This window comes from Chroicocephalus ridibundus, chromosome 9 (assembly GCF_963924245.1).
Source record: "Chroicocephalus ridibundus chromosome 9, bChrRid1.1, whole genome shotgun sequence".
Classification (NCBI taxonomy): domain Eukaryota; kingdom Metazoa; phylum Chordata; class Aves; order Charadriiformes; family Laridae; genus Chroicocephalus; species Chroicocephalus ridibundus.
The window spans coordinates 38,359,156-38,472,062 of record NC_086292.1 but is presented as its reverse complement, the minus strand read 5'-3'; the positions used below and the strand labels follow the sequence as shown (position 1 = coordinate 38,472,062).

Below are 112,907 nucleotides of genomic sequence, written 5' to 3'. Positions count from 1 at the left end.
TGTGACTACACCTCAGACCCTTTAGTAAATAATAGTAACAAGGAAAGTTTGGAATTAATCCTCACACTAAGAATAGTTTGCTTACCTTTAGTTGTCTCTGCTTGATAATATAATGCAGTTTATCATTCCCTGCTTTTATCTGCCCCCTTCCCCTACAGAAGTAACCTGTAGAGGCAGTTAAAAATCATAGAGAGTACATATGTGCCACCTTGTGGTGAGGGGGACAGAAGTAAATTGGGGTTTTTCCACTGGAGTGATCCAAAATGAGTGTAAAGGTGTATGGCACCAGGCACTTTTGTATTACTCAGCCTTTCCTATACACAAACACAGAGAATGAGTCATTTCCTTCCTTGACATCCTCAACTTCCTTCTCAGCACCCACTTGGATTAATCCAGTTTGTTACTCACTTTACAGTGGTTTTTTAGCCACTTTCATTCTTGTCGTTATCTCCATTTCAGCATATTGGGCTGTTCCCCATATTGTGTGGCTCAGCCTAATTTTCCTAGTTCAGCGAAAGGCTCGACGCATGCACCTTTGTGATATGAAAGGTACAACGCTTAGGGCTTTCAAAGGCTGGATGCCTGCAGTAGATATGCAAAGAAGTGGCTTGTTAACCCTTGTAAACTGTGAAAACAGCTATTTCCAGTTTGACTTGTATCTTGTCAACCCATGACCACCGTTCTGACAAGAAGTGGGGACTGAAGTGATTTATCCCAGTTGCAGTTTTCCAGTACACTTGCTGGATTTATATCCGTATGTTCTCTGATCCATTCCACAGTCTGAATTCAGAATGACAGCAATGAAAAAAATTTGTGGTATTCAAAAGGCTTATCTGTTGTGTATTATAAAGAAAGCAATCAAGGATAAAAAGTAATCTGTGTTCTACTTGGGAAAGTAGGCTGCAAGTAGAAGCGTTTTTGGAAATATTCTGAGTCTTTTATGTGCAATACCAACTTTCACCTTTCGCTTTCAGATCCATACTCTTTGATTTTTCTTTTTCCTTGTTTACTTATTGTTTCTGACAGTTAGTAGCAGGAGAAAAAAATACATACCTGAGGTTTTGGTTCCAGAAAGCGGGAGCTACTGCTGCTCCAGGCATAGGCATGTATTTCTCTTGGCTTCAAAAAAATAAATCACTTGTAAGTGATTTACACTGTAAGCGTGTTTTTTTAAGTGGTGCTTCAGTTCAGATCTTTATGAAGTTTTGTATTTAGAATAAATGAAAAGCAGCTTAAATAAGGCACTAGCTGTAAATTTAGTCAGTGAACAATGCAGTTAATCTTTAATTACTGCTGATAACGTTCATGTCCTCACATTTTCTAATTATAGAGTAACTGTTTTCTAATTATAGAGTAACTGTTTTCCACAATGCTTTAACTGCAGTTTTATTTAATCACACAGTTTTATGTCTTGCTATACAACAAGTACAACTGCATCTTTTTTAATGAAAGAATGCCATCTTGGTCTGCATATGCAAGTCAGGATTCCTTGCATAAATCTCTGACCCCTTGTACAATCCAACCCACTCCTGTTTAAACCAAGCACCACTAATACCTCTCTCAAATTGAACTGGTTTAATGTTATGGAAAATTTAGCTTGACTGGCACTTCTTCCTCTACCTTCTTACAACTGTGCATGCCCAGGGCTTTGCAAATCCAACCCCGAGGGAGTTCTTACTGATATATAGAAATTGTCTACCTAAAATGCTAGTGATCTTGGGTTTCGTTTCTTTGGTGAGACTGTACTTGAAGAAATGTGTCCAAGTATCAGGACCCCATGAAAATGTGCAAAATACACATGCTGTAACCCATCCTTTCATATTTAAACCTGCCACCTTTTTGTTACCCCGTGCATTGGTTCCTGCTTCCTAGCTGATAGACGGTTGTCCGCAGCGCTGCTACAGTGCACATGCTGAAAAGAAAAAAGTGGAAATGAGTCGCAAGCACTTTGCTTCCAATTATGAAGGTTGTGCATAGGCCTCCAGTTCAAATAGAAACAGTTTAATAAAGTCTATTCGCTTTTCCCTCATATAGGAAATTACTTTTAGCCCTTTTAGATGAAAATGTGAGTGTGGGGATCCATGCTTTCCTCATCTCCAGACTGGCCTCTTGTAATGTGTACTGACCAGGTTTGGCACTGGGTCATGAATGCGACTTTTTAAAAAAAAAACTCCATTTCATCCAGTTTGCCCTCAGGGCTACACATACCTGCTAAGAAACTATCATTCTGCTGCTCCTTGTTCCCTGATCCATTTCAAATTTGCTTTAGAACATCTTCCAGAACTTTCAGGATTTAAGACAGTAGAAAGATAAAAAACTCTTTATCAGACTTAAAACCTGAGATGTTGGGTTTTAATGCCCTGCAGAAATAGCTAAAACGGGATTGGAAGGTCCTACAGAAAAAATTTGGTAGATGTGAAGGCGCTAAATGTTCTCATGGTTAAATCCTTATCCTTAGTCTCCTGATCTCAGAAATCAGGATTAGGTAAAGGTTGACTTTTGATACGTACAAAAAATACAAGAAAAGTGCTACTGTTTGTGCAAATCTTCTGTCAACATTAATATCTGAAAAACACTGCCACATGCATGCAAAATAAACTCATTTAACAAGGTGGTAAAAACTAAAGAGAGATGAGGAACATGGCACTTCAGTTTGGATTTATCTTTTCAGGTTGTAAACTTAAGCGCAAATTTAAGATTAAAAACCATAATTATGAATCCTTTGTCTGCCTGCCTATAAGAATGTCTTTTTGTTCTTGGTAACTGGTATGACTTATTAAAATCGTATTGAAAAGACAACAATAAATTTTTCCTAGCAGTTTTCAAAACAGATCCCTTAAACATCATTCATTTCTTTGTTTCCTTCTATTCATTGAGATCATATTGAGCTGATTTAAATCTACAGGAAAATTGGAATGGGATGCAGTAGATACCAAAAAAACCCAAACTATCAAATAGTTGACAACTATATAACAACTTCCTTTTTTTGCTAATTAGCTACAGCAAATGTTTTTTATATTACTTATTTTAGGGAAAACAAAGGCTGGGAATACCTTAGCTCACTCAGTAATAAACTTCAAAGGTAAAGCCATCCAGGCTTTTTTCACTAGGACAATGGAGTATCATGATACTGACTTTTAAGGGGTTAGAATAAAAAAAGAACGCAAAGGCAGTCAGATGAATCCTTCCTTTCTGAATGGAGTCTGCAGAACTTTGCTGAAGTATCTTCTTAAAAACGTGCAGAAAACTATTGTTCCTATGACTTTACATGTAATCATTAAATTTTACATTAGTAGCAATAAATATAAAATAAAGTATTCATGCTTAGCTTTTAACTCATTGTAGCTATACATAGCTATGAATATTGCATATAATTCAAGACTGGATTATGCAAATTACTTCTGTGTTTTTTCTTATTAAGTGATCAAACAAGCTAGCCATTTTTAACCCTTCACATAGGTCCATATATAGCATAACTATTATTTAATTTAGCTGGTGGTTAAATGTTTTATGGACCATATAAAAATAATTTATGAATAACATCTAAAGCAAGAATAGAGCTTTGTTACCAGGATGCCATTATTATCCTGTCTATCTGCTGTTCTTTTAATCTTAGAAAACAATTTTATTTCCTTCTAATTGGGGCCTGCCTGAAGGCAGATTTTGGAGGACAGTTTTCAGCCTTTTTGGGTTTTTTTATAGTTTTGAAACTGTGGCTTCACTGATCCGCTACTACTACCTGTATACCTCATTGAACAAAGGTTGATTGAGAATAAGAATGGAAAACTATCCTCTTATTCAAATATTTCTTTATAACTCTAATTAAAATCTAGTCATGGAAAAGAACTAGATTTTTGGTCCTCTCTTTGATTTGCACAAGTTGCACTCCTTGGTTAAACCACAATAAAGCTGAAATTATTAGTAGACTTCCAGTAACTACCTGTTGGCACCTAGTTAAATGGCAGTGCACTAAGCACTGCACTTTCTGCTGTAAAGATGCTACCAGTTAAAGTCAGAAAGAAAAGACTGTTAAAATTATTAGTAAAAATGTACGGCAAGTATAACGGCACATGACTTAAAATCTTAAATATATATATACCTATACATAATTAAAGGACTTGCAATATCACTTAGTAGTAGGTAACCTTACACGTATAACTGAAAGTGAGCTGGCTGTGTAGAAAGAAGAGATAGCAATTAGTCGGACTTTGGGGGAAAATGCTTTGGGTGTGAGAGCCCTAGGGTTTAATTAGGAGATTAGGATTGGGCACACCCAGGAAGAAAGAGGCCAGCACTGAAGAGAGAAAGTTCAGAAGAGGAACTGGGGGAATTTGAGGAAGGGACAGGGACCTAAGTATGGAGACTGTGAGTCAGTAGACAAGGAAATAAAACGGGAACATTTCCAAAATCCTGCAGTGAAATGAAGCTTTACAGAGAAGCAATTTCTTCAGCTGCCCATGGGCCTACATTGCAACTCTTTTGGCGTGGCCCAAAATATTAGGTGCCTCTGTGTGCTTACAGCCGCCTTCTACAGCAGTGAGTTCCCCCAATTAAATAGGCGTGAGGGATCCAATATATGGTGCCCCTATAGCATACTGTAGATGTGAAAATGCTCCTGTGGTGGAATTTTAAAAGCCTAGGCTCACACATATACACACTCTACATTGAAACATTATTAATGCTGTGAAGTAAAACACTCAAAAGGTATGAAGTACTAGGTATCCATCTTGTGCATTAACTCAGGGAGGGAACTTGCGAAGAAAAGAATGATGATAAAAATCGAAGTCTATATCATAGTACATACTCACAAACACAACCAAACCAATGTTGTGAAAGTAAGCTCTTGGCATCTCCCTATACTTCAGCAAGTCCAGCATTTCACCTGAGGTTTAACGTGGATTCCTTCTTCATGATTCTATGTTATTTGCAAGTGTCTTAAGTCTTGAGATTTAACAAGATGTTTTTTTCAGTGGCTTGCTCTTTTCTATACAAAGTAGGCAATAACGCAGATTGGTATAATCAGCACAAATGCGAAATAACAAAATGTGACACTGGATATGACAGAAATGCTACTGGATTATTACTGTGTATTTAATACTTGATTTTAGGAAACAGCTGGAGTAAGACCTTTCCTAACCTTCAGCTAATTATATGGCCTATTATTACATGTGTTCTAAAAGCAAAATAATGTAGGGGAAAAGTGCACCGTTCCCCTGCAAAGCTGTGCTGTTTGCAGAGGGTTAAAAACCCCGGTAGATTCGGAACAAGAGCAATTCTCTGTAATGATTGCATTTTTTATTACCCATCTGTCAGAGACAGGGACACCACTTAGTCACAAAAATGTAAGGTTTTCCAGATGTTTACCATTTGAATGGTAGATAAGCATTTGCTGAACTGAGGGAATCTAATAAAAGGGTGCCTTTACTAGAGAATCTGTTTTAGTAATTGGTGTACAGAGAGAGCTCCATCACATTTCCTCACTTTTTCCATTCCCTCACTTACTGATAATGAAGTCCATCTTATCCTACTAAATCTATGTAAATTCAGGCCAGAATGGTCATTTGATAATCTAGTAAGGGTGTGAAAGGAGGATGTGAAGTGCTAGGGATCTGAGCGCAGCTCACCATATCAAGTGCAGGGTTAGAACAAGCATGTCAGCATCATTCCTGAGGCATCTAGTGAGCCAGCTTTTCGAATTATAAAAAGAAGAAAAGAAAGTACTTTTGCATTCAAAGTAGCAGAGGAAATTGAGACTGTCTAAACTGCAGAGTTTCTTTCAGAGGTCCCGCAAGAGAGTTAGGCAAGATGAGATGCTATTGATTTCAAACTGACTATAATTTAAAGATGCCTAAACTGAGAATTATCAGATAGTTTATATTGCAAGTAAATAGCACCATCCTGTTCCTCTGTACATGTAGTTCTGTAGATTGAAGGAGTGATCCCTTCTATCTGTGAACAGCTGTACTTCCAAATGTCTCCCGCTGCAGCTGTTGCTCTGTTAGATGGTTATTTGTCTGGCTTGTGGCATCAGCAAGGATTGAATTTTGTCAGCAACTGATGAAGGTCAGGCTTTGAAAGAGATCTTAATCAGAACTGATGTTGTTCTGATCTGCCTCTACTCCTGGCTTATTTTGCTTACTGTAACTATCACATTACGAAGATAATTTCTACCCTTTTAATATTAATTCCAATTGCTAGTTTTTCACGCTTACTTTTGACAAAGACTGTCCGTAGCAACTGAAATATTCTCCACCCAAACCTAAATATTACTGTTATGTGAAGGTGGAATGCAGAACATTTGGGAGATGATAAAGGGCGGGGAAAGCTAGCACTAGGGGATCTGTGTATTCCCTTCTCCCCCATGGCAGACAACTTTTTAATCCCATAGAAGAGGAGGGAAATCTTGATTCCCTGATAGGAATTTGTCTAGCGTAGTGGCAACTTCTCCTTATCAGCTTTTTATGGTATTGGGTTGAGTGCATCTGCAGCATCTGTCTAGTTTGTATCTTTTGCATCTCTGTTGGCTCTGCCATACTTGACAGTGTGTTACTGCAGCACAGACCTTTGCTGTAGTAGAAAATTTTTTTTGACCTGACTTTGTCAGAAAACTGTATAAATACAACCCTTTTGCTTCAAGGACTTAAATGGTACAGATTGCCTTGCCCTGTACATCATGGGTGAAAAACTGTGACATATGTGTCAAAAGCAAGTTTGAGGAATAGCTGTTCCTAAGAATGGTAATTATTCATTTAGGCAGTAGAAATACTGTGGGCAATAGCCTCCAAAATCACAAATAGTAAGTCCATAAAACAGTTCATAAATAACCAATACCCTGAAAAATTGCTTTTTGTATCTGTTCAATAAATATACATACACCGGGCTGATTTTTCCAGATACTTTCTAAATGAAAAAAAAAAAAATCAACCAAACAAAAAAACCCACCGAAAATCCAACCCCCTTTTCTTCACCCAGAAATAAAAGTTTTTGTGAAAACTTTTTTCACAGTGCGTAGGTGTGTCAGCTCCAGTGCTGAGGTTGCTGTGCTGAGCTATGTCATGCTGAGGTACAGAACGTGGCAGTCCCTTGACATGGCAGTCAACTGAACAAATTTTGTTTTGTTTTGTTTTGTTTTTCAATGCAGTTGACTGAAAACCACAGAATAAGAAGATATAAATATTTAAGAAAAGTTACTGAAAGGCTTTTTTTTTTTTAAAGGATTTTGACAAGCAGTTTTTTGCTAGTTAACCACATTTCAAAAAAATTCCTCTCTGAAGATCATGCCGTTGTTTGTTTGTTTGATAGCATTGTTAGACATGAACAATACATTGGCAGTGCCTGGTATGAATTCTTGGTCTCTAAAAAGTTTCTGGTGAGTAGTTTATCAGCTTTAACATGTATTCTATAATCTTGAGTTACAGATTAGTTTTTCTGCTTGAGTAAATGGGCTGTGCCCTTCCTGGTTTGTTCCTGTTGGTGACTAAAACTTTTTACATTTCTTCTTGATTGAGAAGCCTGAAGAAGAAAAGACAGGTCTCTTAAAGTATCCTAAAATCTGGGGGCTCGTTACAATTCTTAGGCTCTTCTATGAGGATTGTGAGGTTTTATAAGTAATCCCCAATGCCAACATGCTTTTGATAGCCATGACTTCAACAGTAATGAGAAGATATCGTTTACAGGAGTCTCCAGTTGTACAACTGTGGAAAACAATATGTGATGATGCAAAGAAAGGTCACCTCTGTACACACAAAAGTTGAAGCCAGGTTACATGAACAATGTTAATTCTGGTATTTCCCAAATACTGCGTGCTTGACTTTACAACTTAATTTTCTTCTGATATTTGAGTAGTTAATAGTTATAATTGCTGATTTACATAGTTTGTAGTGTGAGAAAGAGGAAGTGTAGGATCACAAAACTTTTACAAAAACCTCAAAAACGCCCTTTATTCCATTACAAATATTTTGCTCTGTGGAAATATTGTTTCTTATGCCTCCAGAGGGGTGGTTGCGATGTCAAGTCAAGGTACTTCTACCTCTTTCTTCAATGCAAAGGGCAAAGAATTGTATTAATACTCTTCTAACCATCTCTGTAATAGTTACTGGCACCAGTATCTCAAATATAGCAGAAGATATCTCAAATAATGGAACTTTGTTCCAATACCAGTCTTTAAACATCCACAAATACTGCTTCTCTTGCAGGTTGTTGTCTGAGTATTCAAGCTCGGTAAACTTTTGCATGAGGGCAGTGATGGGTGTCCTCAAGTACCTCAAGGGGCCTGTTAATGTACAAGCAGGTGCTGGCATGTGGAAGGGAATGGAGAATCAGCTATGGGAAGAGGGAAATTGGGAGCATTAAAAACAGTGGAAGAGAAGAAATAATGGAAAAAAAATTGGGGAACTCCCAGAAAGAGGGAGAGAGATGTGAGGCCTGGGGAGGAACAGAGGAAAGTACTGAGGTCCTAATATACGCAGTATGTCAGAAGAAAAAGGAGCTAGAAATAGGGGACCTCTGGAGGTAAATTCTAGTATCCTGTGGTCATTTTAAGAAGGTGCAGGGAGGGATCAAGGAATTTCTCATAAAAATCCCCTCTTCTGTCTGATACTTTTTCAAAACATCTCTAAGAGAAATAACATCATTTGGCAAATCAAGTGAGTATTAGGCTGTACTGCGTGGAATCCTTCATTTTGAAGGTTTGTGTAAATATATTTAATATTAAATGTATTTTGGCTTTGGTAATGTGCAGTGAAGATTCTTCTAGGGATGCAGTAATTACTGTACCATACAGTGACAAAGCTTTGTTCACACAGAAAATAAGGTACTGGTAGCCAAAATTGTTCGTTCATGAAAACTAGAAGTTATCTCTTCTGCCTTTATATGGTGTGCTATTTCAAGCCAAGTTTTGCAGGCCTGATGGTGTGGCCTATGCTCTTCCTGCTGGAAGTGACTTTCAGCTGCAGCAAAATGACCTGGTACAACTGGAACGGTAGTCGTTAGAGTTGGCGCTGAGCAGGGCCAAACCGGTCTCTTTGCTAGCTCTTCTGAAATTAAGGTAGGTAAGTGAGAAAGACATCCTTTTTCCTCCCCCACTCCCTTCCTCCCTAAAATTATTATTATTTTTCCTACCTAAGTGAAAAAATCCATTGTTCTCTGTGCTTGTCAAAGGAGAGTGCCACCCTCTTCAGCGGTCTCAGGTTCCTGGCCTAGATGTAAAGGTGCAGGGGGAAAAAATATGGCTTCATCAGGGCCATACTGATATCTGCAGTAGAAGCTGCGGTGTTGAGGATTGGTCCTGTAATTTCTTTTGTGAATGGAAATGTTGCTCTTTTCTAATGCATGTGAAGAAACAGCTGGTCTACTCTGTCGAACAATACCATTAAGTCAAACTCAGTCTTCAAATTGCAGATAGTGGCCTGCGTTTAGCACAAAAAGAGCTCCCATCCGGATTGGCGTGAAGATAAGGCTTCCATTTAGTGGCTCTCTGGAGTTGAAGATAGATAATTCGTTTTGAACCTTTGTAGCATACTTATAGGCCAGTGAACCAAAGTGGTATTCCTGTAAAATGCTGAGGACTAAATGTAAATTAGTCTTTTTTTTTTTTTTTTTTTGTTTTCCCCCCATGAGCTTTATTTCTTGTGGATTTATGAGCAAAACTGAAAATACTGATTTTTTTTTTTTTCTTTGTTTTAGTGTTGGCTGGTGCACCCAATTTTAAGCTAATGGTACGTTGGAGTATAATCAAAATAGGTGTCTGAAGAACTAGATTGTTTCGTTTTTCTTAAGGACTTTTTTGTGAAAGATGAGAGTTCTGGTTTTGAGTGTTTTTCAGTTCCTGCCCCACCCTTCTAAAAGATACATATGCTCTCCCTCTTCAGCTTTGAGAAACACCCCCAGGGCATCCTTTTTATTTGAATTGATTTTCTGGTTGTTTATCTTTTTCAATCTGGTCATGAAAAGCACATCTGGTTCCTATTTTAATCAGTATTCCAGTGGGAGCACCATCATATTATAGAAGGCTAACAATGCTAAAATAATAATCCATAATGATGCAACTTCTGGTAATTTAAAACTGTTTTATCCACTGTTTGTAGAAGTGTGCTAATGATGTAGGCCAACTGATCTCTTTGTAGATTAAACTCACCCTGGGTCCTAATAACAGAGAAATATCTGACATCCACACAAGCAAACCCTTCAAACTGTCAGGAATTCCTACTTTTTTCTAAAGCGTCTGAGTATTTTAATACTTATAGAAAGTGCCAAACTGACAGTTGTGGAAACTAAAGCCATCAGTTAACAAAGAGATTGGGTAAACCAGCCCTGGTGCTAATAATTTACATGTAAACTTGTTCCGCATTTATTTGATGTGGTTCTGCATCTTAGAGGTGATAGGGTTGGAGGTCTTTGTCTTGTTTTTCTTTACTTGGTTAGTTGGTTCAGTACTTGGCCTATATGGTAAGATCGCCAGAAAGCGGCAGTGGTTATTTTAGCACAAAACTTTGTGCTAGCAACTAAACTGAGACCTGCTGTTTCAAATAGGTTGCCAAACAACCTTCAAGTTGTAGGACTCATTTTCTGTATTTCTTGCCTTGGTTTGAGCCAGCAGCAAAGAGGAGAGACTGCTATCATTTCTCTGACTAATGCATACATACGTACTTTAGCAATTATGTAAAACTGGAACATGATAGCTCTGCAAATGTCACATGAGTTTGCAATAGTCCAGCAAAGCAGCAGGCTCCAATACCTTATGTGACAAGGCAGGGCTTTGTTGAAGTGTGGACCTATCTCAGTTACACTCATGTTTGCATTGTCACTTACTTTAAAGTATATCCATTCTGATACCATCTCCAGAATAGGCTTCCACAGTATTGCAGAATAATCTGAAGAAGCTGTCTTTTAGAAATAACTTTGAGAGGTGGGGAGAACATACTCTTATATATTGAGAAGACTGATAACAAAGTACTCTATCTAAACCTCTCATTTAGCCTTCAAATTATTTCTTGGAACTGTCACTTTAATATATACCTGCTTCTCTCTTCACTCTGATTCAGCAAAGTCTCTCACTGTAGCGGGAAATAGCATATTTTAAATTGGAAGGTCAAATTTAACACCAGTATGATCAAATCAGGAGTGACGTTCTTGGCAGGATGACAGCATTATGCATTAATTATTTTAGAGACTAAACTTCCAAGTGAAAGTTGGAGTTCATGACCTCTACTTTTTTCTACTCTAACTTGGTTTTAGGAAAAGCTAAAGCCTGAAATAAATAATAATAATAAAAAAATTTTCAAATTCAGTTTTTAGACAGGATTGGTTATGTTTTAGAGCACTGTAACTGCAGTAACAGTTAGTGGAATTCTCCTAAAGGTCTGTGTTCTTGGAGAGGTACAGAAATTGAACTCAGCAGTAGGTTTCTCTAGTTCTCCAAGAAGCACTGCTCTAAACTTGTTTTTTCAGCTCACTTTCCTATCTTGAGACAGCTGATTAATGGATTAATATTTTAGCGCTTCCATGATTTCATTCTTTGGAGCAAAATAAACTATTTTTCTCATAGTTCTAAAAGAGCAAATTCTATATAACGTCACAGCAAAGTAAAGCAAATTTTAGAGGAGCTAAGCTTTTGAAATGCTGTGTCTGAACTTCTGTAAATAATCCATGCCAGAGGTCAGAATATCAGGTCAGGGATATCCAATGACTACAGATTAAAGCAGGGGAGCCACAGCATCTCTCATCACTAAAGTTTTTGGTTTGCATTTTTAAATAAACCAGGAACAAGTGCAGAGTATATATAGTATCACAGCCCTATGTTGGCACAGGAAATGTCTTAAATGGCTTTGTTCCATCCTCTTGAAACACGGAGTTAGTTAAACTGGTGAAATGTTATATTTTCAGCTACCCACTTGCAAGAGAGAATCTCCATAAGATTGTCAGGTGCTATTCATTGCTCTCATTTGAACTGATGTTACATTCCTGGTCGGCATGGATACATTTCAGTGGTAGATAAATGGAAATATTACTACCTACTATGTGCAAAAGTACTGTGGAACCCTCATATTGTGGAACTATTATATTTCTCTGACAGAGATATTGATATTTTGATATTGCAAAAAAACTTTAAGAAATACTTTTCTTAGTGGGGAATTATAGAATTGAAAAGAATGGGATGGTGGAAGATTCTCTTAAATGTTATTTTTGCGAACTGCATTTTATTATTTGTTTTATTTTTATTCCTATTTTGACACTATGTAACTTCAGAATTTCAGATGTATTTTATAAACCATTCTTATCGTTAGAATGTTCCGTTTTGAAAGGACTTTCGTGCGTCAAAGAATAATTTTTTTCTACTGAAGAAGGGGGTGAAGAATTACTCTACTAAAGTTTGGCACTTTTAGATTTCCCTAGTAGCCAATTGCAAGCTGTGGGTACTGAAATAAATTTGCAACCTGGGATGCTTTTCAAGTCACAGATGGTGTGCATTGGCTAACGTTTCTGGTGTTGAAATTATACCCTGAATACAAACCAAATTTGTCTATCCAGATCCTTGGTTTAATTTCTATGTCCATATGAGCTAACTTCAAGTGCTTTCCTCTAGTATTTTTCTCATAGGTATCACAATTTAACTTCCAGGTGAGTTTCAGGATACTCTGGCATAACGTGTAAATAATAGAAAGGAAAAAAGCTTCCCAATATGTAAACGCATGGCTTCTGAAACCTGGCAGTTTTCTTCCAAAGAAGTTTATGAACTCCATACCAAGAGGCATATGCAAGCAGCAGTCATTCTGAAGAAATAACTGAGAAAGTCCTTGTACCTTAGGATCACAGCTGGGGGAAGTGAGGTGAAAAGAAGAGATGTACGTTTTCTAAGGCTATGAAATGAGGTAGCTGTAAACCTTGGAGTTAAGTTCAGGTGGCCTCGTTGCAGGAGCTTTCAGAATGAGAGCAACCACTTAGGCTGTATCTCACACTGTGCATTTCACTTCCTAGTTTTCCACTCTTGGCATAATATTTTTCCTTTTTTTTGATACTATTTACAAAAGAACATACGTGTTCAGTTTTCTACGTACATGTATTTAGGAACAGTATATATGTTGTCAAATCAAACACACTCCCGGAATGGGATAAAGACTCAGTAAATTATGAGAAGTCATGGAACTTCTGTGACTTTTGAGAACTACTTTTCTGCCCGCCCCTTCCCTCCCAACACATTGCTCAGCGAGTTGCAGCTCAAGCATGTAGTTTTTCCACAACTCTGTCCTTGACGTTGGTACCAGAACAGATGGTCTTTTGGCCAAATTTTGTCAGAACACACCCCCTCTATCTCCCCACTAAAAAACATTAGCTCCACGTTCTATTTTGGAAGATGCTACTGTCTTGTTTACGGAAGTCAGTTCAATTTTTCCTTTGGCTCAAGAAACAGCTGGTTTGCTAAAAGTGTTCTTTCTATGTGCATAGTGCCAATTTGGTATTTTACTGAATAAATGACTAAATAAGATGCAAGGTGCGTGGGAGAAAGGCAGAAAGAAATCTTTGGTGTGAACTCGCTTTCTCCAAGTAGTTAGTCAAGCAAGTTAATAAAGTTTATTAAATCTATGTTAAAGTGAAATATAAATTTAGATATAGTTTATAAAGTAAAATTTCTCACTTTTTTCAATGGGCAAACTATTTACAAATCAGTGTCATAATACACCCCTTTCTGTTTCATTTTATACAGTTATGCATCATTAATTTTCTTTCACTTTCTCACTACGAGTAAGATGATACAGGATCATATCATTCCTCTGTTCTGGAACAGAAAACCCACCTGACTTCAATGATTTTGCTTAAAATCCGATGGCATGATAAAGTCACTCTATTTAACATCCAATATTATAAGATAAGAATATTAAGAGCAGCTTTTTTGTACAAAATGAAAGCAGATAAATTATCTCTGCTTTATCAAAGCTTTACACATTCTAGAAACAGATGCCTTTTCAAACCAATACAAAATTCCTAGATATTAAGTTTTCAAACAATAGCAGCTGTCAGAAATCAATCCCTTTTGATTAACTACTCTTGGGGTAGGCCAGATTTGTTTTAACATTAAACATTATCACAGAATGAGTTTCTAAAATCAATGTATTGTTTTCAAGCTTAGTCCAATGAAATTAAAGTTAATTCAGAATTCAGTACATATTTCATCCCATATTTCATAGTGTGGGAAGTCTTTTGTAACCTAAGCTAAAATGTTACTTTTGTCTTTGCTCACAGTTTAAAGACTATGTAATGCCGCTTTTCTATTTATTTTTTTCTGGTTGTTTTAATCTCTTCAAAAGAGTGACAAATGAATTAGGGCTGGTATGGATTTAGTCAGTTGTATTGCTTGCCAGGGTAAATTATTCTGGCACCTTCTTGAAGAGATGGGTCAGTCTGGGGGTTTGACCTAGTCTGTCTCTCTCTCTCTCTCTCTCTTTTTTTTTTTTTTAATTGTGAACAGATAAATGTGTAAATTAAATATCTGGAGATAAAGTTTCAAATTGTAGAAGAGTGCCTGCTCTCATCGAGCTGGACTCCTGCTAGATCCTCTGCCACATGCCTGCGTACGCGTGCAATTCCCCGTCCCCCTGCACCTGTTCAAGCTTTTTGCTATTCTGAGAATACATTTGTGTGTGTGGCAACTAGTCCGCTTTTTTAAATGGAGATGCATTTCTGGTAAGCAGTGTATCCAGAGACTTGGATAGCATGGTGCTAATAATTAGAACCAGTATCTTAGCTCCTTCCTCTTTCTAAGCCTTAAATAGCCTCAGAGAATGGAAAGGCCTAGGAGTGTTTCACTGTTTATTGAAAAAATGGAAGCAAGCTGAATTCCTAAAGCCGCTTGGAAGTTGCTCTTTCAATCAAAAGTATCTTGAAGTCTGAATGGCATAATGGGGAACACAATCTCTGTACCTGTTTTTGGGCTGGGTTTTTTTTGTATGCGCGCATATTTGAATGACCAAGACATCGCTAACCATTTGTCAAGACTCATATATAAAAAAATGTTTGCCACCATGTTAAAAATGCATCAGCTTTTTTTTGCCAGTACCGTTCCTGCTGTCGGTCACAGGGTTACATGCAGTATTCAGTCAGAAAGAAAGAATATACATATTTTCTACTCCTCTTATTCTTCTGTCATGCAAAAATATGCAAAACACTTTATATAGATTGTTTGGCTGCCATTAAAAACAAGAGAGCAAATTTATTTTCATTGTGGACTGAGTCCACTTCTGTGCCCTAAAATGTGCTGCTCTAGACTGTTGAAATATTTTGCTATTCTTTCCCTAGCTGAAAGTAAAGAGAGATTTTTCTCTTGCAGCATGCAAATACCGCTCAGAGAGGTTCTGGAAGCATTCATCCACCATGTAATCTCTCTGACAGCGCACACACTACTAGTGGAATTTCCTAGATATGCGTGCAACGGTCATTTGCCTCATCTCATAAAAGAGGGGGGAGGGATGGGACCCATCAAAACTGTGTCATACTTTTTGGACTAGGTAATTATAAATAAAGCCTCACTTTCAGTTGTTAATAATTCTTCATTTCTTACTTTCATTTGTGGGTATTTCATGACATGCTACAATAACTAACGACAGTCTGGATATTCTGGTTTTTAAATCAAAATAATCAAAAACATTTTTTAAGAGTTAAATGCTTTCATTTAAGCTGGATAAAACCCAGCAGAGTAAAAGCTTGTATAGTACGATTTGTGCATGATACTAGAGCAGGCTCAGAGTTCATTCGAAGTTTCTGCATGCTAAGCGTCTACCAAAATCAATGGCAGCTGCACGCGAAGAGATATTGCAGAACCCATTCACAGTTTAATGATTGCTAAATAGTAAATACAAGATAATCTGACTCCACTTAATTTTAATTGAGAAGATTTGGATTCAGAGGTTGGGATAAAACTGTACCTAGAGTTCCATATGAGTTTATAAGGTGTCGACTTATTTCTGAATATGTCCTGTATAACCTGATTAAGTACTCATCCTGAGCAGTTTGCTCATGTGGCCTTTCCTCTACACACCTTCAATTTATAAGTCTATTTTCTAAATCAACTCTTTGTAGATATGAGATATTTTCAACAAATTCCTCTGAAAATTTATTGCAGCAAACGTGATATTGTTTCCAGCTGTTTCTACCCAGAACTGATATTAAATACTGGAAGATAACGCAACCAGATCACTTTCTCTATCAGACTTTGACACCAGGTCATGGGAATTAATAATGTTCAAAATGTATCTCAGATTGAAGCTGGAAAAGCCAGAGATCTCAACCAGCAGCAGATGTTAAAGCCAAACTCTGATCCAATTATTACCTTGCACTGCAAAAGAGGAAAAATATTCTGGAGGCCAGTCATGATATTTGGTCTTTCTGGGTGGCCTGCTTGTCTTCTCTTCAACTGATCTATTCTGAATATTACTCAAGACGCTTTCAGGTCATTCAGCTAGCAACACAACATTTCATTCCTTCCCACCACACGTTAAGATATTGGTGAGATAAGATGTGGATAAGATATCGGGCAAGACAGTATCTGAGCTAATACAGTCAGATTTGTTTTAAGTTGTTACTGACGTATTTTGTTAGGGCATAATATGGCTGTTTGGCAAGTTTCCATACTATTTCCTAATTGTGTATGGGAGATAACACTAAAGGTGTTATAATATTGAAAGATGATACAATAATATTGAAAGCGCATGAACTCCCAATCGCTTGTTCACCAGAAGCAGCTGATTCAAAGTACTGGACAGTAACTACAAACTTCATATGCACTTCTAGTTATTGCTGATGTTTCTGGTGTGATGAAGGGATTGACAGCCACTAATATATGGCTACTTAGACATTCATTCATGAGGTAAGGAGTATTGCTCTTGTGATATAATTTGCTCATATGCAGCATATAATTTGCAGTGGTCTCTGAAGATTTTAGACTTACAGAACCCTCTTCCTGAAACCACTCTCCACGTGGGAGCAGTGCAGTAGCTGTGTTACTTCAGTGTGGCATATCTAAAATAACGTAGTGTGAAAGATTTCCCAAACTTGCTACGAGGCAGAATTTTTTTCAAGGATCAAGGTGATCACTTAACTCCAAATGTTTTTTTATAAATTCACTACGTCTTGTACGGTAAAATTTGTCTCCTAATAAACAAAGTAATCAAAGAAAAAAAAGGAAGAAGGGAATAAATCTTTCTACTTATAGCACCAATATAGGTTCTGTAGAAGCAGAAGTCTGGGCAGCAGTGCTAGTAGCAAGTAGATCTTGTGTTGTGGTAGTTGGCTTGCACCATAACATTCTAGTGTTATTTGATTACTAGTTGATTGATCCTACCTTCATGCCAGGTAACACATTGATCATGTCTGTACACCCTGAGCATCAGACCAGTTTGTCACTCCATTAAGTGGCCTCTGTTTTCAGGATGATGCCTTTCTGTATAATTTATTCTCTAATTTTCCTAGACAGAATAGTGAATGTCCAACGTTTTTGTTGTTTGGTTGGGTTTTTTTTTAAAGAATATCTGCATAAAGCTAACAGTCCCAATAAAGGAATAGTTCTGCTAGGAACAGGTCTAGGTGAATCCTGAAAAATGGTTGTGGATCAGAGGTTCTCTACTCTTCTGATCCAGTTTATTTGCTCTTTCTGCCTTTTTCCCCTCCCTGTAGGGCTACTGAGAAGAGTAGAATTTAAATTGCTATACACTGGCAGTGCCTCAGAGTGAATCGCTACTGAGAAAAGCTGTTTGCTTTAAACTCTAAGCTATTTGTTTTGCTTACTTTAACAACTTTGCACACTTTAACAACTGTGCATTGGTATCTTGGTCTGCAGACAAGCTCGTTTTTTACAGTGACTTATAAAAAGCTAGGGAGAACAGCTGATCTTCATCTGACTAAACACTGTTGTAGAATCATAGAATAGTTTGGGTTGGAAGGGACCTTTAAAGGTCATCTAGTCCAACGCCCCTGCAACGGGCAGGGGCATCTTCAACTAGATGAGGTTGCTCAGAGCCCCGTCCGCAGGGGCATCTTCAACTAGATGAGGTTGCTCAGAGCCCCATCCTACCTGCCGTTGAATGTTTCCAGGGATGGGGCATCTACCACCTCTTTGGGCAACCTGGGCCAGTGTTTCACACCCTCATCTAGCCTAAATCTACCCTCTTTTAGTTTAAAATCATTACCCCTTGTCCTATCACAACTCAAAAAAACATAGCCTAACATTAAAATATTTGACAAAACTGCTATTAAATGTTTTGGTTATAGTATAAGAACTTGAAAATATTGAATCCAGAAAACAGAAATTCTTATCTGGCAGTTTGGGAATATTAAATAAGAAGAATCAGGAAAAGGAACCTCAGTTCCTTCTGCCAGAGGACATTTTGGGAGAAGAGCTCTCTGTTTGCAAGATATCTTAATGCACAAAAGTCTTTAGCTGTCTGTTGTAAGATTTTATATGTTATGAGAGGTTGTCTGATTATTTCCTAACTTTAAAGCAAACAAGACTAGCAGAATATTAGATTAAAATAAAATAGAAATGGCTTTTCCTACAATATTGTTAAGCACCAAAGGACACTGTCGATACTAAATTTTAAAAAGTTTCAAAGATTACTGAACTAGTTAGAAAAAAAATTCATACAGAGCTATAAAATAGAGTGACTACCTCTGGTTCCGGAGCCACAAAATGCTTGTGGCCAAGACAGATTTCTGTGGAAATACCACTATGTGCTTGCCATGTTCTTAGTCTTCCTTAGGCATCTGATGTTGGTCAGAGCTGGAAATTGGATACTGCGCTCTACGTACCTTTGGTTTGACTGACTACAGCTATTCCTGTATTCTTCTGTTATAACAGGAAACAATCCAGATATATTTTATTTTTTTCTACTGAGAGAAGTCAGATTTTGAAGTATAGTAAAGCAGATGCTCTCTGGTGACTTCTCATTGTACAAGGTCTCGATATTTTCATTTTGATTTTTAAAGTTTTCTCATCCAGCGATGAGCAGAAAACCTGATCTACAGATTCTATATTTAAATAAGTAGGAATCGATAGCAAATCTTCTTAATTTTTGAATTACCTAATCCCACTCTTACTCAGAGCCTGTGCTCCTTAGCTCCATAGGCTTGCTTAGAAAGCCATTTTTCTCACTTTTTTTTTCCTCAAGACTTTGAGAAGATTCAGAGGAATTAAGTGGTATCTATCTAATGGTTGTCAAAGTTGTTCTTTTGCATTGGTGTTAGAATGATGTGTTGGTCACATTTTGAAATATCTTTCTATCATTGACGTCTTCTTGAATATACAATTTTAAATGTCCAGCCTCTGTCTGGCATGTTATTTTGTGGTTTACTTATCCTTCAGTACTAAATGTCTTTCCCTTTAATCTTCTTCGGGTCACCAATCCTTACTTCTTTTAACAAACCCATTTTTCTCCAAGGCTCATAGGACCAGTAATGTAGATAATTTCAAATTGGAGAAGCAGGTGAGATTGTGTTTGCAGCATGTCTAATTTTGAGTCCCTTACGCAGTAAGGAAAGAGGATAAGCTGTTCATCTCTTGTCGATGACAAAATAAAAGCTTGTGGATCTTAAGACAGTAAAACAGACTCTCCTCCATAGAAAAACTTGCATCGTGTCTCTAGAGCAGGATGGCAATGGCACCACTCCTTTAAAGATCTCCTGTTCCTTTCTTTTTAAATTGGGGTCATATTTTGAAAAGAATTTTTGTAAATCTTTTATGTTGGGAAAACTTCAAAAGTTACAGTACTTTATACAGCAATGTTGTTCCCTGTTCAGGTAATCAGAGGCAGTGGTTCTCATGTTAATGACAAACGTGGATCTAGTTTTCCCCGTGCTGCCATGGCTGTAAAGAACTCGCACAAATTTGAAACACTAAATTAGGTTTCTTGCAGTGGTTAGCAGAATAATTATTTTTAATTCTAAGTTTTTGTATTGTATTTATATAATATATTTATATAGGCCACTAATACTACTGTTTTCAGATTATTTATTCTTATATTTGGGAAGCAAGGAGTAAAAAAAGGTCCATCTCCAGTCCTAGTCCAAGAACAGACTATGGCCAGTCACGATGCAGAAAAACAGATTACAATTTAGTTTACAAGTCTGTCATGCAAAATAAGCCAGTTGCTTTTGAACACCAAAAGGATGCAAATACTTCATGTGACAAGAAGAGTTTAAAATCTCCAAAGCTACCTTTAAAGACTTTTTTAAGAAATGGTCTCATGAGAAGTAGTGGCTGGTCTCTTTGCTTATTGATGAGTCTATTAAATAACGGGTTAGGTGTGTTAGGTATGTTTGAGGCAGATTGGTGTGGCACACTTTAAAGTTGACCTGCTTGAATTTTTTTGCTGTCTTTTCAGAATGGCTTTTTTCATCCTAAAGAGAATTTAGTAACATATTTCTATAAGCAAACCAACTTTTCCTTCTCCTTTCACTCCAATTTTTGCTTGTTGGGAACTGGGTCCTGTTGAAGAGAAGGCACTAATTCCTTAGCAGTGAGGGAGAAATCAGATAAAATGAAAGCCTGTGAGGCTCTTCTCTGTAGGATGACGTGTTGTAAAAATACAACTGTATTCTGAAAAGTGACTGTGGAGATGGCATCTTGGGAGTGAGTGGGGGAAGGTTATGTTTATTATCTGTTAATGACTTCCAGATTAAGTTTGCTCAGTTTGCAAGTGAAAAAAAACAACCCTTTTTTAACTGCCTTCTCTGCAGACTCAATTTGGGATTTAAAAATCACGCTGTGCTAATTTTAATCCAAGTATTACTGTCAGCAATAAAAAGGTTCTTTGGGGTATAATGTGCCTTTAGTTAAACTGTCCATCAGTGGACTGTAAATGAATGTTAATTCTGTTGATGAGAAGCTTGTCAAAATCAGGTTTTGTCTAGTCCTGGTTATTCTTGAATAAATTTTTCTTAATTAAGTCTTATTAATTCTTTTTGAATACTTATGTCTGTTTAAATGGTTTCTGGACTTACCTACTGTGGAGGAATGTAAAAGGAAGATGAATAAACCTCAGAGCTATTATTTTTGCATTGCTCATAAGGATTGATGGGTGAGGTCATAGGAGTTATAAAAGAAGTCCTGTTGACATACTGACCATCTTATTAAGTTTAAATTTCTCGAGGATTTTGGTATTTGGTCTTCATGTGTAACACAAATGAGAAAAGTTTGTGGGAAGAAAAAATATTTTAATTAAACCCAATGATGTAATTTGGAAAACGTTGGCTTTGAGAAATGCAGGTCCTTCTTTAGATAAAATTGTAATCATAATGTTATCGGAGACAGAGCCAGGATTCAGGAAATGCTGGGATGCATTTATGTGTAGCCTCTGACAGTGCTTTCATGGCAGTGCCGCTGAGCTTGGTGATTACAGTAAAGGAAAAAGGGGTATCAGTGGTAATGTCCTTCCTCTTTCTGACATATATCCAGTGATTCACATTGTACTCGGATCTTGTCAACAAAGCCCTCATTACTGACTTGCCAGGCTGCAGGGCTCAGGTGTGTTCTGAGACATGACTTTTCGACTGCAGCTCTCGCTAGGCTGGCAAACTGGTCTGGATACTGCCTCTCCCTGTCTCTTTCAGCCCAGGACATTGGGACCCTTTGGGGATCAAGGTAGGAGGAGAAAGTGTTCATGTTCTTTGGCATCCTTTTCTCCTTTTTTTTTTTTTATTCCTCTGATCATCTGGTGCCATCTTTGATGACAGCAGCTTTTCTATAGCCTCATCTTGTTAGTTACCAATCCTGTTCCACTCTGCCCGTTTTTGTCTTTCCAGGGAGAACGCTACTGCACAGCAGGAGAGCACCACAAGGATTTGAGATCACTCATGGTTTTAATAAGCAGTATAACTTCTGCCCTCAGTTCCCCATCAGAGGAGCTCTGTCTGCTCTGTTCCCGGTGTGAGGGTGTTTCCCCCCGCAGAGGTACCCTGAACCAGTGACATCTAAACTTGTTGCTTCTATTGCTCAGCCTTTCAGGCCCTTGCCCACCTGCTTGCTGCTGCACCTTTCCATGGAAGCGGTATTCTCGCGCCTGTCACCTCTGCATGCAGTGGGGGATTTCTGTACAGCACACAGATGTTATTCCCAGATGGCACGTCTCTGAACACCACGTTGTGAACAAGGTTAGATTATAATTCAGTTTGAGTCAGGACACTACTTTATCTGTTTTCTTCACTAAATTCACATCTTAGGGCTAAAGTGTTTTCTGTTTCTATGCTCACTGGTTTCAGAAAGTCCCAAGCTATGTCTGAGAAACCAAGCCTTTTCAATGATGTCTTCATTTGGTTTTATTGCTGAGGCATGTCACTGCCTGCATCTCTGCAGAGGGAATAACCACGTAAATGTTGGGTCATGGAAAGAATCACTATGAGGTGGTCAAAATTATTTTCTTCATTGGTGATTAGACTTGCTCCAGGAAGAGTTTACCACAACAAGGATGCGCCAAGGAATTGTTCCACATCATATCTCTGCAGTGCAGCTGCCTGGAGCTCCATTTGTGCTTTTCTGAAGCTCTGTGCTTGAATACAATTCCTCATTTGCACTCCTTGAATCATTGCTTTGCCAAGAGAACTCTCAGACACACTCTGAAATTATTGTTGAGCTTCTGGAGGTGAATACTGCCTCCTCAGTTACAGCGTAAAAATGGACAAGTGAAAAAAGGGAAGAGTACTTTCCAGTACAGATTTTACATGTGTTGCCCAAAGACACTTTCACTGTCACAGATCTTTCTCTTTTTCTACAAATCTCTTTTCAGTGCTTCTGGAACTGTGAAGAACTGAGTATCCCTATGACTCTGCACATGGCAGGGCTTGAAAAAGGTGGATGACTCTATATAATCTGCTAAGGGGAAAATAAAAGTTGTGAGATGCAGGCTCCTGGAGTAGATTTTTGCCCATGAACCAGCGTATCTCAGTATAAAGTAACCTTTCTTCCCATTTGTATTCTGCCATCTTTCTAAGAATTCCGATTAACCGATCTGGAAGTGCTTGGGACCTCCTTCCCCCTTTTGCTAATTTTCAGCAGTCCAGAACGTTATTCTCATATATATTTTTCTTGTGAGTATATAAATTGTTTTGAAGCCCTATGGGATAACTGTTATTGCTGGAAAACTTTTTTTGAATGGCATTTGTCTGCCAGCATCAGAACTTGAGGAGGTTATTCCATCTTGGATTTCATTTCAGTTCTATTTTAGCAGTTCTTTGTCTTCAACTCCGTCATCTTCTCTGTGCACTGAGCCGCTGTGTTCAAAGACATTTTTTTGAAATAGAATTCTTCACTTTGCGGTTCTTATTCGATGATGTTATTTCTCATTTTAGGAGCTTTTGTATTTCTTTAAGGCAAATGAGGCATGTTAGTGGTTATTTGTAATTCTTTTTTGTTCAGTGGATTTCCTGTTATGCAAAAATGTAAAGTTTTTCTCGCTGTTCTTCCAAACTTTTGTTTTCCTGTCTTGATAGTTTTGTACATCTGTGTCTGCTTTGTAACCTGTGGCTAAGATGTACTTGCCCAGTTGTCTTCATGGATGCCTGACAACTTACTTTAAAACTGCAAGTTAGAATTCTCTTACTTGTCTGTTCCAGTACCTTCAAGAAGTGAACAGCTTTCTCTTTCTTAAATAGCTTTTCAGAACAGACAAGAGGGTACCGAAGACCTATCTAAAAAAATTCAGCATGTCATGCTTACGTACCCCGTTTCTCCGGCAATCATTTTACTCATTTGTTACTGTAACAAAAAATTACAGGGGGAGCTTTGTAGAACATAAGGCTTGCACTTGGACAACACGTGCGCGTATGTGTGCACTGCATGAACGCAGGGTTTCTATATGGCACACAGGCAAAGTCCCATCAGCCTGTTTTCTGTCCAGACTGCTCAGGGTTGGGTACTCGCATGCCTGTGTTTTACAGCTTATTTTTCACTTCAGCGGGCAGGCAGGGTGGGGACAGGCGGGCAGAAAGACGTCGGTTCTGCGAGACTGGATGTTTACTCTCTGCTTTCTACCACCCTAGGAAGCTAGGATTATTAATAGTAGTCTTTTAAAAACATCTGAGATGGGCAGAGCTAAGGATCTGCGTTTTACCGCTAGTGTTAGTAAGATGTTGTCTAGTTTCCAATGAATCTGCAGATCAGTATGTTCCCACTAATGTAGTTTAATCTTTTAAGGTACAGAGAGTTGATTAAATGACCTTCTTAGCACCAGTTTTCACTAACTCCTTCATTATCTGTAGTGAAATCTCCTTGCATAGCATTTTGTCTGGAAAAAATTGTGGAAAATGTACTAAGGGGAGATTTGGTTTATAAAAATTTCACTGAAAGTGTGATGTGTATCCTACAGTATCAAGAAAACGCTACGTGGTGAAAAGGGATGTCAGAAAAATAGGAAAACAGCTATATTTATGTATTGCCAGTAATGGAAACTGTATGATCTTTGTATTTTTGTTAGCAGGGGATACAATTTGCAAAGATCTACTTGAAGATAGGAAGTATATGGTGGATGAAGAAATAAGTGAAGATCGTGAACATATAAGTGATATGCCAAAGGAATCCAAAACCATAACAGAGGTTTGCTTTACAGACTTCTGATATTAAAAAGAGCATAGTACGGGTAGCTCACTACCAGAAGCCATTAATATTTATAAACTACATAAACTACTAAAATGCTCTACAGAGAAAAGTTACATACATAGTGGCAATATCAGAATATAGAGGATTATGGAGAGAAAACAACAATACATGTAATTGGAGAAAATAAACTGAAAAATGGGGATTTTTCTCTGCTGATCTGCAGTTGCAGTAATTTTAGGTGTGATTTGTTTTTAAAAAAACAAAGTAGACAAAAAAGGCAGGCGCATATGTAATCTTTAAATTTGTCGTATAGATTATACTATTAGCGGTTTTGAAGAGTGCTGCATTTAATTTGGATGCCTCCTTTTATAACCTGTATTTGTGCTGGGTTGTTTTTACATGCTTTATGTGATTTATTTTTTTTCAACTCTCCTTTCTACCATATTTTAATGCTTTCAGTGTACACAAAAGGAAAATTCCTTAGCCTTAGATAAGAATTAATTAGTCAGATTAAGGTAAGAGTGGGACTGTAGTAAACTGCAGATTAAAATGAACTCACTAGATTCTTTCTTCATAAAATTTTAATTTATCACACGCCTTGATTTTTTGTATTTTTTTTAAATTAGTGTGCATAAATTACTGCATTGATTTTAAAATAACTCAAGCTTACTTGCAGGTGTTTATATTCCATGCCAAGGACTTGGTTTTATGCCTATTGTAGTCTGCAGTTTTCCCACTTGAAGTGGAGAACAGTCTCCCATAATATTAGATCATTGCCATCAGTCTTTGTCCGAAATTCTGATCCCTTCTTATACTGATATCACCTTTATCTAGTACAGGCTTTTGCTTTGTTGGAAAAAAAAAAAATCTTAGTTACAGAAAAACTCAGCACAAATATTTTTTTAATATGTATGTAAAAGTTCATGGTCTCTTCTGTTCTTATTTTGAGCCAGTTAGTTTGATAATATCCTTTATTGACGCTTCTCCCATTTTTACAGTCCTCTTGTGTTGGTTCAGATCCAGAATGCAAGCGTCTGCTCTTCAGGCGTTGGTGGCCAAAGTCCTTTGGTCTCCTACTGTCTTAAGACACACGACATAGATAATGCTGTGTCGTATTCCTTGACTTGCAGGACTGGTTGAACTGAAGTTTACAAACAACTGTACCCTTTTGGACTCCCAACCTGTAATGTGTTTAAAAACCTTTCTTCGAAACTTCTTGCCAAGAGGGTTTAAGCCAGCTGGGGCGGGGAGGAGAAGAATGCATTGCTGAAGTCTCACCCATTTATTTTGTTTCCTTTTTCTGCTATGATCCACAATAGCTGGGACAGTTTTCTCTTTTCTAGACTGAGACAGACCACAGTAATGCAGACAATCTCAGCAAGCGGTTTGCCTAAAAGAGAGAAACTTAGAAATACAGAAAAAAAGCTTGATTGGTCCTTCAGCTTGTTATCCTTTAACCTAACATATGATTGAAAATGTCTTAAGTAAGACTGCGCTTCGGCTTGGTTACTTAATTTTATTTCTATTAGATTTTGAGGGAATAAGGCTGAATTGAGAAATGTAAATCAAACCTCACAAAACGCAATAAAACTCCTGTCATATCTGGATTCTATCTTTGTATATATACTTGGTTCTACTATGGCGCTGAAGTATACTCTTTGGATCCAAACATCTATAAATCTTGAAGAAGTTTAGAGTGTTTTCTGAATTTAGAGATATTTCTGTCTGGCATGTGTGCTTCTGAATATAGAGAGGATTTATCTGCTGTGTAGCCCGGATATTCAGAGCCCTTTGTGTTTATATCTTAGACAGAGGGGTTTCAGAAGCAAAGATTACCGAATTAATTCTGTTCTTTTCCTGATGCATAGAAAATCATTCTAGATTGGTTTTGGAGGATTTAAAGAAAACCTACTTGAGTTCCTCTGAAACGTTTTCTGATGTGAATTCTTACAGTTTTGATCTTCTCTCTATTGAATTGGTTGCACACAACACGTTACAGAAGAACTAGTTTGCCGCTTCTTCTCAGTGCAGAGAATTCCGCATAGGGAAGTCCCGGCGTGCTTGTGAAGAATACCGTCAAATCCCAGCAGCTTTTGGTACAACAGGGCAACTCACGTTCAGTGTATTTAGGCGTCAGATTCTGTGTTACAGTAGTTTAACTTCACTGGCTTCAGCAAATTTTGCAACATCATATAGAAGAGTGGAAAACTCCTTCCCCCTCTCTCCCCCCCCAAATTTCAATGTGGTATTTTTATATTTGTCATATTGTTTTTATGAACTTTACAAGGAAAATTTGTAAAACTTGTTATTAGGCTGACTAATGGGATAAAAAGAAAATTTTAGATGTCTTGTGAAATCGATTATGTTTTTCTCAGCAGATTTTAGGTGACTGTTCACATTATGAGCAGAATTCTGTCTAAAAATAAGTTGTGTCCACTTCTTTATGGGTTTATTGAGAACAGAAATTTCCACACCATTCTCCCTTTAATGTGACCACAATGGGCAGTTGTAATTTGTCCATTTATATAAAAAGAATAAATTAGCAAATTAGCCACCATAAACTGTTAGTATATCCACTTTTGCTGACATGTTTATTGTAATTTGCAATATGCATGATGTTGATTTTCAAAAATGTTCCATTTTCTTTTTTGAGAGTATGAATTATAAATTCATCAGTCATAGAAAGCAAGACTGTAATAAAACTTAGAAGTTGGAAACACTACATAGCACTCATCTATGTCATCCTCAAAAAAACAGGATGTTGAAATTTTTTATAGTTTGATTAAAAGCCTAAAACCTTCTGTTCATTTGACAGCTAAAACAGAGCAAGACGGATGTTTTTTCTTGCCTGTATGTAATGAGCAAAAGGCAGCTAACGAACACGTCAGGAAATGTCTAGAGAAAACTTAAAAATGGACAAATATGTAAATTTCCGTGGACTGTTCAGAACATTGCACAGCATAGAATCTCATAAAATAAACACATGACGTTGTCTAAAGACTTAAAGTATTGTTATTGTTTTGTTTTAACAGTATGTATTTTAAAGGAAAGGAACTTATCTTCAAAAAACACGTCTAGGAATTAAAGATGGCCCCTAATGAACAGACAAAGGAAGTAAAAAAGGAGAAGCTTTTGCAGCCATAAAAGTAAAGTTCAAAATATCATCCCTCTTACAAAATATTTCCTGAAAATAGGCTTGCGGAGCACAAAAGTCAATTCTGGAAACTCTAGAACTATGAAAGCAAGTCCAGTAGTCGGCACTTTCAAAAATAAATAAAACCATCAGGCAACAACTGTATGCTAATTGCATTTAAGAAATAAGAGACCACCTACATAGAAATAAAATAAATCTCATTAGTGGAGCTAAAACGGATAGTTGAGATTCAGACTCTGTTAACCCAACCCCTTAGGCTCGCTTGAAAGAGCTTACAAAGCCACTGCCATTTTCTCAGGGGTGGAAGAGCAGCATAAACTGTGCACCAACGAGCCCGAGTGTGCGCCGCGGTTGCTGGGCACTTCTTGGCATGGTTGTGCCCTCCCTTCACGGGAGCCGACTGCGTTTTTCTTGCTGAATGAGCACAGCCAAGACAGGGAGAAAGAAGAGCAGGTTTTGTGCAAGAGGCTGCTACGTTAGTATAATACTAAGAAATCCCCCCCAAATCGTTACATTTTTTCCTGACAATAAAATCTTATTCGTTTAACCATTTAATTTGTTTTACCAAAAGTCAGCTTTGTGAAAGCAAAACTCTGAAATCTCATCATCAAGGAAGTTAAATATTTTATGAATTTCAGACAAGACAATAAATTTTGGAGTTTTTCAACAACAATAGCGAGAGGCCTGTGAGTCCGTCTCTTGCAGCAGCTCGCACTAGCCATCCTATTCCCTCTAGAGGAAGCACTGAAAGTCATTTGCAACAGTGCCCCCCTCTCTCCCCATCGGCCATCATCAGGTTATAGATCTTCAGAAACAAAAGCTGCCCAGGCCTTCTCTCACTCTCTCACGTGGTCTTCTCAAAGGGAAAGAAAGAAAGAAAGAAAGAAAGTAATCGAGGCTTTTGAAAGCTCATCATCGGTTCTGCTGCTGATATACTTGGATTGGCTGCAGAAAGAATTGCGCAGGAATTTGACTGGATATATTCTTAGGGTCAAGGCCTGGCCACAGCTAACTTTAAAAACAGCACAATAGGTATTTTTTCCTTGATCTTTCACCCTCTGTCCCCAAATCTTTCTATTCGTAGTTAGTATTTTGCTCTGATCGAGTTTATGATTCAACCTGACAGAAGTTCTGTAAATCCTTCCGAGACTCTCTTGGTTGTGATTTTAGCTCCTGTTTTCTGTTAGACTTTTAAATTCGGCTATGAAAGTTAGAGGTGTGTGTTTCAAACATCAAATTAGGTTCAGACCTTCATAAAAACATTATTATTCATGCAACTGCTCTTGCTGCTTAAAAGTGGTTCACTGAATTCTTCCTCAAGGACCAGGTCGTCTTGTCTTAATTCTTCTATAGACAGAAGAGCGGACAGGAAGGAGACGGTTACGAGAGAGGATGTTCACTGGGAGAAAGCCAGTAGAAAACTCTCCAGCATTTAATCAGAACAATTTAATTCTGTTGATAATTGATCAATAGAAACAGAACTAAAAATCCCACTCAACGTCGGAACAGATTAGCCAACAAAAATAAACATACATATTTGTCACATGAGGGATGGATAAGAAACTAGAAAATGTAGAACATGAATAAACCCCTCCATTATATGAAATTTGGCAAAAAATAAGGCTTTTAATAATAATCGTCAGGAACTGCTGTAAGAGTTTCGTACAAACCTGCTTCAGTGTCCCTTGAAAAATTAATCTGGATTTTTAAAAAAAGCAAACCCCACACATCTGGCTTGATCATTGGCTAATAGAACATATTTTTATTCCCACCCCAAATCACACACAGCTTGGCTGGAAAGAAGACAGCTGCTTGGGCACCAGGGTGTTTCGGTTTGAAGTACATCTAATCTTTATTGAGTTATTTGAGCCTCGTGTGCCAAGTGCAGAAAGGCATGCTTTTGTGGGGACAGGATTATTTTTTTTTTCCCTTTTAATATTAATGTGTAATTTTGGCCAACAAAGTAGTACTTAGGAAACAATAGCAATTCTCAAAATGCATTAGACTTAAAATCCAATAAATATACCAAATGCTTTTGTATAAACCCTCATCCAGTTTGTTGCTTCTGCAGGAAGCACTGCTATTGGAAATATCTCAAATGTTTTATTGGTCAATTAATTCTGAAACTCCTTAGTGTCTTCTCATCTGATTAGCTTCAACATTTTTTACTCTTCTGCAGATTTTCCATTACCAAGTCTTACAGATAGGATGAATTTGGCATGAGTGCCTTAATTACATGTGAGATTTTGGGCACGGCATTTTGTGTGCAAACTCTCCCTCCATGCTGTCCTTGCTGGGGGGCGCGGGCTGGGGCAAACCCAGGTTCTGCTGAACTCCGTCATCAAATCTGCAGAGACTGCAGGGGCTCCAGAAAATGTTCATCTACAGGTTTTAGTGGTAAAACAATCGTAACTGACCTCAGGGCAGGGAAAAAAATATCTGTCCAGGAAATTACAGTTCCCAATGTATCAATTACAGCTGGTTGTACTACCTGGGTTAGACTGACAGTGCAGTCCCAGCGCGGTATGAGAGAAAGAGGGGAGGTCGGCTCCTATCCACCATCGGCAGGTTCTCTCTCCCAGTGAACGTGGTCCTGTTATCGGAGGCTGTGATGTGGGATCTTGCAGAATCTCGTGGTTAATTACTTTTGACACAAGTCCAAAAGCAGGGGGCAGAGTATAAGAGAGAAGATTCGGAACAGAATTAATCTTTTGTCTTTACTTTTATGGGACATGGAATCTCAGAAAAGCATTCAGTGAAAAAGCTGGCTAAGCTGGAAGAGCGGAGGTAGGGCAGATGTGACAGCAATGTTGCCTGGCAGCGCTTCCTCTGCCAGTCCGTGTGTGTGTGTGTGGAAAATCTGTCCACGAGGTTGTATCGCAGGCAGCAATTTTCAGTGACAGTTCTGTGTTCCCCATTGTGCTTCTCTCTGTACTGTGAACTAGGCTCTTACCAATCCCTAGCCTTCCATCTCAAAATTAGCATTTAAAATACAAGTTAATGTGCTGCATGATTCACAGGTTGCGTGATATTAAGCCTTACCAGTCCGGTTTTTCATGCTATCGTTACTTCACAGTATAAGCCCTTCTGCAGAGTTCATTTTTCTTGATGAGGCATTCAATGACAAGAATCGGAAAGCGACTACTTCAGCCCTGCCCGTAACAGCTACGATTTGCAAAGTATCATCTTTAAGAATAAGATTGCTCTTGCCAATGTTGTTCTGGGTGTATCTTTGTTTAATTGTATCTGACTGGGATTTAGCACACAAATAAACTTTGTAGTTAGCTGAAAATACAAATCTTTCCCTTGACTGAAACTGTAGCGCAGCAGTTGCTCCAACACATCAAGATGTTGTTAGAGACACGTGGACTCGGAGAGGAATTTCAAAAGGATTATACTGAGTAAGGACACAGTGGTTACTAAAATAAAAGTTGGCATTCAGATCCTATTAACTAGAAACCAATATTCCCGAAGATGTTACATAAGTAATTACTTCGTATTAGGTTGCCATACGTACGCGTGTGTGTGCTGTGTCCAGGAGCGCAAATGTCAAATATACAGTCGTGATCCCCTCCCATCAAGTGAATGGTAAAATTACTCTATTTCCGAGCATGAGCGTGTTCTACAGACAAGATACGCAGTCAGCAAACGCAGTGATGAAGAGGTACGTGCCAGTGGGATTAAGATAATGCAGAGTATTAATATGGCACCAGGCAACCTTGCTGCACTTGGATGTCTAACAGCGTCTCCATTCCAAATCCTTTTTGGAAAAGGTTTAGAACTCATTTACTGCACAGTAAGATTAAACTCGTGATCGAATGAATTACAGGCAGACATTATAATACGGTAAAATCTCACTCCGCTGATCATCGTAGCTCGAGCTAACAGGATGCGTCACCTCTGCGTATATTCTGACAATTTTGTTAGTTTTCCAAAGTTTCCAATATATGTGTGCGTGTGCATGTACTGCTTAGCATTATTTTAGCTACAGAAGAGATTCTGAAAACATGGTCAGAAAAAGCTATTAAAAATACAGATCTGGAAAGACTCACTTAAGAAATATGCTAGGAGTTTGCTGCTTTATATACAGAAATCTTTATCCAAACCAAAATCTTCTTGCTTTATTGTTAGAAATACTACTAATATCCTTGCCGCTTACCTTACACATTGTTGGTGTATCATTCTCATGCTCTGATTATCGGGGTTTTGTATCACAATGTAGAAAAATGTCTTCAAAGGTTTAAAAAGCAAACAAAAAAAACCCAAACCACAGATTCATTCTCTTTTTTTCTGTAAAAAGAAACTTACGTCCCATTGGTAGTCAGTAAATAAAAATGCTCAAGTGCCATTTTTTATGCATATAGTTTGAATACCGTAGATCTTTCAATGAAAGATTTCAGCAAAAGTATGGGAAAGGCACGGAAGCAATAAAAAAGGAAATAAATTAATCAGAAGTTTAGAATATTCGGTTTTATTCTTTTATACTGGGCTGTTTTCTGTTTTCCTTTTCTTTGTTTATGAGAGTATCATTTATAAGATTCATTGACAGAAAAATTTTGAAATGTACTGCAGCCCAAAACCTTGCCTGCATGCTTTTGGGAAGATTCCATGACTTTGTGTGTTATGCTCAACTTCAAAAGAAGAAGAATAAAAAAAAACCCAAACCATAATATCTCTTTATTCTGTTCATACCCTGATTAGTGCTTCCACAAATCCAGCTGAACTAAAGTTCAATGCAAATATATTAATGAAAGGATTGGTATGTACTGTGTTCTACTCCATTTTTACGACAGGGTAATTAACAGGAACTCACTGAACTAAATTGAGGATGATATTTAATAAGGCAGATGGTAACAAAGCTGTGGCATTATTTTCTTTAAATCTCTAAGGTTATCTTGGAGATTCTTGAAGATGTTTACCTGTTGTTTGATTTTTGGAGTCTTATGTTTACAGATTTAGTTGAATGTACAGCATATCTGCTGTACGCTACAGATGGGGTGACCAGATATTCAATTTCCATCGATCGTAATAGGGAATGTTTTGAGATTAAACCTTCCTGTAAGCCTGACTCTTGTTCTTAGCTGTCTCCCTCATCCCTTGCTTTTTCCTTCTCAAATACATCCTTTTAACTGTCCTCCCTCCAAATCCTGTCTTTCCAAATCCATCTCTCCTCATTGTACCGAGACCCCATCCTTTTCCTCTCCAGTACTTGATTTGCTTGATCTAGAGCACTCACTGTTCCACTTTTCCTGGTTGTCAGAAAACAGAAATCTTCTCTAGTGATAATATTCCCATTATACGTCCCCTCTGAGGTTCCTGAAAAGATCTGGCAGTTTGCGTTGGCTGTTGTTCATCTGCTGTGTTCAAATTTGGCAGAGTCCTCTCGCAGAATTAGTAGCCTCGAAGAACTTGGGTTTGGCCTGATTTAGCCTGGGTAACGTACAGAGGATCTCTTCTGGGAGATCTCTAATCTGACGCAGACCTCGGGACGTTAACATGTGCTTAGCATCACAAAAACGTGCACAGGGACAGATCTTGCTACGTCTTTTATGGCTGGAGGGGTTATGACGCTAGTAAAACTTCTCTTGAGTTCTCCCTGTAGGTACTGGAGAAGTGTAAGTTTGTGTGCTGGGAGAGAGAGGGCACAGGAACCCCACTTTCCACTAGGAAGCGGGATTAGGACGTCTTTGGGGTATCTTGATGTACAGTCACCTCTTCCTGCAATCACAATCATGCGGAGGTTAGGAATGGCGGATGCTGGACGTCCGCTGCGCTGTGGTTACACCTTGGGATCGTCAGGAGTGGAAAGTGGGAGCGAGAGAGGAGTTTGTCAATAAGATGTCAGTGACATTTACTCTTGGTCATACCCATTTACTTTTGCTTAGTACAACTGAGTGAATGATCTCCCTTATTATTCCTTATAGATTTTAATTGCTTTTCTACACGGTCAGTGGATTATATTTAATCCTTTGTAATCGTTTTGCATAAAAATGCAAATGCTCTACCTTGTAGCAGCACAGCTAGGATTCAACAATTAGAATGTGGTGTTTGGATAACTCAAACCCAAACTTTGCTTCATCGTTTGTTCATTCACTTAGGGGAGTATGTTGTCATAGCGTACAGCTCACAGACAGCTTTTGTTTTTGTTGACATAACAGGTCACCCTTGCACAAGGATACATAAGAAACACCGCTAGAAGGAAATTTTTCCTGCCTAACATAACGTATTCCTAATGTTTTCCTTGGCCTGCAGGTGCTCCTCCAATATTATCATTGATTACAACAGTAATAATCCTATTTGAAGCGAGTATAAAACTTCTCATGTTTAGCAAGTTCCTTCCAATATTTTGAATGCTTCAGTTTAATCTTCCATTTGCACAAGACACTAAAAAAGGAATATCCAGCCCCCAAAGAGAAGAAGCGCGGAGCAGCCCCGCAAACATTGCCAGGCTCCTGCCCTGCAGTGCAGCAGCTCGGTGCTCCGCCGGGCCTTGCTTTTCGGACAGTAAACAGAAAAGAAGAGAGATCCCCTGTAACAAAGTATCATCTTTATTTCAGTTTCGGTTTTCCTGGTCAATAGGTTTTGTAAATCAAAGTTTACACTGAAAGATATTTTTAATATGAACAAAACCCCGACTTCATAATCAAAGAGTTTTCTTTTAATTGCTTCTTCAGAAATGTATTTTGATAATAGCAACTGCTCGTTACAATAAAAACCAGACAAGGCATTCATTTACTGCGGCACGGGAAGTACTGCCAGTTCTAAATGCCCTACATAGTTTCTTTAAAATTTTTACGTTCTTTAGGCCTCAACAAAAACCAAAGCTCCTCTTCCAGGTTTGGTAGCAAACAGACTGTTATTCTCCAATGGTAACCTTTGGACATCCGTTTGGTAATAAGCTTTTTTTACATTTTTTAGGAAAGTATTCAGCTTGTCAGTAGGCACCATTGACACAGTGCAGCCACCCCATCCAGCTCCAGTCAGACGTGACCCGATGGCCCCAAATTGCCTAAAACAAAATAAAAGAAAAAAACCCCATAAAATAAACCAAAAAGGGGTAATCTGTCATATATAAAATTCCTATAGAAAACTAGTGACTACTCAGAACACATCTACGTCATTTGATTTTTCTGAAGTTCACTTGGCTGTATGCGATGCTACAGCAATTTGCAGTTACCATTTTGGACTAAAAAAAAAAAAAAATGCCGACACTTTAAACTGCAATATAGTCACTTCTGTCAATTCCAAAAGTCACCCTCTTTTCTAATGCTTCAGCATCAGCTGTTTTCAGGATCACGGCACAGCTGAGACGAAGAAAGCGGGAGAAGAAAGGAATTGTGTTAGCAACATTCATAAGACATCAGAAGTGAAAACAGAAATACATGACAAAAATAACAAAAGAGGGTTCATAAACTAATTGCACAGGATGTAGGCATGCAAGCCATTTTCTAATGTGGCAAAGACAAATAGCTCTATTCTTCCAGGACAGATCTAAAACATGCTGAAGATTCACAGGCTTCTGCAGGACTGCTGAGCGTGCCAGTCAAGAAAAGGAGAGTTCGGAAACCCTGAAGAAGTCCTACCGAGTCACTGCGCTCCAACATCTGTTTATGCTGAATGGACAGAGCTGGGTATCTCTCTTTACAGGAACCTCATGAACTTCACAGATTTACAGCCGTAGAGGTAAAATAAGAATTTAATTCCAAAAGAAAAAAAAAAGCTCTTAATGAGGAGGGTGAATAGAAAGAACAATGACAAATAAATGACATCCAAAATATAAACCATTCCCAGCCCCAAGATACTGGCCTGCTAGAAATGTCCTACAGCAAATGCCATGCCATTACTCTGAAGATTCAGATGCCATCTCATTAGAACTCAGCAGAATTATTTTCATTCGTCTGCGTACCTGTGTTCCTGATCTTTACTTAGATTCAGAAAAAGTAAGAACATACCACGTAATAAATTTCCTTTTCTAACCTAGTCAGAACAAGATGATTTAGAAAACTCGTTTGAGATCTTATTCTCGTGAGAGATCTAATCTGATTTGCAAACAAATACTTTTGATATGTTTCCAATACCCATGCGAGCAGAGATTTACCAGTCCTAGAATGTGTCTGAGGGAGAGAAGGCATCGTGTGAATAACATATTGGAAAATGACAGCTCACTCTGAGGAGGCTGTGGTAATTTTTCATATGTGCATTTTCTGTTAAATGAATCTGGTATACTGCTGGGTTAGCGGAGGTTTAGGTCATATTTCAAGCAAGTACTTACATATGCGTTTGATTCTAAACATGCTTACATATCTTCTGGAACAGAAACACTTTCTTCACTGTGTCTGTGTGGTGCCACCCTTCATATTGACTCGATTTTATGTTCATTCTTTATTTCCTGTTGGTGTTTTATTTTACTTATTATTATTATTCCTGTAAACCACTCATTCTCTGATGCAATTTTTCTCGTTTCTGGTCCGTGGAGCAACCTCCTAAAATGAGGAGGATCCAATCCAGGCTCAATTGCAATCAATAGGGAAATTCCCATCGACTTCATAAGGCCCAATCCACTTTTCAAAGTCTGCTAAATCAACTGTCTGTACTCATTTGGTCTGTTACCTCGGTCAGAACTTCGGATGTCAGATGGTGTCTGGCTTTTATTTTGGTAGGCAACTGAAATCCCTTCAGAATTGTTCTGAACCTTTTACTGATTTCATAATCCTCTGTGGTCATGCTCATGCCTCGTTTTTACTGAGTCATTTTAAAATACTTAGTTGAAATAAAGCATAATGTAGACAGAAAAGATGCTTGTTTGAGAGCTGAAGTCACTGTGTTTCAAAATACTGTGGCTAACAGTTTCCAATGCGGTGATATGGTTAGACACTTTGGGCTTAATGCTGAGGAACTCGGTGTTTTGACGGCAGTGCTGCAACACCTGAAAACTAGGTACCTGATACTACAAGAACTCAGGAGTGAGCACCTAATTCTGCCTCTGCTGGAGATGAGATGCGTGGGAGGGATCTGGGTCAAACAGGAGAAAGTTAACTTTGGAACAGGTCTGAAACTGCCTTTTTCAAGTCTTAATCAGTCCAGTCCTAAGCTGAAACTTTACCTGTGCTCTGGTACAGGGGGACTCAGAGCCACACACTCTTTTCTTGTGCGCTGGCATCCAAATCGTGCATTTACGAAGAAGAGTATGAGCACGCAATGGGGGGGAAGTTACGCTTATTCTGTTTTGTAGCTTAGTGTGCATTTGAATAACATCTTTAAGCCTTTTTGACTCTGAAAGAGCTGCAAACTTCTTTTTGTTTGGGTGTATTTTTGTTTGCTTTGTTGAATTTTCAAATTGTGCTGTGAGTCCAGGCTTTGCAGCTCTAAGAAAATCACCAGTGATCACAGTCTCGCTAAAATGCAGAGTTGTCCCAGCTACTGTAACGCACCTGCGTGTACTCTAAAAAACACGTCTTTTAAGAGTGATCAGAGAGGATTCAGCTGACTTCAACTGTAAGGGGCATGGCTGGTAACACAAAAATTATCGGGATTTATACCACCAGAAGATGGTGAGTAAGGGAAGAAAGTTATTTGCAACACTCGAGGATTCTGAGAGATTTTCAAAAGTACCTAACAAATTCAAGAGCTCAAATCCAATTTGTTCTTCCTTGTTTAGTAAATATTCTGTGTTACCTACTTTAAAAGACTAACAGGTAAACCAGCTATTAACAGCAGGAGATAGGTTAGAGAAAGTACAAGTCTTCTGTCTTCGCAAAAAGAAAAGAAAAAACAACTGACCAACTAGTGGTTACAGTTTTCAGCACTACAAACCACAGCAAGTATGGATCCCTTTCTTTCTTGGCAGAGGTTGTACAGTAAAACATAAAGATCTAGGCAAAACAGAAAACATCTGGATATGCAGATTATTCTTCACAGTTTAAACCTTGTAAGGAGAGAGCAGCACTAGACTCGGGCAATTCTGTGGAATGTATTTTTGGAAAGGCTTTTTAAAGTTACAGGGCAGCTGTATATCATTGTAAGTAAAGAATGTAATTTATGTAGTTCCCGGCCATTTCTATAATCACATCAGCCAAGTTTTCCTAGAGTGACTAGCAATTTTATGTCCCTTAGTTTTTTAATGTACAACTTGAGAAAATTTAAGACTTTTTTTTCCAATAGTTTCCAAAAATTAGATGCTGGGTTAAGCTGCATTCATCTAGAATAGCTATACACTTCTAGCAAACTCATCACAGAACCCGAAAAACATTAAAGAATATCAAACTTCGAAAGAAGAAAGATACACTTCTTAGGAAATACTCTTGATGGGACAAGACTGTAAAGAATAATGAACAAATAATTTACTTGTTTCTGTGCAATGAACATAAACCCCCCCCCCCAGATTAAATAATTTTAATATACCAATTAGAAATCATTTCACACGAATGACACTGCACTTTGGTGCTCAGCTACACTCATCAGACTCGCTGTGGGCTCTTCTGCTGGTAAATTAGAAATCAGACGTAACATGGGCACACACATCACTCTTTTCCTTCACTACTTATACTTTGGTCCCTGGAACTGAAATGCTCTGATTAATTTTAATTTAATTTAGTAAAATCCTAACTGCGTACTCCTTCCCTTTGGGTTCTGTGGCTGTGTCTATGCTGCTGCCTGCAAGTTAGTGTCAGGATACCGCAGCCGGCTCCGAGAGCGGCAGCTGCCTAGCTGTGAAAGCACAGAGCAGCATAAATGAGAAACAGAGAATTTCCATCCCCGTGCTGAGCTCCATGCTGCAACAGACCGTTGCTAGCACCCATGTCGGCTTAGTAAATGTAGCACAGGTAACTCCATGCTGTAGTTGCAGGTCTTACCAGTTTGTACCTACTTGTTTTCCCCTACTTGAAACAGGGTGGCTTTCTCCCAGTGTTTCTTGGGACAGGCCCTATCAGTATGATTCCAGCTGGATACCCGAAGTGAAGACACTTAAAATGGCTCGTCCCTCTTGCAAAGTTCAGTCATCAGATGCTACTGACTGAGGCATCCACGCTGGCTAGTTACCCTATCTATAAATAATGCAGATGTTAAGTTTTAAGGCTTTTCCTCTGTCAACGGTGTCACAGAACAGGCAGTGCTGATACCTTGCACTGGATCAAGACTTTGTAGCCCAAGATTTTTGATAATTCAGTAGAGCATAGTTTCTGTCTTCAGCTAACTCTGGAGACAGTTCTGCCTTCTTGCACACAGATCAGCAGTTCCCTTTGAGTAGCTGGGATAACCATGGTGGAATTGCCCCGCTGAGTAACTCTTGTAGCTTATTCTATTCTGTGATCATTACGTGATACAATAAACTGAACACAGCCTGTGAGTTACGTACTGGACTGGCTCCCAAGAGAAGGAACAAAAATTGTATTGCTAAATCACTATCAGATTGTCCAATGGCGATCAGGACTTCTCTGTGCTTTATCACAAAATAGCATGTGTATCCCATATGCAAAATAATCTGTGAATGTCCAAAAGTCTTCTGTTCAGTTTTTAAGTTTGTAGTTTTCTAGCTCAGAGGCCATTCCATCTTGTCTGCAAAAGAAATCAAGACTAACCTAAATAATCATCTGTATCATACTCTATCAATTTACAAACCTGGTAAATGGGTATTACAACTTACAAAATCCGCGTGAGTACAGAAGTAAGAAAGCATATGGCAAATTGCATGTTTGTAAAATTCATATTTTCATTATAAGCCAGAGTAATTTCTTAATTTAAAAAAAAAAAAAAAAAGCCAGTTGCTGGTAAAGAAATCTTTCTGTAGCTTTCCTTTTTAGGTGGCAACGCATTCATTTTTTTTAGCTTCAAACTGAAACAGTTTTTGTTTTCTTCAAGACTTAAAGATATATAGAGAAGATGGGATACTTTTATAGAATATTTACTCCTAAAAGACAGTGAAACAACATTTCTTGACCTCAGGCCTGCAAACACTTATGGCACCCGACATTTCCTTTCTGGCAGGGCAGTAACGCTTTGTCTTAGGGCAGAGTTTCCCCAACTAAGCACACCCTTCTCCAAGGAGAAGTAGGAACCATACCAGGTGAGCAGAAGTATGAAGGTGGCATCAGCAGGAGCCATGATGAAGCGAATGAGGAAAGCAGCTGGGAGAAGGTGGCTGGGGCAGAGGCAGGGATGGAATAGTGGTGGGAAAGCTCAGGGGGGCAGCTGTTTATTCCCTCGAGCCGCTGTTAAGATGGATCACCAAACACTGAATTCCTTCTATAGGCACTGAATTTAGATCAAAGGTAGCATAAGATGTCTGTCCCATGATTAAATGTACCAGAAAAATGGAAATTAAGATGGACTGAAATGTGTGCATCCTTTCATGCTGGTCCTGTGCTATGATGGAATACTATGTAGAATGTGAGTACTAACTATTCAGTTTTACTTTCTGTATTAACACGTGGTTATACCAGATCTCATCATCCAGCATAACAGAGTTATAACAGCCCCTGATTTCCAGCTCACTTCATGCCATTTCTCACTCAGTTTACTCTGGCTAGAGGATATGAAACTGGGGAGGAACAGAGGGAGAAAAGAAGGGACAAAACGACTCTTGGGTCATCTGTTGAGAGGGCTTGTTTTATCATGGCCAAACTGAGCTAGGGAATCCAGCGGGGGCAGCGAAGGAGACTGAATAATGTGAGGAAAGCTCAGCCACACAACGCAGAGAGAAGCAGAGCATTAGCCATTCTAACAGTTAACACACTCATCTTTCAAACGGTGAAATGCTGCCCAACCTATCTGATAGCCTAGACAGCATATTTTTTGAACTGAAAAAAATGCAGTGGTATTTCACAATATACCGTTATGATTCCAGGGCAACCTAAGAATGTAGAACAGCTTGCTTATGCCCTGAAATTCCCATGGCGGCAGTTCTGAAATGGTTAAGAAATACACAAAAAGTAACAGAATTCAGAGAGAACAAGGAACAGGATGTTTTAAGAAAACCAGTTATAACTTCTTCTACAACTTAAAAAAAGAATAGCCAACAGTCTAACGTAACACTTGTGACGATGAGTCAGTCCAAAAGCAAAGTCTGTAATAAAGCCATAAACTGCAGCTTTCATCTGAAAGTATTACACAGATGTCAGTAGGGAAACAATTGACCATGTAATGTCCCTGCAGGAGATTAATTTTGTAATAAGAGACAAGAATACTTTCATTTTAAAATTGCAATAGCCAACGATGTCATATTTTCTCATCAATTCAAACAATATTCTCAACAGGCGATTACTCTTCCTTGTGGTCAAAACTTACAGGCAGATGTCTACCAGCCGATCCAGTTCAGGACAGCTGCATTCATACATTTCCCTGCAGCTGATATAGCTCTGGTTCATTAATTCTCCCAGCAGCTGGATCGCATTGGCAGGTGCTTCGTTGCAGATCTTCTTAAATTCCAACACTCTGGCAGCTTCGCTATACACATGCTTTGCACGCTGGTATAACTTAAAGGTGGAAACTAAACAAAATGAGAATATTAAGTACTGCAGTTATCCATTAACATTCACTACAGAAGGAAACATACAAAAACATAGTAACATTATATATTTTTAGTAATTTACATTTTATATTAGAACTCCCTAGGCTAAAAGTCTTCTGCAAAAGCTCACCTACATCTTCTTTAAAAGCCCTAATAAAACAGTATTTAGAGTTCATCAAAATACAATGTACACATTTTTTGGTGTTGATAACTTCATGCACGTGCTCTGGTTCTTTGCCATGCCACTGAACAGACCCCGTCTCTCCTTTTACTTTGCAGAGGCAAGCCGCAAGTTCCAGAGTTAGCAGCAATGTGCATTAGGGCATTAATCTAAAGCTTTCAGGTGTTCAAATACCAGCAAAACTGAGCCACGAGTACAGCAGAAAGGTACCCAGCGCCCTACAGGCAGCCACCAGCCAGCACCTGCTGGCCCAGGGTGCTGTGTGTGAGTGCTCCCAGCCGAATCTGCACTAATCACCTGACTGCGCCAACAGACCTTCTCTTGAAAAAAAAAAACAAACCACCAAACCACACAAAACAGCAACCACTTTTTTTTTTTTTTTTTTTAAATTCAGAATTACAAAAATGCTATTATCCGTATTTCCTGGTGCACAGGTAAGGAAGCCCTCTCAAGTGTTTTCACAATGATGCAGGTTCACCCTGACTGTAAATACCAGATTGAAGATACAGTGACGAGCACAGGTGCTTTCAGTTTGGTTTTCAGAGTTTATTTTTGGGGAGTGTTACCAGCCAGAGTGTCAGTGCCACCTGCGTGGCTGTGAAGGGATGTCAAGCCCAGACAGGTACTGCTTAGCACTGACCTACTGAGATGACAGGAGAGTGCAAGGATTTTGGCTAAAATGTTTCTATTGCGCCCTGAGAAAGCAGTTCCTCTGGGAAGGGGGGACGGGAGGTGCCCAAGCCTGCGTGGCTCTTGGGGTAGAGACCTCCGCTGAGTCTGGGACATAAAAAGGAAGGGGACAGCTGTGGTTAAAGGCTCCTCAAGCTACTCCTATTTACAGGAGGGTTTGGTTTGCAACTAATATCCAAGAATTTATCTGCCTTTCCCAAGCTCATGTTGTAGTTCATTGTTTTTCTCTCCCAATATAGTTCTGTTTGCTTTAGTATCATCGCTGCTACTGAGGAAGTATTGTTCACCAGAAGCATGCATGACATCATTTAATTTATGATTAAATTGGTTTGCTTGAGCTGTTTGGGTGGTAAATATTAGACAAATGGACTTTATTCCCTATGTGGAGCACCTACTGCAGTATGTTTCTTTATTTCTTCACAACTCAAGCACACTCTTGTTAGAGCCCTTCCAAACATCCCTCCTTTTCTTTCTATGTGTGAGTTCTCCTTCAGAGCAAGGTGTCTCTCCTCATTTCAGCTTCTGATCTCTCTTGCTTTCTAAAATGGCTGATGAAATGCGCAAATAGAGGTAAAAGGAGAAGAGAGACAAGCCCTGTATTTAAAACAGAACTCGCTATCTGACCCAGACACATGGAGCTCCCCCTTGGCGTTCCGTGGAGACAGCCAAGTTCTGGAACCACTTCTTATGATTTGAGCAACCTACATTTGCAAGCGTATGTAGAAATCTTCCTTGAAAGACTGGGAAATAAAACTGCATCCAGTGTTAAGTCTCTCATGTGTATATTCCAGATTGCAACCCTTACAGACTAAAACTTCATCAGCATTTGTATACTCCCTTTTTATTTTTCCAGAGTAAGTGTAAATCACAACCGTAAATGCTGAAAATACTGTGCTGAGAGAGACGCGAGTAGTCTAAAATGATAGAGAAACACTGACCATAGCAGTGTTCTGCTACCGGTGATATTGCTTCTGGTGGTATTTATTTTGTAATTCAATACAGCCTGCTACTGAGAAACGCTGTGCTGGTGTCTTTTGAAAGGCCTTCTGAATGCATTTCAAACTAGGACAGAAATGAGAAATTTGAGTGCCCCCCTGAAACATCTCCTTGAGAGTATCAAGAACAGCATATTTTGGTTTCCCATTTAGAGATGTGTTTTACCCCACTGGACTTTGCTGCTGCTGGAGTTACTTGCACTGTGTTTTGCAGAGCAATGCCTCAGTATTTTTGAATGTTGAAGAAAGGCAGCTTAGCCTATTTTTAAGGATTGTTTCTCTTTAAATATTCTTTTCTTATAAGCCATTGTTTTAGAGCAAGGAGATTTCTAAATGTGCATTCGTTTAGGGAGTATCTAAAGTTGCGTGAGAGATTGCCATAGCTCACACTCTCTTGTAAATCACCATTGAACAGTAGTAACCCAAAGAATGAACTGAAAACATGTCTGGTTTCAATTGTAAGGCAACAGACTTGCCAAAGGCTGTGATTGATTCGGAGACCACCCTTTGGTAGAGCAATGCTCTACTGGCCAGATTACCTTAAAAATCTCTGGGGTTGTGTTGTGCTCATCGCGTTATGAATTGGCAACTGGAATGGGTGCTCTGGCTGCTGGCCGCCAGCCAAAAGGTCTGAGCTGTGTCCTTGACAGCATTCACTGCCAGGAGAGTCGCCGTGTAGGGGAGAATTTGCTACCTTGACACTGGCTTTCTCTCGATGTGAAAGCAATCCCTTCAGGCAGTTCCTGAGCTAGAAAGAGTGGCTCTACCTTCTTTTCAGACTCCTTTGTGCACATTTACCACATTAGTACTGGTTAAAGGCTGGTATCTTTACATCAGCTATTGGCTCGTTGTGGGCAGCATTTTATTTCAGAAGATTATGTTTGTGTATAAAAAAATATTTCTTTTATAGTCTGCTTTTCCTCTCTGGCAGTGTACTGCTTAGGTAAAGTTATCTTCAGGACAGCAAACACCTCTGTACTCTCTAAATGCTATTCTAAAATAATGAAATGATTCACATATTTTCAGCTTTCAACACCAAATGCTTCTGGTAATAGAGAAACCATCTTGTATCTCTTCTGTTTGGATGGGTAGTCCAACTAACCATCTCCGTATAATAAAAGATAGCAGAGCGCACATATTTCCAAAAATTACATCTATATTGGAATCTTCTTGCTATATCACAGCCTGTATATTAGCTCCACGTAAATTAAATCTGAATTAATAGGAAATGCCGAAGAGCTATGGAGGCTGCGATTTTAGAGGAGCGCAGAAACTGATCAGAATCTGCGTGCTTCATGCAGCCACATTTTTTACAATTAAAAAGGACTGATTTTCTAAGCCATACCCTGTCACGGTTAAAAGAAACAAAACCAAAGCGCACATGACTGATTAGTTGATGTCTGAGCTAGGGCTGGAGTGCTCTGAAAGAGGAAAAACTGAAGCCCCCACAGTAAACCTTCCAGTGTTGCAGAGGACTGGGTAACATGGTCTCACCCTTTCTGGTGCTCAAAGGAGAGCAAAAAAGCAGGGAACTATTGACAGGCTCTTAAAAGCATGTGGATCCTTAAATCTATTATAGCATGTGGAAATTAGGTACTTAATCAAACTGAAAATGTAAGTAAAGAGCTGGTTTCTCCCACTTAAATTTATTTTCAAAGTAGGGGTCCAGGTACCCTCAGCTCCATCTTGTGTCAGTGAAAAGGGCAGATTAAGAATCCGTTTATCCCACCCAAGACCTGGATTGCCCTCTGGTACCCACTTCTCCGGTGACCAGAGGGAACATAAAACTTCTGGTGCAATGGAACTAGCTGGCTGCCACACTGACGTAAGGGCAATTGTCTAGGGCACGTCTACTGTAATGTTTCTTCCATGAGAGGATCTGTGCAATATCCAGTTCAGGTGCTCTGCTTGTCTGAAATGACGTAGCGTCATTCGGGCTGATTTGTCTCTGACCAGAATCAAAATCTGTTCTTTGAAAACCACTACGCATTTCCTCTCTGCCCCATTCTGCGTAGCTCACTGCCATGCAAGAGCGAACTCTTTGATTTTTAGACCTAGACATAGTCGCACAATCAGAATCTCGGGGTCTCTTTTGTCCCTTTCTGAAAAGACGGTATGGAGATTGTGATTTATTTTGTATGATATCAGCTGCACGCAGAAGTTGTTTCTTGTGGACTCAAGTGAAGGTGAACGATACCTTTTATGGACTGAAACACAGCTCAGAAGAAATTAAAGTAAAGCTGAAAAGTCAAAATGAGACCAAAGAAAACTTTAAGGAGGATGAGGAAACCTATACCCGAGTCTGCTCTTAGTGACATTTTGTCACTAAATTCTTAACGCAGTTCACCTGTGTTCAACCTGCCATTGGAGCAGTTAATCCACCTCCCAGGTCACAGCCTCACTAACTGTGTTTCTGAAGTTTCAAAGAGGACACAGTGAGTCTTCTATAAGGAATCTCCTCCACTGTTAATGGCTTTGTATTATCAGTCCTTATCTATTTTTCAGACAATGTCAGCGACTCTTGCTGCCTCTTGGTGGATTCTCTGCACCCTTGCTTTGCTCCTCTGTAATGACGTCCATGAACAGGTAGATTCAATTCACTTACAAACCATCAAATGCCCGTGAAAGAAATGGGGACTTTTTCCAGTGCACTAATAGCTCTCACTGCAACAAGAACCTTCCAAGTTGTTAAGACACAGCAGACTAACATTAATGAAAGTTTGTCCAATCCATATAAAATCTCTTAAAACCAAACAAAAATCCTGGGCTATTAGTCCCATAAAACTGTGAGTTAATTAAATATAACAGAGAAGTTTACTGTGGGTTTTCAACTGTATGTTCATATTTTTTATTTCAGTTTTACAAAAATTGTGCAAACCTGTCCACTCCATTTACAGGGATTTTTTTTCTTTATAATTAAATGTTGTGGCTTCTCAGCAACTCATATTTGTTACAACTTCAACTTCAGCAGATTCCTTTCTTAGAGGCTTCCTGTACAATTCTATCTGACCTTTAGCTAAAGACCAACCTCTTCAGGCTATATATTTTTTTTTCTAGTTGCTTTGGCAGCTTCTTAAGATACGTTTCACTGTAGATTAATGAGCTACATATGGCTGATGGGACTGTTAGAAATTTACAACAGGAAAAACTCACCGATGCAAAATCATGTAGGGGACAGTTTCTACCACCATTACTCATGTGGAATAGTACCCCTCTCTGTTAGGCATCCCGCTGATTGAACATGATGAGGGTGAAGGTTTCTGGCTTATAACGTATATAAGAAAATGCTGCCAGATGGCTTTAATTTGAGCCAGATTGTGAACCCCCTACTCGAAGTGGGGAACAGTTACTCTACTGGGACTGCTCAAGTAACTGTTTGCAATCTGGCTTTCTGAAAATAAACCAGGGGACGAGGCATCACTGGATTCAGTGACCCATTTAGCAGACACCTGCTTCGAGATTGCAGTAACTACTGGTTTAAAGTGATTTTTACTCCAGAGGAATGCTAGCTTTAACAAGGCTTTTGCAACTAACCTAGACCACGCAGTGCCTGTGCCTAACCTGTGGCACATCCCAAAGGCCTGCATCCTCCAGGCAGCTGGCCTGCAGCGGCCACTGCTCTGGGGCTCATCCCAAGTAAATGATGTTTTTGTGGAAGGGGAAGGTGCCCAAATTTCTCTATGATGTGGATAAGGCTGAGGCTGGAGTAGGCACCTGGACCCTCAAGCTGTGAAGTGCTCTTAGGTTGACCAGTTTGGAGGTGACTTCTGTTCTTGTAAGACAAGGGCACTCTACTAATGCACGTGGCAAAGCTTTGTGACAGAACGTCTGAGAGTCCACCTTCACCTATGCCTGCCTCTGCAAATAAAGCTGAAACTGTTCTTGCACTGAGATCACCATTAATACAAATTACTTGGCAGTGGGAATGAAAGGCTACTCAAGCACCACTCATTGAAGCTACAGCACATATTTAGAATTAGGAGGGCAGTTAAACAGCCAAATCTACGCAGCAAATGGATGCCTGCTCCTCCCTTGGTGATTTCATTCCCAGGTTTAAATGTCAAAATTAGGTTACAATTTTACATGTGAAAAGGAAAAATGGGTTTAAAAATACCTCATTTAAGAAGGCAAAAAAAAATTTCATGGTTAAAGGAATATCCTGTTTTACAGGAGAACATCCTTTTGTGGTGAAGCTTATAAATACTTAATGTCCCACAATCACCACACACTAAATGTTCTGTGAAGCACTCAAGTCCAAGCCAAAATTATGGCATAGTGCACCTCAGAAAGTAATAAATATTATTTTTTCTAGAGATGTTCAGAAGCCACAAGTGCAATCCATGTGTAAACATTTGCAAGGGAGATTTAAACTCAGGATTTGAGTTGGCCAAGGAACAACTGCAAGAAGTTTAGAGAGGCTTTATGTACCATCTGTACTTCTCCAAACCTGGGGAACAAGTGGGCTGTACAGTGGGGAACTGCAGTAATCCTTGAGTACCTGCTTATAAAAGGGATGCAAAGTTGCTGTGTGCTTCCAGATCTGCCCTGGGACTCGCCCAAAGCCTGTCCATACCATTTTCCTTTGGGATGTGGAGTTTTTATCTGGTCAGCCTTATACACATAAAACTCTATGTAAGTATACAGTACCATCACTGGAGGAGTAGAGGGGGGGAGCTAAAATTAAAGCCAAAATAATATTTACATAGCACTTTCAGATCCTTAAATGTGAGATACAGTGCCAGTAAAAAACATTATTTGTAACTATCACTGGGCTTTGAATAATACAAAAAAATAAAACTACTGACAATTCGTATTCAGCCACAGAGAGAACTCAGAATCCAGCAAATGATCTAAATAGTAATTCTCATGCAAATAATTTAACCTTGCTTTATAATATTTTATCAGAAAATTGATAAAATGTGTACTGAGGAAGAAAGATACCCTAAATGGTATGGTTCGTTCTCCATGTTGAACAAAGAAGTTCAACAACATTCTGAAATTCTCTGCAGAGATTACTTATTTGTCGGTATGTTTTCTCTCACATGAAGAAGCCGCGCATTGTCATTAAAATACAGTGGGAAAGTAGAGGGGAAATAAGAAAAATATTTTTGTCAAACAGCCTCTGGTTTTCCAAAGCCAACATAAAATGTAATTTGTTTAGCGTGTAACAAAAACAAACAGTGGATTTAGATTCCTTCTTTCTTTGTCTGTCTTGTTTCTTCTTTGCATATAGTTTTACAGAAATCTGTTATTTAATTTTATATTGTACATGCAAAGAGGCTTTCAGCATAACCCATTTTAATTGGCCTTATCAAATGAAATCATGGTCATGTAAGTTTAAGAGATTCTGTTCAGCAAACATCTGCAAATGCTATTCAGAGGCACAGTATAACATTTCCTTTGAGTTTCTTCTATAGCTTTTATGTTTAAATTTTTTATCCAGACTTTAGTGTTCGAAAAAAATCAAAATAACCTGTATAAACAATACAATTCTACAGAACTGTAGAATTTTGTTTTGTAAACCAGGTACAAGGAGTATAAACATCTGTAAGTTAATAGTCTTGTACAGCTTCATGAAGGGGAGAGTAAGGGGACAGCGTAAAAGATTTACAGCATGTAGTTTCCCATGAAAATGTTGCAGAGTGCAGGTCTGCGGTTCAGTATATTCCTCATGTACTACAGCACAGAGTTATCATAACTCTCTGTGAAGATAAAGAGCCAGATTAAGATATCATAGTCCATCCTGGTTCCCTCTGGCAGTGTAATTAGACAGGAAGATGTGTACTCTCTGATACCACTGAGGTGCAAAACAGGTTATAGATTCAGGACCTGGTCCTTGGTTGATGTGGTTTACCATCGTTACAGATATACAGATTATTTAACTATAAGCATCAGTATACATAGGTATGTTACTGATTTATATACATCAATTATATACGTCCCTGAAAGCAGTCTTGGGAGGGACTGGTAAGGATATAATTCAGCTACAAAACAGTAGAGGTATTAAGGCTACAGAATGGAAACAAGGAAGTATGGATTATTTTAAGTTCTTAAAGAAAGATTCTGATCTCAATTGGAAACCTGTTACGAATGCAAATTATTTATTTCATAAATGGTCTATTATGCAGTATTATTAGCAACCCTACTATGTGCATCCAGGATCCATTCCATGTGTGCCAATTCTCATGACTGCATGGTATAATCATAAGCTATAATACATGGGAAATACTTTAAATAGTAAATTGTTCACCTCCATCAACATTTTCCTAAAAGAAAATAAAATATATTGATAGTGACAGAACTTTTTTTCTCAGGAAAGACCTAGAAGGCTTGCTGCCCAGTGCATGTTTTATGAAGTGATCATGTATTTATCAATTCAAAACCAGAAACGCAAGCGCCATCTATGCCGGCCTTTAAAACCAGTTAAGGAGAGCAAACAGGATTCATTTTAATGATGCTGTAACCATCCAAAATGTTTGGGTTTGTTAGAGCTATTGCCTAAAAAGGAAGCCTAGTTTAGACTTTTCCCTAGAATAAAACCTGGTTATTTAGAGATGACTCTCAAACAGCACAGGCTAATCTAAAAGAGTAAGCGATCTGCTACTTCTACCATTCTAGAAACAGCTCAGCTGTATTTTAAGGTAAAAGTTAGAATGAAAATAGTGGTATCAATTCTCTCACTTGCCACCCAAGATTCCGGGGAAGTATTCCGGCAACACTTCCACTTGCACTACTTATTAATATACATAAACGTTTTATATAATACAAACATTGTACACTAAACCCCACCATTTCATATATGCTTACCATCTTGCGTGTTTTGACTAAGGATCTGAGAGCGGAGCTCCTCCAGGCTAATTCCCAGGCATTTACAAATTTCCTCTGTGCTGTAAGGCTCAGGATGTAATACCTCCTCGACAATGGTCAGCATTTCCTCTAGGCTAACTCCTAGCTTGCTTTGCACATCATGGAGTCTCAACATCTTTTTCCAGTCCAAGCCTTTTGACTTTGAGAGAAGCTAAAATTAAAAAAAATAAAACAGAAAATAATGTGCCTTCCTGTTTAAAACTTTTAATTGTCCATAAACACCTTTAAGACCCATTTGCTCTTTTCACTTCTTAATTGGGAACCATCAGAAGTTACTTTCTGTCAGTACACAGCAGATAATCGTTACATTTCTTTATAAAGGGTCTGTGAATGACAGATAATTCTTCCCTCAAATCAGATATTGTCTGATTGGCGTTACTCGTGTGATACCAAATCAGTGATTTATCCTCTTCCATGGATGTTGTTACTTCAGGCAGTTATTAACCTTTTACAATCACATTCAGACAATTGCTTATACAAATGCTATGATATTGTAACACAGAAAGTCCCTAAGAAGTCTGTTTCTGTACTGTTAGAATTTGATCTAACATTTAAAACTTTTTGACCTTTCCAATATGCTCTGGGAGTTTTCTGATGAACGTTTGAGCTTGTCATTAAAACACTTTCTCATGATAGCCTTAAAAATATGAAAGTGGGCATAAGACTTGTGTGGGAGAATTAACCATAACCTTTCTCAATCTCTACGAGTTTAAAGTAGATTTTAAGTACATTCTTTTAACATCCGATTTAAAGGAAGTTTTGAGCCTTACAGGAAGATTATGATGTGTTAGTCAGAATCTGTTCCGTTCCTACATGATTGCTATGATGCCAATTAGTTATAGCCGTATCTGGTTTTCCCACTCCAGACAATGATGTCACACTTCGTGTATCTTTGTGATGTTTTGGCAATTGACAGTAGTTGTTTCAACACACTAGAATCCTAAAAGGAAATATGTCAAAGAGGCTTTTCTCGGGAAGGTTGCTACATGTGTTGATGCTCTTATGTGCCTAATGAAAATGGTTGAGTAAAGCAGCTTTCCTCATGTTTTCATGAGGAATATTTTTAATGTTTTGAACTACAGAAAAATATTAAGTGGCCATTGTGGGATCCTACTGACATACCACCTTTAATTTCAACGGATTACTACAGAGTAAGGCACAGATTAGCAGGTACATACCGATGTTGTTTTACTGTATTCATAAGTACCTGACACATCTCCAATTCTGCACCATTTAAATTGAGATTAAAGCTTCCAGCATGCCAGTTCAGGCTGTATGTTTGCAGAGAATTTAAACCAGTGCAGCAGGACCAGGGAATGAACCCTTTTCCTATTCAAATCAGCATTAAAACCTCTTATCAACAGGGCCAAGATTTTCCTCGGTGTGTTTTGTTATTCTTTCAATAAACACTGGTTTGGAGTGCGATTGGTTTGGAATCATCTACATCTCGATTCAGCAAAGCCATTTAACTTCCTGGGTTAAAAAATTAATGGGATTCACACATATACCTGAAAAGTATTTGCTTTGCTTTGTGCAAAATTAAATCATGAAACTGGTTGTTTAAGCAGAAGATCTGCTGCCCAGCTATCTGCTATAGATTCTTACCCTCCCGCTCTCCTCCAACAGTGCTTGTGCAAGGGCTTTTCCAGTTTTGCTTTATTACAGTATATAAAAATTAACTACTTTTGGTGCCATCTAGTGACTTGCTAAGATTTATGTGAGGCTTAGTAGAGCAGAACAAACAAAATCCAATCAAAATCCTAATCATATGACTCTGTCGCCATCTAAACCACAGTTTTGTATGTTCAGTGGTAGAGAAAGAAGCAGCACTGTCTAGTGGCTAATGCAGAAATCAGGGTGAGAAAATCTTGTAAAAGACTGATTAAGTCACTTCTGGCCTGTTTTTCAAAGGCCCTGAGTACCTAGAACTCTACAGCCTTTACATTATTGCATTTTAGCTTACTTATTGATAGGTTAGAATAACAATTATTGCTTCATTTGTTTTACTTAAATACTCAGTATCTCTTACGTTGGTGCATGTTTGTGACATGTTCTTAAATCTGCTTCAAGGTACTAAATGAATGGAAATTTTTTTCCTCATACTTTAATCCTAACGTTCAGCATCCCCTAGAATTTATTACTAGCAGTTAAACAGAACTAAGAATTTAAAAATGTAACGTTCTATTTCTACTTGCTTTTTTAATAAATAATCCCCTGTAGAAATATGTCATGTGTATTGTCACATCTGTTCCCATTTCTATGCTTCAAAGGCGATGCTGTATTTCAGATGAGCTACCTATGCTGGGGTTTTACAGATCAAATGTTCCAAATGGAAACGGACCCCATCAGGCCAGTGGGCAGGGCTTTGTCTGTACTGCTTATAGCAAAGTTTCAATTCTGACAGCGCTGGGAAAAATGTTATGGGCAAACAGAAATGGTTTTTGAGAATAATCTAACTGCAGCAGCTTAAATTGTAATGGACACAGAACAGAAATGGGAAAAAATCCCATCTATTTAATGTACAAAAGTAATCCCAATACTGATCCCACAGTTGGATATTTTCTTGATGATGTCTCACTAGATGGATGAAAGACGTGGACATCCTCCAGCTGGCTCTTAACTGCCAGGATATAGCATCTGTAGGCTTTATTGTCCTTCATTGTTCAACACAGGCACACTGGAGAGAACTGTAAGTCACTGAGAGGAAAGCCTACTTTAGTAAATGAAGGGACAAATATAAATAAAAGTAAGTCTGACTAGGAGTACTTAGTCCTTATATAGCAACATCATGTTCTTACACTTCACATTTCTATAACGTCATCTGAGCATCTTTGCACATTTAACAAACATTAGTTGATTAACTATACGGCCTTCCAGTTGCAGACATTCTTGGCACCACTCTCTAGCTGACAGTGAAGTGAACCACACGCGGTGAAGCAGGGGAGAGCACGGCATTCACTAATGCTCACATTCATCCTGCAGCACCTACTGTGTGAGTTTTCTGAAGCATGAAGTACAAGTTAATTTCCTTTGGAATTGCAAGTGTTCTGCAGAACGTAAGCATCTTTAAACATATTGTTTAATGGAGTACAGGAAAGCACTCTGAGGCTAGAACAAGAATAGAGAAAAAAAAAAAAAAAGAACACAAGAATGACTGTCCAGAAGGGAAGGGAAAGAACCTGAGAAAGATAATTTTGTGAGGATGATCAAGATCTCGCTTGCTGCAGGACAGACTGACAACAAAATGTTCTACCCTAATGCCAGCAGGGATATGTTGTGTTGGCATCTTTACTTACATGGAGCTTTCTGCAAACAGTATGAAATTCTAGAATAACCTAAAGCAGAAAAGGAAAAAAAAAAGCCTATCCTAAGGCACTTACCAATGAGAATTTCTTTTAAAGCATTATTGTGAGGCCCAGCATGTTATTTCATAGTTCCATTAGCTTAATGGTGCTTAAAAGACTTCCCTGCTTCCACTTACATATCTGCCCTCCTTCACCCCACTGTGACCTGTTCCTAAAGACAGTCTTTTCCTGGCTCAGCATATTTTTATAGTGTGTGCAACTTTCCATCTGGGTAGCGTATGTTTAAAAATAGACAGGTGTATGTTGTTAGTCTCCTTAAAATCAAGCATCTGCTAAAGGTACCTTTTTAGGGATTTCATCATAGCTAACAGGAATGTAAAAAAATGTCATCTTTCCTTACCACCTTTTCAGTTTACTGCACACGATCCGTAATTTAAAGCAATTTAGAAAACTGATTCAATTCACAAAATCTGGTATATGGAACAATACTTCAAAAGGTCTTACCGCTTAACACGCTCGTTGTAGTTTGCCTTTTAGTATAGCTCATCTGTGAAGGCTCTCTGTTTCTTACACACAAAAAAATAACCCAAAAGAAGCTCTTCCTAAAATACACACTTAGTCAATTAACTATTCTAAATTAGAGGTTTATCAGTTATACCAGAACCAACACACAGACAGGTCCTTATCTTGATTTTCTTAATGGCATAAGAATCTTTTTATTAACTTCAGTGACAACAGCTTTAACTATGGTCATTGGTGCTATTATTTTTACCGTATCATATATACACCTAAAACGCAGCTGTTCTTTATACTTGAGTTTAAAGCAAATTTTAAAAGTCATCTGAAGTTTAGCTTCCCTCCTCAAAAAATATCTCAACGCAGTATTTTATATTACATTTTGTCAGTATTTGATCATCTAACTTTTTTTTTTTTAAGCATTAACTATGGCAATTTTTCATAGACTTATGATGCTAACAGATGCTCAAAGTACTTTTGAGTATTGCTCAGATTTTGGCCAAATGTTTTGTGGCAAGGGGTTCCACACTGCTGTTTTGAAAACTTTTATCTAAACTTTGTGACCCAAATTCTGTTCTTTCACACAGCACACTATGTTGGGTGTAACTGCAGTGAATCTTTATGCCACTCCTCACTTAATCTAATCAACGAAAAACGCACCGTATTCCTATAAGAAACTCAAATCAAACCCTACATCTACATATTCCTAAACATATGATCTACAAAATCCAGAGTTAAAGTGGAACTTGGATTTTTCATGTTCAAGTTCCAGAGAATTTTAGAGATAAATGCAAGCTGTAAACTGGCAGCACAACGTAAATGTTGTGTTTCGATTCAAGTCTGTTTTTAAACTTTACATTGACATACATGCTGCTATTCGGCATTTCCAATTATTACTTCCAGGCCTCCAACTAGTAGCTTTGATGTCCTCTAAATCCTACAAAATACACATCTAGTGCCATATATACATCTAAACATGTGACCACACTGGTTGCTTTCCATTATTTGTCATTATTCAGCTTTAATTAGAAACAGTCTATCTTATAAACTGAGAAATTTTTTTGCTGAAAAATAGACTTATTTCCTTTATTGAAATAGAATACAAAATAAATTGAATAGAACTAAATCACATAATCTTCTATATAAGGGCACAGTCCTTGCAATTCTATTAAACTCAGCAGGAGTTCCGTTTCTGCAGAGATGGAGGTGTCTGGTTCTGGAAAGAAAAATGCTACTTAAAGTAGCACCTAGCCAGGTGTTAAAGACACGATCGGTCAGAAGTGGAAAAAAGCACATATTTAGATGAAGGTTTCATTAGAGTCTGACATAAGCCATACGTTACCTTTGTAGCCAGACGACACTCCATTACCCTAATATTGTAATGAGAAGTTGCTGCTTTATTCATTTCAACACAACTGTTAGCAATAACAAACGCTGCTCCACTTGGAAGTCTAACATCAGTTGCCCTCAGAGGACTGAACTCTATCAACTTGGCCTATTGAAAGAAAAATGAATGGTTAGTTTTAATTTACTACTAGCTAACAGTGCACTTAGTTCTATAAATCAAATGCAAATTTGCATGTTTTTTCTCTTGAAAATCCAGGGACAGTTAAGGAAAGAAAACTGACATGAAACAGTGAGAAAAGAGGTTTAACCTCATTGGCCAAGTTACACATACATTTCAAACCTTTCCCGTGTAGCTGGATTTTAAAATGTTTCCATTAAGTCTTTGGGTTTTTTCAGCATTTCACAGAACCCCACCCAACCTATTTTTCTTGCCTGTTTAAGACAACAGTTTTTCTTTGATCTACAGAAAAGTACCAGGCCTGGCTGAAGCTAATGTGCGTGCCACTAGAAACAAGGGGCTTCACATTCCCTCCCCCCCCACCAATGTCCATCTCCCCCTTAGTTTTCTGATTTTCCACTAAATCAAGATTAGTTCACTGAGGTACAGAATAGTAGCAAAATCTTAGGGCTGACTGGAGACAGCGGTCATGTAACATATGGACAATCAAACAGAGAAATGAAATAAAACTAAATATATAAAATAAAAATGTAGTTACTGTCTCCTTCCTTCTGACAGAAGAGGCTGCCTTGCCTCACAGATGCCTTACACGGGCTGCATAAGACGTTCCCAACATTTTGTGACCTTTTCACGGAATAAGCTAGGCATCCATTAATTAAATAATTCAGGATGTAATGTAATCAAGAGATTAAATTCACATCTGGTTTTTCATTGGGATAAGTTGTAAATCATGTGCCCTGCTTCGGCTTCTTAGAATAGACTGTAACTCTGCAAGCAGGGACGTCTTACTGGTTTTGGCATTGTTCACCCCCAGAGAGTTCCTTGAGCAGCTAGAGTGCTAAATAAACAATGACAAATCTGCTTGTACATTATGTACAGCATGTGTGTTACTCCCTGCCATTGAGATTCTGGACCACGTCACAAAATTACTATCAAGACAGACAAGTCTTGATAGTCTTGCTTACATTTAAATATACCCTTTAAGAACTGCTACATTAGACCAGAATGTACAACTAAGCTGGTCCAGTGTCCTATTTCTGACAGTAGCCATAAATGGATATTTAGAGGGAATATAAAAATAGGACATATAGACAGCAATCCTTTTTTCAGGTGTATTTTTCCAGCTTCCCATAAGCAAAGATTACAGTGGTTATACTTACACTGGAAGACACACCAGACTATTATGTTTAATAGCTACAAATAGGCTAATACTCGATCAGTGTATCCAAGAAGGTCTTTTTTGAACCCTTTTTAAACTTTTGCCTTCCACAATGTACGGTATTTCTCAATTTAACAATGAATGTTTTGGAAAAAAAACAAACCAAACTTCCTTGTTTGTTTTTAACAAGCTGCTTGCTAATGTCATTGTGTTTCTATTAGTTCTTCAGTTATGAAAAACATTGAATTCTCAATTTACCTTCTCTTACCCATTCAGGGGTTTACAGAACTTCAAAATATCACCCTCAAAGATACTTGTTTTCTCCAAGCTGAGAAGTTTTAAATTATTCAGTCCATGCGCATATAAAAAAATAGCTTTGATCAACCTCAGTGTCCTTTACTGTACTTTTCTCATGCTAGTACTATTTTTTTTTTTGAGATGGGAGGCCAGATACTGCATTCAGCTGCAAGTACAGGGATACAAGGATATTTTCTGGTTTGTTCACAATTTCTCATCTTTTCTAACATTTTCTTTGCCTTTTTGATCACCACCCCTACATGTCAGAAAAGCCAGGAAAATATGCTGCTTCAGCATTCATGTACCTGTTTGTTTACTACTAACAGTATAAAGTGTGAAGGAGAGGTGTAGAGTAGGTACAGGTGATGTGAAATTGAAAATACATGTCTCATGATGAAATTAAATGTTTGGTGTAATTCTAGGAAATAGCTTATTTTCTGATAAGCTCATCCAAGATACGGCATTAAGGAACAAAAGCTGTAGAGATATAACATTACAATTATAAGCAAAGTAAAGGTTGTTATGAAACACTACATTCATTTCAATAAAAGTATTTTGATAGGTTTTAGGTTTGAACATTCGCAGTCCTGTGCACCTTCTGGGACAGTGGGTGAACTCCACTGTAAATTCCACTGCAAGGACTCATGCATAACTTGGCAGGTCCTGTTTATCATTGCTAGTCCACCTTCTGTCACCATGTTTAGGACAGCTAAATGCCTTCTACATCAGAATCCAGCCACAGAATTGTCTGGAATTAGCAAAACTGGGAAAAAAAATAATCTCCATTGTCTTTGTAACTGGACCTGGCAAAACTTCCTAGAACTGTTTGGTTATAAGAAGTTTCAAGAAAGCATTTTTCTAATAATTATCTCATTTGCACTGAATACAAGGCATACCGACCATTCAGATTTCATTATATGGGAAACATTCTAAGTTCAGCAATGAATTAGCCAAATAGTGTGGAACCTGGTGCTCTTCTAGGGTACGTCTTTCCCCACATCTTTTCTTTGCTCCTTTTTGCCATTTCTCATTTTCATGATCTTATTCCTTCAAACTTGTCATACTCCTGTACACAAGTTTACACATATAATTCCTGTTTTATTTGCATATCAATGGTGCTTATACTGCTTACTAAGGTATTCCAGTTTCTTGTCTGTCTGCTAGGTGCCTATGAAGATATTTTTTGTTTACATAAATGAATATTACATTATTAGTTTAGATTACAAAGAAACACATACAGTTCCTTCTTCTGCCAGAAAAGAGATCGACTGGTCCATTCCTCCACCTTCTGTGCCAATATAACGTTCGCTCTTTGTGCAAATTTCTGCAAGTTCCACCTGAAAAAAACATTAACATGCGAATCTTCAGCCAAGGTTAAATATGATATTTTATACTGCTTACATATGAACTACTGACAAAACAAAGGAGATGATAATAACTCTCTCACACACCAAGTAGTGCAATCTGGTATCAACCAGGATGCCAAGTGGCCCCTTTTTCCTTTTGTTCTGAAGCAAAAAAGAATCAACTACTTTGGCTCCACTGGACCCACCGCAGCCAGATGCTTTTCAGAGTATCCTTGTTTAGACGCTCAACTCTTGTAGCTGTCCTTCTCCCATCTTTCTCATTTACCACACACCCCTCCATCCCAATAGCCAATATTTTGCTGATTTATTAGTTGAATCCACCTATATATGCATCTTACAGAATGCATGTCTAGCTTACACATTACAGAAAAATGTCAAGTTGTTACTTTATACTATTTTAATGCACTGACTCCATAATCAGAAATTATGTATTGAACCTAACTCAGAAACCCCTTCTCACTGTAGGTACTCTTATCCGTGGTGCTTGTCATTTCTCCTTGAGATACTGTACTCTGCTTACATTGTCTATCTGAATTAATTTGTAACTATATGTGATTTACATTCTTTTGTGACATTTTAGGCATATCTTTGTGCGTTCTGATACCTGCAGATCAGAGGATATTATGGGAGGGTGGAATATCACTATCATAACTGTCAAAAATAATAATTTACAGTAAAGCTTTCATCCATCAGGCCAAGTCAAAAGAAAACACAAGAAAAGCCTTGGAGAATGGTCGAAGAACAAAGACTAGTCAAAAAGAAGCAGGTCAAAAGGAAAGCATCCACGTCCACCAACTATCACCCCTACCAGTTTGCTTTTCTAAGCACAAGGTAACCACAGGGAAGATGAGAAAAGAACTTTAGAAAAGCCACAGTCCATTTTTCAGTCTGGTGGCAGAGTCAGATTTGGATTCCTCACTAAGGATGTAGCATCACAGGATTGAAACAAGCTCTCCAGCAAGGCAGGGACATTAGCCAGCCCACAGCTGTAAAAGGCAGCAGACAGAGGTAGTAAATCACCATCCTAAGAGAGAGGTATGTGCAGGGTGCCTGCCTGCTTGCTCGCTCAACTTCTGTAATGGCACAACAGACAAGTTGTAAAATTGGTGCTTAGATCAATGTAATCAGGCTGAACTGTTTGCAAATGCACTAACAACCAATTTACTCAGCTCCCAATGCAGTTATGGCCAATAAGCCTTAGGCTGATAAGCAGAAGTTATCAAAAGAACATTAACAAAGTTACTCTAAAACTATGCAGACTGCATCTCTTTGAGTCAGACATGGTAAATGACCACTCACAAGAAAACGACCATTAATGAGAGAACATAGAAAGTACTATCAGCAAAAATACTCCCCTTTTCTGCGCTGCCTTTCCTTTGTGAGTTTCAATAAGCTGAAACAGAGATAATGCTTCTTTTCTTTTTCTTGAGAAAGTATAGGAACATCACACATTTTGGTGTTATTTCTTTTTAACAAAAGCCATCTCCCTGTGTTTGACTTTTGCTGAAGATCCAGTTCATCAAAATTCGGTTTTCCTCCCTTGTCCCACATCCACTCCAAGCAGTCCCATTTCCTGTTTGAATCTTAGACCTCTTCATCCTGTCAATGGGAGTTTAACATCCAGTCCCTGCTCCACTACAAGTTGGAAATAATTCTGAATGAAATGCTGATTAATGTAATGATGCTTTTTTTTTCCCATTTAATGATAAAATACTCAGCAACAGCTCCACAGAAAAGAAAGAACAAACCTCCACAGGCAGTAGTCTCTAGATGCTCACTCCTTTCTACATGTGAAGGCACGCCTATTTACAAACATCTGTTGCTGGGATGTGGAAATGCCAGCATGTTTCAGCCAGTTCTGCTGAACCTGCCTTTCACCCCTCTGAGAACAGAGAACACCACATCCCTAAATTTTTGTAGCCACTGGCAGGAAACATCAGACCAGAGTTCATGAATATTACTCACTGGCAGCAGCAGAAACTTCTCTACACTGGCGGAAAAGAGCGCGCCAGCACACTGGTCATGCACACTTAACTAGGCGCTGTGGCTGTGCAAACCTGGCCTGAAGTACAGCTCCTGAAGTACTCACGATGTATATTCCACCCTTGGGCACAGCTGCCTGAGGTAGTATTTCATCTGCAATTGCCAGAAAAGTTTTGCAAAGTCCAAAATTAAGCATTTCACCCTTCGCTTAGTCTGGCTGCATGTCATCTCCATACACACATCAGCTACCACTTGATTGCTTAAATCGTTTAGACTTTATGAGACTGGGCTTATTAAATAAATATCAGGAGAAGTCTTGCAGAGGAGGAATGTTAACAATTAGGACAGTGCCACTCCCCTGTCCCTTTACATGGTCTGGTGAATTGTGCCTGGTTAAGCATTGGGCCTTGCTTCGTCCCAGCTCACCAGCTGTCCAGCTGCGTATGCTGGGCTAACAGCGCTCTTCGAGCTTGAGCAACTTTTGTTTTGAAACTCAGCAAGGATTGGCAGGACCACCAAGTAGTAACTGGCAGGGGTTGAGAAGAACCCTCTCCACAAGACAGCCCAAGGCATCCCTGAAACATTATTTGGTTTCTAATTTAAACAGGCCCTTGCTGACACAAGCTAGCCTTCTAATAGTAGGATGAGAAGCATGTGAATGGAGAGGAAATCGTCATCTGTATAGAAAGCAGTTTCTACTTACTATTGAGACAAATGGGCAAATGTTTGCCTTTTCGCTAAAACGACTGAAAGGGCAAAGTTCAGAGGAACTGAATTGTAGCATTGGAAACTAATGTGAAGACTAAACTGGAGAGTGTATTTGATACTTGGAAAAGGATGGTCATATGGCTGAAACAGTGAACTGAACGTCGGGAGGTCTGGGCTCAATTTCTAGCTCCACATAAAGTTTCTTGTGATTCAGGGAAAGTCCCTTTAATTCATCGTGGCTCCATTTCCTCAATAAAATGAGGAGTATCTTCTCCCTCTTTGTAATGAGTAATTGCTACTTGGGATTCTCAGATGATAATGCTATAAATATGTGTGACTTCATTACTAGAAATTGAAAAAAACACATTTTGCTACACAAGTTCTCTGACTTTAGGCTTCCACAGAAAATATCTCTAAGGAAAACCATTAAATACCATGTAATAGAACCATGTAATAAAAGGAAATAACTTTTGCCTATCTCAGAGCAATGCCTTGTTTCCATGCAACTTGCAACACTCAGAAGCTCATCTGTATCTCTCAGCAGCGTATACCTCACCTGTAAAAATACGGAGCTTCTCAGATCCCAGATTTCACCGCACAATTTGGCAACATCTCAAATGTATGTCTGAACAACACCTTCTTCCTCGTGGCTGCACTGCAGTTCCTGCAGAGAAGTAACTCGGAGGATTCTCATAGCCACATTTAGGGGAACCGCACGCCAGGCTATGCCACAGCATCACCTGCCACACAGGTAGGTCAGAGGGGGCCAGACACTCCTCGGCAGGGCTCAAAGTACAATCCCAGACTCATTAGCATGTTTTTTCCATCCCTAAAGAAGCGTTTCCAAAACACTAATAAATCATAATTTAAGTCTTCATAGAATTTTACATACTTTACTTTAAAAGCATTCCTATAAGGCTGCTGTTATCTTCAATTTAGAGACAGCACAGATATTTACATGATTTGTTCAAAGTCATGTGAATCAGTCACAAAGCTGAAATGAGAATTCAAAAACCTCCCTATTTTCCTGTATGGTGGCTTATTTCTCTAAATAACATGATCTCAGGGAAACCTTTGCAGGGTGGGTTTTAAGTCTTTTTAAGATGATGGTAATGAAAATTAGAACAAAATGATACTAAAATCAAAGTAAAAATGGGTCTGAACAGTAGCATTATGACTCTAGAAAAAAAAACTAATCAGATGAATCAAAAATTTTCTTCTCGCAACTGTTCTGTGATCCACATGTGCTACTGCCCTCTGAAAAAAAACCACCAAAACCAACCCCAAAACCCTAGCCAAGAAGGGAAGTGCATATAATGTCCATGAGTAAGTAAGGGGTTGTCAGCTAGCTAAAATTCATTAAAAGACTTGGGTTGGAATAAGCATAAAAGCAGCCTTTGTGGGTCAAACCAATGCTACTTCTAGTTCTGTGTCTTGTACCTGAAAGTGTGCTCTTACTAGGGACCAAAGGCCAAGTATAGATGATATTCCCTCAGAACACTATTTTTTGATAAAGAGTTTCCTGAGCTGAATGTGAACCCTGCACACTTAGTAACCAACGATGGCTTTCTTACATATGAACTTCCCTTTTAACTCATTCAAAATTTTACCATGTAGAACATCCAGTAACAAGGACTTCTGCAACTTGTCAGGTGAAGAACCATCTCCTTTTGATGATTATTAACATGCACCTGACTAGCTTCATTTAATACCTACTGGCTCTTATAATGTGAGGTGCAATGAACAATTGATCCCTATCCACTCCATCAATTACATTCATCATTTTATGGACCTCTATCACCTCCTCCTTCAAGTGCCTTTTTCCAAAGAGTCCTAGCTTACTTTTATGGAGGTCATTCTGTACCTTTGATCATCCATGTGGCTCTTCCTTGAATCTTTTTTCAATGTAACTATCTTGGTTGGTAAGAAAGGAGAGAGGCAGACTTACCGCTTTTCTTAGACTACCTTGGAGAAAACTTCACTGTATCTTTTGCTATTTTCATGTAGCAAATGAGCCACATAAAATGCGTGTTAAATAGTGTTGATGTAGCCATATGGTAATGCAACCTCAACCAGTTCAGCACTATTATTCCACCTTTTTCACTGAGGTTACCATCCTGACACCATAGTCAACAGGAGAGATTATGTGACCACATCAGCCACTCCCCTGCAAAGCCCCTTTGTTTAAACCTGCTTGGCAGTGGCACGGCTGAAGCAAACTGTTCCCTTCTGCTGGCTGTAGTGAGGTCTGTAAAGATGAGTGACAGTAATCAGGGAAGCTGGGATGGAAACTTAAATATCTAAAGTCTAGCAATACCCTGAGCTATTTTGTACAATTGGTCTGTTCAGCCTCTGAAGGCGGGAGATGGATGAGCATAACGTGACAGTAGTAGTAGCTGGTAGGTGAGTTAAACCCTGAAGTCTTGCTGGTGATCTGTCAAGAAAAACTAAATATTGCAACTTTTGAATGCCAGACCCAATACGATAATACAAACGCAAGCAGTGCTTTTACATGTGTTGGCAAGTACACATGCCAGGTTGGCTCTGCTTCCATGGGAGATGTTTAGTATCAGTGAGTTATGTGATATATTAAGTAAGTTTAACATTTTTGTTGTTTATTCAACAAAAAAAGATACAACATATTAAATGAGAATATCCATAACTAAAGCAATATAAAGCAACATCTTTAGGAGTAGAATCTCAGTTCATACAATTCACTCGCGTAATAAGCAATTACGCATGAAGAAGTTTATGTGAAGTAATAATCTATTTAAGGAAGCTGCTGTCTCTCAAGGATTTCAAAACTGAACTCAGGTTTTAGACAACTTTAGTTGGAGCATTTGGAAAAATCTAAACCAAACAATGCACAAAACGTATTTTTTTTGAGGCTGTTCCTTTTCAGAAGCTGAATTCTAAAGTCTGCTCAGAATGCATCCTATTGCAGTAGGCAGCGCTTACCAGTTTGTCTACCAGGCAACTGGCCCCCATGTGCAGACCTAGGCTAGCCTTTGATCTAAGAGCTCAACTAACTACCTCTGCTTTTTGTTTGAAACAATTTAAGGTTCTCCCTGATAAGGAGCAAGTCAATCTTGGGTTACAAAGAAAGAAATTACTACCACTTAAAACTGTTTTATCTTTGAGCCACAAGATTTCCTATCCAGTTTGCAGAAAGTCTAATCTGGGAAATCATATTAGTGGAGATATAATTTAGTCTGACAAAGAAGGGTTGTGATTTTTTATTATTAGTTGCCTTATATGCAGTTACTCTAGATGGAGAGATTTCTTGTAACAGGAATTCATCAATAGCTCTGCATCATATTACCTTGTTTGGGATTTTTAATGGAAAAAGTGGGTTTTCAGTAAAATGATACTTTTCACTAGCGTGTATTTTTCTCTGCTTGTTTACTTTTCAATATGAAACGCCTAAAACTCAGGGCTTGATTTTCAACTGAGTATTTTTAGTCTTTCAAAAACGTTGAAGAACTGATAAAAGAATATTTTTCTGACTGTTTCCAGGCACAATCCAACATTGTATTATATTTGGCCATCCATACCCTGATACTTAACAGCACAATAGATTATGAACCACCCAATACAGCTCATTTGATTCTCTGTTGCCTCGTCATTTATTTTGGTTTCTCTCAGTTTCATGTTATTGATAATGAACATGAAGGCCTAAACGTACAAAGGCATTTAGGTATCTGAGGAATAATGAAAGTCAACAGATGACCACTTATAAAAAATCTCCTAAAAATAGAAACCTAAAGAATTATCTGAGTGAGCACAGATAAGGAAGTTTCACCTTTAATAGTCCCCTTGCTCACAGAGAGGCCAAGGGCCAACTGCTCTGATTCTCACTCATGCAACGGGTCTGGACAGTATGTAAACTGTGACAGAATTTGTCCCTATATAACTGTCACTGTCAATAGGTTCCATACCACTGATCAATCCCTTTCAATCTCCCATAGACCTTTAAAGAAGTAAACTTGTGTAAGATTAAACCCCTTAAAAGAGTAAGACAAATAGTGAGTAGGAGACAGGGAAATATTTGTTAGTAAAACAGAATTAGTGTTGCTTAGTATTTTTTTGGAACAGCTCACCCTACATTACCCAGAAACTTGATATATACAAATCCAGAATGACAGCAGCCAAAATAAAGCAACCTTCTCTATAAAATGATAGTATTAAATTACAGCTGCCTCCATGGTTTTATATAAGTTCACTTCAGCCAAAGTTAAACGTGCTAGATTTTCTCTATATAACAATGCAGGAGTAGCGATAGCTAATCTTGAAAATCAAAAAACAATTTTCTTCCTGTTTTTAATTTTATTGTTCGTAAAGGGAAGCTCCATGAAGAAAATACATTCATTAATATGAGTTATTGTTAGACTGTCATTTTCAGTGCGCCAAAAATCTCTTCAGCATGCAAATTTAAGTAACTGGAGTATTCAAATATCTGTTGGGCCAAAAGTCCTGTGCGTACACTTACTCTCTCTACGGCAAGACCTTAATGGTTCCCCAATGCACATTCATTAACATTTTGGCCAGTTTAATCTGAAATGTCAGACTTAGTCTGCTGCTTCCCTTTACAACAAATAATGGTCATTTTATGGCAAATTTAGTGTGGATTTTCTGTGAAATTCTAGAGGGTTTAGTTTACAGCACGTAGGACTGAAAATGGAGAAGAAACATTTCTAGATAAAGATGAGTATTTTACAGTAAGAAGAAAACATTCTCCATCACTTAAGGCATATTTAAAGCCTAGTTAGATGGTGATTTTTTTTTTCAATCTGTGCATGTTTTATACCTATGTATATATGTACAAAAATAACTTCTGGAATATAAGTCACTATGTTTCATTTATTAAGGTATAAAATGATGCCCCAATTTGAGGTTATTTTTACCACCAGGAATGTCCTTATTTTTAATAGCTGCTCTTGACTGGGAATAGATTGCTGAAAGTTACCATCTGCTTCCAGTTTGCACACAAAATCCCAATTAGTTAAACTTCATATATGTTTTGCAAGGTAATTATGCTTACTTTTTTCCAAAATGGGAAAATATTTGTCAGATAGTATCTGGATGTCCTCATAAGCACAGCAATCTTAGCTTGACTTCGTCTGCCCTCTAACATGCTCAAATAGAAGGTTATCAATTTGGTTGATGAGAGATTATGGCCTTTGATTACCAGTGCTCCAAAGTACTCTCTCTGTTTCCCCTTGATTACAAACACACATAGTTAAACTTAACAAGTTAAAGAACCCTGGGTTTTAATTCCACAGGGAGAAGGGAACTTTAATTAACATTTCTCAATTTTAACAGTACTTTAAAATACAATATCTATGTACTGTTCTTTGTGTAAGCAATTTAGTTTCTCATATAAATAACCTATCTATCAAACATTTTTGATGCAGAAGTATTATAAATAATCCTAATCAGTACTATCAGCACACGTTATTAATTTTCTTATTACAAGAAATCTCTCCATCTAGAGTAACTACACATAAGGCAACTCAAAGTCGCACTATCAATATGAATACTCACAGATTATTTTTGCCAGATAGCTAGGTATGAAAGCCCTATTGCATATCAGAAAAATTATTAGGAAGTGGCAAAGTATTCAATTAAAGCCCTTTCCTTATTATATGGAGGCTTCAGAAACAAAGTAGAAAGAATTCCAGTTGGCCTATCCTCCCACTGAAATCGATGATATTACCAGGTATTGTAACTGTTTAAACACAGGACAACGCTGAATGCTTTGAAAATCCCACACTCAAATTCATCTGAGCCATAGTTTGAGAAAACTGAAGCCAATTGACACTGTACCATTACAGATTAGATTTAGGTCCTTTATTTATCATTCTGTCTGACTTAGATTTTTCTCAGTCTAGATAGAGCCAAATATAATTCATCTTCCTATGCTCAACATTTCACATTAAATTAAATAAACCCTATTCGCTTTTGATCTATTTTTCCCAATAAGTACGTGCACTGCTGCCTGGTCTTGAGCAACAGAAAAAAAGTTAGGGTGGCTGAACAGAACTTAGTACGACAAGATTTAACATTTTGGACAGCAACACTATCATCACATCTTTCAAGTAAATCTAGTTATTCAAAAGTACTAAGTGATTTTCTGTACTCATTAATTCCTACCATGAAACACAAAGCTGAGACAATTTAGAGCATTATTCTATTTCCTTTACAAAAAGTATCTTCTCCTGATGAAAAGTTGTACAAAAGATTGATTTTGTAACAGTAAAATAAAAATCACTTTAAAATCAAAAGCTAATACTGAGCATTGCTATTCTTTGAGTGATGCCAGCACAGTCTTAGACTGCTATCCTGTTTGGAGGAGAAAAATGGATTCTTTTTAAGATCGCCTTCTAAATTTTCCATCTTGTTATTTGAATGCTATTGCACTGCTGCAACTGGTTAGCACTGCACATCTGGCTGAATTGTCTTGGACTGGTATTTTCCCTAAACTATTGTGTATGTGTGTGATGGGTTTTTTTAAAAAAATATTGTATGCACACTGAAACAATGCCCTATTGCAGAGTGCTACACACAATAATTAGTGAGAGCATATTTTTTTTCTGATTTTGTTTTCAACGTCAAAAAAGTGCTATTTTTAAAGTAAGCCACCATGAAATTCTAGCCATGCTTTTACAGTATTTTTCATTTTGGTTTTTTTTGGCTCTTAGTCTCATAGGCCCAAGCTTCACACTGGAAGTGTTATCTCATAAAAGCTCTAAATTTCAACGACTTTTACTCTACAGCTACTATTTTTAACTCACATTTATCAGGAAAAAGAGCATATAACTCAAATATTCTCATAAAAATAGTTTCACAGAAACAAAACAGATACATGTTCCATTCAGTAAAAGGTCAATTTTTCATAACTTTGGCTACAGAAACCCTACTATTCAGCCAAATTTGATTCCAAAACCAAAGTTTCTATGTCCTGCTGCTGCAGACCATCGTTATTAAGATTTTGCAAAGTCCATCAGACTAATGAGGGGCAAAAAGTCAATATTTTCTCGTAAAATTACCACCACGACCAAATATTGTTACTTAAAAATACTACCATTTACAACTTTCACAATTCTTAAGCATTTGGAAAAAAAAAAAAAGAAAAAGATGGAGGGGAGAGGTAAAGCGATATTTCTTCCTTGAAAAAATAAACAAACACATAAATATCCAGAGCCCTAAAAATGCAAGGTCCTGGTTTGCTTTCTAGTAGAAAGGATCTGGAAAGCCCCTATTTCTGGTCAGCTAAGAATTCCCCTACTATGGGGGAGCTCCCAGCTGATACACAGCCAGCATTACTGGATCCTGCACAGATACCATTTGACACCAGCACAGGATGCATTAGGAGCTGGAAAGAAGTGCCCAGAGCACGTTTTCTACTTCTGAGGGTTCACATGCCTAGATTGCTCTAATTTATACTCAGACTAGCTCTGCCTTATACAAGGCAGTTCTGTGAGGCTAAGCATAAATTCAGTGCAACAGAGAATCTGGATTTAGCTAGATAGAAGAGGTTTCTAATGCTAAATCATAAATTAGTCAAGAACACTGAACTTGTTTTTACTGTCCGGTAAGATTTGGGGAAACTTAGAGCCTGGACAAAGGTAATCGGTCTTCAGAGCTGTCATCCTCTGTCTTAACCACCACAATCAGGTGTCTTGGTCTGTGCAAGCACACAAAACCCTGGATGCATTCTTAACTGTGCTCTTTGTTGCCTATTGGGAATTCTCATCTGTACATTAATTGCTCATTTTCATCACAAGTGCAAAATATTTGGCTGCAGACAGCAGGATTTCCTGACAAAAATGTGCAATTGTGTCTCTTGAGTTTGCCCAACTATATTTGAGACACAAGATTAACTTTCAGCACATTTTCCAAGGAGCAAGCAGAAGAGATTTTGGGCTGATTGAACAGGACACATGAGGAGAAGGAAAGACATTGAGCGGAGTCTCTCTCTTTCTTTTGTTCCTCTACAAGTTTCTATGAAAATGCCAAAAGGAGTTTTGCACCTTTCTTTAGAACAGGTCTGGCATAATGCTGGCTAGTACTCCCAAGCCATGTGTAAATTCAGCTCAAGATACACGCTGTATCATTTATTCTCTGAAGAAAACTGTTCAGTATTTCTTGGAATAATGAAAACCTGGCTTCTGGTTTTCCAGATACAGATTTCTGCTACCTAGTAAAATTTGGGCTTTCTGACCTCTCTCAGTTTTATGGATTTTGTAGATACCCAATTTCTGAGCATATGCACTCCAGTGATTTTGATCTGTAGTTCCCAAGCTTAGCTCATTTGGTTACCACCATCAGAGATGGTGCTGACCTATGATAAGACCATCTATGCAAAACCAGAAGCTTCTTGACAGGCCAGGTACACATGTATAAAAAAGCATGGCTGTCACCTCCAACCCTCTTCCTGCAAAGTCTCATTCATCAAAGTGGGATCTTCAATTCCATGTTTTCATCCGCCATTGTACTACATGTCTCACCTCACAAACTAGAACCTCTGTTAAGAGTTCAATCCCTTACTTACCTTTTGACCACACATTGCACCTACGCAAAGCAGGGTGACAGTGACTGTAGCCACATCCTCCTACATAAAAAAGCCACCCTTCCCCACCAGTCCTTCTTGCTGCCTTAACCCCACTCGACACCTTCCTGAAGCAAGCACTGTGAGCTGTGCAATGTGGGATGGAGCACTTATGGCTGAGCGGATCGCTGCAGCTACGCAGAGAAACAAGTCACAACTGATCAGCAAGAACCTTCTGTGTGGATCTGTTTACCTCATGGCTCAGATAAGTGCTTGTATACAGGCACAGTTAACAGCTGCCATCATCACGTACCACTTTAAGTTGGCTTTGTACCACAATTTGGGAATGTCTGCTTTAGACAATAGGCACAAATATGCATAACAGTCACATTTAGATCTGCTCTTTCCTCTTCCTGACAATGTTCTAATTTAAGATCCTAGTTTCACTGAACCAGACATTTTTACTGGAGAACACTTCATTCCCATGTGGCACCTTCAAGGACCATGACTCCTCCAGAAATTTGTACTACATGAGCCAAATTGTGCTAACAGTTGTACTGCTAACAGGTCACATACTTGGGGTTTGGTTTTAGACTAATGTTTGTTTAAAAAAGTGAGGAATACATTTTGGATTGTAAATATGTTCATTCCAAAGGAACTGTGAAGAGAATAAGGAGAGTCAGATGGAAGAATTTTACCTCTACTTTGTGCTGATTATATAATTTATCAAGAAATTGTTCCACAGACCTCCAACAGATGCTCTGCTGTTAAAGCCATGAAAAGTCATTCAGGGAGAGGGTAAAGGCCTCGGGGGTGTGGTCCACATGCTTCAGCACATACATCCTCAGCCCTGGCCTGCAGATAGCACATCTGGTCCAGGCATGGACCTGATGGTTGGCCAAAAGACAGGCTTACAATAATGCTCCTTTTTTCAGCTTTAATGTAAGCCTGTTTTCTTGCCAAATTCAAATCCTGCCAAAATCTGGCCAAAGATGTTTGCTCAATTGTGCAATATCTTAAGTTTATATCCAACAACTCTTTGCAAAAACAATTGTATCGTGTTTTTAATGTTTACAGGCATTAACAATATTTAATTTTAAGTAGAATTTTACTGCTGACACTCTCGTGTTTTACAGTAAATTACCTTAGAGAGGGTTTTTCCATTAGCTCTCAGTGTCACGAGTCCTGCACAGCACACCAAAGCACTGGAGCTAGAGAGACCAGAACTTGGAGGGATGGTTCCATCTAGCAGACAATTCATTCCAGTTGGATTATTAAGACCAAAATGTTCCTAACAATGAAAAAATAAACAATCTCAGTTTCAAGTACAGACAGGCTCAGGCTTGCAATTATCTGATACTTAGAAAGAGAATCTTTCTGCTGAGTTGCTGGAACCAAGGACCTGCTTCTGGTATCTCCAAAATAAAGCAAAATTTTCATTCTATTCCTGAAGAACAAAGCCAATGGTAGGGCTTCAGCCAAAGGTATGTCTGCAATTCCTGTACACAAACATATATGAGCTGACAGAACTGTACCCCATGCAGAATTCAGTACGGGCTAAACGCCCAAGAATTTACCAAGCTTCGTGGGTGGGTTCTGCAGCAACTGGCTCTGCTCTGAGCTGCTGTGGTGACAGTAACAGAGGTTACCAGTCATTTTATACCCTACTTTTGTTCTTTTCTCCACAGCTTCTCACTTAAGGCATCCTGAAGAGCTTAAGGTCCACTTTATGTTTCACTTCTAATACTGGGACGTGGTATTAGGAAGCCACATCATGCTGAAGGGGAACTAGTAGCCATGCAGCTGTATTCAAAGCCAGACACTCCTATCTCCCGAAGCACCCGCAGGACTGACTCTGAGAAAACCACAATGGTACTTGAAGGACACTATGCTTCACGAGGCACAAAGACATACCTACCAGCGGTGATGGTCTCTGTCACACTATTTTTAGAATAAGGTTTAAAATATTTTTATATACATGATAGATATCACAGATAATACATTCAATCCAGAAGTCATAAATCCTCGTGTACATAATCTTATAATTATACTCTTCAGTTGCATTGTCTTTTTATTTATAATCACTTTAGTATAAATTTCTCTCTGTTGTTAGTTTGAAATAAACATGCAGTACTTATTAAAAAATCATTGAATGTATACGGGGGATATATGAATAGCTACATTCTGATACAGATTTATATGTCAATAAACTATGTTACAATGTCAATAATCAGAAAAAATGACAGCGTTTCCATAAAGAAATGCCCACCTTCAAAAGATTTCTACTACTTCTCCTGACACGACTTCAACCATAAATACCAATGGTAGAGATCAGCAAACACAAAGAGCCTCCTTTAATGACTTCTACCATCACTTCAAATTATTTTAAATTTCCCTTTCTACAAATATAAGGCAATTCATACCTGAAATACTATTGCTGCGCATGCCCCTTCATGAAGAACACTAGACAGGCTTGTTCAAAAACAGAAAACGCTTGAGTAACCAGAAACTGATCCACAGTTTCTGGATTGTCTTGAATGCGAATCAGACTTGCAAACTTATCACGCGATGTTTAAATAGAAAACGTATTTCAGTTTCAAAAATGAAAATGGACTTTGCCAAGTTCTGCAATAGTTCTGTCCCAAAAGGATAGCATGTTCAACTTAATATAAACAGATTATCCCGCTGGACCCTCTGAGTACTTGTATTTCAGCCTTTCTTAAGTCTGTAACATTTATGCTTATTTGCTGCCAGGGCTAGAGTCTGCAAACCTGCTTTGCAAATTAACCTCCAAGTATAAAAGCTTATCCTTAGGAAACAAATCTCAGTAGCAGACTGCAAAATAAATAAAGTCAATTGGTCATGCTAGCCTTAATATAAGAAAGGATATATTGTAAAGAAACCTAATCTATATCTCTACAGTCAATGCAATTTAAACGCCTGCATTACTAGGCAATACAAAATTGAAAATACTCATGTTACTGCAAACATAAGTAATTTATTGGGGTCTAAACATAGGGGCAAGGGTCTGTTTAGGAACTGTGGATTGTAATAAAGTGATTTGTGGCACTGATTGTTCCAAATACTGTATTTTGAAGACTCTGGTGGCAGGTTTGAGGCAGGCTTTGTTGGCTGTCTGCAGTCCTTATCTATTGGATCGTCCTCTGGGGTGACCTAGGTGGCCTATCCTGAGGCAAGCTTCACGTGCTTTAAAAAGTACATTTACCCGTGATTTGGGCTGGCTGTGGTGACCTGTTTCTGACCTAGCCATCACTGTTCATCCCATCTGCCCTTCCAGAAATATCACTGGATTGACATCGAGCTGAGAAGTCACCATGTTTTTCCCTCAAAGGGCTATGAATCACCTGCAAACAAGCAGGTGAGATTTATAGGAAGCCTCAATTGTGAGTTCAGGCTGCCTCCCAGGACAATATTGACGATCAGCAGCACTTGGTTTCACAAGCAGTTTGGTCTTCAAGTCAGTCTGGAGACAGGCTAGCTCACAAAGGAGAAGATAAAGCTCGCATGAGCAGACGGGAAAATGTCTGTCTGTTCAGTGTTCCTGCCTTTACCGTAAGTGTGCTGTTTCCTGCATAGCTGTGCTCTTAACTCAGGAAATTTTGAAAATCCCATTCTAATTCCACACACTGAAATCTGGATAAGTACTGGTTCTCACTGGAATATTTCTTCTGTACGCTGTTCACTTACTTTTTATGTTTTCTTTTGCCTACTGCGTAAGTCAGCTTCACTCAGTTCTTGTGCACAAGTTGCATGTTTCCAACATTAATGGTAATTAATGTTTTTTAAAATGTTTCCATAGGAAGAAAAGGATTAAATTATTATCTTTGTGTCCTGACAGACAAGCCTACAAACCTTTTTAAAAGCAAATTTTAATTACATGATTCCATTGGAAAGCATTCTTTTTAACTTCAAAATACAGAAATGTCATCTTGATGAGTTTGATCGTGACTTTACTAAAGAAGTAATTATTTGCTATTTTAATTTATGTTAAAAAAATGAAAACAGTGCTCTGCAAATATTTGAAAACAAACACACTCGTATCTCCTCTTGAAATTTTAACATCAAAATACTTAACTGTATGTCAAGAAAAGCTATAGAATGCAGGGAAGTATTTTGAGGGTGAACAGATACTCTTGTCGTATTTTACTTCTACATTAATTTCGTAAATTAAATGGATTTGGCTTACCTGAATACCCTTCAGTCCACACAGGAAGTAGTTATGCCACTGAGGTTTGGTTTTGTTAATCTGAATGTTATTAACACTAGTACTGAAATCCCTGCAAAAACAGAAAAACCTTGAGGCTGTAACTTGTCAGTAAATTTAGTTTGAAAAACCATGGCTTATTAGTGCCACCTGCTGATGAACAAAAACATTTCGATGTTAATTTTTTTCAGTGCAATGTTTTTCAGGGTTTTTTTGTACCGATCTTTATTCATCAATTCTATAAGGATATTTTAGATGGAAGCATAAGAATTTCTGCTTAAGTTATACAAGTTATTAAATAAATTCAGAAATTAAACTGCCTTTGGCATCCCTAATTAAGGCAGTATGCCTTCCATCACATGTGTGTATGTTCTCTTGATTATCTTAGAAAAGCAAAAATCTAAATAATTGTATCTGTCAAACCTGGAATAGAGATAAATACGCTTCAGGCTCTCTAGTAATCCCTGCTCAGGAATTCATCTTCATTACCTTTGCTCCGAATGGCACTTCACTAAAACAGGCCTAATGCTGCAAAATTATATTATATCTTTTAAAAAATATTATTAAAATAATTTAGTTTAAAATAGTTTATCTATTTCCTCCAGGATAATTCAGATAATGTTTATCCTACTCCATCTTCATTTAAAAATAATAAAAACGGTAAGCCTGAATGTCCTTAAAGAAACTAATGCTACAGATAGGTGTTGTCAAAATGGGCGTGGAGTGATGTGCAGAGGCTTGAGAGGAGCATGCTCGTTTAGAAGTCTATACTGTTGAACGCCCAATAACTACATCTACCTGATGTCGTTACAGCAGCTGCCCAACACAGAAAGAGGAAAGGTACTGAGATTATCAAGAAAGGGTAACAAAAATTACTCAAAAGTTGCAGGCTAAGCTGTGTTTTACTAGGCAACGTCTGTGGCAGCTGAACTCCCTGGAAATATTTAGGTTTAATGGGAATAAAAAAACTTTCAAAAAGCTATACAGCAATGGGCAGTCTGCAGTTCCTAAGAGGATGGAATTTTTTGTTGTACGCTAGTCCCAGTCTGTATCTGTAAACTATGTAGGTTAGTAATGTGCTGGTTTTATTTTTACCCAAAATAATATCGCTACTTAATACCGGAAATGAATAGCAGTGTGAAGGTATTCACCAGAAGGTAAAGTATTCTGTTACCTATGGAGAAACACTTATACTAATGTAAAGCATCTTTACAGTGATATAATTGTCTTCAAATGAAGGCTGAAAACTTAATTTTATTCTGGTGCAATTAAAGGCTGCAAATTTTGTGTTATGCAACCCCCAAACCCAACAACCAATGTAAAAATGGACCCACAATCCTGCCTCCTTTTCATATGGCCTAATGCTAGCTATGCTGTAGTGAGCTACTCCACTTGTACTGCCAGCCTACAACTGATGCCTAGCTCAATGTTACATGACTAAGTATCAACTGAGAATTACCATTTTGTCAGTTACACAGTCAATTTCAATATTCAATACAGTGCAGAAATATCAGAGCGCATAGTTTAACATATAAGGTGCTGTCTTTCAATCTGAACTTTTCAAAATAGTGCCACTTACAGGACTTTATCAACAACGCAGCATCAAAGATTTGTACAAAGTTAGTGTCAGAAATTACTGGGGTTTGTGGAGTAACACAAAAGATATGAAAGGGAGTATTGAGATTACAATATAAGTAAAGTTTGCAAATAGCTGTAAATTCTTCCAATTGGAGATTCGTGTGTATTTAGAAAAATCTCCCAGAGAATAAAACAACATCATTTTGCTTATGGCTTTTGGATACAATAAAAAACCCAGAAGTACTTGTAAAACAGAAAATACTTGTCAAAAGTAATGAAGATTTAAAAAAAATCCTGTGTTTGCTTATGCTTGTTTTCTACAATAATCCTAAATTTTTATTGTAAAAAAGCAAGGTTGATGGAAATCAATGCATAAAAGTGATTACTAGAAAGCAAATTTGAAGTCCTCTTTCCCTCAAAAAAGAGTTCTAAAATATTTTATCTTTGTAATTCTTTTTATATAATCAAAGTAAAACTTCAATGAACAAGAAGGCGTATACTGTATTTATATTTGCTAATTCTCAAGATAAATTAAAATAATGACTTCTTAAAATGCATTTTGCTCATTTCTGCAATCTTCTTGCATAGAAAATGAAAGAAAAATTTGGAAGGTTTCATATGGACATAATTCACACAAACACAGAACACGGGACTGTCAAGATCCCCAGAATCCTTAAGTCTATCTTTTTGTTATCACATTCAATTTGTCATAAAAACCAATTCCTAAATGCCCAAGCTTTATCTTAAATCAGTATATCTTCGGTCTTGTCTTTGATCCTCTTACTGGAAAGTAGGCAGTTTAAGATAAGAACTTTATAATAAAATAAAATAAAAAAAAAAAAGGGAAAAACAGCCATAAAGTAAAAACACTCTGATATTGCCTGTTCCAGCCTGCTTTAAAGGACTCTTGGGAAAGCTTGCCCCTCCTCCAAGGCTAGATATAAGCATTCAAATTCTTTTGTATAATTAGAGGAGGTGAGTTTTTTGAGTAGTGTGAAAAAAACATATGGCTGAGGTGGTTTTACTGCTTGAATAGTAATTCTTTCTTTTGGGAGACAAATTTGGCTCTTTCTCACAGAATGTCATAGTCTTGTCAATCTGTTAGTTTATCTATTCGAGTCCTCTGTAAAAACAAAAAACAAAAAATCTGACTTTTTAAAAAAAAAGATTCTCAGGTTTCGCCACAAGATGGAAAGCAATTGATAATTATCATCCCCTGGTATTTCTGGAGGCATTTTGAGAAGTATCATGTCAGATATTCTCTGTACATACACTTCTCAATTACAAAGATGTTACGTAAAGGGGAGGAAAGGAACTTCAAAAGACCATAACTTTTGAATACCATTTTAGCCCAAACAACATAAAAGGCATCCGATCAGTTGGGATGATTTATGATGAAAAACACACAGGTGTTTTTTCTTGCAACCTGTTCTCTGTCCTGTTTTTCCTAAAAGTTAACATGAACTACCAGGGTGGAAGAGGGCTACAGAACTGTTACACGTTTTACGAGTTCACAAAACAAGAATGAAATAGGAAATAGAGATTCTACAGAGGCTTATGGTTAGTTCTTGTTCACCAAAGGCCTATATATATATGTGTTTACCACAGGCATAAATCTACCAGTATAACAGGCTGGGAAAAAAAGATATACTGTCAACAGTTTTGTTATGTGGTGTAACATTCAAAGTGTTGAAAAGTACTTCTTTGTTATGAAATTATGGGCATGTTTTAGCTTTGTTTTTAAGCAACAGTGTCTCAACAAAACAGAGATGTTTAATGTTGTATTCTGAGACCTCTTCTTGGTTGCTGGCTTAAGACGTGTGATTTCAAACTGAAACCAAGGTAGATATAAAAATGTAGTGACTGTGTGTGCAATTTGAATTCAAAGGCTTTAATTCTAGATTTGGTAAGAACTGTATGTACCTTAGAAGAACGCCATTTCAATTGTGATGTAATATGCCAAAGCTCAAAGACCAAGTAAAAATGTTTACCTTTTGGTTACTGCTTTCTTTAGGCTAATATAATTCTGGAACTATCGCCTCCTGCAGAATGGTTTTGCAACACAGCTTAATCCCTGTTGGAGGTTGCTATTAAAGAAAGGGAAAGGTCCCACTCATGTCTTCCATTTCCTTTCCCTGTGCTCACCACTGCATGTTCCCACTGTTTACCCCAAATTAGTTTTAATGCTGAGTGCATGGCAATTCAATTCATTAAAATGACAGAAAATTAGCCAGGCAAAAACCAGGCATACTGCACTGTACCTTCAGATCAGACAATTACTTTACCTGGTAAAAGGCAGAGGGTGGATCGATTCTAGAAGCAGGGACGGGGAGACTAGGGGTAAAAGAAGCCAGCCATCGCCCTTTGGCAGTGGCAAACTCTTAAATTCAGGCCAACTACAATGTGAAAACATACTCCACAAAGTGAGTGAAGAATATTTGAGTATTTATACTCACATGGAAGTAAAAACTCCTTTCAGCTGCCTTAGTTGCAGGCAGCAGCTCAGAACATGTTTTTATAACAAACTGAGCTTTAAGCAGGAATATGTGCTTACATAGTTCCCACCTTTGGCAATATGTTCCTGTCCCTGTCCTGCCATACACTGTACTTAAAGGATTATTTCCCCATGTTCAGCACTTGTGAGACCATAGCTGGAATACTGCATCCAGTTTTGGGGTCTTCCAATACAAGAAAGACATGGGTAAACTGCAGGAAGTCTAGCAGAAGGCCATCATGATGGTTACAAGGGATCTCCAAAAGTCCCTTCCAACCTAAATAAGTCTATGATTCTGTGAACAAGCAGCTGTGGAGGAAGTGGAAGAGAGGGAATACACATTCTTTGAGCTAGGATTGTTGCTAAAGCTGTTGTGTTGTGAAAATACAGCCCCAGGTTCTCCAGAGCAGGGGAGTGTTAGCTTACGTATGCAGTAATTGATTACAAAACATTTCATTCCCTTCTCCAGGAGAAACTGAACTGCTGCCCGTTGTGGGGATTACATCAAGAAAGATGCGCTAAAAGAAGTGAAGACAGGATTGCACTTTTAGAAAGATTGAAAAATCAGAGGCCTCAAAAGAAAAATCTGAACAAACGCGGGGGAGACAGAAGCAGCGAACCTATTACTCTAAATTAATCCGCACAGCATAGGTCAATGGGATTCCATCTGCTTGTATCATTCATTTTAGACAACTGAATTCTATATTGCCATGGAAGCGTGTCAGATCTCTGAAAAGTTAACCTCTATTGCAATTGCATACAAAGGTTTATAAAAATGAGTGTATATATGAAGTAATTACTTACAAGTACAAAGAATTGGTATTTGCCAGTTGCACCACTTGAGTTTTTACAGGTTCTACTGCAATCAGTATATCTTGCTCTATAGCCATAGGGAGCACAGCATAACCACAGTAGTCTATATGTTCTCCTATCAAATAAACAGACAATTAAAATGTTTTGGAATAACTTTTTCTAGAATAGCAGTAACAGGGCTTCTAGAGGGGCTCAGTGTTGTTTATAAGACAAATTGTGAGTATAGTCTCGAATCTTATTTGGGGCGCATTTCCTCCACTTCATATCACTGCACACAAATTTTGTTCTTTCTTTAGTGATTTTCTCTCTTGTATCTGTTTATGAATCTTCATAGTTTAACATTGGTTTATAAAAATTAAAAAAACACTATGTAGATTATTGTCCAGCAATGAGAACGGCCACATTATTTGTACCCTGTTGTGACAGTACAAAAAATAAGTTAAATTAATCACATTTAACTGATGACTGGAAGAGATAAAGGCAGCACATGAGTTCTCACTATGTGGTTTCCTCTGCTCATGTGGGTGATTTATTAGCCACTAGATAAGGCTTATGGTGCAAATTATTTTTTTTTTCATAAAGTTTCTGGACCTTTTTCCAAGAAGATAATAATGATATTTAAATAATCATTAATACAGTTATATACAACACAGAAAGTAACATTCAAGTAGAAAATGTACATAGTAAACATCCTCTGTCTTGGGAATAATTCCCAGTTAGCATATGCTGTCTATTTAATCTATACGATATGTTCACACAACACTGAGATCAAAATTATCATTATTTGCACAATGGACTAATTAGTTTTTAAAGCTCTGTTTTGCAGGATCCTTTTACTAAAATGCGTAAGGTTACTTTATGATTATACAAGAAATTGAGCTCTACAGAAAGCACAATCCTAACATGGATAGAGAAATCTCAAAAATAAGGCTGCCACAGAAATACGAATAAATCCTAAATACAAAATAATTGTGTCACTCCAGTCTGCCGGTGAATCATAACCAGCTGTTCTAAGATCTGTGGACACATCTCTATGGAAGAGTAAAGAAGAGGAGATGATGGTAGAAACATTTCATGCTTTATCATACGCATTGCTGCGTGGCTGGTTATATATGGTAACTTAAGTTATAATGGAAGAGAAAAAAATACACTAATTTAATTTGTGGATGCACTGCTCATCAACTACTTTAGATTAGATTTCCAAAGCCTTTCAGAAGAATGGTATCCAACCATAAACTGGTAAGTTACTCCAATTTTCAAAACCATCACTACTGTCTTTTTCCGAAATTGATATTTGAGTGTGCAGTTGTTTATAATGAGGTGTAGCAAAAGCTAGTAAAGTATTATATTCTCTTTTCCATTTATCACAAGCAACTTCTCTAAAAAAATTAAATTAAGACCAACATTACTTTGATTCTATGTGTTAAACTACTAGGCTTCTGTGATGGCAGATAAAATAACAGAAGATTAGGTTTTTTCTTTCACCTATTAAGTTGACTCGCCCTGGTGCACGAACATAAAACTTGGGAGCTGATCCAAATTTTGACATAAACATCTCCTTCAGCTTCTGCAATCTGAAAGACAGGTTAGAAACATTTACAAGGCCTATATTTGCATAAGAAGCAGGAAGTCTATGGTCTGAAATGTTTCTTGACATAAATTTGTCCAGGATTTGTCACACACACGCATGCGCGCACACACATGCATGTGTGCGCGCGCACACACACACACACTTTTTCAAATTCCACACTACCTGCAACTTATTTAGACAGTATTTACTCTACAGGTTTACAGCAACAGAGAAAGTTCCTCACGCTTTCGATTTGCAGGTGCTAGATGTGCTACTGAAAGTTCCGACACAATGAAAAATGTGGCATATTGCATTATATCCTAAGACAGTAAAAGTATCTAGCTCCTGCCCTGTGTTTACAAAGTTGAATGCTTTAGCGTGTCATGCAGGAACAGTGGGCAAACAAAGACTGAGAAGAGATTAAGCCATTATCTTAGTGAGGCATAAAAAATTTGATAGTGATTCACTTCAAAACTATCTTGAAGCTATTCAGCTTGCACAGTATCCCATTAACTTTCATTAATGTAAACAACAGACTAAAATGATGAAAAAGCAGGAAGACTACAAGAAAAATAATCTTTAAAAAGGGGCTTACAATATTTCACCCGCATACCCTGTTTGCTTTAAAGCATGTAGCCAATTAAATTTATTTTTTTGGTTTTCAGTCTACTAACAAAAACCCAGTAACAGGAACGCCGTGCAGTTCTACATTTAGTCTAAAACTAGAACTGAAAGCCTAGTTAATGCAAAGCGTAAGTAAGAAGACAACAATGAGAAACAGATGTTACAAAATTTCAGTCAATTATTTAGTTTGTACTTCTTTGTAAAAGCTGTGTTATTGTCCAACTACATATATTCAAATGTTTTGTAAGATTTCGTTAGATGGAAAGCTACAAAATATTATTTGTTGTGATTTTTTTTTTAACAGATCTTTCAGTACTTTTCCATCTTGGTGCCCAGTAACAATGCTGTATTAGGCCCCTGTATAATTTCCCCTTCTTATAATCTCCCTTAGTATTTACTAGTTTATCACTCTTCCAATTAGCAGGAGCAACTTCTGCCATTTCATTGTACAATCCCTTCTCTAGATCACATTAATAATATTATAGTCCATGGGGGACTCTGTTGGCAGAATTCTAGGTGTTAACTTTATTCCTTTTTGTGTCAGTATTTAGAATGCTGCTTTGTTTCACAGATATTTTTAGAGTGGTGTTGGTACCAAGAGACTAAGAGCAAACAGAGCACTCAGGGGGGCATGTTTATCTAAGTGCTGATTGATCTCTTTTTTTAATGTGGGTTTTACAAGCAGGCCTGATGAAAGGCTATTTACAGGCTTTGGCCTTGGTGTTGCAACACGCATGCTGCATTTTAAGCACCTACATCAAAGATGACTGTCAGAAGTGTTAAGCAAAGGCGTCCCTCACAACTTCACGCGTCCCAGTCCAGAAATGCTGGGGACTTGTCCTTTCCACACGGCTTTACGCTGAGACGCAGTGCAACCATATGCAAGTAACAAAAGTTTTAAAAAACGAGCCTTCTCCGGTGCTAACACAGGCAAAAAGGTTTGTTTCAACTGTTTGTGCGTTATACTTTCCACACACCGAGTGCAACCCCGTGGGGAAAGAGCACGCTTGGCACAGGCCGCAACCAAACCAAGGCACAGCCAGGCCTACACCGCCCCGGGGGACCGCGCGGGCATTTCTTTCATAGCCAGAAGGACGAGAGGATAGGCAGCATACCTAAAATTCTGGGAAAACAACATGTGTTAGGAGGAAAGATGAGCGGGTTGTTCCCCCTCCGGCCACCGCGGCACTGTGGGAGAGACCCGCTCTGGCGGAGGCTGGGTTTGGCGGGGCGGGGGCAGGAGGGGCCGGTGACCGGCCAGCGTCCCCTCTGTGAGCCCAGGCCCGCCTGCCGGCGGGGAACGCAACTACGCCCAGGCCGATGTGGCCGCGGCCAGGGTGCTCCCGGAGCCACCCAGCATCCAAGTGTCGCGCCGTTGGTGTTGAGACGAATCGAAACACCGCAAGCCAAAACCCTCTCGCCCCCTCGGACCGGGGGCATGGGGACACACCTTCCCGCCTCTCCGCCCGCCCGCCCCTGAATGAACGGATGAACGGCAGCGGGCTCCCGCGTCCCGGATGCGGGGCCGGGGCCGAGGGGAGCGACCCACCCACCTGGGCTGCTCCACCAGCTGAACCGGCAGGGTGCCGGGGGCGTCGGCCGCCATGGCGGCTCCCCCCGACGGCCCCTGGCTGCAGGCGGGCAGCGGCGCGGTGCGGCGGCTCCGGCTGGACCACGGTCACGGGACAGGCACACACCGTCCGTCCGTCCTTCCGGGCGGCGGGGCTGGCAGCCCGCCCTCCTCCCCGCCCCGGGCCCGGCCCGGCCCCGGCCGCAGGGCACGGCCGCAGGGCACCGCTGAGGCGGCGGCGCGCAGCCCCGGGGCCCGTCTGGTGGCCACCCCGCAGTCTGGCGGGCAGTGGGGCCGCGCTGCCCTCGGCTCCTCGCCCACCACAGTCCCGACGTGACAGGAAAGCCGCTGCGACGTGTGAGGGAAATGTTTTGTGGGTTTTTTTTTTTTTTTTTCCTTCGTTCCTGTCAGAATTGAGCTAGCAACAGAGAAACTTGCAAATACTGCCTCCGGCCCAGCGGGGTTGGAGTCACCCCCAGCACCGTGCGTTGGGCCAGTGCCAGTTCTCCAGCAAAATGCACAATAAATTGGCAGTGCGATCCCCTATGGCGTTATTTCCCCCCCCCTTGTTCGTGTGGTTCTGCCAGCTTCCCTCAAACACGCAGCCTCACAGCTCCCGTTTACCCCCCAAGATTAGTGGCTGCCCTTACTTTGAGGAACTGAGCTTTTCAAATGCATTTACAAGCTCCCGCGCTCATTGTTAATTGTCTATTTTGGCATGTATCTTAAAAGTTCCTAATATTCAACTCGTGAAGCTTTTAAGTGCTTGGACTGAGAGAAACATACTAAGATGGAAATTTCATCGTGGATTAATGTGTCTTCCCGAGGTAAAACTTTCTCCTGGTTAGTTGGTTGGCAGCATAGAAACACTTTTTTTTAAAAGACTTAGAAGTAGCTGTAGAAAAACAATAAATACTGTCAGAAACTGTAACGACGTAAACCAGCAACAGAAAAATCTGGAGACCCAGTAAATACTGCCAATTCCAGGAGCCCGTGAGAACCCCGGGCCTGGTGGAGGTTGTGGCAAGGCAAAGCTTGTCTGTCCAGGGGTTCTGCCTCACGCAGCTGAAGGCAGAAATTAGTGTGTAACAGTATTTAGAAAGCCAGTCCTTCAAGGCCCGTGCTTCTTACCATTTAGGCCTCTTGAAACTGCTGCTACAGCGTTAATTGCCGATGGTAAACGCAGCGTGAGGCAAAGGGAGGGCAGGACGGGGCGCCACCGCCGCCGTACCCCAGCGAGCGGCCGGCCTTTTTGAATTTCCCCTCCCGGGGCGCACAGCCACAAAGGCTTACATCCCCGGTGCGGGCGCCGGGATCGCAGCGGCTCACGCTCGGATACGCGGCCACCGGGGCGGGCGGGCGGCAGAGCCGCGGCCCGTCGCCTGGCCGGGGAGGCGCCTCCGGCGTGAGGGGGCGAGGCGGTGGCGCAGCGGGGGGCGGGCCGCCGTTGCTAGGGACCGGTTGCTATCAGAGAGAGGAAACCGGCGGTGGTAGTGGTGCAGCGCCGATTGGGCTCCGTGCGCCCCGGTCCGGGGGCGGGAGGGGAGCGAGCAGCAGCGGGTTCCGGGCGGAGCGGAGCCACATTGGGCAGCGCCGCGCGGGGTTGTGGGAGAAGGGGCCGTTCCCCGCTGCCTCCTCCCTCTGCCGGCCCCCTTCCCCTCCCCCCGCCCGTCCTCCGGCCAAGATGTCTGACATGGAGGATGATTTCATGTGCGATGATGAAGAGGACTACGACCTGGTAGGGCGCGGGAAGGCGCGGGAAGGGGGGTCGGTGGGGCGGCCAGGGGGCCTGGCGGGAGCGGTGCTGCCTCGGCCGGTGCCGGCGCGGCGCCTCCGCCGGCCGCCGCAGCAGCAGCAGCCCCGCCGGGTGCTGCCCCGTGAGGGAGCACTGACAGGATGAGTTTCCCACCCGGGGAGGAGGGGTGGTGGCAGCGGCTGCGAGGGGCGGGTGCTGCTGTTGGGAGCAGGCCCCGCCACCTCTGCGCGGAAAAAAAAAACCAAAACAAACAAACAGGCCAGCTCGGGCCCCGTGAAGTTAGCTAGGCCCCGGGCTGGCCCCCGCGGGCCCAACCAGCCTGGGCCCCCGTTTGTCTTCCGCAGGGGTCAGGGTGAGGGGAGGGCCCCGGCGCCCTGCCGCCCTCCCTGCCTTCTGCCCCTGGCCGAAAAGTCGGGCACGAAGGAAAGTCATAAAGTTTCCTGTCCTCCTGCCCGCCCCGGGCTGCGAGAGGTCCGCGGGGGTGGGTGTCACTCGTGGGCTTGAGAGAGCGTCAAACTGAGGGAAAAGTGGGGGGAAGAGAAAGAGGAATGAGGAGAAATGGCCACACGGCCGATTTCTGATGGAACGCGCCAAGGGGATACTCATTTTTAACTTTTTGCCCTTCTAGTCTTATTGAGGGTCTTGCGTTTTGTGTGGGTTTTTTGTTTTTGGTTTTTTTTTTGTGGGGGGGTGTCTCTTTTTTTAAATTGCAAAGTTTAGGATTTTTCGTGCTATATCCAGTTACATTTTGTGATCAGGTCTTTTTTTAAGCTTTTATGGTTAAAAAAGTGCTGCTTGCAGTTAGCAACAGACCAATTTAGCGGGGGGAAATTAGTAATATAATGGATAGTTTTGATGTAATGAATCTCCTTTAAATTATTAAAACCGAGTTTTTTTTACAATGAGTAAAAAGCATCTGGGGGAGGTTAGTAAACTATAATAGCTGTCATATTAGAGACAAAATATGTTTTCTGTGCTGTCTGATTAGTTCTATTGCCATTATATTTCAGCTTGAGGATTGGTTGGCTGTTTTTTGGCTTTTCTGAACTTTGCATATATTTTTAGAACGGAGGTGTTTTAAAAAAGCTGTGTATGGTTGAGGCTTGAGAGTCGGTATGTCATTCATTTCAGCTAAACCTGTTTTTACAGTATCGCAATTTCACTGAAAAACCCCAGATGCTCACTTCTGGAAGACTTGCTTTCTAGCAAATTATTTGATAATCATTTCTACTTATGAATTCACTTAAAATACTTGTCTGATTTTATTTGAAATAGTTGCCGGGCAATTTTTGTTGTGAGCTGCTCTGAATGGTTGGATGACGTTGGATATAGAATAAAAGCATCTGGGTTTGGTTTTGAGTTTTTTAAATTCACCTAAAAGTGCTTGTTTGACATGCATTGTGATCTTAACCTTATGAGCTGCTTGTATTAGTATTCCAAGAACTGCTAGTCTTCCACTTAAGTCCGTGAATGAATTCACAAACTTGTTAAAAACAAGCTTTCTGAAGGAAATACAGTGAGACTATTAAAATATTTTGTTGATCCAGTTTGTTCCAAAATCAGATTTCCATTCATTTTCATTAACACTGAAATCCATGTCCTGATTTAAAATACTGTTTATTTTTCCATGTGATACAATCAAGGGAATATGAAACACAGCAGAATTCATGTTGAATATTCGTAACATGAGAACTGGACATGGAGAGGAGTCATTGGAATTACATTTTTCAATCTTTAAATGCAGCTGTCTACATATAAATTTGAGTAAGAGTGCAGGCCTAAGCTCACAATGCGTTACGTCAGTTTTCACCAAGAATAATGTCTGGTCCAATGCTTTTTGTTTTTCCTGTGTTTCTTTTTCCTGAAGTACTTTCTTCGTCATGGGAAAAACCTTCCTGAAACTTCTTGCTTGTAGCAAATTTCAGCCCCTGACTGTAGTAACTTTTCCTGGAGCGTTTTCATTATCATTATTTACCACTAGCCGAGACCTTTTCACAATTTAAAAATACCGTTCATAATAACTAGAAGCATGTTAATTTTTTCTTTTCAGTATGTAACTCCCATGTAAAGCATCAAATAATACTAAAGCTGCATCTTTAAATTAAACAGTTTTTTAAATTTAATGTGGATTTATAACTGATGGAAAAAAAACCCAACCCAGAATTTAAGAATAAAGGTATTCCAGCTAGACTAGTTTTAGCATTCTTGGACTAACAAACCATGATTGGATGTTGTTTTCAAATGTGCTTGAGACTGTAATTGCAGTGTTCCACAAAATTGTTTTGGAAAATAGTTCAGGGCCCTGAAGACAAGGCCTGATTCTTCCTTTTATGTTGATACAAATCTAGTTAAATTAAGAGAAGACTATCAGGGGATGCATGATTCTCAAGTTCGGTGTAAAAGCTGCTGTAGAAGAGTTTGAAATAAAAAAAAATGTGTACAAGACATAATTAAAAATAAAAGAGCACGTTTGAGTGTTGGTGAATTTATTTTTTTTTAAGGAATAGGAGGAGAGGCAGAAATTACAGTAACAGTTAATGAAAGAAGAAATAGCTATTTTGTTAAAATACAGTATGGTGAAACTAGATTCAGGCCTCCGAGGGTAGCTACTAGCATAAAAATAGTAGTTAAAAGAAGACTCCCAAAAAAGTTTTCATTTTGTCAGCTTTTATTAGAAGTAATTATGGCTGTTCCACTTTAAAAGTGCACTTGACCTGCTGATTTTGTAGGACTAGTTACATTTCCTTCAGTATGCAAATGTTTTGCACTTGAACTGAAATGTGAACAGATACTCTCTTTCCCAGCTTCATCATGGATTTTTGTATACTTCGAGTAATTACTACACTGTTAAACAACTGAAGACCACCCACTTTACAGATCATAATTATCTGTTTCTGCTTAGTTTTTCATTGAGTTAAAAGTCAAGGTTTTGCGTGTAAATGACCTCAGTTGTTCCTAGAGAAGTTAACTTTATCTGTTGGAAGTCTTGACATTAGGAAAAAAATTGATTTATATTTGTGGGTGGATGGACCTAGATTCACGATTTGCTAGTAATGTACATTGACAGTCTTGATTATAACATGGATTATTCCTCTTTATGCTTCAATGAACAGAGTAATGTTTACTGGTCATTATGAAAACCACTCAATTTTCATTTCTAGTTTGGTGCTGTTAGGTGCCTTATATGATTTCAGTCCAGATTCTTTTCACTAGTTTCAGCTTGAGGGTGGATAAGGAGGAAGAGGGAAAGACCATTGTAAATTCCATTTCTGTTTTCAGTCTCAGACAAACAGCTATGTTTAGAATTGACTTTGATACTAAATTCAGCCTTTCTTCAGGAGTTGATTCTTCCAGGCACAATGACAACACATTGACAGTTGTTGTAATACATCTTCTTGATTATTTTTGTTTGTTTGTTTTTTTCTAAATAAATAAGGAATTTGTCTGTGGTGGTCTTAATGAAATTCAACTTTAAAATTAATCTGGGCTAGGATAGACAAATCTGTTTGCTGAGCAACTTGTCTTTTTATGTTATGGAGTTGTATCGTTTCAGTGAAGAAGAGCTGTATACAATTCCAATGAACAGCCAGCAGTTTGCACCCCAGTGAGGTGGCTACAGGTTCACGAGGATTGGCATGGCTCAAACATGGGGAGCGTACCTTCAGATTACTGAGGGTTACCCTTTTCAGGCTGTGTTGATATTAGGAAATAGGCAGTCTTACTTCTTATTTCAAGCTATCAGAAAGGCAGCTTAGTAAACGTGAATTGGTTTGCTCTATCTTTCCAACAGGAAGAAATATACTCCATTTCAGAAGGAATTTCTATAGGTAACCAAACTTGATAAGCAATCTCATCAGTAGACAGGGAAATTTTCCTACCTTGTATTGATGCATTTTTAATAGATAAAGTTGACATTCCATGCAGGTATTGTCACCTCTTCCCAACTCTTTATGTTTCAGTACTCATTTTAAAAAATACATGTATATATTGCAAACAAGAAAGTGATGCTGCTGCAAAAATAAGCATTTAGAACTAGGGAAATACTAAGTCAAGCCGATCCACTTTACACTCTTCTGTTTCTTTGTTATGTTTGATTACATTAGTATGTGATTTAAAAAAAAAAACAAACAAAACAAAACAAACATATAAAAAACCAAACAACAACAGTGAGCTTCACAAAGGACATGGGATATACTGTTCTCTAAATTAATTATTCTTTCATATTTTATATGGATTTAGTGTGTGTCCTGATATTTTGTTTTAGGCATTTTCTTCAGGCTCATCTTTAAACATAGAATTAATATATTTGGGACTTATTTCACTCATTACCATAATGTCTCAGAAGGAAGTACTGAGGCAAAAAGCATGAGAAAAATTAGCCAGTAAATTCTTTCTGTCTGAACATTGACAAGTGTTAAAAGTTCTGGGGTTTTGTGTTTGGGTTTTTTTGAGAGAGAGTTATTTAGCACTCTGTTCAGAACAGAGCTCCCCGGGATCTGATACGCAGTTGGGTGTTAACCAGAAGTAAGTTAGATCTAAGTTATGCTAAAACCTGGACTCTTAGAAAAGGATGCCTCTAACTATAGGAGAGCTGTGTGACAGAGGGAGAAACGGCACTTCTTTTCGATACTCTTTACGTGTCATAATACCAGTTTTTTCCTTCTGCAGTCTGCTGTCTCATTCTGTGCATCTTCCAACTTCAGCTTAAAAAAAAAAAAAAAACCCAACCAAACAAGCAGAGCGCTGTCTTTCCTTGGAACTGTACTGACCCCATTGCAAATCGCTGGTGTCACCGACTTCTTCTTATTCCTGGTGTGGGCCCCGGTGTGAGCCAGCAAGCGCTAGATGACTTGCAGAGCTAGTGAGTAGGAGCAGAAGAGCAGAGACCTGGAATGTGGAAAGAAAACCGGGACTCCCAATGCACGGTTGAGTGGTTGCAGACTTCTTGCACAAATCACGCTCTTGCTTTCAGTCTCACGGTTTGCCCCTGTTCTTTTGCTCTTTACTCTTTGACATTCCAGTCTGATTGCTTTCTTTATATTCATGTGCCTGGATACCAGTGGCAAATGCACATAGAAACTGTTATTTGCTTTTTGTCCTGGTGCCTGGGGGCTAGTGGTCCTGAAAGGAGGTTGTATCTCAGTGGGTGTCAGTCTCTTCTCCCAAGTAACAAGCAATGGGACAAGAGGAAACACACCAGGGGAGGTTTAGATTGGATATTAGGGAAAATTTCTTCACTGAAAGGGTTGTCAAGCTTGGAACAGGCTGCCCAGGGAAGTGATTGTGTCACCATCCCTGGAAGTATTTAAAAGACATGTAGATTTGGCACTTGGGGACTTTGTTAAATGGTGGACTTGATGATCTTAAAGGTCTTTTCCAACCGTAACAATTCTATGATTCTAAGAGCAAATGCAAAGAAAGTTGTACTTAGCGCTGGGATGGTGTTAGGTTGGTCACTTTTTCAGCCAGTGTCTATAAGCTAAGTGAAAACAGTGCATGTTCATTGTAGACGAAATGTTCAAGAAATTTAGCTGACAAGCTAATATATTAATATATTGAGAAGTTATTTTCTTTCTTTTTTTTTTTTTTTTTAAATTGGCCCCATTTAGGCAACTGAACAACAAACAAGCTGTGCCCCCGGCCCCCCCCCACCTCCCCCCCAAACCCACATCACTAGTGCTCTTGCAAAATATCACGTCTTCACTCCAAATCCTAGAGTTAGCAGACCTCCTAAATGCCATGGTTATGAAACAAATTTAGCTAAAGTAAAATCAAATTTGTACCAGACTTATTCTCAGAAACAATTGCACTTCATTTAAAAAAAAAAAAAAATGGTTTGAGTCAGCCCAATGGTTGAAATTTGGTAAAATTACCAGCAATTGAAAATTGACAGTAATAAGTATTGTTAACAGTGTCTTTGAAGGATAAATTTCTACAGAAATAGAACTCTTTGTATTGTGTCTTTTGTCTGGAAAGTTATCCTCTGTACAGCTACTTTCGCTGTTTTTTGGAAAAAGGGTTGCTAAGTAGGAGTTTGGTTCCTGTACAGTTAGTGAATGACACACAGAGAAGCAAAAGTTTAGATTATCACTCCACTTCTGATGCAGAGGTTAGGGAAGCGCTTTAGGCAAGAGAGGAGACAAGAAAATTTATTACCAAACAAGGGCAGTTTTCACAAAATATTTGTATCTTTGGTTTTGTACCTGTTTAACCAGGTTAATGTGCCACTCTAATCTGCTACGATACCACAAACCTACCGTTAAATGTCACTCGCTGATATAGCGTTACGTTCTCCCAAGTTCATGTACCTTATTCTGTCTGCGAGGGGAGGTGCCATGCTTCAAGAGCTCTATATAATCTCTCACGACCACATTGATTAAGACTCCTGCTACAGTTTTCTGAAACCACAGCTGGTTTTCTTCCCCTCCCTGGTCACCTGCTCCTCTGCCGTAGCTCACCAGCCTCAGGACTGTGTCTGTGTAAGCATTGGTGGGCCGGTTCTTTCAAACCAAGCAGGACCAGCCATCATCAAGGACTCGTACAGCGTAAAATGTTGACTTGCTGCAATGAAGGTGATGCTAGGACCAGAAAAGAACAGGGAGAGTTGGGGAGTGCTGGATGCTCTTAACCTGCCTTTGCTGCTGGAGAAGCTGCAAATGGATCCATGCTCTAGAAAAGATGATTGAAGCTGAGTGGGGGGAATAGTCCTCCTGTGTGTGTTCATTTTAGAAGCTGAGACTTAATCTTTTAAAGCTGTTTACTAGATGAAATGAATTTTGTGAAAACTTAATGTAATAAAGACTTGTAAATTAATTTGGTTCCTTGGTACTAATTTAACTTCTATTAAAATTATTTGAAAGAACTATGTCCCAGGCAGAGTAAGCTACATCAGAGGTTTTATCTCCATAACAGTTGAGCTAGTGTGGTAATTTTTCTTCCCCCAAAAAGTGATGTGAGGGGATTATATTATTTATAACTGACTACATTTAGAACATGCAGATTTTCAGGGGAGCAATGCTTAAATAATGTCTTAACTTTTTTTAACAACTTTTTTTTTTTTTTAAAGGTGTACCAGGGCTTTCTAATTTCATGAATAAGAATAAACCCCCCTCCACTTAACTGTTTTGATTCTCTCAGGAAGGGAGAAATAAATGGGTTTCAAAGATCAGTTCTGCATGCTCAGACTTCTGTTGTTTTCATTTGTACTGATAGTGTTGATATTAATTTAAAAAATATCACCAAGATCTTAATAAAGAAAATTCTTATGCCTGTTACTTTTTTTAATGTCAGCTGGAGCTAAAGTGTTGCACACAGGTGCTTTTATATCTTCAAGTTATAATTAAAGGTGTTCTTCACTATGCAGAATATTATGTCTAGATTGTATGGTAGAGATTTTGAGAGTTATGTAGAAATCCTTTTTGTAAACCTGATATTCTGCTTAAGTTTTGTGCACTTTTATTTTGGTACTGCATTGTTCGATGCGACAAACTTTCTGTCTAAAAGGGTTGAGTTGGGGAAGTTGTTCAGGCAGGAAGGAGAGCTGTTAAAAATGAGGGTGAGGAAAGGTTAGGCATTTGATATCTGAATTTACTGTTAAAAGATCTTTTCTGTTTTCAGTACTGGGAAGGAAATGCTTCTTTTTCTTAGTTTGAACTTTGAGGAGACAGCTTCACACTTTTCCTTTCCTCCTCCTTTCCTTTTGCTTTTGGCAAAAGCTGAATGTTCCCACATTGATATCATACTGCACTAAGTCATCTCTGCATCAAAAGAAGATAGAGTGCTGGTCCTTCTGAATTGATCAGCACTGGCATAATTAGCATTGATGCTTAAATTAAGATGCAGTATCTACATGGCTGATCTTTTTTTTTTTTTTTTTTTTTTTTTTTTTTTTTTGGATTGCCTACAGATTCACGGCATCATCCCATACTTAGTTCATGGTTTTAAAGCTTCCTTCACAGCCATTAAGTCTAAATGTGTCTTTTAAAGTTAGCACCTTAAGTTACATTATCCGGAAGTAGGAAAGCCCTATCACCCTTAGAGCTTTTAACTCCATATCAGCATCCTAAATTTGATGTGAGGCAAATAGACATCAAATGAAGGAAAAATCATAGAATGATTAAAGTTGGAAGGGACCTTAAAGATCATCTAGTTCCATTCTCCTGCCCTGGGCAGGGACACCTCCCACTAGACCCGGCTGCTCAAAGCCCCATCCAGCCTGGCCTTGAACACCTCCAGGAAGGGGGCATCCACAGCTCCTCTGGGCAACCTGTTCTACTGCCTCACCATCCTCACAGTAAAGAATTTCTTCCTAGTATCTAATCTAAATCTAGAAAAATATAGCTGTGAGAACATAAAGCACTACCTTTGATGCATTTCAAAGTGATTCCATTAGGAAAAAATGATATCTGGACTTCACAGTTATTCTTTATTATGTATTAATATTATTACGAAAAGAGCTTTATGGGATATTTAAGCAGCATTGTGAAAAATTATCTGAAAAAAGGCTTCCTGCGCAAGTCCGCATCCAGCATCACTGCCAGAGCTAAGATGGAAAATCAGATGTTTCTGGCTTTAAGCTAACGGAGCACATTGCTTCCTAAAATGAATTAATTTAGTTTGCTTTCTTTTTATCTTTACAAATAGATACTTCTGCCAGAAGTAGTATCTATTTGTAATAGATACTCATTGCTCATTGTTCAAATTTAGTATAAACAAGACATCAGCTGATTACATGTATCTTAAATGCTATGCTGTTTAAGCTTTGGCAGCCAATACCTTCATAAGGTGCCTGATACACTTACAGCTGCTGACACCATGTGCATGTTCTTGTAGCTGCTCCATTGATGTTGGATCAATAGGGTAAAGAATTTCCAAAAACAAGCTAACCAAAATGAAAGTCTGCCCGGTGAAATAAGACACTTGCTTCCTATTTTGTTTGCTGTTTTCAGTATTAAGTTCTATAGTTCTCTATGAATTCAGAAAACAGGTTTGTGGAATTCATTAGGCGTTTAAGTCCACTGATTCTTACTAAAATACTAATAGTTGGTGTGAGTATAAATAAGTACGTATGTGAGCAATTTGCCTACACGCAACAAATAGAAACATTAGCAGGTTGAAGGATAAATGTCTCAGGGACCATGTTTAATAAAATTTGGTCTAACTGTGGGCTTCCATAATTCATTTTTCCATTAGAACTTCAGAAAACTTAAACTTTGAAAGATTTGCTTGCGCTGTAGGGAGGAGAGAGCTAATTTAAAACTTCTTTTTTGCCTTATCTTTTTTTCATTCCTTCCCATGGTTTTGAAAGAAGCCCATTAATATTAGCAATATATGAATGAACAAAAGAATAAATGTGCCTGATGAAGAATTACAGTAAAAGAAGAAATGCCAACTTAAAAAAAGCGTACCTGACTATGCATTGTTTATATTGTTACAAGGGAAGGTCACTCTGATAACAGTAACATTGAGATTTAAATAAATTGTGTTAAACGTTTTGTCTCCTGATAGCTAAGTACTGTTGAGAGAAGCTGGCTTGAAAACGCAGAAGTGTGAAATATTTTTGACTTGTGTAAACCTCAGATGAAAATATTATTTGAGTTTTGTTAGTGTTCCGTAATTCAGACATGCAACATTGTCCTTCAGCAAAAGAAGATAAAATACCTAGTTTTTTTCATCAGAAAAAGCCTCACGGTACCTTTTTTTTTTTTAATGAAGTAATAATTGGTAGAAGTAAATTCTTCGATTTGTTTTGTGCTCGTGCACATGATAGGTAATTATTTGATTAAATTATTGTGCATATGCCCCCACCCCACCCTCTTTGGCAGTATCCTTAGCATTTTCTCAATCATCTCCTGCTTCTCAGCACAGAAGCAGCTGGTGTTATCAGCGTTATTCTTTTAATTTCCTTAGACAAGTATGAATCGTTACGGCATAAAAAGGCAGATTAAGGGGAGATTCATGGAAGCATTTTATATCCCTCATTGCTGAATCATTACTTGTGTGGCAACTCAGCCCCAGTCTTTTCTGTAGGTAGCAAAGGTCATATATAATAGAGTGCCTTTTAGAAGACTAGAGACCAGCATGTTCTCTCCCCCATACAGAAATGACATATGCTATTAGGCGTCTCTCCTTAAACACCAGAATTGGCAGAATTTTAATAATACAGTCTGTACTTGTCATAAAGGCGAAGTTGGTAGAGCTATGAGTTCATTAGTCCAGAAGAAACCTGTTGACAGGCAAGTGTTGGTGGATGGTGAGGCTGGCCTAGCAGTGGGAGAATGATGAAATCACGAGTCCATACCTGTTACATGCTCTAAACCTGAAGATTTTTCCATTAGTATATAAGTATTTTCCGTGTCAGTTTTAGCAATATGTCTTACTATATTTTATCTATTTTTAGCAGAATATTAGATGTTCTGAACCTTTCTTTTTTTTCTCTGATTTTTATTTGTTTCTTCTTTTTTTCCTTAAAATGTAGGAATATTCTGAGGACAGCAATTCTGAACCAAATGTGGATCTGGAAAATCAATACTACAATTCTAAAGCTTTGAAGGAAGATGATCCCAAAGCAGCATTAAGCAGTTTTCAGAAGGTTTTCTGTCGTTATATTTTATCTCTTATTTTACATTAATTCACATTTTAAAATATTTGCTTAGCATTTGAGTTAGTTTCAGGAATTTTAAGAGTAATGTTTATATTTTAACTTACTGATGTGCTAAGTTTATCATTGGACGATTTAGACTCCTGTCTGACTGCCTTTCAGGATCGTTCTTAGGGGGCATAAATAGGACATGGAATAGTCCTATTTTATTGCAAAACTGAGTTTTTAATCTTCAGGATTTACTAAGTTAATTAAACAGTCCTAAGCATTTTTTCATGTGTCAGCTACAGAAGCCAGATCCATTAGTTTTTTTTAAAATGAAACGGCGTTTTCCCCAGTGTCTTATGTAATGTATTATATTTGGTTTGCTATCCAATCCCAAAGCTTTAAATGTATAAATACTAAGTGACAGAGAGTTTCTTTCCTTCATGGCAGTTTTAAATTTTTAATGTTTGTATGCTGCCACCAGAAAGCAATATGTTAGATGTAACTTTTAAAAGAAAAAACAGATTTTTTGCATCTCTTGGCTTATTTATAGTGTGTAACAATATTATATGCGTGACTTTAAAAACAAAACCAAAAAACTTTCCAAAATTTTTACTTACAAAACGTTCCCTTGACCGTGTTACATTAAAGCGTAGAAGCCTTTCTGATATGTGAAGAAACTATAGTAATTCGGAAGTATACATTTTTTACTAATTTAGTCAAGGGGCATTGAGTCAGTTTTGCAGGGGGTGTTAGAACTTTTTTGTGTATGTGTGTTTATGGAGTGGCATTAAAGTTTAGTGTTTGGTCTTAGACAACAACAAAAATCTATAAATAACAATTCACCCTCCCTACATCAGCAAAGTTGTGAAATCTAATAAGATACATACCGCACGCTGGCTTTCTCAATAATATCAGGGAAGAGTAAAATTGAAGAACAGGGAAGAGTGAAACGTGACTTCATAAGGAACAAAGTGGGGGAAAAAGGCATGTATGGGATATGTACATTTTAAGCAAGATGCAAATCCATTTAAGTTTGAATAAAGCTTTTATAAATATTGTTTAAAAAATTCTTCTATTTCAGGTTTTGGAGCTCGAAGGTGAAAAAGGAGAATGGGGATTCAAAGCTCTCAAACAGATGATTAAAATAAACTTTAAATTGGTAGGAATTACAGCTATCGCTTGACACTAAATGACATAAATATGTATTTGATCCAGAGATCTTAAGTTGTTATTCTAATTTATGGCTGTGACAACTAAATCTGCCAGAACTTGTCTTTTGCAGCCTTTAATGGCTAATACAGGCATGGCAGGGAAATTATATGGTGGTTGCAAGTCAAAGGCAAAATGGATGCAAAATAGCTGCTGTAGTCAGCTGATACTCTTGAGAGTTTGAGACTCAGTCCTTGCTATCCTGAGGTGTCATACCATTGAAACCAGTAATGTTTCTATATACATTTACTTCACCGTAACAAATCAGTGAAAAATTTATACGCTACATATGCAACCATTCCAAATAGTTGTACAGCCAACTCCGTTTTCTTTGTTGAGCTAAGTATTTTAAATGTCTATTCCATGCACTCTTGCTGAAGTGATTCCTGATTCTGCTGCTTATGAATAAAGTGGTGATGTAAAATTCCTAATAGCAACAACTACTGCATAGTCTTTCTGTTACGCTTTCTTTTCTGTATGTGTATTTGCAAGATATAACTCGGTTTTTAAGCATTAAAATAAAAATTATAATGTAATTTTATTTTTCTTTTAGACTAACTTTCCTGAAATGATGAACAGATATAAACAGCTATTGACCTACATACGGAGTGCAGTTACAAGGAATTACTCTGAAAAATCCATCAATTCTATTCTTGATTATATATCTACTTCCAAGCAGGTTAGATCATTAGTTCTTTCATCTTCATGGTTTTCCTTTTTAACTGTGGACTTTTCTGTGTATGGTAGTCTGTTGATTTGTTTGGGTTTTTTTTATCTTAATAGAGAACATTTGCAGTATTAATTTGTTGTCTATTGTTAAAATATATTTCCTGCATTTAATGGATTCGGTCAACACACATAGCTTCTCATAAATTTGTCTTTTTTTGGCAATATTTACCTGTGATTTCTATGCTAATAAGTAAATACTTTTTTTCTTTCTTTTTTAGCGTAGTAGCTACACATTATAAGTACTTTCTCAAATATAATTTCTAATTAAACAATACTTTTTTCTTTTTTTTTTTTTTTTACTTTGTGAGGAGAGGGGAATCTTTGAAAAACATTGCAATTAACTGTTGGTGTTAAATACTGCCTGTCTTTGAGTGTACTGTGCAAGCGAGGTACATCTTCATAGATACACAGCCCAGCTCTCTTTCGTTTGTGGTGTTGTAGAAGCTTTACAGAGAGTAGAAAGCTCCCCTGACTAGCTGGAAGTAGCACCTGCATATGGATGATCAGCGGTCTTTAATGATGGCTCTTCTGTCATTATCATAATCCTACGTTTCCTGCCACTCATAGGAAATGGAAGTTTAATAGTTGAATGGTGGTTTACTCTTAAGGTTTACTCTTATTGTCTTAGACTGTAACTTGTTGGTAGAGATCAGTCTGTTTGGTCTCAATGCAGTTGGAGCCAGACCTGGAGGGACAAGCTGGAAATCTTAACTTGATGTATTGCCCCAGATCTGTTATCCCCAAAATAAAAATGGCCTTAAACAATACTAATGCATTCTCTGTAGAACCTTTTTTAAAGGTCTCGCTCAGCACTTTGAGTACCATTTTGGATGTTGCATTTTTGGGGTTTATGCAAAGAATCGGTTTGATGTGCTCAAGAGCTTTCTTCCACACAGCACTGATAGTATAGAACATCTTTTTCTTTGACCATTTCTCTCTCTTTCTAAATCATATTTTCTTTTTGATATGTAAATTATTTTTGTTTTTCTTATTTTAAGTGGGAGCGAGGTTGCCTGTTAGTGTTTGTCTTTTGTTACACAACATAAGAATTTTATTACTTGGTTATATAAGATGAGCTTGTATAAGGTGGCTTTCATTTTTCGCTAACACGATAGATGGTTGCAAATCTTAAAATGTGAATACTTTCTTGTTCTATCTATTTCATGTAAGAAAAGCAAGTGTACTTATTTTTGTTACTTTAGAAACTCTTTACAATTTAAAAGCAGACATTCAATAAGATGCTGATATCTTTCTTATTTTGAAGTTCAAGCATGCACTTTTAGTTTGTTCAGATTTACTTTATTAACAGGTACAAATTTGCTGTTTACAATTATAGAATTCTGATTTTTTATGTCAGATGGATTTGCTTCAGGAATTCTATGAAACAACACTCGAAGCTCTGAAAGATGCTAAGAATGATAGATTGTGGTTTAAGACAAACACAAAGGTAAAATATATAACTTACTGTTCTTTGCTTTTGTTTGTGACACCACCTTTTCAGATTGTGAAATCTTAATAGACCTTAGTACTTCAATTTTTTTTTCATTACAGCTTGGCAAATTATATTTAGAACGAGAAGAATATGGAAAGTTACAAAAGATTTTGCGTCAGCTGCATCAGTCATGCCAGGTACCTTTGCATTCTAAATCACTGTAGCTTAGTACACAACATTGATTTTTGGTTTTTTTTACATCTGTTGTTGGCCTTTGAGGCATGTTGTTGAGCTTTAGTACAGAGGGAAGAAATAGTGTGCCTGCTTTAATTTGTTAACTGTTTGATAACATGAACAAAAAATGAGTTTTTAAAAAGTGTTTTATTCCCTGCTTAAAGATGAGTTTTTAAAAAAATATTCACAACTGCTGATTAAGTTTCCTTTTAGTCATTTCAGTGGCCAGTCTGGCCCAAACCACAACAAAGGATGAGAAACACATATGAATAATCTATAATGCATAGACATTTATTTTAAAATATAGTGAAGATTCCCGGTGAGCTTTACTCAAAACTGAAAGTACAGTTGCTACTTTCCCCCTTGGAAGGGGAAAAAACAAATTAGCCATGCAGCCTGCTGCACTTGTTTGTGTCCCCTTTTCTTCCTCCAGCATGGAAAATGGGTTACAGATATCTGGGAAATGGTTCTGTTATAGGCAGCAGAAGAGTCGTATGTATTATCTGTATGTATGTGGGTCAGTCATTGCATTCATATACTGAGAGTGCGGTTTAAGGGAAGTGGAAAAGAATAAAGGGCAAAGTTCTGAGAGTTGTTATAAGGAAAACATTTAATTAAACAAAAAACCTGTCTTTATTAAACAAGGCCTTCAGAGCTTGGCCTGTGATAAGTTCTTTGAGTATTATGTTTTGTGTTAATAGTTATATCAGAATTGTAAAGTTTTAGGAATATCCTTATTTCTGACAGGAAATTACTGAGAGTATTTGTTAATCAGTTTTTTACTAGTATAAAACTGAAATCACTGTTCTCTTAAAATTTCACAGTATTTATTACTTAATCTATCCTAGACTGATGATGGGGAAGATGATCTAAAAAAAGGTACTCAACTATTGGAAATCTATGCTTTGGAAATTCAAATGTATACAGCACAGAAAAATAACAAAAAACTTAAAGCACTATATGAACAGTCATTGCACATCAAGTCAGCCATTCCTCATCCACTGATCATGGGCGTTATCAGAGGCAAGTTAATCTTGACTTTTTCATTTAACTTCTGTTGCATAGATTAGTTTTATGAAAATCTGATAATGAATGTTTTTTCCAGTTCCAACTATAAAGACAGAGGATCCTGTAGATTCAGAGGCAGACAAACCGTATATGAATAAAGTACCATGGGTAGTTCAGAAATAAAAGGAGATATAGAGTATTTCTCAATTTTTCTGTGTGGTTCTGCTCAGCAGATTGGGAAAATTCCATAAATATAGGAAGTCCGTTGCCTTTGAAATGGAGCTAAATTCCATTATAGTTTTTACAGTATTTTAACATAAGGTTAAATAATTATTGGCTGTGAAGATTAGTGTTCTCTTAGATTTATGGTGTGGGTTGGTTTTGTTTTTTCTTCTTTGGAATGGGTTCATTCAAATGGCAATGCTGTATGTGAAGTCCCTAATGCTTTTTTTTTTCCCTAATGATTTCAGAGAATGCAAAGACTCCTGAAAATATTTCAATAATCTATTTAGAAATAGCGTGGAACTTCTGAGTACAATTATTGTAGTCAGCAACAAGCACGCAGTGTTCCTTTTCTCTTCATCTGTGTTTTCTTTTCAGAATGTGGAGGCAAAATGCACTTAAGAGAAGGAGAGTTTGAAAAGGCACATACTGATTTTTTTGAAGCATTCAAGAATTACGATGAATCAGGGAGCCCCAGAAGAACCACTTGCTTAAAATACTTGGTCTTAGCAAACATGCTCATGAAATCTGGAATAAATCCGTTTGACTCTCAGGAGGTATTTTTTCTTTCTTTTTCCTTTTCCCCCCCCTTTTCTAAATTCATAGGGAAATTACCCAAAAGGTGCAAATGGAAAAAAATATTTAAAATCTAAACATATGTATTGTGCTTTCTTTTCTGTGTAGGCTAAACCATACAAAAACGATCCAGAGATCCTAGCAATGACAAATTTAGTAAGGTAAGATTTTAATTTTTCTGGAGAAGAGAATAAAAAATAAAAAAGATACAGTGTCCAAACCAGAAGTGAAATGTTTTTAGAGGTGGCTTTTCTCTGCACAGCTAACACAGTTATTTCATAAATATTGAGCAAATATTTGTCAATCATTTGTTTTTCTTAAGAAACTTCTATTTACTATGACATACCAAAAGTATTTATTCTCTACCAGGTAGGGGTACAGAAAAACGCTGTTGTCTTCTGCTATGGTGAATTTCTTATGCAGTGGCAAAAACCTCATTTATTCCCTTAAATAAAGTTGTCCTACCTTGTACTGCAACCAGGCTTTAGGGTTTGGCTGATTATATGTGAGAAACTGAGATGATTGACACCAAATACCAAAGCCAACAGAATAATTGGATGCATGGATATGTCATGATTACTAAAGGAGTTTCACAATTCAGGAATACAAAACTGAACTCCCAAGTGATCTCCCCTGTCCTTCACGTGAAAATTGAATGCTTCGTTACCTCTTAGAGGCAACTGTGATGTTACAACTTTTAGGGTATTAATATCATCAGGCAAAATAAATTGAACTGAGGCAGTTTTTGTGTATTGTGCAGTGAAGCTAACCTGTTCCATCGACTCTATCCTGCCTTTGCTTTATCAAGTGGAAAAAAAAAAAAGAACAATGTGTAGGAGAACTTGTCCCACCTTTTCATTACGTAAGAAGTAATGCCTGCTCACATTTTGAAATACACAGTTCATCTCATGTTGGAACAAACCTTGCTCTGATACTGCTTTGGTCCTGCACCATTGTATTGCATACAAATTGTTTCTCAAAGTGAGGATGTTTGTTATTGACATAATGATGAATAAATGACTTGGCAGTTTATGAAGTGACAATTTCCATTAATTCCACTTCAGACATGTCTTTTCTATTTCACTGTCATAGTTTCATGTGAATTTGAGGCAGAAGGAACTCCAGATGGCCTCACCCAATCTGATTTTATTCATTTTCCTAATTTTTATATCTTTTATCCTGACATTTGAGTATAACTGCTTCTTTAAAGTTAATAATGCAATTAAAGCAGTGTAGATAAGAAATATGCAGAAGATAACTGTAATCTTTGGAATTGATTTTATGTTTTAAATTCTTCTTTTACTCTACATTGGGAATTTGAATGTTTTACATATGGTAAAGAGACATTACATACAGTACAAAGTGTCAATTCCATTCATATAACTGCATTTATAAACTCATCAAGTTCCACTTTAAATTTAACTCGTCTTTTTCCTGTGCATTTTTATGATATCAAAGGATGACTTTTTTTTGACCATTTTAAAACCAGTTTGAAAACGTACAGAGACTGTGAAGGGAAAATAGACAGTGTTTTTAAAATGTTTCATGGTTAGTATGAAACAGAAATTGAAAGCATGTATCGAACTTTCAGGTTAAATATTGATAGTCTGTAGCTTAATATAACAAAATTACTGAGTAAGTTTGATTGGTTAGTGGATAGTCCCTATTACAGCTGACTGTTCCTGTAAGAAAAGATAAGTCGAGTTGTAAAACCATTATATTTCAAGAAAAAGATCTTGTTTCAGTGGTTACAGCTCTTACCTTTAACTGACTTTGTGGTGCCACTGCTGAACAATAGGTGCCTAAACCCACCTTCTTCTTGTAATGCTTTCTCAGATAACGAGATTGACAAGTTAAACAATATATGTACTAAAAACAAGCTATAAATAAAAATCTAAAAGGTAATATTGTGCCAAAATTACTTATGGTTAATCCTGGAAGTTGGGATTTCTTCCATCTGCCAGTATTTTTAGGATTCAGTTTAAAATGGACATTATAGAAAGAGCAACAGCCGTCTGTGTTCTTTTTGGCTCTTATTTGTTCCATAAAGTATGGCTTCATGAAGCCAAAATTTAAGTAACGATTCTTTTCAAAATTGGCTATTTTTAGGGTCTAGGCTTTTTTAAAGAATAAATGCTTCAAGTACAAAAAGTTTTGAAACAAGAGCGTACTTGCGAAATAACTGAATATTCGTACTAAAATTTTGTAAATGCTACTAAAATTGAAATAGGAGAAAGGTCATTCCTTTTGCATCTCATCTTGAAATAGTTTTTCCTTATAAAGATTCTGAATATAATTATTTGCCACCAACACTTAATACAGGGTTTTTTTTTTTTATAAGTTGTAGCACAAAGTCTCATGAGTCTGTTTTTTAAAAAATAATAATTCAGTCTCCTGTTTTTTCTGAAGTGCCTATCAGAATAACGACATCACTGAATTTGAGAAGATTCTGAAAACAAATCACAGCAACATCATGGACGATCCCTTCATAAGGGAGCACATTGAAGGTATTTTTGCAGGCTATTTTAATCCTTTTTTTTTTCACTACTTGGTAAGCTTTTTTTTTCCCCATGGTTTATTTTTCTTCTTGGCAGAATGAGAGTTCTTTTGTAATTACTTCTGGGCAATTCCCTTACTGTTTCCAGTTTCTTTAAGAGGTTGGTCAAAGCCAACATGCATCTAGGCGTGTAGAATGACTGTGAAGAATTGCAGGAATGATGAAAGTTTATTCTAAGACAATATCTACAGTGGTGTTAGGCACTGACTGTTTTTTCCTTTGGAAGGATTAAATGAAGGCAACCCTTACTTGTAAAGGTTTGTGTCAGTCTCCAAGTTAGATGTTTGCTAGTTTATAAGGTTAATTTTCTGCTTCAGATTAAAGACAAAATAGGTAGATAATGTAGTGAAGGTTGCATTAATAAATATGTAGTAATAAAATATGTAATAAGATACATAATTCTAATATATATATGTTGAAAACAACATTTGGATTTATAGTACCTATACTTAATAAAGCAGGGGAACACACTAACACATGCCGATGCATTCCATTAACATGACAAAATAAAGTTACCCCTGGCATTTGTGATGTATCTGAGAATTTAAAAGTCTCTTCACTTGAATATAGTGTTCAGTTTTTCAGATAACTACTGTTTTCATCAAGAGTAGGGCTTACTGTGGCATTGCAAGATAATTTAGCTGGATAGTTACATGAAAGAAAAGAGTTAAATCCAGAGACCTGGTTTTATTATGCGTATTGTTTGTAAAAGAGAACATGGCAAACAGCAGGGGAAACTAAATATAACGCCTCTGCTGCTGTTACATGTCGACTGCTGGTGAGCTTCAAAGTCTTGTAGGGAGAGACTCTAAGATGAGAGAGATGGGTGCTTAAGGAAGAAAGTATGACAGAACTGTAAAGCAGGAGGAGGAGGACAGTTGAATCAAGGGATTGAAGAGAATTTGAGTTTCACCCCTTACATGATAGCAGTCTGCTAGTGATATCCAGGGATGAAAAAGACAGTCCCATCTTATTCACTCTGTAGTGATACAGAATGTGTGTTTGTTGGTATAATGTTTACATACCTTGCCTCATTGTTTTAATCTCCTTAGTTTTATTGAGATATGTAATTTGGTCTTCAATATTATTTTTCATTATGTAAACAGTCCTTGAGTAACTAGTTAGGTAAAAATGGATCTAGCTCTTTCCCTGTTAAATTTAAATTTGTAATCTATGCTTTCATTTTATCCAAATTTTCTTTAGTAATGTAAAAATTTCTGAAATAATGGCTGCACTATCGTATCTAAGAAAAATCAGCTACTTCATGCAGATTCTGTTTTATACTACTTCTTCGGTTCCTTATAATTATACTACTAGGCCCTGATGTTTTAACTTAACTTCATGGGGAATATTCACATTTTAAATGCATGCAGACTTAAGTTTCAGAGCCTTAAGAATAACTCTTTTCACTTTTGTACAAGACAAGTATTCTAACCATATATTAGAGGGGCAGACGTACTTGGCAATAATCTGTGTGATTTATCCCGTTAGTTTGAATAATATAAATTTTTACCAGGGAATACGTTTTGCTCCATCTTTGAACAGTTTTCAACTCTATCTGTCCATCTTCAGAGTTACATATTGCTTGGATCCTTGGAAAAGGAGGGTTCCTTTATTTTGCTGTGCTTCCTCACCTCACTGAATTATTACCGTAAAAGTTCGTGGTAGTTAGGATATCTTTCTATATGGAGCTGTATTGCATCTTAATTTCAGTACTGTTGTTTTTACAGTATTTGTTTTTTCTTCTCTTACAGAGCTTTTGCGAAACATCAGAACACAAGTGCTTATAAAATTAATTAAGCCTTACACAAGAATACATATTCCTTTTATTTCTAAGGTATGTGTTAGTGGAGTCTTGCGTTTGCTTAAGTAAATGATTAATTGTGAATAGAAGGTCTCAAATAAATACAGCGCTTCCAGAAATAGAACATCTAAAATATAATCTAAACCATAAAGCAGTGCCGATGCACTGTTAGCAGCTTTACAGTGCTAAAATGTAAATTTCAAGTGTTGTCCAAATGCTTTTTATACTATGTGCTACGATATACTTCTAAAATACTCAATTACCATATTCTACTTGGTGTAGAAAAGCACTTTTCTGAAGAGAAATAGAAGAAGTGAAATTTGTATAATTCAAAATGTAATTATGAATGTAAATTTTATGAAGATAAAAATCCAAATTTTAATTCCTTTTGTTCAAGAGAGATCTTCAAATTGTCTGTGTTGTAAGAGTTACAGAACTGTGGTAATAGAACAAACCAACTATAAAACTAGAATCACTGGTTTCATTCCCTAATCTAGAAAGAGCAAAATCAAAACGCAGTGACAATAGTGACTATTTCCATCTGCTGTCTGTGATTTTTCTTGCAAAAATTCACAGCATTCCAAAATATATGATGAAGTATTAGAAATGCCTATTTTTTTGCTTAAATTGTCTTCAGAACTCTGTATGCCTTTTTTTTAAGCTAGCCTTAACATTTGTAGAACTTGCTTGAGCCAGAAGATGCAATTAGCCTTCTAAACGGTTTTGAGTACAGACCCATTCTTTTCTGATAATTATTGTCTTATTTTATTTCCTGGGTTCTTTTGTGGGTTCGGTTTCTTTTTTCGTTGGTTGGGTTTTTTGTTCAGTCAGTCAGCAAAGGAATTCCTCTTCTGGAGCTTCCAAAAATTTTGCTTTAGCCTCTTCAGCCTTTTCTGAGGTTACTGATCTCTTCATCATTAGACATATATACTTTGGGTGGAGTTCTTTTGATGTATAGATCATTATTGAATTGATACTTTTTAACAGTAAGAAACAGAAATGAAACCAAATTCTGTGAATGAAAATAAAGATTGGAAGGATCTAATGTTGCAAAACAGAGTAGCAGCATAATGAGTTTTTCTTTTTCTTTTAGGAGTTAAACATAGATGTAGCTGATGTGGAAAGCTTGCTTGTGCAGTGCATATTGGATAAGTATGTACTTTATTCTTGATTACTGGCCTTTAATTACTTTAAAATAATCGAAGTATACAAGAAGCAACAAAACCAATATTTTTGTGCGTTGTGACAATACTGGTTGATTTTTGGAACTGAGAGGTAATGATGCTGACTTTAGATTTGCTTCACTTACGAGCAGTAAAGTATACCTCTAAGACATGAGGCAAGAAAATTATAGAGAGAGATTAAGTGGGATGTTTTCACTTGAATTTTGAATTATGTAATAAATTACTTGAATTATTATTAAATTATGAAAACTATTATTAGTAGTAATTGCTGCTTATACCCATGTATATTTTTGAGTACATTTTCAAGTTTACAAATTATTAGTCTGCTCTCGACTGTAAAAACTTAACTACAATTCGTAAGATTTTTTTGGGAGAGTAACTTCTTGTATCTCCTAGGAAAATGTAACCCATACATGGGTTTATATTTTAATTTCTTTTTACATAAATCTCCATATTTCATGATTCCTTGCCTTTCAAGAACTGTTTACCTCATACTGCTTCAGACTTTATATGTGGGTCATAGCGAAGGAGATAATATATGTATTGCTCAATGAATTAGTTCATTTGATTTCCAATCATGATGACAACTAAATAAGCAGTACTACCCAGGACAATATATTACAATAAGTGCTGAATTCTGAAATGGACTTTGTGTCTCTCTTGTATAAGACATCATCTTATTTTACCTCTGATTTATTGTTAGCTCCTCTTTCCATGTGCATTATCAATTTATAGTTATTTATTTATTTGCTTCTAGCACTATACATGGCCGAATTGATCAAGTCAACCAGCTCCTAGAACTGGATCATCAGAAGAGAGGTGGTGCACGGTATACTGCGTTAGATAAATGGACCAACCAACTAAATTCTCTCAACCAGGCTGTAGTCAGCAAGCTGGCCTAACAGAAAACAAGCTTTTACAAACGTACTTAAGGCAAGAGTGCAGTGATGTAAACCTTTAAAGAACTGGGAATGGCAAAACTACTGTCGGTTGGTGTGCCCTGAAATTATTGGAGTTATGGCAGAAGTGCTTTTTTGATCAGCTGGTTTGTGTTTTGCTGCTGCATTAATCCCAAGAAAAAAAACAGCTTTAATCTCCAGAAGAAAACCAAAATACCACGGGATTTATGCTGTATTGACATCTTGCCCTAAACATACAACATCCTAGTAATTTGTCAAAGGGCAATTAATGACCAGAGAGAAGATTTTTGTCATGATTTTAAATACACTGACACGTTACTGTTGGTTAAATTTAAACATGTTTTACCTGCAGAAATTCTCTCACAGAAATAACCTGCAATAACTTGAAATGCATACCCTTTTGAACACTTCCTTTTCTCATGTATAAATTGAAATGTTTGCTGCATTTTGCAAAATGTCAGTTCTCCAAAAATGTGTCCGTATATTTCTGTACCTGCAGTGTAGTAAAGGTTTAGAAGAAACCCCATAATTATAGTGGCATACTGTCACTTAGGTTTCAAGCAGCAAAATAAACAGTGCAGTTCAGAAATTGTACAGTTTGTTTCTTGATGTGCTTTCATTATACTTGATTTTTACTTTTATTTTTAAAAGAAAATAGGCATTACTTCATCCTCACCTCACTTATGAAGGACAACATGGAGATTTTAAGTCTAAACCTTGGTATGTGTGCTGTTGATTTTTCTTTTTTCTTTTTCCCCTGGAAATTGTTAAACATAAATACTAAAGAGTTTAAAAGCTGACATTTAGCAGTCTTGCTAACTGACTTTTATCTTGCAAGATACCAAACTATTATCAGTCCTGTATTGTTGATGTTGGTGGGTATTTGGCACTTCTCAGGAATATGGTCGGTTTTCATTTTGGTACTTCAAGAATACAGTTTTGCCAGGCAGTACCCTGGGAATAGAAATGCAGGCCCTACTTGTTATCTCTCTGCCTAATCTGTGGTCTTTTTGACCAAATTCAGTGTATATAAAAAGACACTATGTATAGAGTGGGGACCAAGCACGGTGACCTCAGTAATAATGGAATATGTTCTGTCCCAAATGTTTGATTGTATTGTAGTCCCTTCAGAGCTGCTATTCGAGTCCTGAAGTCCTGCCACATAGTAGGCACATGCCTTTGATGTCCTAAGATTTTGGGATCATCAGATCCATTTAAACTACAGAGCTGCAGTGTTGACCACAGCAATTTTTCTTCCGGTAGCAGCTTGTTTGGAGCTGAGAGAAAAAGCTGCAAGACTCTTGCAGGTCTCAGGAATGTAGAAGGAATTTTGTAGGTTCGCTTCTTCCATAACTGCAAGTACTCTGTTTTAAAGCTGAGGGTATGGTGTAATGGTGCACAAAGCCATGCCACACACAGTCATTGTTATAGTAGAAGGAAAAATATGTATGTGGAGCAGTTAACACCATCCCAAAAATAATGAAAGAGCCTAATAAATGACACATGTCCATCACATACATGCAAGACAGCACGGTAAACTCAATGTTCTAGGGTAGGATTTAAATTGGTAACAGTCTATAATTAAATAGGATAAAATAAACTTTCATCTGAAGGGTAGTTATGCCCCTTAGAAAATTATTTTGTTCCGCAGTTGTCAAAGCAAGTGATCTTATTTTTTTTTCCTACCGTTTACACAGTAAAACTTAATGTCTTGCATGAGCACTGTGATGCTGAATCTTGGGTGAGCATTTCACCTTCATTGATGCATATTTTTAGCAATAGGTGTTTCGAATTTATCCGCTTACTTAAAGTAATATAAAATATGACTGTGAAATGAACTTAGTTTTTAAGCAAAGGCAAAGATTTTCCTTCATAAAAATCTGTAGATAACATTTACTAAAGCACATTGTTCATATTTTGTTTCCTTGTAGTGCTGTCATGTATAACATAGTTTTTACTTTGAAAATTCCACTAAGATCTGGAGATGTGAAATTGAACTTAATAATACTGCACAGTAATTGGGACCCTGATCTACAGATCCAGAGACTCTTGCAAGGTTCTCCTTCCCATGGGGACAGTGACAGCTATTTCAGCATCTTTCCCTTCTCTGCCACTTCCTGCTACCCTTGCTGGAACAACTACTCTCTTCTAAAGGAGGGGAAAAAAAGAACTGTGTGTAAACTTAGTATCACTTAAAAAAAAAGTCATCTTGTCTTTGTCTGTTGTAACTGATGTAACTTTTCCCATGCCAGCTATGTCCGTTGGGGAGGCATATTTGGATTTTTCAAGAAGGAAATGGGAATACAGCAGTAAATCTTGTCCTATCCAGCTAGTCCCCTTGTTTTATCTTTTTCTTGTGAAGCACTAATTGTAGTAGGACTAGTCCAACTAGCGAAGGACTATTCATTTGAATAGTGAGGGCTAGCAATGTGTTTTTAGATAAAGTGTCAGTCTACCTCTAATAAATTGTGTGTTTTGGCATACTTTCGTTCTTACTCATGCATACGGTGCCTTAGCATCTGTGCTCTAGGCACATAATGAAGATTTCTATAATCCCTAAGGGATTCTACCCCTTTTCTGAGTTCTCGTAATTCTTAACCTGGAAGATGAGAATTGTCTGGGGGGAAATACGGAGGAGCTGTGTTGTAATACAACTGCAGCAGAAATTGCTAATAGTTGCTGTAGCCCACTTTAGTCCCCGGTAGATCTGTCTCCAGTGTCATTTCTACCTCCTCAGGAAAAGTGAAGAAGCAGTTGCAGGAAGAGGGTGAATGGATTTCTTTTTTTTTTTTTTTTCAAATAACATTATTGCACTGCAGGTTATCCAAGAAGCGCTAAGTAGCCTCACTGCATTCTCCAGTCTCAGTTCCAATCATTACATTTCTGCAATTGTCATTAATTGTCAGAGTCATGCTTTTCACAACTTCTTGGATGGTTTTATACACCTTTTTCTGGCAGTTGCTACAAGACAAACTGGCAGCTTAGCTAGTACCAATAACAGTGTTTGCAAATGAACATTTTCATGGCTGTTGCAATCTTATGTAAGACTACAATAGTGATCAAGCTGTGTATATATAAAACCCTTTTTTAAGTTGCTGGCATCTTATGCATTAAGACTGAACATCACGCAAATGAAATCCGGGAGGATGTGGGTGTTATATCTGCATGCATTTTAGAATTTTTTTTATTATTATTATTTATCAAACATACTTTGGAGGAATGCATTCTTCCACATCTCAAAGTCCTTCTCTAATGTGTTGGATCTGAAACCATGATATAGTGAGGATTTCATTTTCCTTTCATTTTAAATAGGCTTAGAAATATATTGAAAAAAAAAAAAGGGAAACAGGAAAAAAGGCAAGGCAGCTGAAATGCACCTGGCAGAATAATACAATGAAGGTATTTGAATTGTAGTCTGTAAACAAACACTGTGATTTTTGTAATTACTCAGAAGTTGTCAGCTGTAAAACATTATGTCTGTATTTGAAGACTGTATTTTCACATTTACTTTTTTTTTTTTTGAGAGGTGGTGAATTCATTTACTCGAGCAGGAACCGTGTATGTATGGATCAAGAGTAAAATGACATCACTCTGGAGAGTACCCCTTGCCTTCTCGAAAATACAGCAGTTATTTGAACTAAATTTCCATATATAGATATTAATACTGACTTTAAAAATAAAAGTTTAGCTGTTACTTTATTATTTTCAAAATGCTAAAAAATGTTTCAGAACGAGATTAGAGAACAAGATAAAATACTACATGACAGCTAGTCATAGTTAAGTATAAAGAAATTGACAGAAGGGATTACGGCCTCCTCAGAGGCTTCTATATCTGTGGAAAGGTAGATTGCAAACTGCAGCTACCTTGTAATAATTGCATATTTAGTGCTAAATTTTAGATGTAGCAACTGTGAGCATTACAGCAAGAGTAAAGGCTAATCCTTCTATTACAAAGAGTTGCAAGGCAGGACCTGTGCCGGCTGGCTCTGCAGCTGCTCTCGGTGGGAGCGCTGGGCTCACTGGCTGCTGCCAGGTAGTAATCACAGGTTGCCATCAGAATCGTGATTCTCAGATTCCTGGACTAGTTCCCGGCTCACCTTCCCACTTGGGTTGCAGTATGTTCCCTGTTGCGTCTGCCCTTAGCTGCCCGTGCAGGATGCTACACGTCCTATCTCCCCACGTCAGATACAAATGTTTATTTGCCAAGACATACTTTGCTTTCTGTACTTGTCTTTTCCTAGAATTATGCTGAAGATTTTAGTCCCAGTCCAGTAAAACTGTCATTTTGGACTCAGCTTCATTCCTGCTGTTGTGGCACTGCTGCGCCTGCTCAGACCTCGGGGGTGGCGAGTGTTACTGAGGAACCCTTATTTCATACTTCCATGCCAGTGCGATTGAGCTTATACATATGTTCAGCCTTCAGTATAAGAAGCTGCTTTGATTTCAGTGAGTCGTCCTTTATCACATCCTTACATGTTTTGTAGGACTCTCTACCCACTAGATGTAAATAGAGCCTATGTAAGGAGAGAGTGTGCATAGCCACATACATGCTTTTAGCTTTGCTTGTAATCCTGTGATTTTAATTCTGAACATAGTCGTTACCAAGTGCCTTTCCATACTGCTGAGAGATTTTTATATTTGTATCGACCTAGATTTTCTTCTTCTTTTGGTTGGTGTCCTCCATTGTATTCAGGAAGGATATCGCCACTATCCAGCAGATGTAGCAATAAACCAAACAGCTTATTAGCAAAATTACAGTCAGCACCCGCTAGGTTCAAGGATCATTTCTGCTTCCAAACTGTTCACTTATTTACTGCATGTTACAATAAAAAAAAGTAGCAATAATTGTTTACAAACTGCCAGAACTGAGAACTGGACCCTTAGGACTGAATATTCAAAACCAGCTACTGCAATTACCAGTGTGTTTAAATTGAAGAGGGTTTTTAAAAAAATTTTGGCTTCCTTAAGGACTGTAACACTGTTGAGTTCTCTTACACAACACTGGATCAAGATGAGGACGATGTAACCAGATACCCTGGCACAGTTGTGGTGGCTCTGGATAGAGGATCTAACATAACTGGTTCCCAGTGCTTCGGTATGTTTTTCTTTTCAGTGATAACACAGAGTTACATTTTATGGGAGACCTGAGTTCTTTTCACCCGAGTGGCCACTCAGGTCACCCAGCGTGACTTTCTGTATTATGTATATTGTATAGATTGATGTAGATCTGATGTCTATTTAATCACTGCCCGATTTAGATTTTAGAACTTCTTGTTATTGTTGTTTAAATATGCATAACAGCCCTTTTGAGTGTGACCTTTCTGTTGGTATGTGTCTTGGGAACAAAAGAAGGATTTCATAATGAACAGCCTTGCCATAATGAGTCATTATTTTTAAAAAATACAGCAACTATCTTAAGCAAATGTCATAATATATATTCCGTGGTCAGCACCAATTTGGACAAATTAAGCTGCATTCCACACTAAAATGCTGGTGTGCTAATACAAGAAGACAATTGTTTTAGTTGTTTCAGTGGGATTTTTTCACTGTTTTCTGCCCAGTCAGGCAAGTTCTCCCACATTACTTGGGAGATGAAAAGTGACGAGATTTTAAATAAGTCAACTAATTTTGCTCAAATAAGCTTAACGCATTCAACTATGGGGAATAAAATACATTTCACTCAGTAGAGATTTGTTGTTTGATTTATGGAGATTAGGTTTAGGTGGTTTATTTTATGTTTCATAATTATTTCTCTGTAGATTCACATCTCGTATTTAAATTCATCAATGACTGATGAAATGCTGTTCCATTGCATCAGCTGAAAGTTCTTGATATAACCAGCTTAATCCCCAGTTTTACTTTCATGACTTTGTGTGTTGAAATAACAAATGTCATTGTGTAAAAGCCCCTGGGAGCGTAACATCATAACCAGTGTTAATCTGTGTTACCGCCTTGAAACGGCTTCCTAGGGTGTTAGTTCTGCTGACCATGTAATCTCATCAAGAAAAGTGCTGGGATACAGAAGTGCATATAAAGTGTGTAACTGCTGCAGTTAAGATGAGGTTTCTATATCAATTAGGGTGCTGCAGCAGCCCTCCTGTTCTCTTTATTTGTAGTAAAACACTGTCCTTACTGAGTTAACAGAAATCCTGTAGTTAAATTTAATGGGTATTACAACTTCACCCTCTCCCATATGATCCATGGGACCTATGATTTTGTTGGCTGCAAGCCCATGAAAACGTAAGTCACAGAACGTAAGTAACGTTGCAGACATCTAGGCAAAAGTTACGCTTCAGTGGTGATCCTGGTGATGTGCATGGAATAGCGCAGAAGGCAGTGACAGTCTGCGCAAGTTCTCTGTTTGTGTCATCTGCTTGCAAGATGAGATCTTACTGTGCAATGTAATAGACATCTTCATAATACCATATGTTGCTA

General features: G+C 38.1%; 2 protein-coding genes across 3 annotated transcripts; one reads left to right on the top strand and one right to left on the bottom strand.

Moving 5' to 3' along the window:
• Window positions 1-34,261: 34,261 nt before the first annotated feature.
• GALK2 (galactokinase 2) lies at window positions 34,262-82,544 on the bottom strand. Its single transcript, XM_063347044.1, has 10 exons — window positions 82,237-82,544; window positions 79,975-80,063; window positions 78,481-78,604; window positions 73,587-73,677; window positions 70,524-70,670; window positions 58,009-58,107; window positions 55,132-55,284; window positions 49,909-50,119; window positions 41,013-41,214; window positions 34,262-34,737 (listed from the first exon to the last, which is right to left on the bottom strand). Exons 1-10 carry the CDS (start codon window positions 82,287-82,289, stop codon window positions 34,530-34,532), a joined length of 1,377 nt encoding a protein of 458 aa, XP_063203114.1. The 5' UTR covers window positions 82,290-82,544; the 3' UTR covers window positions 34,262-34,529.
• A 1,174-nt stretch (window positions 82,545-83,718) lies between these two features.
• On the top strand, window positions 83,719-107,064 carry COPS2 (COP9 signalosome subunit 2). 2 transcript variants are annotated; one of them, XM_063346514.1, is made up of 13 exons: window positions 83,719-83,991; window positions 94,487-94,600; window positions 95,679-95,756; window positions 96,360-96,485; window positions 97,893-97,982; window positions 98,087-98,164; window positions 99,050-99,224; window positions 99,810-99,988; window positions 100,116-100,168; window positions 102,417-102,514; window positions 104,319-104,401; window positions 105,462-105,520; window positions 106,310-107,064. In XM_063346514.1, the coding sequence occupies exons 1-13, from the start codon at window positions 83,938-83,940 to the stop codon at window positions 106,452-106,454; spliced, it is 1,332 nt and encodes a 443-aa protein (XP_063202584.1). In that variant the 5' UTR covers window positions 83,719-83,937; the 3' UTR covers window positions 106,455-107,064. The 2 variants fall into 2 exon arrangements, with proteins under 2 accessions (XP_063202584.1, XP_063202583.1); XM_063346513.1 differs by having other exon boundaries at window positions 97,872-97,982.
• Window positions 107,065-112,907: the final 5,843 nt, after the last annotated feature.

Excerpts from the sequence above, each read along its gene's own strand:
- GALK2 (XM_063347044.1), bottom strand. The coding sequence starts at position 82,289 with ATGGCGGCCGACGCCCCCGGCACCCTGCCGGTTCAGCTGGTGGAGCAG. Across the intron at positions 70,671-73,586 it reads GTGGACTGAAGGGTATTCAG|GAACATTTTGGTCTTAATAA; the intron begins GTAAGCCAAATC and ends TTTCATTGTTAG. Across the intron at positions 50,120-55,131 it reads AGTGTCGTCTGGCTACAAAG|CTTCTCTCAAAGTCAAAAGG; the intron begins GTAACGTATGGC and ends TTTTAATTTTAG.
- COPS2 (XM_063346513.1), top strand. The coding sequence starts at position 83,938 with ATGTCTGACATGGAGGATGATTTCATGTGCGATGATGAAGAGGACTAC. Across the intron at positions 100,169-102,416 it reads GCAATGACAAATTTAGTAAG|TGCCTATCAGAATAACGACA; the intron begins GTAAGATTTTAA and ends TTTTTTCTGAAG. Across the intron at positions 104,402-105,461 it reads ATATTCCTTTTATTTCTAAG|GAGTTAAACATAGATGTAGC; the intron begins GTATGTGTTAGT and ends TTTTTCTTTTAG.